The 109,966-nt window shown below is 45.0% G+C and overlaps 5 protein-coding genes across 8 annotated transcripts; 2 read left to right on the top strand and 3 right to left on the bottom strand.

Annotated features, from left to right (window-relative positions):
- Positions 1–6,931: 6,931 nt before the first annotated feature.
- On the bottom strand, positions 6,932–10,405 carry LOC132571934 (zinc finger protein 850-like). Its single transcript, XM_060238726.1, has 3 exons — positions 10,384–10,405; positions 8,012–10,069; positions 6,932–7,120 (listed from the first exon to the last, which is right to left on the bottom strand). The coding sequence occupies exons 1-3, from the start codon at positions 10,403–10,405 to the stop codon at positions 7,014–7,016; spliced, it is 2,187 nt and encodes a 728-aa protein (XP_060094709.1). The 3' UTR covers positions 6,932–7,013.
- A 39-nt stretch (positions 10,406–10,444) lies between these two features.
- Positions 10,445–11,583, bottom strand: LOC132571933 (zinc finger protein 92 homolog). The gene is made up of 3 exons (XM_060238725.1): positions 11,484–11,583; positions 11,085–11,211; positions 10,445–10,572 (listed from the first exon to the last, which is right to left on the bottom strand). Exons 1-3 carry the CDS (start codon positions 11,505–11,507, stop codon positions 10,445–10,447), a joined length of 279 nt encoding a protein of 92 aa, XP_060094708.1. The 5' UTR covers positions 11,508–11,583.
- A 6,839-nt stretch (positions 11,584–18,422) lies between these two features.
- On the bottom strand, positions 18,423–65,812 carry LOC132571932 (zinc finger protein 836-like). The gene is made up of 13 exons (XM_060238724.1): positions 65,572–65,812; positions 58,442–58,549; positions 56,460–56,542; positions 54,723–54,849; positions 52,799–52,912; positions 51,992–52,096; positions 48,434–50,488; positions 31,561–31,643; positions 30,041–30,167; positions 28,363–28,473; positions 26,827–26,928; positions 20,901–22,955; positions 18,423–18,454 (listed from the first exon to the last, which is right to left on the bottom strand). Exons 1-13 carry the CDS (start codon positions 65,810–65,812, stop codon positions 18,423–18,425), a joined length of 5,343 nt encoding a protein of 1,780 aa, XP_060094707.1.
- LOC132572249 (zinc finger protein RFP-like) lies at positions 65,473–78,391 on the top strand. Of its 4 annotated transcripts, none has more exons than XM_060239124.1 (8): positions 65,473–65,764; positions 68,313–68,737; positions 71,255–71,350; positions 73,811–74,041; positions 74,889–74,911; positions 75,834–75,952; positions 76,831–76,863; positions 78,149–78,391. In XM_060239124.1, the coding sequence occupies exons 2-7, from the start codon at positions 68,345–68,347 to the stop codon at positions 76,851–76,853; spliced, it is 885 nt and encodes a 294-aa protein (XP_060095107.1). In that variant the 5' UTR covers positions 65,473–65,764; positions 68,313–68,344; the 3' UTR covers positions 76,854–76,863; positions 78,149–78,391. The 4 variants fall into 4 exon arrangements, with proteins under 4 accessions (XP_060095107.1, XP_060095104.1, XP_060095108.1 ...); XM_060239125.1 differs by lacking the exon at positions 65,473–65,764 and adding an exon at positions 66,435–66,690; XM_060239121.1 differs by lacking the exon at positions 76,831–76,863 and having other exon boundaries at positions 75,834–75,968; positions 78,133–78,391.
- LOC132572250 (zinc finger protein RFP-like) lies at positions 65,604–108,560 on the top strand. The gene is made up of 8 exons (XM_060239126.1): positions 65,604–65,687; positions 93,842–94,265; positions 95,700–95,795; positions 99,219–99,449; positions 99,935–99,957; positions 100,712–100,830; positions 105,925–105,956; positions 107,244–108,560. Exons 2-8 carry the CDS (start codon positions 93,873–93,875, stop codon positions 107,250–107,252), a joined length of 903 nt encoding a protein of 300 aa, XP_060095109.1. The 5' UTR covers positions 65,604–65,687; positions 93,842–93,872; the 3' UTR covers positions 107,253–108,560.
- The last annotated feature ends 1,406 nt before the right edge of the window (positions 108,561–109,966 follow it).

Here is a 109,966-nt window from a genome sequence, read left to right as displayed (position 1 = left end):
TTCTGGAACTCTTCCACTGTGTCCTCCCAGAAAAACCCTGCTGTGTACCCTGATTGGTTCAGGTGTTCCTTCCCATCTTGTTTGTTGCCAAAAGAAAAACTAGCTTGATTAAAAATAAGTAAATCGTAATGGGATGTGGGTGTTGAAAAACCTGTCTAATGCTACCTGATTAAATACCTAAACAATAGGTTGCCACATCCACCATTTCACAGCTTCCTTTAGCCCCTTTTAACAAAGTTTAAGTCTAGCGGCACCTTTAAGACCAACAAAGAATTAAACTTTGTTGGTTTTAAAGGTACCACAGGACTCAAACATCGTTCCATTGCTTCAAACCAACATGGCTGCCCACCTGAATCTGTCTCAACTTTGAATCAAACTAGACAAGACAGTTAACACAAGATTATAATACAGCAATGCACAAGGGCTGTGTATGTAGACATTTCCAATACAAAGCTCGACACAGGAAAGTTGGACAGTTTTTTGGACTGGAAATATCTGAATGCACAGGCCTAGTATGTTCTGTACAAAGAAGGTACTCTTGAAGGAGGGCAGATTCTGCTTGTATTCAGAAGTTCTGTTCTTAGTCTGTTTATAGTAATAATACCTAAAGCACAGGCCAGCTCACCAAAGCAGTTTGCTCTTGGGGGGCTATCCGCTTACATAAGAGTGTTAAGATGAGCTTTGCATGATCAGAATGGGTCCACCTAGTCCAGCATCCTGTCACATACAATGGCCAACCAGTCATTTGGGAGGGCCAGCCACAGAGCATAAAGGCCAAGGCCTTCCTCAGTGCTGCCTCCCAGCACTGGGATTCAGAGGTTGACTGCCTCTTGAGTGTGGAGGCTCCCTTTAGTCATTATCATTGTTTATTTGGTGATAGACCAAGATGGGTGGCTAGGGTTGCCAAGTCCAATTCAAGAAATATCTGGGGACTTTGGGGGTGGAGCCAGGAGCAAGGTTGTGACAAGCATAACTGAACTCCTAAGGGAGTTCTGGCAATCACATTTAAAGGGACCACCCACCTTTAAGATGCCTTCCCTCCACTGGAAATAAGGATAGGAGCACCTTTTGGGGCTCATAGAATTGGACCCCCTGGTCCAATTTTTTTGAAACTTGGAGGGTGGTTTGAGGAGTGGCATCAGATGTCATGCTGCAAATTTGGTGCCTCTACCTCAAAAAGCAGGCCCCCCCAGATACCTGTGGATCAATTTTCCATTATACCCTATGGGAATCAGTGTTTATAGGGGATAATGGAGTGATCAGGAGACATCCACCCCTTGCTTTCTGATGACCCTGAAGCGGGGGGAGGGCCTCTAAACCGGGGGATCCCCTGCCCCCTCCTGGGGATTGGCAGCCCCATGGATAGCCATGTAGCCTGTAGCAGTAGGAAAGAGCAAGAGTACAGAAGAACCTTAAAGATTAACAAAATTATTCTGTAGCAGTAGGAAAGAGCAAGAGTACAGAAGAACCTTAAAGATTAACAAAATTTGTGGTGAAGTATGTGCTATATTTCATGAGTCAAGATTGAAAAAGTGAGCTGTGACTCCCAAAAGCTCATCCCCTGCCACAAATTTCACTAGTCTTTAAGGTGCTACTGGACTCTTGTCCTTTCTACTGTCTGTATTATGTTTGTCTTTGCTGCATTGTTTTCTGTCATCTGCCTTGAGTTTCAACAACAAAAACTGGACTATAAATAAAGTAAATGAATGAAGTCATCTATGGTCCTGGCCATTACTATTCCTGGTCTTTAAGAGATGGTTGAGATACAGGAATTGGCAGCTGAATTTGGAGAAGAGTCATTTTAAATTGCTGCCAATGTGTTCCCAGCTCCTGGGCTGGCATTGCTACTCTGCCCAACAAAGCTTCTGATTGGCTGTGCAGTCTTTTTTAAAAAAAACATTGCCTTGGCAACACACATTGCTCGGAAACCACCGGTGCAGCAGACACTTTGGTGAGCATCAGAAAAGATGTTGGGGGGCACTATGCAATCTCCTGTGGAGGATTTCTGCCTAAACTTTTGATGGTTTCTTTCCTGCCAAGGATTTTCAGCCACCAAGCCTGACCATATGTCCCTGATGGAAATTAAATGGGTGCTAGCTTCAAGGCTTAAACCAGAGACCTCTGACACCACTGTTAAGTGAGAGGTCAGTGAAAGCCAGCTGTGCTCATCTGTTGTAATCACAGCCAAATTCACTATGTCTGCATTATGCAAATTTGTGGGGGGAAAACCAGAATGTATATGAATGCAGAATTCAGCTTCCTGATCATCATAGCCTTTCCCCCCCTAAGCCCCTCCCCCCCAGAAACAACGTTTCTACCTTTTATGGCTACGCAGATAAGACTGGAAGTATTTGAAGAACGCCTGCTGACATTTCGGAAGTTGTTAAAAAGACTTCCTGTAGTGGCAGTTGGGATAGGTTCAGTGCTTCTTCTCTCCTCTTTCCCATGACCAAAATAAAATATACCAAATAAGACTAAAATATGTAAATATGTGTTTGCATAAAAATGAGTTTGTATTATACCCCTCTCTTTACTACCTGGAGTCTAAGAGCGGCTTGCAAACTTCTTCCCCTCCTCTCTCCACAACAGACACCGTGAGGAAGGTGGGGCTGAGAGTTCTGAGAATTGTGACTGGCCCAAGGTCACCCAGCAGCTGCACATGGAAGAGGAGTGGAGAATCAAACCTGGTTTTCCAGATTAGTCTGCTGCTCTTAACCACACCATAGCTGGCTCCCCAAAGTGACAGACTGCAGATTGCCACTGTACAGAGGTAGTGTGTGTGTGGAATAAACATGAAGCTGCTTTACATAGGATGAGATAATTGTCAGAGTACTGTACATTCTGACTGACAACTGCTTTCCAGGATTTCACTACTACTTGATCCTTTTAACTGGAGATGCTGGGGATTGAACCTGAGACCCTTAGCATGCAAAGCAGGTGCTCTGCCATTGAGCCAGGTCCAGGTTCCAAAGGGGCTTTCAAGGCAAGTGAGAAGCAGAGGTGGTTTTTGCCATTGCCTTCCTCTGCAGTCTTCCTTGGTGGTTTCCCTTCCATGTATTGATACTGCTCCCAAAATTTGACTATACTATGCCAACTTTCCTCCCCAGACGACATGATGTTGTTGTTGTTCAGTCGCACAGTCGAGTCCAACTCTTTGGGACCCCATGGACAAAGTCACGCCAGGCCCTCCTGTCTTCCACCATCCTCCGAAGTCTGCTCAAAAGAGGACATGATAGAGGTGTATAAATTACAAATCTGCAAACGCCAGATATTGGGGATTGGCTACCTGTATGCTCCTAGAGGCACCTGACTTGTCCCTCTTGTAAACAGGATGTTGGACTTGCTGAACCTTTGATCCGACCAAGGAAGAATATTCTTATAGTTCCAGACTTCAGCGATCATTATACTAAGTCAAGATGTGAGATGTCGAGAGGCACATAGTTTTAAAAAAATGTTCACTAGGGAAATCTTTATTCATTATTGGAATTAGTATCACATTCATATAGTTACTGAAGATTACACAACATAATATCGACATACATTTATCCAGGCAGACATTACATTTCACAGGTAAAAAATATTCCACTCTCACCTAGAGAGAGACATATGAATAAGGATCCATTCTCATCTATCCAGTCACCCTGACCAATCCAATAACTAAACTAGTCAGGCTTTTCAAGTAATTCTGTTGGTTATAGTGTTATAACATTGGGGCCTATATATATATATCCATGATATAACCAAAACAAAAACCTCAAACAAGATTGTTGTGTTATTTTTGAGTTGATGCTGAGTTGCATCTCATTGGGGAAAAAAGACTGGCCATTTGAGCCTCAGATTTTAATCTGAGGGGGAAAAAAACAAATAATCTCATTCTACATTACAAACATCATAACCAGGAAATAACAGCTTATTTTGTCTACAGTTTGAAATTTAAATTCATTTCAAAAACATTTAGTCAAAAACCAAAACTGGCAACGGCCATTTTATGAGAGGTATGGATGCCTGAAAAATGGAATCACCATTGCCTTACCCAAGATCCTTTGGGGAAAAGGATAGTTAAACTAGATTCAAACTGGTCTGTCGTGTAGTCATGTCCCATATTACTACTGAAACATGCAGCATTCTTAATACTGAGGTTTTCATAGATCATTAACCAAATATAGCTTAATTTGTCTAAGTTCCAATGTTGTATTGTCCACAATTCAAAACCTAACAAGTATCTCAGCAACCAAATCAGAATAGAAGAAAAATATATTAAACTGTTATAAAAAGATATCAGACTGTGAGGATGATCCATCGACCACAGAGACCTTCTGTTTTTCCTAACACCCCTTTATAAGTGGGCTGCAGCAAAAAGATTGGGAAAGAGAAAGATGGTGATAATGATATTGAATTTATATTCTGCCCTCCACTCTGAATCTCAGAGTGGCTCACAATCTCCTTTATCTTCCTCCCCCACAAGACTCCTATGAGAGCTATGGCTGACCCAAGGCCATCCCAGCAGGTGCAAGTGGAGGAGTGGGGAATCAAACCTAATTCTCTCAGATAAGAGTCCACTCACTTAACCACTACATCAAACTGGAGAGTCAAACCTGGGCCTTTCAGAATACCTAGTAATTCCCTCAGTACATTGAAATTCCCTCCCTAACCTGCTTCACAATATACTAATAATCAGGCCTAATTACGTTAGTATCCCATCTTGCCTACAACCCTGCCACAGAAGAGGATGAGGAGGATCTACACATTCTCACACTTACATAGCTACCCCCACACACACCCTGCACAACAGCTTATGGGTCAGAATGCAACTGCAATGTAGGCTGAGGTAGACCCCATTTCTATCTCTGCAATGTGACATATTGCTAACAGCCAATCCAGGTGGGCAGCTATGTTGGTCTGAAGCAATAGAACAAAGTTGGAGTCCAGTAGCAACTTTAGCTTTGTTGGTCTTAAAAGTGCAACTGGACTCCAACTTTGTCCTAAGAGCCAGTGCTGCTGGTAACAGGATACTACTAATTCAACCAATACTACCCACAATGTCTGCAACATTCTGCCCATCCACCCTGGATCTCTATGACTGGCAGATGGCTCAGACACAGCTCCAAATCTATTTATTCACTTAGATATTTATACTTTTCCTTTCTCCCCATTGGGAACACAAAGCAGCTTTGAACAATATTCTCATCTCCTCCATTTTATCATCACACCAACCACCCTGTAAGGCAGATTAGGGGGTAAGAGGCTGATTGGCCCAAGGTTACCCAGTGAATTTCCATGGCAGAGTGAGGAGAGTCAAACCTGGGCCTCTTAGATCTTATCCCCAATGCTTCAAACTGCTACATGTGGGTTGCCAATTCCAGGTTAGGAAATTTCAGGAGATTTGCAGGAGGAACCTGGGACCTCAGTGTGGTACAAGTGCCCACAGAGCCCTTGACAGCACCCATTTTCTCCAGGGGAACTGATCTCGTCATTTGGAGATCATCTCTAATTCCTGCTTACCAGGCTCCATCTTGAGGCTGGCAACTCTATGGTTCAGTGCTGTTCATCCTCCATGCAAGGGCGCAGGATTGTGCCCCTCAATTATGTTGATTTCTATCCAGTAAGTCCAACTTTTTTTAAAAAATCACACTGAGTTAAATTAAGTGACAGCCAAGAAAAACAGCAAAAGCAAATAAATCCACATAAGCACAGAAGAGTATGGACAGTACAACTGAAGAGTTAATCGCAATTCATCAAATCATGAACGGCTTGTCAATTTTTGGTCAAGTATCTGTTTAGATCAATGACCCAAACTTTTTGAATACAAGGACCTCTTTTTAACATTAAAAAAAAATCAGATCCACCCCTCCACAATAATAGCTGAATTACTAGCACCTGTTGATGGGGGTGGGCGGGGGAACACACATGACAAAAAGATCAAAATGACAATGCTTTGTGCATATTCCAAACAAAATTTTTCAATGGTTGGAAACTTGTCTCTACAGTGGAGCAGCAAATTAAAAAGAAAATTTCTTGGCTTTTATGAAGTCCTTGGGATGAAAAATAATCAACTGAAAAGGCTCCTCTCTCACTCAAGAGGGCATATACACCATCTGAGAAGATGCCCGCTTGGCATCATCATCTAAAAACAAAGGATACCTGTTTTTCCATCAGAAATAACAATTGACACACATCTCCATATTAAGGAAATTAGATCATTAAAATTCATTCAATTCACTACGAATGTAGTCATTTCTCTATTTTGGCTGTGGATTTGGGGCTGCAGAGCAGGAGGGCTGTTGTGTCCCAGGCCACCTGTAGTGCAGGGCTATCAGGCTCGCCCCCCTTTGGTTTGTTCAGTTGAGACTGTAGACAGATTTGGCTTAAGTACAGGGGTGTAGCCAGGATTTTTTTAAGTTGAAGGGCTTTTAAAAAAATTGGGGTGTGTGTGTGCTCGGATTTCTTTAAAAGCCCCTGACCTAAAAAATCCTAGCTATGCCCCTAATAGGTGGCCTCCCTGGCTGGATCTTCCTGCATTCACAGCCAACTTCGAAGATGGCTGCGAGAAGAACATCCGCCACCTCTCACCTGCCCATCCTGCTCAACTGAGCAGGACTGGAGAGAGAGGTGGGGCCAGCAGGCCAGGTCTTCCTGCTTTTGTAGTCAGCTGGCTACAAGAGCACAAAGACCCACAGCAGTCACCTCTCACCCTCCCCTCCTGTTTTGCCAAGTCGGGAGCCCTCAGTTGGGGGGCCTTGTTGGGAAGTCAGAGGCAGACCCCCAGAGGCCCCTTGTTGACACTGGTCTGCTTAAATAGTGACAATCAAATGTAATACAGCAGGTTCACAAGTTTATCTGAGAGGTATCAAGGAATGAGACACACATATCTGACTTAAACACCGTGTCCTATCAAAATAGCTTATCTCCTTTTTTAATTTTTCTGAGGACATTTCTTTTGATGTCCAAACACTTCTTGCACATAGATCCTCTCTTCCTTTGGGGGCACCATCCTTTTCTCACAAGCAAACCACTCATACCACTTTCTTTCCTGCATTACTTTTCTGATGTGTTGCAAGGCTTGCTTCATCGGTCCATACTTTTCCACATTTAGGACAGGAATTTCCATTCTTCAAAGCTGCTGGGATATAAAACAAGAAAATTATTAAATCAAGTCTCAAAGAGGACAGGGAGGCAGCACAAAGCTAACAGTATGTGACAGGGGTGGATGAGTGCCAACATTCCACAAGACAAGTACAGAAACCTAGAATTCAGCTTCCTGAAAATCTCTTTTCATTTTTAAAAATGATGTTTCTAGGTCTTATGTTATCATTTTTGCCATCAAGTTACAACTAACGTATGGTGTGACCCCCTAGGGCAGGCATAGCCAAACTTGCTTAATGTAAGAGCCACGTCAGATGTTTGAGAGCCACAAAACCGGAAGGAAGGAAGATAAGCGGGAAGGGAGGGGGGGGGAAGAAAGCAGCTTTAAATGCTTTCTTCAAGCTGCTGGCTGACTTGGATTGGAGAAGTGATTTAAAGAGAGAAATGCCTTCTCCAGGCTAGCTGACAGGGTAGTGGGGGCTTCGAGAGCCACACAACACGTGTGAAAGAGTCATATGTGGCTCCCAAGCTACAGTTTGGCCACTCCAGAGTTTTCAAGGCAAGAGACATTCCAAGATGGCTTGCCATCGCCTGGCTCTGCGTTATGACCCTGGTATTCCTTGGTGGTCTCCCATCCAAATCCTAGCCAGGGCTGACCCTTAGTTTCTGAGACCTGATAAGATTAGGCTAGCCTGGGCTATCAAGGTCAGGCACAAGAATGTATTTCAAAGTGAGCAAGCAATGCTTACTGAAAGAAATGCAAGGGATTTCTAGAGAAGAGAGTAGGGGGCGGGAAATGATGCCCTAGCCAATTATAGCTGAAACTGTTCATAAAGTCTTCTACTGAAAACAGATTTGCTGTTAAGTAAGAATTTCATCCTGAGGTGATAATTTACTAATTTTAGAAGATGTAATGAGTGCGTCTCACCTGTATGGTATCTTTTATGTTTAGACAGTTTTCCTTTCACACCAACCCTTTTCTGGCACTCAAGGCACTCCTTGGATTCTTCTTTCTTGTGTACTCTCTGGTGACTAATCAGGTGTGTCTGTTGAGTAAAGTGTTTCCCACACTCAAGGCATTTAAATGGTTTCTCTCCAGTGTGAATTCTGTGGTGGTATATGAGGTGCGATCGTTGCCTAAAGTGTTTCCCACACTCTAAGCAGTTGTAAGGTTTTTCACCTGTGTGGATTCTCTTGTGTGTTGTGAGGAGCGACTGGTGAGCAAAGGACTTCCCACATTCCAAGCAGGTTAACTGTTTCTTTCTTGTGTGGACCGTCTGGTGTATCACAAGGTGTGGGTGTTGGGAAAAACGCTTTCCACATTCTGGACACTCATAAGGTTTCTCTCCTGTGTGGACACGCAGATGCGTCACGTAGTTTGAATGTTGAGTAAAACACTTCCCGCACTCTGAGCACTTATAAGGTTTCTCACCTGTGTGGACTCGTAGATGCATTGTATGGTTGGCTTGCTGAGCAAAACACTTCCCGCACTCTAAACATTTATATGGTTTCTCACCTGTGTGGACTCTCTGGTGTTTCACAAATGTTGAACGATAAGCAAATTTAGTCCTGCACTCCAAGCACTCATATGGTTTCTCTCCAGTATGGACCTTCCTATGGTTTGCAAGTTGTGACTGCCGTGCAAAGCATTTTCCACATTCCAAGCATTTAGCCCTTTTCTCCCCTGTGTGGACTGTCTGGTGTCTCGCAAGACGTGCATGGTTAGCAAAACATTTCCCGCACTTGAGACATTCATAGGGCTTCTCTCCTGTGTGGCTTCTCAGGTGTGTTGCAAAGCTGGATCGTTGAGAAAAACCTTTCCCGCACTGCTGGCATTCATATGGCTTTATTCCTGTGTGGACTTTCCGGTGTGTGGCAAGATTGGAATGCTGAGCAAAAGTTTTCCCACAGTCCAAGCACTTATAGGGTTTTTCTCCTGTGTGGAGTCTGTAGTGATTCACAAGGTATGACTGGTGAGAAAAACATTTCCCACATTCCAGACATTTTGATTTTTTTTCACCTGTGTGGACTATTTGGTGAATTAGACGGTTTGCATGCTGAGCAAAGCGTTTTCCACATTCAAGGCATTCATAGGGCTTCTCTCCAGTGTGGAGTCTCTGGTGGTTCACAAGGGCAGAGCGATATGCAAAACATTTCTCACAGTACGTGCACTTGTAGGGTTTCTCTCCAGTGTGGACTCTACGGTGAATCACAAGGGTAGAGTTGTCAGCAAAACATTTTCCACATTCCAAGCATTTATAGCGTTTCTCCCCTGTATGAATTTTCCTGTGTTTTGCAAGATGCGATTGCCGAGAAAAATCTTTGCCACATACCAAGCATTCATAGGGTCTCTCTCCTGTGTGGATTCTTTGGTGACTAACAAGAGCTGAGCGGTGTGCAAAACATTTCCCACATTCTGAACATTTGTAGGGTTTCTCTCCCGTATGGACTCTCTGGTGACTCATGAGGGCTGATCGTTCACCAAAATGTTTCCCACAGTCTGCACAGGTAAAGGGCTTGTATCCTGTGTGGATCCGACGGTGGGTCATCAGATGACCTTGCTGAGTAAAACATTTCCCACATTCCAAGCATTTGTAAGGTTTCTCTCCAGTGTGGGTTCTGAGATGATTCACAAGGTAGGACTGGGAACCAAAACACTTTTTGCATTTTAGGCACTGGTACGGTTTCTCTCCTGTGTGGATTCTCTGGTGTTTTACAAAACCTGAATGGTGAGCAAAACATTTCCCACACTCTGAGCACTCATAAGGTTTCTCGCCTGTGTGGGTTCTGTGGTGGCTCACAAGGTGAGGCTGTTGAGAGAAACATTTCCCACACACCAAGCATTTATAGGGTTTTTCTCCGGTGTGGATTCTGTGGTGGCTCTCTAGATGCGATTGACGAGCAAAAGATTTCTCACATCTCAGGCACTGATAGGGCTTCCCGTCTGCATTGGCTGTCCGAAGGCACACAAGCTGACTCAAGTCATCTGCTGGGTAAAGAACAGAAGATATTTCTCCTGAGCTTGGAATGGAAAGAACCTTGCAAAACAGAGTGATAGAAAATGGAAAAAAGACACCTTCAATAACTGAGGCAGAAGGGATGCATTATCAAATGTCATTATCTTAAAAGAACAGAGCTCCCTTAAACATACAGGTTAAGCTTTTTTTCTGTTGTGGCATCACATCTGTGGTTTCCCCTGTAAAAGTCCAACATGAGTGTGTGAGGTTAACCTACGAAGACATTAAAAGGGTGTTCTCCCACCAGCTATAGGGTTTGTGTAAATACTGCCATTGTATTTACTTTCAATTCCCCTTTCCTCCATGGAGCTCAAAGCATATCATCATTTTTTTGGTCACCTGGTTTACCAGAACCCCTCACCTGAGGTGCTGCCAGAGATCTCCATTACACTGACACCCAGGGAATCTGGCACCCATGGATTTTCTCCTCGTTCCAGCTGGGAGATGAGATCCGGCTTGGAGACCAAATGACCTTCATAAGGAACAAAGAGATTAGGTCAGCACATACTTGCTATTTGGAGTAAATATGTAGTTATTCATTGATATCCCACTCTAAAATATAACAAGGGGTTCCCTTCGACTAAGAGAAGCATCTTCTAAGGAGGAAGCAGTCCTTGCATTGGAGGCGGAAAATCTAACTGATTCATCACTTAAGTGGAAAGGAGCTTCTCAACACTTGGGGAAAATGGGAATTGTGTCCCAACTAGTGTTCCCTCTAAGCTAGCATGCGCTAGCTCACAGATTTTTAGCCTCCAGCTCACACATTTTTGTCTCAACTCAAGAAGGATGACCCCAGAACACACTAATTTATGCAGTAGCTCACAACTTTAATACCAGTAGCTCACAAAGTAGAATTTTTGCTCACAAGACTGCAGCTTAGAGGGAACATTGGTCCCAACATAAAGGACTGGGAAAGATACTGATTGACATCAAGGTCCTTCAGGGTCTTTCAGCTTCTACTAGATGAGGAAGCAAGTTACTTACCAAAGGAGGACACATTCCCATAATTCTCCATCATGACTTCCTTGTACATGGTTCGCTGATCTGGATCCAGCAGATTTCCCTGTCCCTCTGTGAAATACACGGCCACATCCTCAAAGGTCACAGGTCTCTGCAACAAGAAGGAGCTCTCAGTCTCTGCTATCCAGAAGTCATCTCACTAGCTTGGTTCCATGCAGCAAGTGAGAGCCTGTGTTCTCCAAACTGAATCTTCCTTTAACCACACATGGTGTATTTCCTCCTCCCTCAGCTCCTTTCACTTGGGAAGAGGAGATTCCATGGGACTTTTGTTTCCAAGACCCTGGAGACCATGGACAGGCCCTGCCTCTCTGAGTGTAAGGAAAATACAGAAGTGGTCCTTTTAGCATGGGGATCATTTCCTACCTGAGCTGGCTCTTCTGAAGCCATTTTTCTCTTCAGGAAGGCACAATGCAGGACAAAGGATGGACGTCACTCTGCACTCTGTCAGAAAAAGAAAGACCCATTATTCCTTCATCTTGAAATGTCTGAAGAGAATATGAGAAGAAATCAGGGATCTGGAAAGACACCAGATTTGTTGGAAAAAGAGATCAGAGGATCTGTGGACAATAGTTCCAAAGAAATATTGAAAAGGAGGGTCATAGATCAAACTGTACAGAAACATCTCAAATTGCTTTGGGAATCTCTCATTTCAAAGTCTGTGCTGGGAAGCAAAAACTACTGAAAGAGTATCTCAGAAACTACTGGATACACACTTGTGTCATGTTCTTTGATTTACTGTTGTAAATGCTCAAGCACTAGGACACACAACTTATTTTAAAACTACAAATGCAAGTTTTAAAAACTTTTTTCGGATAAACATTTGGAATATTGTAAAGATGAAATGGAACCCGAATAAATATTTATTACACTAACGTCACCAACAATGCACTTGACAATCTGCAGAGTAACGTAATTAATTCCCTGCCCAAAGGCACTTCTGGTCATCATTTCTACATTTATGGCACAGCAAACTTAGGATGGAACTCTGTGATTACAGCCACCCCAGTGATTTCAAGCTGGTGAGATATTTTTCTCTCTTTTTGATTTTTCCCTGCCCTCTTTCCAAAAATACTATAAAACTAGGCATATTCTTATTGTGCTTGGTGAACAGCATTTCTTGCCCACTCACTTTAGGCCTGGGCTGTTAGCTCACTAGTAGCTACTTATCTCCACTGGGAGTCAGGAGGCTGGCTGCCAGTGGTGTCTCCCCACCAACACCACACATGTTGAGGACCGGCCTTTGCTTAGCCCCAGCTGTTGGAGCTAGGAGGGGGCACCCAGTGGGAGGGGAGCAGCATTTTTGGTTCCGTCCAGGACATTTGCTCAGAATCACTAAGACTGCCCTTGCATGGACTGTTTGTGTTCTCAGAGCAACATGTTCTGCACATACCCATGCATGGCACATTTGTGCTCTACACAAGCTACGACCTGGCCTAAAGGGCACCAATAGATTTGAGAGAAGGGTGATAAAACCAGGTTCAAATTCCTGCTTACTATGAAAGTTTCCTTGGTGACTTTGGGCTAGTCAAGACAGCCAGTTTGGAGTAGTGGCTAACTGCACGGACTCTAATCTGGGAGAACTGGGTTTGATTCCCCACTCCTTCACATGCACCTGCTGAGTGACCTTGAGTCAGTCACAAGTTCTGAAAGAGCTGTTCTCTCAAGAGCGGTTCTCAAAAGTGCTCTGGCAGCCCCACCTACCTCACAGGGTATCTGTTGTGGGGAGAGGAAGGGAAAAGAGACTGTAAACTGTTCTGAGATTCTGAGTGAAGGGCGGGGTATAAATCCAATCTCTTCCTCTTCTCTCTCTGCCTGATTTACCTCCCTGGGGTGAGGATGAAACAAAAGCGTTCCCTGAGCTCCTTGGAAGAATGGCAGAATAAAAATACAGTAAATAAAAAAAGAAGTAGGGTGGATGATCTGCTTTTTATTCATAAGGTCAGATTAGACAACCTCTGCTCTCCTGCTTCACATTTTGATTTCTCTATAATACTTCACAGGCTTTAAAATGCAATAGTAAGATCAAAGAGTAGCTGCTTGCCTCATGGTTTTGAAACTGCCCTAAGATTTTTTTTTCATATTAGAGACAAGTTTGGCTATGATGTGCCATTAGATCAGTGTCTAGATGCACTTTGATATCTAAAATACATAGTTACTTCTGACAATCTGTAAATCTTTTGATGGGGTGTTGAACTGAATCAAATCAGCCCCACAGTTATAAGAACATAAGAGAAGCCATGTTGGATCAGGCCAACGGCCCATCAAGTCCAACACTCTGTGTCACACAGTGGCAAAAAATTTTATATACACACATACACTGTGGCTAATAGCCACTGATGGACCTGTGCTCCATATTTTTATATAAACCCTTCTTGAAGGTGGCTATACTTGTGGCCACCACCACCTCCTGTGGCAGTGAATTCCACATGTTAATCACCCTTTGGGTGAAGAAGTACTTCCTTTTATCCGTTTTAACCTGTCTGCTCAGCAATTTCATCGAATGCCCACGAGATCTTGTATTGTGAGAAAGGGAGAAAAGTACTTCTTTCTCTACTTTCTCCATCCCATGCATTATCTTGTAAACCTCTATCATGTCACCCCGCAGTCGACGTTTCTCCAAGCTAAAGAGTCCCAAGCGTTTCAACCTTTCTTCATAGGGAAAGTGCTCCAGCCCTTTAATCATTCTAGTTGCCCTTCTCTGGACTTTCTCCAATGCTATAATATCCTTTTTGAGGTGCGGCGACCAGAACTGCACACAGTACTCCAAATGAGACCGCACCATCGATTTATACAGGGGCATTATGATACTGGCTGATTTGTTTTCAATTCCCTTCCTAATAATTCCCAGCATGGCGTTGGCCTTTTTTATTGCAAACGCACACTGTCTTGACATTTTCAGTGAGTTATCTACCACGACCCCAAGATCTCTCTCTTGGTCAGTCTCTGCCAGTTCACACCCCATCAACTTGTATTTGTAGCTGGGATTCTTGGCCCCAATGTGCATTACTTTGCACTTGGCCACATTGAACCGCATCTGCCACGTTGACGCCCACTCACCCAGCCTCAACAGATCCCTTTGGAGTTCCTCACAATCCTCTCTGGTTCTCACCACCCTGAACAATTTAGTGTCATCCGCAAACTTGGCCACTTCACTGCTCACTCCCAACTCTAAATCATTTATGAACAAGTTAAAGAGCATGGGACCCAGTACCGAGCCCTGTGGCACCCCACTGCTTACCGTCCTCCACTGCGAAGACTGCCCATTTATACTCACTCTCTGCTTCCTATTACTCAGCCAGTTTTTGATCCACAAGAGGACCTGTCCTTTTACTCCATGATTCTCAAGCTTTCTAAGGAGCCTTTGATGAGGAACCTTATCAAAAGCTTTCTGGAAGTCAAGGTAAACAATATCTATCGGGTCTCCTTTGTCCACATGTTTGTTCACCCCCATTATTATCAGTACAGTTTGTGTTATTGGTGAAACTAAGCTTTTATGATGCATTTGTCAACAAAACAGACATATGAACATATGAAGTTGCCTTATACTGAATCAGACCCTTGGTATTGTCTACTCAGACTGGCAGCCGCTCTCCAGGGTCTCCAGCTGAGGTTTTACACACCTATTTGCCCGGACCCTTTTTTAGTAGAGATGCCGGGGATTGAACCTAGGACCTTCTGCTAACCAAGCAAATGCTCTACCACTGAGCCACAGTCCCTCCCCAAACAATTATTATAAGCAGTTGTGAGGCTTTGTTCTGACCCCACAGCCCAGACCTCACAGCAGCCATTTTCTCCGGGGGAACGGATCTCTGTAGCCTGGAGGTGAGTTGTGATTCTAGATTTCCAGAAGTCCCCTTACTGACCGACCCCTAACTTCGAATGACTGCATGTTTTTCTATATTAACAACACACCCATAAGAATCAAGGCATGCAAGGCAAGCCTCACAGACTGAACTGCTCTGACCCCCGCTACACCTTCCCGCCCATTCGTCCTGCTGCATCTCCTCCTTACATATGAACGGGAAAATATTAATAAGAAGGGAGGAACCGAGCTCTCTAACCAGGGACGATGCCCCCGCCTCCATGCCCGAGTGGCTCTTTTTGTACTCCACGTTTGAAGAAACGGGATTCCTCCTCTCCCTTTTCGGCTTCCCAGAAAGACAAAGCGCAGCAGCCCTTCTCGTCGTCGTTTTTTCTCCTCGGCCTCCCTAAATGCAAACCACAGGCGGCCTCGCAGAAGCCCTTCCCCAGGCAACCCGCACAGGATTCTCGAGTCGAGCCCGAGCGGCGCCAAATCAAACGCCTCTTTCGAAGTCTTTCCCGCCTCCGCTCACCATTCATAAAACCGCAGGACACGCGAGCTCCTCCAAGGGTTTGTTCCTTCTTCTTGCGACTGCAGTCGCTTCACGTGATGCTCCCCGCATCAACCTTACAGGGGATTGTGGGAGCCTTCCCTTTCCTGAAGCCAGGATGAGCTGATCTCTAGTCCCACGATTGGTGCTGCTCGAGGCGCACGGAAGCTTATTCCCAGCATAAAGCCTTGTTGGTCTTGAAGGTGCCCCTGGACTCACACTTGGTGCCGCCGCCGCTGCTTCAGACCTACACGGCTACCCTCCTAAATCTACGCAGAGAGGATTTCTTCCCCCCTCCCCCCCCCGGGCGCTGGCTGTGCGAGATGCAGATCAAGGATTTTTTCCTTGTATTTAGGGCTGCCAACTCTGGTTTTGGAAGAGAGCCGGGAATAGTGCCTGGGGAGGACAGGATTTTGGTAGGGCAGGGAGCTCAACGGGCATGTGATCTCTCTTGTGTACCATAGAATCTGCTCTCAGAAGCTGCCCTTCAGCCGGGGATCTTACTGATTTCTGGAGCAGTGTTCCGTCTAAGCTGTTAGTGTGAGCTAGCGCATAGATTTTTAGTCTTCAGCTCACACATTTTGTCTTAGCTCAGGAAAAATGGCCCCAGAGCACAACAATTTATGCAGTAGCTCACAACTTTAATGCCAGTAGCTCACAAAGTAGAATTTTTGCTCACAAGACTCTTCAGCTTAGAAGGAACATTGCTCTGGAGATAAAAAGTCTGGAGATAAATGGTAATTTCAGGCAAACTCCAGGTTCTGCTTAGAGGTCGGCAACCCAAATAATGGGATGAAATGGGGATAGGGGTGATAAAAACATAAGAGAAGCCATGTTGGATCAGGTCAATGGCCCATCTAGTCCAACACTGTGTGTCACACAGTGGTCAAAAAACCCAGGTGCCATCAGGAAGTCCATCAGTGGGGCCAGGAGACTAGAAGTCCTCACCCTGTTGCCCCTCCCAAGCTCCAAGAATACAGAGCATCACTTGCCCCAGACAGAGTTCCAACAATAAGCTGTGTCCACTGATGGACCTCTGCTCCGTATATTATCCAATCCGCTCTTGAAGCTGGCTATGCTTGTAGCCACCACCACCTCCTGTGGCAGTGAATTCCACAAGTTAATCACCCTTTGGGTGAAGAAGTTACCCCTTTTTTCTGCTAGCCAGTTTCTCAAAGGTACAGAAGCTTCCCGGTAAACTGTGTGGGTGAGCAGGCATTCATTAATACAGGAAGCCATGCTCGACAGCAGTCTGGAGCCCCACTGTCCCTTGCCTATTTTAAGATTACAGCAGTTATATTTTAAGACTACAGCTCAAGATGTGAAGGGCACCATTCAGCAGGAAAAAAATATATTAAGGGGAACGTTACTTGCTAGAACATTATCATTGCAAAGATTACCAAGATAGGGCATGGAGGTGGCCAGTACCTTTTCACCCATAATTTAAAGCCATTATTGCAAGTCCTAACCAGAGTTCCCTCTAAGTTGAGTTAGTGTGAGCTAGCTCAGAGATTTTTTAGCCTCCAGCTCACACATTTTTGTTTTAGCTCAGGAAAAAGGGCCCCAGAGGATAATAATTTATGCAGTAGCTCACATCTTTAATGCCAGAAGCTCACAAAGTTGAATTTTTGCTCATAAGACTCTGCAGCTTAGAAGGAACATTGGTCCTAACCCTGCCCACCTCAAAGGGACAGGCTTTCAAATGCTTTAAAAGAACAATCATGCCCCCCCTCTTCTCCAGACAGAACATTCCGGAGTCCGTTGGCCTTTCCTCAGAGGTCTTGGTCTCCAGACCTCGATCATCTTTGGCATTCTCTTCTGTACCTGCTCCATTCTGCCTCATCCTTTTTGAAGCGAGGTCTCCAGAACTGCACACAATACTTTAGGTGCAGCCTAACTCATGCACAGCGAGACCAATGTACAGCGAGACTATGACCTCTTTGATTTGGATGTTATGCCTCTGTTGATACACTCCAAGACTGTATTAGCCCTCTTTACTGCTGTAGCTTATGGTCTACCCATATCCCAAGATCTTGTTGTCAGGGTGTTCAAGGCTGAATGCTGTGGGTTCCCAGGACAGGTACACACAAGTAACCAGACTGTTATTAGACTTTAAAAACAACAGTTTATTCAATTCTAATCAAATAAAGGATTACTCTACAGACAACACATTACTCCTTGATCACACACCAAGCTATCTAACACTGCAGAAATTGCATTAGATGGCACAAACCTTAAGTTCCAATGTCAAAGGCTGAAGGTCAGGTGTTCTCTATGTTACCAGTGATTGCCAGTCATAGTTTAGGTCAGGGGTTTTGAACTCATTTGTTATGAGGGCTGCATCTGACACAAATAAGACCTTGTTGGGCTGGGCCATGTGTGTCAAAACATAATGCCAGGTAGCAGAGATACAAACTTTATAAAGGACACAAACACAATTAAAGATCTTTTTTAAAAAACCAAAAATAAAACAAGCTTAAAGTATTAGCACTCTTGCAATATTGTGGTCAATATCAAAGCAAACTCTCCCCCCCCCCCCCCGCTTCCTCCCCAAGAGAGGAGCCTCAGTCAATGGGGAAAATAGAGGCTTTGCTCTGTAGCTTCTATGCAATTGAGAAATCCTGGCAAAGAAAGGTGTGACACAGAAGCAAGAGAGAGGGAGAAGAAGGAAGCAGACTTGCTCACAGGCCTGATAGGAGCCCTCCAGGGGCCTGATCGGGTTTAGGTCTTTAGTCCATCAAAATATGAGCTAGTTCTTCTCTATAGAGCCTTAACTTAATTGCAGATTTTGGGTCAAGCACATCAAGCAATGATGGCATCCAATCAGGACATGTCTCCAGGAGAAACCTCTAGAAAATGACCTCACCAACTCTGGCTCTCCCCCTCCCCTCACACGGACTGCAGATTCCCATGAGTAGCTGACTACCTTTGGCCTTGAAGATGATGAGAACTATGGAGGCCCAAAGACGTCTTCAGTAACACCTGAAAAACACCGGAAGTAACATTTGCAGAATGGACCAGGCCCGTTATTATTCACATTAATTCTTTAGAGGCCAGGGGTGCTTTGCCTCATACATGTTCATGTATCCTGATCTCCTTAAGTGTATTCTCCATCCAGTATGCATGCTTCTCATTTTTGTTACCCAGATGCAGAGCTCTGCACTTATTCTAGTTCACATCCACCCACTTTTCCAGTGTTGTTCCTATCTCATTGAATCCTATCAGTCAAATGAGAGCCAGCCTGGTGTAGTGGTTAAAAGCAGTGGATTCTAAGCTGGAGAACAGAGTTCAATTCCTCTTTCATCCACTTGAAGCCAGCTGGGTGACCTTGGGAAAGTCAAAGCTTTTCTTAGCCTAAAAGTAAACATAGCTCACCACCTATGGTGCCAAAAAAGCGCTACAGCTTCAGGCTGCCCGATAGTCCTTAGGGATGTCTTGCCCATTCTAAACACAATGCCATACAATAATTTAATTTCTATCAATTAAGCTAATCGTTTACAGAGAATGATCAGTTTCATCTATCCAATTTACTAGAACCAGTAGATCCTCCTGTATCAAATCCTCGATGAATGATAACATCAACCTGTCAGGCATGATCTTTTCCCCCACAAGCAAGCTCTTCATGCACTTTTCTTTCCTTAATGGCTTTTCCGATGTTTTCGGTTCTTAGGAGTGGAGTGTTCAACCTTCAAACTTCAAATGACACACTGGGATTAAAAAACAAAGAAAGGCAGAAAATTAACAATGTACATACATGTAGCTGAACCTCCAGCAGTCTGTTTCTGATCAACAGGACTCTTTACTATTGCTAATGAAAGGAGTTGACAAGATATTCTTTTAAAACTGAAATGCATCACTAAAGAGGAAGTGGGACTTCCTGTTTTAACCCAAAGCATCCCAGAGCTGCCTCTCCATAGTTGCTTGGATCTTGCGGAATACTTGGGGTTTGACACTCCTGTTCTAGAACCTAGTATTTGATATTTGAATATCTCTGAATTATCTTCAGTCGTGGTGCTACCTTTACAGTTTGCCTCTCATCTAGAGAAAACCTGTTGAAAATGATATACAGGTGGCATTTAACTCCTTTAAGGTTGGCAAAGATCTATAAGACTGGCACCCAGTAGCATATGATGGTTCTGTAAATAAAATATGGCAGATTTCTTTCACTTGTGGTGGATATGTGTACATGCCTCCAACTATTGGAAACAAGTGGTGGAAATTATATCAATTGGGTTGGAAAAACAAATCCCCCATAAACCAGGGACACTGTTGCTGAATTACCTACCCAATATCCTTAGAGATTAGCAAATGGTTGCCTTACATATAATTACGGCTGCCAGCCTGGTTTTTGTCAGGCAATTTTTAAAAAATCCCTGAACTGAAAGACTGGTTGTTGACAATAAAGATCTATACTTTAGTTAAATTCATTGCTTATCAGAAAAATGGAGATACGTATAGAGTAGATTTTTTATGGTCAGCAGTGATACAAAGAATGGAACTGAGAATTGTATAACTGGAAAGAGTATTAATATTGTCAGTGCTTTGTGAAGGGTTTTCTATGTCCATGGGGGCAGGATGGGGGGGTGGGTTAGATTAGCAATGTATCTTACAAACATTTTGTATTTTTTCTATGTATCTGTAATTTATTTCATGGCAAATGAGAATTAGAATCTAGATCACTCTGGTCCTACTCCAACAATTACCACTACTCAATGCTGTCTGTCTTTATATCTGAACGAACGAATGAATGAATGAATTAACGAATGAATGAATGAATGGGGATGCATGGCTCATAAACAGGGCTTATTGATAGGAAAAGCCCAGCAGGATCTTATTTGCATATTAAGCCACACACCCTGATATCACCATTGTTTCACATAGGGTTTTTTTTAAGAAAAAGCCCAGCAGGAGCTCATTTGCATATCAGACCACACCCCCTGAACTGTGTTCCTGCTCAAAAAAAAGCCCTGCTCATAACCATATTCTTCACTGTGCCTGGTTTACATCTTTTAAGCAATTTTTAATATAGTTCTTTAATCTGACTTTCCATTATCAGATGCGTTGACCACTTTATGGGGAAAGATGGAAAGAAACAAGAAACTCCTGAGGAAGGATGCAGGGGTATGACTATGTGAACAGGGACTGGCCCAATTCCCAAGGTTACTTTTGGACTCTATGAACAAAGGAAATGAGCTCTAATCTTGGACAAAGTGGAAAGGGGGGACAACCCAAACACTTCAGTCATCAAAAATGGTTAAGCCCCACCCCGCCATTCATTGCAACAGGGGAAACTAAAATGTTGTACACGGTGCCAGTATTGCACTGATGCAACCAACTGGGTTGCAATGTATCCCTGTGTGCTAAGTATGTAGGCACACTACCCTCTTGGTCCCCAGAATGCAGACACAATGTAGTAAACTTATCTCACCTGAACGGGATCTTCGCTTTCGTTTGCCTTTCACATGGACCTTCTGGTGAGACACAAGAGACGTGCGCCGAGAAAAACACTTTCCACATTCTGGACATTCATAAGGTTTCTCTCCTGTGTGAACTCGACGGTGAATCATAAGGTTTGGCCTATGCCCAAAACACTTCCCACATTCCAAGCATTTGTAAGGCTTCTCTCCAGTGTGGACTCTTTGATGGCTAACAAGGAGTGATTTATGAGCAAAACGTTTCCCACACTCTGAACATTTACACTGTTTCTCTCGTGTGTGGGTTGTCTGGTGAATCGCAAGATGGGGTCGTTGAGAAAAACGTTTCCCACAATCAAGACACTGGAAAGGTTTTTCTCCTGTGTGCACTCTCCTATGAGTTGCTAGAGTTGAGTGTTGAGCAAAGCACTTCCCACATTCCAGGCATTTATAGGGTTTTTCTCCTGTGTGGACTCTTTTGTGTGTTGAAAAACTGGACTGGCGGGCAAAACGCCTCCCACACTCCAAGCATTGATAAGGTTTATCTCCAGTGTGAACTGTCCGATGTTTCACATATGCTGAACGGTCAGCAAAACATCTTCCACATTCTGAGCATTTATAAGGTTTCTCCCCAGTGTGGATTCTCTTGTGTTGCCGAAGGTCTGACTGGTGAGCAAAACATTTCCCACATTGCAAGCACTCATATGGTTTCTCTCCTGTGTGTGATCTCTGGTGTTTCACAAAGCTTGTATGATAAGAAAAATATTTCCCACACTTGATGCACTCATAGGGCTTTTCTCCTGTGTGTACCCTCTGGTGTATCATTAGGTTGGCTTGTTGTGTGAAACATTTGCCACACTGTGAACATTCATATGGTTTTTCTCCTGTGTGGATCCTCTGATGAGTCACTAAGGTTGACTGCTGGACAAAACGTTTCCCACACTCTGAGCATTCATAAGGTTTCTCTCCTGTGTGAACTCTTCCATGAAGCGCAAGGTAAGAGTTGTCAGCAAAACATTTCCCACACACTGTGCATTTACAGTTTTTTTCTCCTGTGTGAATTCTCCGATGTTTTGCAAGAGGGGATTGGTGAACAAAGCACTTCCCACACTCTAAACATTTAAAAGGTTTCTCTCCAGTGTGGATTCTCTTATGCACCAAGACACCTGAGCTGGTTGAAAAACATTTTCCACATTCCATGCATTTGTAGGGTTTCTCTCCAGTGTGAATTCTCTGATGGCTTCTTAGGTGAACTTGTTGAGAAAAACATTTTCCACACTCAGAGCATTTATGAGGTTTTTCTCCAGTGTGGACCCTCTTGTGTTTCCTGAGGTAAGATGGTCGGGCAAAACATTTACTGCATTTCAAGCACTGGTAGGGTTTCTCTCCCCCATGGATACTCTGGTGTTTCACTAAATCTGAGCGGTGAGCAAAACATTTCCCACACTCCAGACATTGATAGGGTTTCTCTCCAGTGTGGATTCTCTTATGTGCCCAGAATGTTGAGCTGTATGCAAAACATTTTCCGCACTCCATGCATTTGTAGGGTTTCTCTCCAGTGTGAACTCTTTGATGCCTCTTTAGGTGAACTTGTTGAGAAAAGCATTTTCCACACACGGAGCATCTGTAAGGTTTTTCTCCAGTGTGGGCCCTCTGGTGTTTCCTGAGGTTTGATGGGCGGTCAAAAGATTTACTGCATTTCAAGCATTGATAAGGTATCCTTCTCCTATGGACAGTCTGGTGTTTCACAAACTCTGAGTGGTCAGAAAAAGATTTTCGGCACACCACACATTTATAGGGTTTCTCTACAGTGTGGGTTTTCTGATGGATCATCAGGTGAGGCTGTTGAGCAAATTGCTTCCCACATTCCAAACGTTTATAGGGCTTCTCTCCTGTGTGGCTCTGGTGGTGGCTCAAAAGCTGTGACTGGTGAACAAACCGTTTCCCACACTTCAAGCACGTATACAGTTTATGTCCCAGGTGGACTCGACGGTGTCTGGCAAGATTCAGTTTCTGAGTAAAACATTTCCTCCACACGTGGCACATGTTCTTCCTTTCAAGCTCATTTCCTAGATAAAAGGCAAACAGATAAGAAACACTGAAACATAAAAAAGAGACTGGTGGAGAAGCATCTGCCCATGTGCAGACATTGCTAGTTACTTTTTGGTGTTTCTTACACCTCATATATTTTTCTACCACCAGATTTACAAAAACATATACTTTAGCCCTGCTTTTTTTTTTTTTTTAATTTGCACAATAGAACCATTCAGCACTATTAAATATACAGTATATAGTACTTGGGTGAAAAATGTTACTATACCAACATATTTATTTGGGAATATGAATAATCATCTCTCCAAAGGCCTGCTTGAGATGTTCTGCAACTAAAACCAAACATTACAACGCTCATTACAAAATCAAAGACATTAAAAACAAGCCAGGCCATTACCAACATTGAACATCCCAATATATTATTAATAAAACACTTCTCAGGACAGAAGACCAAAACAAAACAGCTGAAAGAGATATGAACTCCTTAAGTAATACACTGAGGCAAAATAAGAGAACTTCACCAGTTACTTCATAAGTCACTGGCTGAGAGGCAGGGGTATACTTTTTTCTTTTTTAAAATAATAATAATATATTTCTCAAAAGTCCAGCATTCTACATGAAACCCTGTAGAAATGCCATATGCAGGAACTAGATGGAAGTTTCTGGAGAGCCTCAGGAAATGAAGGCCTTTCAGGCAGAAATTGAGGACTGTCCTGGGAGAGGGGGGGCAGGAGAGAGCTGGGGTCAGTGTTCCCTCTAAGCTGAGTTAGCATGAGCTAGCTCACAGATTTTTAGTTTCCAGCTCACACATTTTTGTCTTAGCTCAGGAAGGATGACCCCAGAGCACAATAATTTATGCAGTAGCTCACAACTTTAATGCCAGTAGCTCACAAAGTAGAATTTTTGCTCACAAGACTCCGCAGCTTAGAGGGAACATTGGCTGGGGTATGTGACTGTTAGGGAAACTGCCAGTGCCAGGAGAGAATGCTGGTCCCCAGAAGAATATTTTTAGAGGCACTTACATGTTCACCACATATTAGCAACAACTCTGCTGTGACATGTTCACGTAGGAATATTAAAGGGGAGCATAGGATCCAAGACCTGAAGAGACTAATTTCTCATTGATGATGGGTATATTGAGTTGAATTTTGGCTCTCTGTGTTATGTTTTAAGTCAGGGTTTCCCAAACTTCCCCCCACCCTGGTGGCCGTTATTTTTACACTTTTCCTTTGTGACCCACTGAAATTCAGGGGTGGAGCCAGGAGACTTTCAGGGTGGAGCCGGGACACAGGAAATGATGTCATTTCCTATGATGTCACTTCCAGAGCACATTGAATTAAAACCCCGCCTCTTCCTGTGATGTTACTTCCAGGCACTCCCACAAACCTGCCTCTTTTTCTGAAGTAACTTTGTTTTCAGAAAAATCTCTCTGAAACTCATGCTGAGCCAAAATGGGTGTGGAAAGTGGGCAGTCTACAACTTTCCATACACTTCCAGGGTCCTCTCTTTTCACCCCCACAGCTGCATGCACCTGTTTGTGTGCCCTTCTCCAGCTTGCAAGCACTCCTAATGCCCATGTTCAAGTGCCTGCACCACCTATACACCTCTTTCTCAACAGCACTGGCCAGTGTATGCAGTTGGTGGTGCTGTTGCCACTGAATGCCAGCACTGTGTACCACCTACACTGGGCCCTGGCAGCTGCTCTGCCTCAAAATATGTCACATTTAGTAGGCCCTTCATTCATTGCCAAGTGGCTCATCTCATCATCAACTGCTTGCTCCTGGATACTTTATTATTTCAAACACTGGTTCTGTCCCTGAGCTTGCTGAACCAGGGTCCTGCTTGGAAAGACAGTCCCTGAGGAATGGAAGTCAGCTTCTACACTGGTCAGGCTCTGGCTCTGGCTGCTTTTCAGGCAGGGAACCCTGGAATTAAGAGAGGGGGATTAAGGGGAGGAGAAATGACATGAGGAAAGGCCGAGAACCCTGGAACTGAAGGGGGGAAGGGAAGGAGAAATGACATGAGGGAGGAGAGGTGAACACACACATACACACAAAGCAACCAAAATAAATAGTTTGCAAGCACACACTTTTGTAATCTCAATGGGACAATCTACTCATGAGAGCTTGTGAATGTAACTATCTGCTGTATTTCAACCACCTTCTCCAGAAGAAAACGAAAGGAAAGCAGCCTAGGTGAGGAAGGAAGGAGAGAGAGAGATGCGGAGGGGGAGAGGAAGGAGGGAAAAGAGAGATGAACATCCTCCCCTGCTCCCTGAAGGACTCTGTGCCTGGCTGGACTGCTAGGGCTGCACAGCTTAGGAATGGGGCAAACCAGCCAAAGGCTGCTCCCACCAGAGCCACCTGGCTGCACAGCCTGGTTGGCACCGAAGGAAGGCTCCCTTGGTCAGCCGAGCAAGTGGTGCCGAGGATCAGGCGCTCTCTGGATGCCTCTTCTCCCCCCCCCCCTCCCAAAAAAACCTCCAAGTCTGGCAAAGCCGCCAGGCCATGCATCCTGCACTTGTTCAATGAGGGAAAAATCCTCAATCATCCGCGCAAACAGCACAAGGCTTGGGAACTCCTTGGATGCCTCCTCCCCGCCACGAAAAACTCCAAGCCAGCAGAGCTCCTGGGTCACGTGGCCTGATGAATGACAGACGAACAAAGCGGGGCAAGGCTTGGGCTCTTTCCGGATGCCTCCTCTCACTCCGCCCCCCCCCCCCCCGAAAAACTCCAAACCAGCAGAGCTGCCGGTTGAAGGAGCGCCCGAGGAGGCGCAAGGCTTGGGCGATCTCCCTACGCCTCCTCTCACCCCCCACCCCCGAAAAACTCCAAGGCAGCCATCAGAGCTAGCGATCCACGTGGCCTGCCCTTGCTGATTGAGGGAAAATTCCCCTGGTCAGCCAGGCAAGAGGTGCAAGGCTCGGGCTCTCTCCCGACGCCTCTTTTCTCACCCCCCCCAACAAAACTCCAGTCTGGTCCTGCGGCCTGCCCTTGCTGAACAAGGAAAAATTCTCCCAGTCAGCGTGCAAGCGGCGCAAGGCTCAGGTGGTCTCCAAGCGCTTCGCTACCCCCCTCCCCAAAGACTTCCACCCAGTAGCCCAGGAGCGACTGAGTTGCCACCGGATTCCACATGGCCCATGGAGGTGGAAGCCCATCTCCAGGACCATGTGGGCTCCACCGCTGGCTCAGACACTCTTAGCTGCACCCTCTGCCCACCAAGAAGACTCCACACACTCACCCAGTAGCCTGGGAGCCACACAATTTACTGGTCTGCTTTTGGCGGTGGCAGCGATGGCGGCTCTACTCCCCTGGGCTGGTCTTGGCCTGAATGAGGGCTGCTGGGAGCTAGGGTCAGGGCTTAGCTGCCTTGAACTCTTTGTGACCCGCCCACCTCTTTATAGAACTCAGTCCATAGGACTCCATCTCAACTTTCAAAGCAGGGACTTGAGGTGGCGTGTGGGTGTAGTGGAGGGGGAAACCCATCGAGAGCCACACGGGAAGAGACAAAGAGTCACATGCAGCTCCCAAGCTGCAATTTGGCCACTGCTGCTCTACAGCAGGTCAGTGCAGCCTGACCAGTAATGGAAGTGCTGCGCTGACCTTGCTCACGGCCCAGTAATCAATGGCCCGCAGACCGGCAGAGGGTCATGACCCTGGTCATGGGAAACACCGGTTTAAGCAATATAATGCAATTCAAACTACCAGCAATTATCCCCTTTACATTCATTGGTAACAGCTGTATAATCAAGTTCAAGTGTGGGGTGACAACTTCTTTGTGAGGACTAGAAATGTTGCCTATGGAGCTAAGCAGAAAGGGCTACATAATGATAATGAATGTCCAATAGATCTGTCATCCACTTTACCCCCCCCCCCCCCATTCCCTCACCTGTGCTGATGCCCGTAATTTTTGTTTCTTCCTGACAAACTGGCATGCACGGGGCTTCTGGTTCCAGCTGGACAATATCTTCAGGCTCTGGGACAAGAAATCCTTCTTGGAAAAGAAGAGAGCATCCTGAAAAATCTAGATTTCCAGGCATGTTACATTTATATCCTTATCCTTTCTGGTTTGACCTCACCTAGAGTATTGTCTTCAGTTTTCGGCCTCACAATTTAAGAAGAATATAGACACTTTGGAATATGTTCAGAGAAGGGCAATGAAGATGGTGAGCCAAGTCCTCATAGAGGAAAGGTTGAAAGAGCTGGGTATGTTTAGCCAGGAAAAATGACTGAGAGGAGGTGATATGATAACCATCTTCAAGTACTGGAAAGGCTGTCATAGAGAGGATGGTGTAGAATTGTTTTCTGTTGCCCCAGATGGTCGGATCAGAATCAATGGGTTAACATTAAATCAGAAGAGTTTTTGGCTAAACATTAGAAAGAACTTCCTGACAGAGCAGTTCCTCAGTGGAACAGGCTTCCTTGGGAGATTGTGGGCTCTCCTGTTTGGAGGCTTTTAAGCAGAGGCTAGATGGCCATCTGACAGCAATGCTGATTCTGTGAATTAGGCAGATCATTAGAAGGAGGGTGGGAAGAGTTGCAACAGTGCTTAGTTCTTGTGGCCCTTTCTTACACGGCCAGAGAAATGCTAATTGACACTTTGGGATCAGTCAGCAATTTTTCCCCAGGCCAGTTTGGCAAAGGATCCTGGGGGTGGAGCAGGGCTCACTGGGGGGTGTTTGTGTGTGTGTGGGAAGTATTTGTAAAGTCCTTGCATTGTGCAGGGGGTTGGATTAGATGACCCTGAAAGTCCCTTCCAGCTCTATGATTTAATGATCTTTTCCCAAAGTGGCTTTATATAGTTCCACTGCCCCAGTTAACAGTTGGGTCAGTTAACAAAAAGCATAAATATGTATGCATGCAGAAAAAAATAAAGTTAACTCATATTATGCACGTGCAGATTTAAAACTTCAGGCTAGCATAATATCAACATTCAAAAGGCAGTCCAAAGTAAAGACACTTGAGCCTCACTGACTGCTACAAAAAAAGATAAAAATTAGGACTCTGGATTCAATCTGTTTACAAAATAAAGGAACTTTACTGAGATGGTACCTCAGATTTCAAATGATTAATTAAAAGATGCAATCTGCCCATATTTGCATACAAACAGAGTACTAAATGCCTAAGGGGTGCTAATATCAAGAGAATATAGCCAATTTACTACATTTATATTCTGCTTTCCTTTCATGGAACTCAAGGGGGTACCAGTGGGTACTCAGGAGGTTTCCCTTCCAGGCACTGTCCACATCCAGGTCTCCTTAACCAGAGCAGGTAGTTGTGCCAGGTGTCTTCAGATCACCACCTGGGCCTATTTAAACAGTTTCCCCTTTAAAGAATGAAATGTCTAGCTTCATCCTTATAGAGCCAGACTTCATTCTACATTAGCAATAAGAACTTGGATGTGTCCACCCCAAAACCCCTTTACCTGAGCAGGTGTGGGCAACTTTTGTTTCTTCTGAGTCTTCTGAATCTGGCATCCACGGCTCCTCTCCATTTTCCAACTGGGCAATGAGCTCCGGCTTGGAAGCCAGAAATCCTGCTTGGAGAAGAAATGAGCAAAAGGCCTCAGCAGGATCTAGCATTTGCATTGTTTATTTTTACTTTTGTAGTTTAATTTATTATTGTAGATTGTGCTTTTGTCTCCCTAGGATGAGGTTACAGTACAACAAAAGTGACATACAAATCTGTAACACACTGTATCAGAAGGAGTGTGCATGCATACAAAAGTTTATACCCAGAATTAATCTTATCGGTCTTGAAGATGCCACTGCACTCAAACTTTGTTTTACAAATGGAACAGTCACTCAGGAACCATTGTGTAAGCCTACCATTGGCATGACAAAGTAGGCACACAAAAAGATATTTTTGGTGGTTACCCCTCATCTATAGATTACACTTTGATGGAGGCTTGTCAAAATCCCAAGACTCTTCTGGAATCAGCATAAAATGTCCTCATCCTCTGTGGATTCTTGATAGCCATACCATCAGAAACAGAAGGTGATCTAAATCAGTATATATTTTTTTATTATTTAACTTCTGGCAACTGCTATGACTGCTTGGGATGGAATGGGTTACAAATCAAACAAAACCAATGTGTCACAAAAAAGCAACAGAAAAATCAAGTTCTGTGGCAGAACAACACTTGTATTCTCTTTTTAGGACAATACTACAGGGGTGTAGCCAGAATTTTTTAGGTTGGGGGGCTTTTAAAAATGTGGGGGACGCTCAATTTTTTAAAAAGCCCTCCAACCTAAAAAGACTTGCTACACACCTGAGAGCCACACCTACACACCAGCAGGCCAGTTCTTTGTGCCAGCTTGGAGAGACAAGGGGGTGGTGGTGGTAGGGGGCCTCATGAATGGGGGGGCATCAATGCGGATTCAGGGGCAGGGCCCCCATAGCTCCCCCGATAGCTTTGGGCCTGCTGTACTATGATATGACACAGATAAAAGAAATTTCTCTTCTCAGAGACTCATTCAGAGATGCTGTTCCAATAGGCCCTGGACAATCACAGACCCTCAGCATCACCACAGGAATTCCTGTGAGAATAGAATGATATAAGAATATAAGGTACCCATTTCAGATACTCAGTGGCAGATCACAGCATACAGAAACTCCCACGTTCAGTCCCAGGCACCTTCAGTTAAAGGATCTCCGCACGATTTGGGAAATACTTTTCTTAGCTTCAGACTCTGGACAGCTGCTGCCAGTCAGAGTGCATCATGTTGAGCAAGATGGACTGACTCAGTACAGGGCAGCTTCATATGGTTCTATCTGCAGACTTCTGGATAAAGCAAGCAATACATCTAAAGCAGGGCTTTTTTTGAAGCAGGAACTCCTTTGCATGTTAGGCCACACACCCCTGATGTCGCCAATCCTCCAAGAGCTTATAGTAGGCCCTGTACTAAGAGCCCTGTAAGCTCTTGGAAGATTGGCCACATCATGGAGATGTGGCCTAAATATGCGAAGGAGTGTCTGCTATGATAAAAGCCTTTAATCTAAGCAAACAGAGAAGACGCCGCTAGCCAGAAAATATGACAAACAGAGAAAGACAGGGACAAAATTTGCCAGCACCAATCAAAATGAAGAAGCAAGATCCTTACCCAATGAAACCACGTTCTCATAATTTTCCACCATAACATCCCTATACAAGGCTTTCTGGCTCGGATCCAGCAGAGCTGCTTGCGCAGCTGTGAAATGCACAGCCACATCTTCAAAGGTCACTGGGCTCTGCAAAGATAAAGAGTGATCACTCAATACATGTCGTCCCGCAAAACACATATTTAACTGCAAAGACTACTAGAAACACTGATCTTCGAGATCCTAAAGCAGGGGTGGAAACTAGTCAAAGAGTAAAAATTTCTGATTTTACAGAGACCCCACAGACAGCACACATTCAACTTGTACTGCATGAGCTGCACTGGCTACCAGTTGAGCACCAGATCAAATACAAGGATTTGGTGTTTACCTTTAAGGCCCTTATTGGTCTGGGACCCATGTATCTTTCGGACCACCTCTCCTGGTATATCCCCTGAAGGGCATTACACTCTGCTGATAAGAACTTGCTTATGGTTCCCAGCCTAAGGGATACCTGGCTGTCCTCAACCAGGGCCAGGGCTTTTAGTGCCTTGGCCCCAGACTGGTGGAGCTCTCTGCTGAATAACATCTGTGCCCTGTGGGACTTGATTCAGTTCTGCAGTTTGTAAGGCATTTGGTTGAGGACAGTGACAGTGTTCATTTGGTAGCAGAACTGGAAATTTAGATTGCCATCTGAGCAAATCTGACTGATATTTTATAGTAATATGTTGTTTATATACTGTTGTACATTGCTCTGAACCCTGTTTACAGGGAATGGGCATTATGAAAATCAAATTGAATAATAAAACATATTTAATATCATACATAAATAATAATTATAAGAACAAAACACAATTACTATAAGGTAAGACTTGCTTTTACTTTATCTTTGTTTTGTATTTTTGCTGAAAAAAGAAATTATTAAACGCTTTTATTTCTTAACAGTTTTCTGCACTGTATCTGCCAGCATTTTTTCTTGCCCTCTTCTTCCACCCTCCAAAAACCACACAAATAGTATTCACAAAAACAAAGAAATACCAAGTTTACTGACTAATTTTTTAAAAAAATGAAAAATGAAAAAAATGAACCCCCCCCCCCTGCTTTTTACTGATTTTGCTGGCCATTTTCTACCTCTGAGGCAACAGATCAAAACAAGGGGCCTGGTTACATAAAAACTACCTTTGAGTTGTGCAAATTGAAAAACAGTTCTGACAGATCTGGTGGAAGAATTCTAGCACTCTATCAAGTCGGATTGCAGATGTTGGGGAATCATTTTTTAAAATGCTCCCCACATAGAAAGCTTCCTGCATGCAGTTAGTTAGGATATCAGGATGAGAAAGTTTCCATTTAGTCCTTTCCCTGGTGTGCCAATTTACAATCTGCAGAGAACGCTCATAAATATGATCTTCCCAATACACTCTGAGATAGTGCAGAATGTTGCTACTTGAGTTTACCTGATCATCTAATCTGGCCCTGCAAAAGAGAATTTTAAAAGGACCCACTTACCTCCCATCCCTGCCCAAATTCACCAGCCGCCATCTCCTACCTGCATGGCCTTTGATCTAAGGGCTTCACTTTCTGTGAGAAGAGGGGGCAATCCAGACTGACAGAACGACATAGTTCTGCACTCTGTGAAGGCAAGAAAGGATAAATCCGTGAGCATGGAAAATGCATTTATCCAACATCCCATTGTGTCTCAAAGGACCAGTCTCTGTAAAATGGAACGAAAACCATGCATCAGTATTTATTTTATTTATTTATTTATTTTATGACTTCTATCCCGCCCTTCCCAACGAGTGGCTCAGGGCGGCTTACAACACAAGAATATAACATAAATAGAAGTTAAAGATAAAACATTTAGATTTAAGTATTAAACCATTAAAACATTTAAACTTTTAAAACATTTGGCATTTAACATTTAAAACATCGGGGCAGCGGACATCCAGTATAGCTACACTCACTTTCTTGTACCAGCTAGTCATAGGCCAGCCGGAAGAGGGTTGTCTTACAGGCCCTGCGGAACTGGGCTAAGTCCCGCAGGGCCCTCACCTCTTCCGGCAGCTGGTTCCACAAGGAGGGGGCCATAATAGAAAAGGCCCGGTCCCTCGTCGATTTTAAGCGGGCTTCCTTTGGCCCGGGGATAACTAGGAGATTTTGTGTTCCTGATCTCAGTACTCTCTGGGGAACATGCGGGGAGAGACGGTCCTTCAGGTAGGCAGGTCCTAGGCCATATAGGGCTTTAAAGGTAATAACCAGCACTTTGTACCGGACTCGGTAAGCTATCGGCAGCCAGTGCAGGTCCCGGAGCCCCGGCCGTATCAAATTCTCCATCAAATTCTATCCCCAAAATGTGTTTTTTTGTGTATTTTTTTTGTGTGTTTGTTTATCTGGAAGTCATGGTGACCTCAGGAAGTCGACTGACCTCTACTGGGGGCCTGGAGGATATTCAGGGAGATGGCTGAATAAAGCCTGCCCCTGCCTCCTGCCTCTGGTATTCCAAGGAGGTCTCCCATCACTTGCCAGAGTCAACCGTGTTCCAGAAGGCCTCGGTGGCCCTTCAAGTTCCAATACAGAGCATCACAGCCCAGACAAAGTGTTCCATCTATACCTTGCAGCTAATAGCCACTGATGCGTCTCTGCTCCGTATGTTTATTCAATCCCCTCCTGAAGCTGTCTGTGCTGGTAGCTGTCACTACCTCCTGCGGCAGTGAATTCCAGAAAGGACAAAAACGATCCAATGTGCAGCCGACGCCTCTCTGCAAACCGGCCAAGCCGATGCAAACTTCCAAATGACAAGGTCGAAGAAAAGACACCCCCAGGTTGCCCCTTCGCCCAGCTTGCCAGCAGCTTCAAAGTGTTCTAAAGCAGCATCCCTAATGCGAATGCAATCCCGCCAGCCCCGGCCACTCGGCAAGAAAGCTGTCTTTGTCCTGGGCGAGCATACGCAGACTCCCAATTCCGTCCATTCGCAAGAACTATAGGAGAGGATCGGTGAGCGAGCTGGGAAGAGGCGCTCCTGGGAACTGTAGTGTTTTACTTGGAAAACCACAGAGGATTCTGGGAATTGTTGTTTCTTTTTCAGGGCATCCTCTTATCCTCTGAATCGCAACGGAACATTTCTAAAACGAGTAAACAGTACCCCACGAGTGGCCAAACTTGCTTAACGTAAGAGCCACATAGAATAAACATCAGATGTTTGAGAGCAGGAAGGAAGGAAGGAAGGAAGGAAGGAAGGAAGGAAGGAAGGAAGGAAGGAAGGAAGGAAGGAAGGAAGGAAGGAGGGAGGGAGGGAGGGAGGGAAGGAAGGAAGGAAGGAAGGAAGGAAGGAAGGAAGGAAGGAAGGAAGGAAGGAAGGAAGGAAGGAAGGAAAATAGATGAGGAGAGAGAGATGGAAAGAAAACAGCTTTAACTTTAAATGTATTCTACAAGCTGCTTGGCGGCTTGGCTTGGAGAAGTGATTTAAAGAAACAAATGCCTTCTTCAAGCTGGTTGTTGGGGTGGTGGGGCCTTTGAGAGCCACACAATATTTGTGAAAAAGCCACATGTGGCTCCCAAACCACATTTTGGCCACCCCTGCACTACATGTATACTAGGGGCATTTGGGAGTACTGGGCTGTGCAGCACTGCCTTCTTATAATTCGTTGATAGCACCAAAATGAAACAGAAGTCCAATAGTACCCTGGAGATTTGACAGAATGTATCCCTGACCTTGTTAGTTTTCGCGAGTCAGAGCACTGAAGAAAATGTACACTGAAATCCATTATCTTAGCCTGTGAAGTACCACTGGATTCCTGTTTTATGTTTCTGTAGTTTTCATTAAGATAATTCATTAATTTTGACAAAATATTTTAATTTTTGGACAGATTTTTCTACCCAAGTGAAATACAAAAATCTACAAATACTATAAAAAAATGGAAGAGCGGAGGGACCAGTTGGGTACTGCTAATAGGTACTCCTCTTAGTTTTAAATTGTGCATTGGTTACTTTTGTTGGTTACTTTTGTGATCGATTAAAAGTGCCTTCTCATATGCAGGGGCTGTTACCTATTCATTTTTTCTTCTTCCTAACATACAAATCTCCTAGAATCTCTGGCTTCTTTTGCCATATTAGTGGGGTGAGGGGTGGGGGAGGAGATATCCTTAAGAACAGACAAACAGCTTTACTTAATGGCCACTTCTAGCCAGTGCCAGTCAAAAAAAGTTGTGACAATTGGTGAGCGTATTGCCACAGCTGGGGGCTGCTGGTGTGATCAACATGATGAAATTATCCTACAGCTGAGGTGTTGCTATCTGATGGTGAAAATGAGCAAGAAAGGTGCCTCCCATGTACCTGTAGCCCTGACCAGGATAGCTCAGGCAAGCCTAATCTTGTCATGTTTGGAAGCTAAGCAGGGTCAACCCTGACAATTGTTTGGATGGGAAACTACCACATAGGTAAAGGCTTGCTATGCAGAGGCAGCAGTTGCAAACCACTCCGAACACCTCTTGCCTTGAAAACCGTATAGGGTTCCCATAAGTCAGATGTGACTTGATGACACTTTCAACCACCACCTGGAGTGACATGTCACATCACTGCAGTTGGGATCTATGAGAACACACCCTGACAATTCAGGGGAAGCTGTGGTAGAATGGATTGTGCCACAAGCCCCCAGGTGTGTGTGTGCATGGGAGGGGGATCTAGGGCTGGCTCAATACCAAAGCAGTTGGTTCAGGTATCATATCAGGTGGCATGTCAGATGAGGAAACACGGATGGCTTGGATTTCTCATTGCCCGCCAGGCTTCTGCTGTGGTTACAGGGTCCAGGAGGAGGAGCAGATGAGGGGGGCATGAGGAGCAGATGAGATGAGGAGGCCCATAAAGAGGAGCAGATAGGGAGGGCATGAGGAGGAGTTGAGCAGATGAGGAGGTTCATGAGGGTCCATGAGGAGGAGCAGATGAGGAGGGCATAGGAGAATATGCTACTGCCACTAGCATCTGTACATCAGGGATTTTTTTTTCTTCATTTATACCCTGCTATTCTTCCCAATGGATTTATAACTTTCTCCCCTTCTCAGTTTTCTCCTCGCAACAACCCTGTGTGAGGTAAGTCACACCCAAGGTCACTTAGCAAGCTTCCAGGGCAGTGGGATTTAAATCTGGGTTACTTGGATCTTGATCCAACACTCCAACCAGTATAATCACTGTTCCCATTCCTACCAACTGTCGTGAGTCAGGTTGCCAGCTTCAGGTTGGGAAATGCCTTGAGATTCTGACACCTGAAGCCTCAGGAGGGCAGAATTGGGGGAGGGAAGGGACTTCAATAGGATATAATGTTATATAGCCCACCTTCCAAAGTAGCCATTTTGTCCAAGGGAACTGTTACCTGGAGAGCAGTTGTAACCCCAGGAGATCTCCAGCCACTACCTGGAGGTTGGAATAACAGGGAAGCCTCAAGCTGTCTCTAACACTATTTACTAATTACCATTAATTCTAGTGATTAATCATTTTACACCAAAATAAATGTTTAACACCTATATTACTTCATTTTCATATTTCGTATCTGTACCATAATCAATTCTATATGAATTATCAAAAATACATTTAAAAATTCACACTTTCCTAGATATAATATACTCATTCAAACCATTTGTTTCATAGAAAATTTGGTGAAAGCCAATATGGGAAATCGTATCGAAAATAAATCTACACTTTTCTTGAAGCATACTCATTCAAAAACCTCAACTTGTTTAATGGAAAATCCAGTGAGAGCCAAAATAGGAAATGAAAAAGTTACATGGAAATTAATCTGTGCTTCAAGACTTCTTGCCTTCCAAACTACACTGATGATTCCAAAACGGTTTTCAGTGGAACAATGTAGTCTCCAAATCCTTCTGATAATTTGACATCTGAAAGCCTCTGCAGCCTGAAACACTTCAGGTCATATATCGTTCTTTTATGTGCATTTGTGGGTGGGGTGGGGGGTGGGCTCCCTCTGGGAATCCTACCCCCCCAGGGAAAGTGCATGCGCAATACATAGCCTCTCCTCTCCCGGTGTAGTGAACGCCGCGTGGTCACTGTCTGGCTATGCCTGGCAGATGGTCACTGCAATGGCCTCTCCTGCATTACTGCATCCGTAGCAACACCTTCTCGCTGGTCCCCCCCGTTTTCACAGAGTTTGCTACGTCATGGTGCGACCGAATGTCCGGCGGTATAACCGGATGGGCAGGCTGGGCCCACCAACCTCGCCAGCCTAAGAGAAGGAAAACTCTAACATCAAACCCGGGCAGATAGAGCTCGTTAATGTAACACCTACCACCTGGAGGACTCGCTGCCGGCGTCCCGGCTTACTGGGCCATGGCAGATGACCCCCAGGTGAAAGGGTGGAGCCAGTACCGCGCACACTGCGCTTCACCTAAAAAATTCCTCTGCGCAGGCCTGAAGGGCATATCCACACACACAACCCACAACGCATCAAGTCCTGCAGCGATGGGCAAGGGGCGAAACGGCAGGTGGAAGGTGCCACTGGAAGCCGCAGTCCCGATCCTGCATATAGGCGGTTCAGGGTATTGGTCGCCTGATGCTAACCCGGAGACGAAAGCATTTTTCGGCAGCACCCTGAACGACCAAGCAGCCTTATCTAGGGACAGCACTGCTTGCTCCACACGGAGAGGGGCCTAGAAAAGGTGGCCTAAACAAAGCTCGTCTCCCCCACCCCAGTTGGCTAGCCGCGGTCAACGGGCATCCTTACTTGCGGTCGAAAAATAACAACAAAGAAAAGGCATGCACCTGCCTCACAAAGTGTGCAAAGACTAAAGCTTGCGTGTTGGAACATCAGAACCATGCTTGACACAGTAGGCAGTGGTCGCCCTGAACGACGCTCTGCTCTAGTTGCCCAGGAACTTCTCAGGTTGAATATCGACATAGCAGCTCTCAGTGAGGTCCGTTTCCCTGAGGAAGGTAGTCTTCAAGAATACGGTGCTGGCTATACCCTCTACTGGTCGGGTAAGTCAAAGGCTGAGAGCCGCCTTTCTGGCGTTGGCTTCATGGTCAGGAACTCCATTGCCTCCAAACTTGAAAACCTGCCAACAGGTCACTCAGATCGCATCATGTCCATGCGCCTCCCACTTCAAAACAAGCAGCATGCAACACTCTTCAGTGTGTATGGCCCAACCCTTCAAGCAGATCCTGCAGAAAAGAACAAGTTCTATGCTGATCTACGCAACCTCATACGGAAGACCCCTACAGAGGACAAGGTGATCATCCTTGGCGACTTCAATGCCAGAGTAGGTAAAGACTCGGAAGCCTGGAAAGGAGTACTTGGCAAACACGGCATTGGCAACTGCAATGACAACGGGCGCCTCCTGCTAGAATTCTGCATGGAGCACCAGCTCACCATCACCAACACTATCTTCCAGCAGAAGAACAGTCTGAAGACAACCTGGATGCACCCACGGTCCAAGCATTGGCACCTTATCGACTACATTCTGGTGCGCCAGAGAGACCTTCGAGATGTCTTACACACCCGAGTAATGCCCAGCGCAGAATGTCATACGGATCATCGTCTTGTACGCTGCAATCTCCGTCTTCACTTTAAACCCACACCCAGGAGAGGAGGTATCCCTCGGAGGAAGTTTCAGGTTGGCAGCCTCCAGTCAGCCGAAGTTAAAGCTGCCTTCCAGGCAAAACTCCAGTCAAGAATTGAGGACCCCAGTTGCCCCACAGACCCTTCTCCAGAAGCACTCTGGGAACACCTAAAAACTACCGTCCTGCAGATCTCTGAAGAAGTCCTCGGGTTCTCCACAAGGAAGAACAAGGACTGGTTTGATGAGAACAATCAAGAGATCCAAGAATTACTGGCAAAAAAGAGATCTGCCTACCAAGCACATCTTGCTCAGCCCTCCTGTCCTGGGAAAAAAGCAACCTTTCGCGCTGCATGTAGCAACCTCCAGCGCAAGCTTCGAGACATTCAGAACGAGTGGTAGACCAAGCTTGCAGAGAGAACCCAGCTGTGTGCAGACACTGGTGATTTAAGAGGGTTCTACGAAGCCCTGAAGGCAGTATATGGTCCATCATATCAGGCTCAGAGTCCCTTGCATAGTGCAGACGGCCAAGTGCTCCTCACAGACAAGGCATCCATACTGAACCGGTGGTCGGAGTATTTTCAGGTTCTCTTCAGTGCCAACCGCGTAGTTCAAGATTCAGCAATCCACCTCACCCCACTTCAACCGGTGAAAACAGAGTTGGATGAGATCCCCACCCTAGAAGAGACTGTTAAAGCCATCAAGCAACTGAAAAGTGGCAAGGCAGCGGGAGTTGATGGAATTCCACCAGAGATCTGGAAGCATGGGGGCACAGTACTACATAGCTCACTTCACAAAGTACTTGTCACCTGCTGGGAACAAGGCAAATTACCACAGGACTTTCGCGATGCAATCATCATCACCCTATACAAGAACAAAGGGGAAAAGTCAGACTGCTCCAACTACCGGGGGATAACCCTGCTCTCCATCGCAGGCAAAATCCTTGCCAGAATACTCCTGAACAGACTGATGCCCACCATTGCAGAAGAACTCCTCCCAGAGAGCCAGTGCGGCTTCAGAGCTAACAGGAGCACCACTGACATGGTATTTGTTCTCAGGCAGCTCCAAGAGAAATGCAGGGAACAGAACAAGGCTCTGTATGTGACTTTTGTCGACCTTACCAAAGCTTTCGATACCGTTAGCAGGAAAGGCCTGTGGCAAATCTTGGAACGTTTAGGATGTCCCCCAAGGTTCCTCAGCATGATCATCCAGCTACACGAAGACCAGCGAGGCCAAGTCAGACACTGCAACAACCTCTCGGAGCCCTTCCCAATAGGCACAGGTGTAAAGCAAGGCTGCGTTCTCGCGCCAACTCTCTTTACGATCTTCTTTAGCATGATGCTTCAAAGAGCCGCAGTAGATCTAGATGATGACGATGGTGTATACATCCGCTATCGCACCGATGGCAGCCTGTTCAACCTGAGGCGACTAAAGGCACACTCCAAGACAATGGAAAAACTCATCCGAGAGCTACTGTTTGCTGATGATGCTGCACTCGTCTCCCACTCGGCATCAGCTCTGCAGCATATGACGTCCTGCTTTGCAGAGGCTGCCAAGCTATTCGGCCTAGAAGTTAGTCTGAAGAAGACAGAAGTTCTCCACCAGCATGCACCCCAGGAAGATTATCACCCTCCCTGCATCACTGTGGGTGAATCAGTTCTGAAGACAGTCCAGCAGTTCAGCTACCTGGGGTGCATCATCTCCTCAGATGCCAAGATCGACAAGGAGATTGACAACAGGCTGGCAAAGGCAAACCGTGCCTTTGGCCGACTGCACAAAAGAGTGTGGAGCAACAAGCATCTGAAAAAAGGCACAAAGATCAATGTTTACAAAGCGGTTGTGATGACAACCCTCATCTACGGCTCCGAATCGTGGGTTTTATACCGTCATCACCTGCGACTCCTTGAGCGCTTTCATCAGCGCTGCCTTTGCACCATCCTCAACATCCACTGGAGTGACTTTGTGACCAACACTGAAGTCCTCAAGAGGGCGGAGGTTACCAGCATCGAGGCACTGCTGTTGAAGACGCAGCTGCGCTGGGCAGGGCATATTTCTAGGATGGAAAACCACCGCCTTCCCAAGATTGCCCTGTATGGCGAACTCTCCACCGGCCATCGAAATAGAGGGGCACCAAAGAAGAGGTACAAGGACTCCTTGAAGAAATCCCTTAGCACCTGTCACATCAACCATCACCAGTGGTCTGACCTAGCCTCAGATCGCAAAGCATGGAGGCACACCATCCACCAGGCTGTCTCTTCCTTTGAGAACGCACGCATAGCTGGTCTTGAGGACAAAAGGAGATTGAGGAAGAATCGCACTGCTACAGGACCAACCCTAAATCAGACTTTTCCCTGCAGCCGCTGTGGCCGGACCTGCCTGTCCCACATTGGTCTTGTCAGCCACCAGCGAGCCTGCAGCAAACGTGGGCTGTTGCACCCTTCTTGAATCTTCGTTCGCGAAGCCAAGCGGAGAGAGAGATGTGCATTTGTCACTTTGATGGTTTTCTGAGGTTTCATTTGGGCCACTACAATATTTGTATATGTTTCTGTAATAAACACATGTACTTTTGTCTATAACTATTTATGTTTTTAACTTTTGGCCCCTTACTAATATCCTAAATTTCCTTTGGAGGTTTTTGCTTGGTTGGTTTAGTTTCTCTTCCCTTCTCTTTGTGGTTGATTGAGGGATGAAGTCTGAGGCTTGGGGTGAGGAGGGATATCAGCAGGTATAATCAGGACTTTCCCCCCTAGAAAATAACATGCCAGAACTCTCAAGAGGCAAGTGAAGGGAGAAACACAGGTGTCCCTCATGAACTTTTAAATGTTTTTTGAGCATTTCCTTTGCATGAAGAGGATCCGGAACACCTGTCCACTGTGTTTCCCTAGGAAAAAAGCCCTGGGTGTACCCTCCACAACAACCATTTTCTGAAGGGGAACTGATCCTTGTAGCCTGGATATCTGTTGTAATTTCAGGAGATTTCTAGGCCCCATCTGGAAGCTGGCAAGTTCAACTCTATGCCCAAACATATGTTTGCTGATATCCAGAGCTTTTTTAAATATAAAAGGTTCAGCAGGAACTCATTTGCATATTATGTCACACCCCCTCACATCACCATTGTTTTGCACAAGGCTTTTGGCTTTTTGTAGAAAAAGTCCAGCAGGAACTCATTTGCATATTAGGCCACACCCCTGACACCAAGCCAGCCAGAACTGCGTTCTTGTGTGTTCCTGCTCAAAAAAATCCCTGCTGGTACCCACTTCCTTCTCACCCTCCACAAAAAAGAGCCACAAGGCATCACCTTTGTGTCTGTCTGGAACTCTCATTCAGAAACAGCATCCCCCATCAATGGAGGATGCTTGGCTTGCAATCTACCAATGTTTTGTGGTTAGACTAAATCTTCATGGCAGCCAAGTTGAGGCAAGTTCTACGTTCCCTCATGGCAGCCATTTTGAGACTGGTCCCACTTTCCCCCTGTGGAAACCATTCTCACTGCCTGTTCCATTCTCCAGATTCAAAAGGCACCCACAGGTTCCTTCTGCTAAGCCTGGGACAAGACAACCCCATACACAAATAGGCTTGCCAGCCTCCAGGGGTGGAGGGCCTTTATAACTGATCCCCAGCTGGCAGAGTTCAGCTCCCCTGGAGAAAATGGCTGCTTTGGAAGGTGGCCTCTACAGCATTGTACCATGCTGAGGCTCCTCCTCACCCCAAACCCCACCCTCTCCTGGATCCACCCCCAAAGTCTTCAGGTATCTTCCAACACAGACCTAGCAACTCTAACACAACATGTTCTTATTAGGAGGCTCCACTCAGCTGGTGTGCATGCCTCTCCAGTTTTCTACCACAGCAGATTTTACAGATCAAAGGAGTGATGATGGTTATGGAGGCAATGAAGGCCAATTCATATTAACAGTATTTTAACTCTGATTATTGGCAGACATGTTATTTTTATTAAGTTTTCACTTTATTTGAAAATTCTGGCCAGAACTTTATAGATCCACAGCTCACAGATGGACCACACTTGAAGCCATCATAGAATCATAGAGATGGAAAGGGCTAGCTAGTCCAATCCCCTGCTCAACGTGAGATCAGCCTAAAGCATCCCTAACAAATGCTCATCCAGCTGCTGCTTGAAGACTGCCAGTGAAGAGGAGCCCACCACCTTCCTAGGCAGCTGATTCCACTGCTGAACTACTCTTACTGTAAAAAGTTTCCTAATATTCAGCCAGTTCCTTTCTGTAATGTAAAGCCATTATTACAAGATCTAACCTCTGCTGCCAACAGGAATAACTCCCTGCCCACCTCTAAGTGACACCCTTTCAAATACTTTAAGAGAGCAATCATGCCTCAACCTCCTCTTTTCCAGACTGAATATTCCCAAGACCTTCAGCCTTTCCTCAGAGGGCTTGATCTCCAGGCCCCTGATCACCTTTGTTGCTCTCTTCTGCACCTGCTCCCTTCTGTCCTCATCCTTTCGAAAGTTAGGCCTCCAGAACTGCACTCAATACTCCAGGTGTGGCCTGAACAATGCAGTGAACAATGGGACTATGACCTCTTGCAATTTGGATGTTATGCCTGTGTTGATATACCCCAAGACAACATTAGCCTTTTTTTTACTGCTGCATCTCTCTGTCTGCTCTTATTTAGCTTTCAGTCTACCCACACCCCAAGATCATGTTGTCAGGGTATTCAAGGCTGATCCCTCTGGGTTCCCAGCGCAGGTGCACACAAGTAACCAGACTGTTATTAAATTTTGAAAAAAAAACCCAGTTTATTAAATTCGAATCAAATACAGGATAATTCTACAGATGACACATTATGTTTGATCACACAGCAAAAAACCAAGATCGCTCGCTCAACTAGGCTTCCCAACCCCCCTGCCCTGGTGGGGGACCCTCGAATTTGCAGCCTCCTCCCCCGCTCTCAAAAAATCTGGAAGCGGGGGGGGCAGGGGAGAGAGAACATACCTGTAGGCATCATGTTGTTGTAGAGCTTCTGATCCGTTTTTAAAATGTGTCCCTTTAAGGCTGCACAGGAAACAGGAAGGGCTTCATGGAAAAGGGTCAGTAACAGTTTCCATGGAGAACGGCCCCTCCCTTTCTTTTCCTGTACAGCCTTGCTTTTGTTTTCACAGCAAGCAAAGTTCTGCTGGAAGAAGACCAAGTAAGTATTTGTGTGTGAGAGAGAGGGAGGGGGCAGGGAGGGGGGATTCCCTGGTATGGAGGCCCTTTAGAAAGCGTGGGGGGGAGGGAAATGTCTACTAGGCACTCTATTATTCCCTATGGAGAACGATTCCCATAGGGAATAATAGAGAATTGATCCGTGGGTATTGGGGGCTCTGGGGGGGCTATTTTTTGAGGTAGAGGCACCAGATTTTTAGTATAGCATCTAGTGTCTCTCCCCAAAATACCCCCCAAGTTTCAAAACGATTGGACCAGAGGGTCCAATTCTATGAGCACCAAAAGATGGTGCCCCTGTCCTTAATTATTTCCTATGGAAGAAAGGCATTTAAAAAGGTGTGCTGTCCCTTTAAATGTGATGGCCAGAACTCCCTTGGAGTTCAATTATGCTTGTCACATCCTTGTTCCTGGCTCCTCCCCCAATGTCTCCTGGCTCCACCCCCAAAGTCTCCTGGCTCCGCCCCCAAAGTCCCCAGATTTTTCTTTAATTGGACTTGGCAACCCTACGCTCAACTGTCTCAACACATTTCAGAAACTGCATTAGATGGCACAGACCTTAAGTTCCAATGTCAAAGGCCGAAGCTCGGGTGTTCTGTACATTACCAGCAATTGCACGCCAGAGTTTAGGCCTTTAGTGCATCAAAATCTGAGTTAGTTCTCCTCCACAGGGCCTCAGCTTAATTGTAGATTTTGAGTCAAGCAGATCATGCAATGGTGACATCCAATCAGAACATGTCTCCAGCAGGAGGCCCTCTGCGATGTCCCTGGCAAGGCATCTAGGAGCTCCTGGGGCACTGACGATGCCCCACAGCCTGAACGCCAGCAGGCTTACCTGGGAGGAAGTGGCAATCACAGCCGGGACCACGGAGGTTACTGTAAAAGAAAACACCTCAAAGCCTCTTCGTATCACAAAATAATACTCCTTATTATTCCTACTTATCCAGTATTTACTAGTAACACACACAGTGCTTACAGTTATAGCCAAACATAATAATAATCGCGGACTCTAATCTGGAGAACTCCCATTGAGGCCAGCTGGGTGACCTTGGGCAAGTCAGAGCTTTCTCCCAGCCTAAAAGTAAGCACAGCTCACCACTTAGTGGTGTCCAAAAACAGCTGCAGCTCTATCAGTGAAACTGATTGGCCTTTACAGGGAATAATCAATTTCATCTATCCGGTCTACTTGGACCAGCGGATCCTCCTGTGTCAAATCCTTGACCAACGATAACCTGTCAGGCATGATCTTTTTCCTCACAGGCAAGCTCTTCATGCATTTTTCTTTCCTGAAGGGCTTTTCTGATGTTTTCGACCCTTAGGGGAGGGGTGTTCAACCTTCAAAGGATGCACTGGTTAAAAAACAAAAACAAGACAGAGAACATTAACAATGTACATACATGTAGCTGAACCTCCAGCAGTCCATTTCTAATCAGCAGAAGCCAGGGGTGGAATTCTAGCAGCTCCTTTGCATATTAGGCCACACACCCCTGATGTAGCCAATCCTCCAAGAGTTTACAAAAAGGAGCCTTCTAGAATCTAATATGTTCAAGAATCCAAGCAACTATAGAGACTCAGCTCTAGAATGCTTTGGGATAAAACAGGAAGTCAGGGGTGTGTGCAAAGGAGCTCCTGCTAGAATTCCACCCCTGAAGAGAACTCTGTATTGTTGCTGATGAGAGTAGTTGACAAGGTATTCTTTTAAAACTGAAAGGCAGCACTAAAGTGGAAGTGGGACGTCCTTTTTTATCCCAAAGCATTCTAGAGCTGAGTCTCTATAGTTGCTTGGATTCTAGAACATATTAAAGTGCTAACTTTTTTTTGTTAACCTTAGAAAACCCTTTCCTCTGCTGCACATGTTCAGCAGTGCAGTGTGATGGTGGTCAGCCGCCCCCAGTACCGGAACCCTCCCCCCCATCTTTCCTTGGGCTTGTTGTAATGCCAAAATATGGCTCAGCTTGGAAAGAAAAAAAAACATTGACAGCAAGGACACCCATTTTGGGTCCCCCCAAAGAACCGTATTCACAATTGCCATCCATCAAAAGAGCCACATGACTACTGAATGCCACATCAAACATAGACACTCAAAATGATGTTCATATTACATGGTGTCAATGGAAAGTGCTGTTAAGTCACATTCAACTTGTGGCAATCGTGTAGGATTTTCAAGGCAAGACATGTGCAGAGATGGTTTGCTGTTGCCTGCCTTGGTGTAGCAACCCAGGACTTCCTTGGTGGCCTCCCATCCAATTGCTAACCAGGGCTGATCCTAGTTAGCTTCTGAGATCTGATGAGACCAAGCTAGGACAGATCATTTAATATAATATACAACAACAATCTTTTAATTGTCAGAGTAAGAACATAAGAGAAGCCATGTTGGATCAGGCCAATGGCCCATCCAGTCCAACACTGTGTGTCACACAGTGGCCAAAAAACCCAGGCGCCATCAGGAGGTCCATCAGTGGGGCCAGGAGACTAGATGTCCTCCCAAGCACCAAGAATACAGAGCATCACTTGCCCCAGACAGAGAGTTCCAACAATACGCTGTGGCTAATAGCCACTGATGGAGAGTACCTCCAAGAAGAGAGGGCTCTCTCTTCCCACTTGAGCATCCTTCTTGGCCTCCTGGCTCTCTTCTCGCCATGAGGAGGCACAGCAGGCTGGGTAAGTCAGTGAGACTGCCAAGGCTCGCAGAAGACAGCCAGCTGGTCATGGGGAAAGGGAAGTAAAACTACTGTCACCACCTAACTATGGCCAGTTTGCCTTTTTCCTGGCTGACTGCCGTGGTGGTGGTGGTGTGTTCACTCTTCTCTGCAGCCAGCTTGATGTCCCCAACAGCCACCTGATGCTGGGAAGAAATATTGTAGAGGCTTTAGGAAACAGTGCATGCATGTGTGTGTGTCGGAGGGGGTACAGTTGGAGAGGATGGGCTCCTTACTTCTATCCCTAGCAAAAGACTCACAGCCTACTAGCCTTCCATGGCTTTACTATCTCTCTGGAATATTGGATGAGTGCCACAGTGGGAAATAATACTCACAAGAGACACTGGTGGCATGTCAAAGAACCACTGATTATCCCAGCTATAAATGACTGAAAAGAGAGGGAGGAAATGCAGAGGGCAGCTCCACCACAGTGACAGCAGGTGAAGCATCCAGATGGGACACTCCATCCACCACCACCCAGCAGGTCCTGGTGAGTCATGTTCACTGTTATCTGAATGTTCCGAAATACTCTGGAAACTTCTCGATGACCACATGTTAGCAGTCAGAACCCTCCTCTCATTAGGGAGCAGTTTAGAGACAGAAAACCCATAAACACTCTTCCTAATATATCAATATCAGCTCAAATGTCTTTATCTCAGATAACAAGAAACATAGGATATGATGCAGTGACATGTCTGATAAAAAAATCAAATGGTTGATTGGAGATATCCAATTTTAAACTATACTACTAAACTGCCAGCGTGAAATGGTCAGAGCTGGATTAACAAATAGGCCAAATAAGCACTGGCCTATGGGCCCCCATGCCTTTAGAGCTGCCAGGCCAGTTTGCCTCTCTCTGCCTCTCCACTGGAGCTTTGTCAAAAGCACTTTTGAGAAGGTGCTTGCAGGAGATATTAGGAGATAATTTGTGAAGGGGGCACCCGAGATTTCGACTGCCTAGGGGCCTCTACAGGGTTCATTCCAGCACTGAAAATGGTTGAAAGACCGGTCATCAAACACTGCTGAAAATACCCCAGCCTTTAAAGAACCATCTTGTGTAAGGGTACCCCTGAAAAGTTAGCCTTGGGTGAGGAAAGAAAATAGGAAGAAATACTAGAATAATAACACCATCATAAATTCAATACTCAGTGTTTAGGATCAAGTTAAAAAGAAATTGTCACTAAGATTATCTCCTTTGCCATCTGTTATTAGTGATAGGATAAGATGAGCCCGGAAATTCTCCCTTTGAGAAGGCAGGAATTTTCAGGATTTAATGATTACAGAAACATGATAATTGACAATCAAGTAATCCCATATAGTAATGTTAAAGATATCCTAAAGCTAGTATTTCAGTATCTGAATACCTTGAAGTCAGAGGCTACCCTTGTGAACTGATTCAAAAAATGCTATTTGAAGCCCTACAACAGAGGTCCTATTTTAAGACCTGCAAACTTTGAGGAACTGCTTTTAAAAAGGTAAAGGTAGCTTTACCTTTTTTTTTTAAATAAAGTCTTATGTTTAGTATGCACTCTTGCTTATTGAAAGTGATGTTCAAACCTGATCAAGACTTTTGCAGTAAGTGCCAAAAAAAAATTATAGGTAACAACTTAAATGACTCAGCATGGATATTTATCTTCACTTGTGGTACTACCTTTAAAGTTTGCCTCTCTTTTAGAGAAAACCTGTTGAGAATGATTTAAAGATGGCATTTAACTCCTTTAAGGTTGGCAGAGATCTCTACGACTGGCATATGCTGGTTCTATAAAGAATATGGCAGATTTTTTTCACCTGTGGTGCACATGTATACATGCCTCCAGCTATTGGAAACAAGTGGCGGAAATTATATCATTTGGGTTGGAAATCCCCCATAAACCAGAGACATTGTTGCTGAATTGCCTACCTGATATCCCTAGAGATTAGAAAATGGTTGCCTTACATATGTTTATTGCTTCTAGGATGGTTTTTGCCAGGCAATTAAAAAAAAAATCTAAACGGTAAGGCTGGTTGTTGAAAATAAAAGAGATCCATACTTTAGTGGAATTAACCACTTATCAGAAAAATAGATACACATAGATAGTAGATATTTTATGTTCAAGGGCTATACAAGGAATGGAACTGACAAATGTATAACTGGAAAAAAGTATTAATATTGTCAGTGGCTGGTGAAGGGTTTTCTATGTCCATGGGGGTAGGATGGATGAGGGTTTAGACTGGCAATGCATCTTATGAACATTTTGTATTGTTTTTATATATCTGTAATTTGTTTATTTTTATAAATCATGGGAACATTTTTTTGTGTGTGGTGGCGATGTAGGTGTCATCAGGCAGGAAATCTTTGTAACATGCAAATAAGTCCTGTAAGAGTGACTGACCTAAGGTCGCCCAGAAAATTTCTTGGCAAGTGAGAATTAGAATCTAGGTCACCCTGCTCCTACTCCAACAATTACCACTACACAACACTGTCTCTCTGTCTGAACAGGGATGCATGGCTGATAACCATAGTCAAGGCACTGTGCCCAGTTTCCATATTTTAAAGCAATTTTTAATGCAACCGTTTACTCTGACTTTCCATTATGGGGGAAGATGGAAAGAAACAAGAAATGAAATTCCTGAGGACACAGGGATGGGAGGGTGTGACTATGTGAACAGGAACTTTTGGATTCTATGAACAAAGGAAATGAGCTCTAATCTGAGACAAAGTGGAAAGGGGGGACAACCCAAACAATTCAGTCATCAAAATTGGTTAAAAATTGTTAAGGTGTTAACCAAAAGTGGTTAACAGGCAACAGCTCCCTTTTATGTTCTCCCATGCAAATGAGTGACTTCCATTCACTGCAACTGGGGAAAATAAAACACTGTACATGGTGCCATTATCACATTGATGCCACCTTGTGTTCTCCACCAACTGGGTGGCAATGTAGTATGTAGACACCCTACCCTCCTGGTCTCTAGAGCACAGAAACAATGTGGTGAACTTATCTCACCTGAACGGGATCTTCGCTTTCGTTTGCCTTTCACATGGACCTTCTGGTGAGACACAAGAGACGTGCGCCGAGAAAAACACTTTCCACACTCTGGACATTCATAAGGTTTCTCTCCTGTGTGAACTCGACGGTGAATCATAAGGTTTGGCCTATGCCCAAAACACTTCCCACATTCCAAGCATTTGTAAGGCTTCTCTCCAGTGTGGACTCTTTGATGGCTAACAAGGAGTGATTTATGAGCAAAACGTTTCCCACACTCTGAACATTCACACTGTTTCTCTCGTGTGTGGGTTGTCTGGTGAATCGCAAGATGGGGTCGTTGAGAAAAACGTTTCCCACAATCAAGACACTGGAAAGGTTTTTCTCCTGTGTGCACTCTCCTATGAGTTGCTAGAGTTGAGTGTTGAGCAAAACACTTCCCACATTCCAGGCATTTATAGGGTTTTTCTCCTGTGTGGACTCTTTTGTGTGTTGAAAAACTGGACTGGCGGGCAAAACGCCTCCCACACTCCAAGCATTGATAAGGTTTATCTCCAGTGTGAACTGTCCGATGCTTCACATATGCTGAACGGTCAGCAAAACATCTTCCACATTCTGAGCATTTATAAGGTTTCTCCCCAGTGTGGATTCTCTTGTGTCGCTGAAGATCTGGCTGGTGAGCAAAACATTTCCCACACTGCAAGCACTCATATGGTTTCTCTCCTGTGTGGGACCTCTGGTGTTTCAAAAAGCCTGTATGATAAGAAAAATATTTCCCACACTTGATGCACTCATAGGGCTTTTCTCCTGTGTGCACCCTCTGGTGTAGCACTAAGGTGTCTTGTCGTGTAAAACATTTGCCACACTGTGAACATTCATATGGTTTCTCCCCTGTGTGAATCCTTTGGTGTGACACTAACGTCGACTGCTGGCCAAAACGTTTCCCACACTCTGAGCATTCATAAGGTTTCTCTCCTGTGTGAACTCTTCCATGAAGCGCAAGGTAAGAGTTGTCAGCAAAACATTTCCCACACACTGTGCATTTACAGTTTTTTTCTCCTGTGTGAATTCTCCGATGTTTTGTAAGAGGGGATTGGTGAACAAAGCACTTCCCACACTCTAAACATTTATAGGGTTTCTCTCCAGTGTGGATTCTCTTATGTATCAAGACACCTGAGCTGGTTGAAAAACATTTTCCACATTCCATGCATTTGTAGGGTTTCTCTCCAGTGTGAATTCTCTGATGGCTTCTTAGGTGAACTTGTTGAGAAAAACAATTTCCACACTCGGAGCATTTATGAGGTTTTTCTCCAGTGTGGACCCTCTTGTGTTTCCTGAGGTATGACGGGCGGGCAAAACATTTACTACATTTCAAGCACTGGTAGGGTTTCTCTCCCCCATGGATACTCTGGTGTTTCACTAAATCTGAGCGGTGAGCAAAACATTTCCCACACTCCAGACATTGATAGGGTTTCTCTCCAGTGTGGATTCTCTTATGTGCCCAGAATGTTGAGCTGTATGCAAAACATTTTCCGCACTCCATGCATTTGTAGGGTTTCTCTCCAGTGTGAACTCTTTGATGCCTCTTTAGGTGAACTTGTTGAGAAAAGCATTTTCCACACTCGGAGCATCTGTAAGGTTTTTCTCCAGTGTGGGCCCTCTGGTGTTTCCTGAGGTTTGATGGGCGGTCAAAACATTTACTGCATTTCAAGCATTGATAAGGTATCCTTCTCCTATGGACAGTCTGGTGTTTCACAAACTCTGAGTGGTCAGAAAAAGATTTTCGACACACCACACATTTATAGGGTTTCTCTACATTGTGGGTTTTCTGATGGATCATCAGGTGAGGCTGTTGAGCAAATTGCTTCCCACATTCCAAACGTTTATAGGGCTTCTCTCCTGTGTGGCTCTGGTGGTGGCTCAAAAGCTGTGACTGGTGAACAAACCGTTTCCCACACTTCAAGCACGTATACAGTTTATGTCCCAGGTGGACTCGACGGTGTCTGGCAAGATTCAGTTTCTGAGTAAAACATTTCCTCCACACGTGGCACATGTTTTTCCTTTCAAGCTCATTTCCTAGATAAAAGGCAAACAGATAAGAAACACTGAAACATAAAAAAGAGACAGGTGGAGAAGCATCTGCCCATGTGCAGACATTGCTAGTTACTTTTTGGTGTTTCTTACACCTCATATAATTTTCTACCACCAGATTTATAAAAACATATACTTTAGCCCTGCTTTTTTATTTATTTAAAAAATTGCACAACAGAACCATTCAGCACTATTAGATACACAATGCTTGGTGGGAAACTGTTGCTACACCATTATATTTATTTGGGAATATAAATAATCATCTCTCCAAAGGCCTGCTTGAGGTGTTTTGCAATTAAAACCAAACCATTACAACAGTCATTACAAAACCATAATCCTTAAAACAAGCCTGGCCATTAAAACAGCATAGAACAAACACTGAACATCCCAAAATATTATTGATAAAGTAGTTCTTAGGGCAGAAGACCAAAAAACAGCTAAATGAGATACAAACTCCATAAGTAATATACTGAAGCAAAATAATAGAGGCAGGGGTATATAAAATATCTCTCTCTCTCTCTCTCTCTCTCTCTCTCTCTCTCTCTATCTACCTACCTACCTACCTATCTATCTATCTATCTATCTATCTATCTATCTATCTATCTATCTATCTATCTATCTATCTATCTATCTATCTATCTATCTATCTATCTATCTATCTATCTATCTATCGTCTGTCTCAAAAGCCTAGCATTCTACATGAAACCCTGTAGGTATACCATATGCAAGAACCACATGAAGGTTTCTGGAGAGACTCAGGGATGTCGCCTAGCAACAGGTGAATGGAAGGCCTAGGTTCCTATCTGGGAGATGTGAAGGCCTGTCAGGCAGAAACTGAGGACTGTCCTGGGGGAGGGGGAGGGAGAGAGAGAGAGAGAGAGAGAGCTGGGGTGTGTGGGCAAAGGCTGCCTTTATGGAAACTGTCAGTGCCAGCTGAGAACACTGGTTCCCAGAAGGATCTTTTTAAGAGGCACCTACATCTTCATTGCACATCAACAACATCTCTGCTGTGACATGTTCACATAGGGATATTAAGGAGGAGCATATCTGCTCTCTGAATAGGATCCAAAACCTGAAGAGACTAATTCCTTATTGATGATGGGTATATTGGGTTGAATTTTAGCTCTCTGTTACCGTTTAAGCAATATAACCCAATTCAAACTACCAGGTATTATTCTCTTTACATTCTTAAGAACATAAGAGAAGCCATGTTGGATCAGGCCAATGGCCTATCCAGTCCAACACTCTGTGTCACACAGTGGCCAAAAAAACCAAGTGCCATCAGGAAATCCATCAGCGGGGAGATAAAAGCTGTATAATCATTATTCAGGTAAAAGCTGTATGATCAAGTTCAAGTGTGGGGTGACAACTTATTTGTGAGGATCAGAAATGTTGCCTATGGGGGCTAAGCAGAAGGGGCTACATAACAATAATGGCCAATAAATCTGTCATACACTTTACCTATCGCCCCCCCTCCCCTTCCCTCACCTGTGCTGGTGCCCATAATTTTTGTTTCTTCCTGACAAACTGGCACATGCAGAGCTTCCGGTTCCAGCTGGACAATATCTTTAGGCTCTGAGACAAGAAATCCTTCTGGGAAAAGAAGAGAACATCCTGAAAAATCTGGATTTCCAGGCACTTTACATATACATCCTTAAGTTAATGCTGACTTTCCCCCAAAGTGGCTTCATATAGTTCCCACTGCCCCAGAGACTTGGGTCAGTTAACAAAAACCTTAAATATGTATGCAGAAAAAAAATAAAGTTATCTCAAATTATGCACGTGCAGATTTAAAACTTCAGGCTAGCATAACATCAACATTCAAAAGGCAGCCCAAAGTAATGACACTTGAGCTTCACTGACTGCTACATAAAAAGATAAAAATTATGACTCTGGATTCGATCTGTTACCTTACTGAGGTGGTACCTCCAATTTCAGTTGATTACTTAAAAGTTGCAATCTACCCATATTTGCTTCCAAACAGAGTGCTGAATGCCTAAGGGGTGGTGATATCAAGATAATATAGTCAATTTACTACATTTATATTCTCCTTTCCTTTCATGGAACTCAAGGGGGCCATCCAGTAGGAACCCGTGGTCTCCCAGGCACTGTCCACATCCAGGCCTCCACAGCCAGAGCTGGTCGTTGTGCCAGGTGTCTTCAGATCACCACCTGGGCTTATTTAAACAGTTTCCCCTTTAAAGAATGAAATGTCTAGCTTCATCCTTATAGAGCCAGACTTCATTCTACATTAGCAATAAGAACTTGGATGTGTCCACCCCAAAACCCCTTTACCTGAGCAGGTGTGGGCAACTTTTGTTTCTTCTGATTCTTCCGAATCTGGCATCCACGGCTCCTCTCCATTTTCCAACTGGGCAATGAGCTCCGGCTTTGGAGCCAGAAATCCTGCTTGGAGAAGAAATGAACAAGAGGCCTCAGCAGGATCTAGAATTTGCATTGTTCATTTTTACTTCTATATAATTTATTAGTAAACTGCGTCTTCCTATGATGAGGTTACAGAACAAACAAAAAAAGTAACACACAAATTTGTAAGACACTAAATCTGAAGAAGTGTGCATGCACACAAAAGCTTATACCCACTTGACTCAAACGTCGTTTCTCAAAAGGAACAGTCACTCAGGAACGATTGTGTAAGTCTACCATTGGCATGACAAACCAAGCACACAGATATTCTTTGGGGTTACCCCGCATCAATAGAATATGTTTTAATGGAGACTTGCTGAAAACCCAAGATTCTTTTGGAATCAACATAAAATGTTCTCATCCACTGTGGATTTTGATGGCCAAGCCCAAAGAAGCAGAAGGTGATTTAAAGCAGTAATTTTTTGATTATTATTATTTAACTTCTGCTAGCTGCCTTGACTGCCTGGGATTCAGTGGGTTACAAATCAAACAAAATCAATGCATTACAAATAACCAATAGAATAGTTGTGTTCTGTGCTAGAACACAGCTTGGAGACCCTTTTCAGGACGGTACTATGAGTCTATGATACTCTGGCTCTGTTCACAAAGCATGTTGAGTCCATGTTAAGCTGACCCAGTTCTGTTCCGAATATCTTTGTTCTGGATATTATCGATCAGACTGCCATACTGCAATTCAAATCACTCTGTGATGAAATCATCTTCTGCTGTTCACATGATGGCACCATGCAGTTCTTTCCCCGCCTCCACTATTATGCGCATCATGTGCATGTGTGCACATGCACATAGGTTAAAACATTATGTAGTTATGCGCATATCACTAAGTAGTGGGAAAAAATGGCAACCGTAAACTGGATGTCTGAGGCTCCTTTTGCTCCGGGAGAGCCTTCAGACATCCGGAAGTTGGTCAAGAACTATCCAGACGGGGAAACTACGAGGTGAAACCGGAGAACTCAAAAAACACCGCAAAGGAGCAGGTAACAAAATACTCCAGTTCCCAGAAGGATTGGGGGGGGGGCTACTACGAGTTAATACCGGGAGGCAGCTGTTGCTGTCTGATCAGCCACTTTTAATCCGGTATGAAACAGCTGCGACAACTGATTATACTGTGCATCTGAACAGCCCCGATGAGTCTAATTCAGAGTTGCCTAATTCAGAGGTTCCAAATGGAGAAGGGGTTTCAAAATAGGCCCTCAGCATCACCAGAGAGATATCCTATGAGAATAAAGTGATATAAAGTACACATTTTGGATACTCAGTGGCAGAGCATGAAATGAGCCTTTTCAGGACAGAATTATTATATGAATGGGTAAAAAAATTCTCAGAGACTTTTTCAGAGATGCTGTTCCAATAGGTCCTGGGCAAATCACTGACCCTCAGCATTACCACAGGAATTCCTGTGAGAATAGAATGATATAAAAATATAAGGTACTTATTTCAGATACTCAGTGGCAGATCACAGCATACAGAAACTCCCACGTTCAGTCCCAGGCAACTTCAGTTAAAGGATTTCTGCATGGTTTGGGAAAGACTTCAGACTTCTTAGCTTCAGACTCTGGCCAGCTGCTGCCAGTCAGAGAGGACAATACCGAGCAAGATGGACCAACAGCCTGACTCAGTACAAGGTAGCTTCATATGGTTGTATCTGCAGACCTCTGGATAAAGCAAGCATAAATCTAAGCAAAGAGAGAGGACAATGCTAGCCAGAAAATATGACAGAAAAAGACAGTGACAATACTTGCCATCGCCAATTCAAATGAAGAAGCAAGATCCTTACCCAATGAAACCACGTTCTCATAATTTTCCACCATAACATCCCTATACAAGGCTCTTTGGCTCGGATCCAGCAGAGCCGCTTGCCTAGCTGTGAAATGCACAGCCACATCTTCAAAGGTCACTGGGCTCTGCAAAAGATAAGGAGTGCTTGCTTACTCAATACCTATCATTTCCCCAGACTCACTCAATGGCTTAGATCTGGCTTTGACTTGGATAGACTAGGCAAGCCCGATCTTGTCAGATCTTGGAAGCTAAGCAGGGCCAACTCTGGCAACTACTTGGATGGGAGACCTTCTTGGAATACCAGAGCCAGGAGGCAGAGGCAGGCTTTATTCAACCACCTCTCTGAATACCCTCCAGTGTGGGGAGGTCAGTCACCAGAAGTTGTCATGACTTCCAGGTGCACACATTCAGACACACACGCATAAAAATACAAAAATGGCTCAGAGCTGGTCTAGACATTACAAGAAATGAAGGTCTTAGTTCTGGACCAGGCCTGTATTACCTGACATGGTGGGTATTCCATTGCTCTTTATTGTTAAAAAAAAATTTATGCTTTGAAAGTTATATAAAGGTGTATGCTCTGAAAGAATCAGATTAGTTTTATTTGAAATAGATCATAATACCTTTCAGAACAGGGTAATAAAAGCACACATTTAATTGCAAAGACTACCAGACATGCTGATCTTTGAGATCCAGGAGTGTACGTGGCAACAGAGATCAAAACAAGGGGCCTGGATACATAAAAACTGCCTTTGAGTTCTACAAATTGAAAAGCAGCTCTGGCACAACTCTGCTGGAAGAATTCTAGCACTCTGTCAAGTCAAGATTGCAGATGTTGGGAGTCATTTTTTAAAACGCTCCCCACATAAAAAGTTTCCTGCATGCAATTAGCTAGCACATCAGTACAAAAAAGTTTTTGTTTAGTCCCTTCCCCAAAGTGCTAATTTACGATCCGCAGGGAACATTCAAAAATATGATCCTCCTGCTGCGCTCTGAAATAGTAGTCTTAGAATGTTGCTACTTGAGTTCACCTGATCATCTAGTCTGCAGACATCCGGATAAAGCAGGGGAAAAGATAATTTTTAAAGGGACCACTCCAGAAGAGGTGCAGTATCTTTGTGTTTGTTCCTCTTTGTCACATGCAGTGTTCCCTCTAAGCTGAGTTAGTGTGAGCTAGCTCACAGATTTTTAGCCTCCAGCTCACACATTTTTTTCTTAGCTCAGGAAGGATGCTCCCGGAGCACAATAATTTATGCAGTAGCTCACAACTTTAACATGAGTAGCTCACAACGTAGAATTTTTGTTCACAGGACTCTGCATCTTAGAGGGAACACTGGTCACATCGTGGTCCTACCCCTCCCATCCTACCCCTGTGGGATCTGCTGCAATTCCACAGAGCCTTTAAAACAGAGCTCTTCCTCCTGGCTTTTAGTTGAGGCAGCGGATGTCATTCTTTACATGGCCTCCCCCCCCTCCCGGTGCTTGGGATTGAGCAGCCTTGGTTTTGATTGATTGACTGTGTCTGTTGAGACAGAGTTTGGGGATGTGTTTTAGCTGTCTGCATTGGATTTCTAATTGATTTAATTGTATTTTAGTTTTATTCAAATTGTTTAAATCATGTTGTAACCCGCCCTGAGCCTGCTTCAGCAGGAAAGGCTGAATATAAATCGAATTAACAACAGCAACAACAATATTAAATAATCCCTGCCCAAACTCATCAGCTGTCATCTCCTACCTGCATGGCTTCTGGATTAAGAGCTTCACTTCCCCCAAGAAGAGGGGTTAATCCAGACTGATTGATAGACATCATTCTTCTCTCTGTGGAAAGAAAGGCAGAAGGGTAAATCAGTGTGTGCAGAGGAAACGCATTTATCCAATATCCCATTGTGCCTCAAGGAGACCAGTCTTTGTAAAATGGAAGGCAATGCATCAGTATCAAGCCTCCATCACATTCTCTGTCCCCATAATGTATTTTTAATTTTTTGTGTGTGTGTTTTTATGTGTGTGTGTCTGTGCATCTGGAAGTCATGGTGACAGGTGACTGACCCCTACTGGGAGCATGAAGGATATTCAGAGAGGTGGCTGAAGAAAGCCTGCCCCTGCCTTCATGACTGCTGATATTTCAAGGAAGTCTCCCATCCAAGTACTTGCCAGAATTGGCCTTGCTTAGCTTCTGTGATCTGATGAGATTGGGCTTGCCAGGGCTATCCAGGTCAGGGCTCTGTCCCCAAAATGTTATATGACAAATCTTGGGAAGCACAGCCAGGGCCATTCAATTAGAGAGTATGCATTTGAATGCATCTGGCAAGGTGAGCTCTATACCACAAAAAGCTTAAGCTAATGTCCTTGAAGCACCTTGTTTATAAGGTGCCACATGATGCCTGTTTATTCCTGCACATGAATGGTGAGACTAAATGTGTGAGGCCACACTTTTCTAGTCCTTGCTCTGGTCCATACAGGACATCCTACACACAATGTAAAGTGTGGGCATACAAGCCCAATGGTCTACTGGAGGTCAGTCTGCCCGCACAAGGTCAGTTTTCTAGACTTGCCACTTCCAAAGGCCTCTGGCAAACTTGAACTCTTGAGAAGATTCCCAAAAGAGCTCAAATTTGCCAGAGGTTTTTGCAATCACCTTTCTTTCCCTTTTTTTGCATTATTTTTAAAATTAAACTTTAAAATACAACATACAACAAGTGCAGTCAAATATTCACAAAATATTTAACCCTTTAAATCCCACCCCAGACAAAAACCTATAGTAACACATCTATACCATTATCCCAGGATCAGATTCAGACAGGCAAAGTGTTCTGCAGGCCATTTCCCACTCTCTGCAATGTATTGTGATCTGAATTCTATGACTGGAAAGCAGTAGTGGGTTGGACTGGAGTGTTGTGGTACAAAAATTCCAGGATACACATGTTTCACACTGTTCTGAAGTCTACCAAATGACACACACACACACACACACACACACACACACACAAGAGAAATCCAATGCAGAATTATTTTAAACTAAGCCCATTGCAATCAATAGGTCTGGACAGAAGTAATTCTGTGGAGCTTTGCACTGACAGCAATATGAAAAGATTACAACATTGCTCCTCTGGACTGTTTTAGTCAGTTCTCTCCACAATCCATCCCCATCTTGAATCCATCTTGAAATATGACTCCCACCCATCCCTTTTGTGACTGGGATTCCTTCCCCCACCCCCACACCCTTTTGCCTCGTTTAGCTATGTGTTTGCTAATCCCTCCCTCCTTCCCATCTTCATAAGAACATGAGAAGCCATGTTCGATCAGGCCAGTGGCCCATCCAGTACAACACTCTCTGTGTCACACAGTAGCCAAAACCCAGGTGCCATCAGGAGCGAGGACAGAAATCCAGAAATCCTGTCTCCGTGGCCCTCCAAGCATCAAGGATGCAGAGCATCACTGCTCCAGACATAGCTGTCCTTCCATACCTTGTGGCTGATAGCCACTGATGGGCCTTTGCTCCCTATGTTTATTCAATCCCCTCTTGAAGCTGGCTATGCCGGTAGCCGCCGCCACCTCCTGCGGCAGTGAACTGCAGAAAAGACAAAGGAAAAACCAAAGCGCAGCCTCCCTCTCTCCCTTCTGCAAACGAGCCAAACCGATGCAAACTTGCAAATGGTAAGATCCAGGGAAAGACACCCCCGAGTTGCTCCTTCGCCCGGCTTACCAGCATTTGTTTACCTGCCAGCCCCGTCCACTCGGCAAGGAAGCTGTCTTTGTCCCGGGCCAGCCACCCAGACTCGTATTTCCGTCCATTCACAAGAAATATAGGAGAGGCGCTCCTGGGAACTGTAGTGTTTTACATGGGAAACCACAGCGGATTCTGGGAATCGTAGTTTCCCCTTCAGGGCATCCCCTTGTCCACTCTGATTTTCAGCGCCGGCATCTTGAAAACGAGTCAACACTCTGCAGTGCTGTGCAGCCCGGCACTAAATAATGCACTTTCAATCCACTTTCAATGCACTTTCCACCTGGATTTTACTGTGTGAACAGGCAAAATCCAATTGGAAAGTGCAATGAAAGTGAATTCAAAGTGCATTATTTAGTGTGTGTGTTTGCAGCCCTAAAGAACCTCTTGTTGAGGGTGAAAGAGGAGAGCACAAAAGTAGATTTGAAACGCAACATCAAAAAAACTAAGATCATGGCATCCAGCCTCATCACACCTTGGCAAATAGAAGGTGAAGACATGGAAGTCTGACAGACTTCACATTTCTGGGACCCAAGATCACTGCAGATGGTGACTGTAGCCATGAAATTAAAAGACGTTTGCTCCTTGGGCTAACCTAGGCAGTATAATAAAAAGCAGAGACATCATCCTGCCAACAAAAGTCCGTATAATTAAAGCGATGGTATTCCCAGTAGCAATGTATGGCTGTGAGAGCTGGACCATAAGGAAGGCCAAGCGCAGAAGAATAGATGCTTTTGAGATGCGGTGCTGGAGAAGCAGATGGCAACAGAGAGGCAGAAGGTGGCGGTCAAGTTCGGAGACCTGTGGCTGTTTCTCAAGGAGCAAGAAGAGCATATGCTGGCCTGGATGAAGGAGATGGAGGAGCAGACGCAGTGGGAGAAGGATCGACATGTGAAACGACTTTACTGGCCACTGTTCACTCTGAAGCATCTTATTCGGGAAGTGGTGGAGAAGAAGGATCTGCCTGCCAGTCGTCTCTTGCCGGTGGGAGGACTGGCTGTCTGTCTTTCATAGAAGTGTAAAGCTGCTTTTCCCTTGCTCAGACCACTGGTATGCTGAGCCCTGGATTATCTAATCTGAAAGGCAGGAGCTCAGGCAGAGAGAGAGAGAGATCATCCCCCCTGCCCTGCTTCTCAACTGTTTTGATTTGAGATGCCCTCTTAGATATTTTATAAATAAGATACATGCCATGTGCTGGGTGCTAGGGGATGAGAGACCATGGCTGTGATCACACACAATAAATAATTCACTTTCAATGCACTTTCCAACTAGATTTTACTTGTGTGAACTAGCAAAATCCAGTTGGAAAGTGCATTGAAAATGGATTGCAAGTGCATTATTTAGTGTGTGTGATCGCAGCCCATCAGTATTCTGCATCTGAAGGGGTCCCAAGCAATGTTAGTTTTACGGAATTTTATATGAATATTAGGTAGTCTTTCAGATTATTTATGTTTTGTGATTCTGATTATTGGTTTATTATAAGAGAAGCCATGTTGGATCAGGCCAGTGGTCCATTCAGTCCAACACTCTGTGTTACACAGTGGCTAAAAACCCCAGGTACCATCAGGAGGTTCTTCAGTGGGGCCAGGACACCATTGCCTCTCCTCCAAGCACAAAGAATACACAGCATCACTGCCCCAGACAGAGTTCCAACAATACGCTGTGGCTAGTAGCCACTGATGGACTTCTGTTCCATATGCTTATCCAATCCTCTCTTGAAGGTGTATATGCTTGTAGCCGCCACCACCTCCTGTGGCAGTGAATTCCACACGTTAATCACCCTTTGGGTGAAGAAGTACTTCCTTTTATCTGTTTTAACCTGACTGCTCAGCAATTTCATCGAATGCCCATGAGTTCTTGTATTGTGAGAAAGGGAGAAAAGTACTTCTTTCTCTACTTTCTCCATCCCATGCATAATCTTGTAAACCTCTATCATGTCACCCCGCAGTCGACGTTTCTCCAAGCTAAAGAGCCCCAAGCGTTTTAACCTTTCTTCATAGGGAAAGTGTTCCAACCCTTTAATCATTCTAGTTGCCCTTTTCTGCACTTTTTCCAATGCTATAATATCCTTTTTGAGGTGCGGTGACAAGAATTGCACACAGTATTCCAAATGAGACCGCACCATCGGTTTATACAGGGGCATTATGATACTGGCTGATTTGTTTTCAATTCCCTTCCTAATAATTCCCAGCATGGCATTGGCCTTTTTTATTGCAATCGCACACTGTCTTGACATTTTCAGTGAGTTATCTACCACGACCCCAAGATCTCTCTCTTGGTCAGTCTCTGCCAGTTCACACCCCATCAACTTGTATTTGTAGCTGGGATTCTTGGCCCCAATGTGCATTACTTTGCACTTGGCCACATTGAACCTCATCTGCCATGTTGACGCCCACTCACCCAGCCTCAACAGATCCCTTTTGGAGTGCCTCACAATCCTCTCTGGTTCTCACCACCCTGAACAATTTAGTGTCATCTGTGAACTTGGCCACTTCACTGCTCACTCCCAACTCCAAATCATTTATGAACAAGTTAAAGAGCATGGGACCCAGTACTGAGCCCTGCGGCACTCCACTGCTTACCGTCCTCCACTGCGAAGACTGCCCATTTATACTCACTCTCTGCTTCCTATTAATTAGCCAGTTTTTGATCCACAAGAGAACCTGTCCTTTTACTCCATGACTCTCCAGCTTTCTAAGGAGCCCTCGATGAGGAACTTTATCAAAAGCTTTCTGGAAGTCAAGGTAAACAACATCTATTGGGTCTCCTTTGTCCACATGTTTGTTCACCCCCTCAAAGAAATGTAACAGGTTAGTGAGGCAAGATCTTCCCTTACAGAACCCATGCTGAGTCTTCCTCAATAACCCGTGTTCATCAATGTGCCTACTCATTCTGTCCTTGATAATGGTTTCTACCAACCTTCCCGGTATTGAAGTCAGACTGACTGGCCTGTAATTGCCCAGATCTCCTCTGGAACCCTTTTTAAAGATGGGGGTGACATTTGCTACCTTCCAGTCCTCAGGAACGGAGGCAGATATCAATGAAAGATTACATATTTTTGTCAGAAGATCCACAAGTTCAACTCGGATGTATGCCATCCGGACCTGGTGACTTATTAGTTTTTAGTTCGTCTATCAGTTGTAGGACCTCCTCTCTTGTCACCTCAATCTGACTCAGGTCTTTCAACACCCCTTCCAAAATTAGTGGTTCTGGAGCGGGCAAACACTTCTCACCTTCCACAGTGAAGACAGAGGCAAAAAATGCATTCAGCTTCTCAGCCATTCCCCTATCCTCCCTTCAGTAATCCTTTTACCCCTTGGTCATCCAAGGCCCCCACTGCCTCCCTGGCTGGTTTCCCGCTTCTAATATATTTGAAGAAATTTTTATTGTTGGTCTTTATGTTTTTTGCAATATGCTCCTCATGGTCCCTTTTTGCCTGCCTGATCACAGTTTTGCATTTGATTTGCCACTGCCTGTGTTCCCCTTTATTAATCTCACTTGGACTAGCTTTCCACCGCTTAGAGGAGTCATTCTTACCTTTTACAGCTTCCATTACTTTGTTTGTTAACCATGCAGGCCTTTTCTTATATCTGTTTGTGCCTTTCCTAACTTGTGGTATATATTTTATCTGAGCTTCTAGGACTGTAGTTTTAAATAGCCTCCAAGCTTCCCCAAGGGCTTTGTCTGTATTTACCTTTCCTTTCAGTTTCCTCTTCACATGCCTCCTCATCTCAGAGAATTTACCCCTTTTAAAGTTAAATGTGGTCGTGGTGGTCTTTTGGGGCAACTCTCTATTTATACAAATGGTGAAATCAATAACGTTATTGTCACTGCTCCCAAGCGGTGCGATCACTTTTACATCTCTCACCAAGTCTTGGGCATTACTTAGTGCCAAATCCAGGATTGCCCCACCCCTGGTAGGTTCTGAGACCATCTGCTCCATAGCATGGTCATTGAGAGCATCAAGAAACTCAGTCTCTTTCTCTTGACCAGAACACATATTGACCCAATCTATCTGCGGGTAGTTAAAATCACCTATTACGACACAGTTTTTACGTTTAGCTGCTATCTTTAATCCTTCCATCATATTATAATCGTCCTCTATCTTTTGATTTGGTGGGCGATAACAAACTCCCATAGTTAAATTTCCTCTATTTCAACCCAAAGCATTTCTAGAAGGGAATCTAATTCTCTGACCTCAGTCTTACTGGACTGTATACCCTCAGTCTTACTAGACCGTAAAACAGAAGGCAAAAGAAGAAGGGGACAGCAAAAGATGAGATGGCTGGATAGTGTTACTAATGTAACAAATACGAATTTGAGCAGACTTCGGAGGATGGTGGAAGACAGGAGAGCCTGGCATGACTTTGTCCATGGGGTTGCAAAGAGTCTGAACAACAACAACAAGTTTCCATCCAGATAATTTCATTATTTCTGACAAAATATTTTAAATTTTGGATGAGTTTTTCTACACAGGTGAAATGTAAAAAATCTACAAATACTATAAAAAGGGTGGGGGAGGGGGATGCCAGTTTGGTAGAGAAGCAGTACTACTAATAGGTCTTCTTTTCAGTTTTAAATCATGCATTACCTGTTGATTACTTTTTTGATCCATCAAAAGCGTCTTCTCATGCAGGGCTGTTACCTATTCATTAATTCTTCTTCTTACTATGCAGATCTTCTAGATCAGGAGTGGCCAAACTGTGGCTCAGGAGAGCCAGTTTGGAGTAGTGGTTAAGTGTGTGGACTCTTATCTGGGAGAACTGGGTTTGATTCCCCACTCCTCTACTTGCAGCTGCTGGAATGGCCTGGGGTCAGCCATAGCTCTGGCAGAGGTTGTCCTTGAAAGGGCAGCTGCTGTGAGAACCCTCTCCAGCCCCACCCACCTCACAGGGTGTCTGTTGTGGAGGAGGAAGGTAAAGGAGATTGTGAGCCGCTCTGAGACTCTTCGGAGTGGAGGGCAGGATATAAATCCAATATCTTCTTCTTCTTTCACACATGTTGTGTGGTTCTCGAAGCCCCCTCCTCCAATCAGCCAGCTTGGAGAAACCATTTGTTTCTTTAAATCACTTCACTGTGCTAAACCAGCCAGAGGCTTGGAGATGGCATTTATAGTTAAAGTTGCTTTCTTTCCATCTCTCCCTCCCTTCCCATCTGTTTTCCTTTCTTCCTTCCTGTCTTGAGGCTCTCAAACATCTGATGTTCATGTCTTGAGTAAACCCCTGACATTTACTCTATGTGGCTCTTACGATAATTAAGTTTGGCCACTCCTGGTCTAGATCTCTTGCTAGTTTTGTAATGATCTTTATAAGCAGACAAACATCTCCACCTAATGGCCACTTCTAGCCAATGTCAATCAAAAAAAAGTTGGCTTCTAATTTGAGTTTACAGGATAATTAAGATATAAATGTAATATGGATATTCTATCGGGTTTAATTGATCATTAAGAGCGGGTTTGAGTTTTTGTTTAATGTTGTTTAATGTTGAAAAATTAATAAAAAATTTAAAGTTAAAAAAAAAAAAGTTGGCAATGTTATTGACACAGCTGGGTGAAAACATCCCACAGGTGAGGTGCTGCTACCTGATGGTGGAGATGAGCAAGAAAGTGTCCATAAGATGCTGTATTGTTGTGGCTGAGCAGTTGTTTGAGATTAGCGTGCTGCCTGTATGCAAGAAAAGGTTTACCCCAAGTACTGTACCCTGTTAGCAAAGTGAACATGGTGCTTAAAATTCTGTGGTGATTGGGCATGAAGAGACGACAAGATATCCTTCCCAGCTACTCCATTCTGAAATGCTGCTTCATCAACTTTATGAGCTCTTCAATAAGAGTTCTTTCCACACGGTGACTCAGAGCTGCAAGAATTAATGTCAAATGTTGGGAGGGAGGAAGGAAGGGAAGGAAGGAAGGAAATTAGATGGGGAAGGTAGAGGGAGGTGGAGGTGGGCAGAAAGCAACTTTAACTTTAAATGTATTCAACCAGCTGGTTGGCTGGGCTTGGAGAAGTGATTTAAAATGCCTCCTCCTAGCCACCTGATGGAGTGATGGGGGTTTCCAGAGCCACACAATATGTGTGAAAAAGCCACATGTAACTTCTGAGCCAGTTTGGTCACCCCTGACTTATAGCCTACCTTCTTACTCATCCCGCAGGCAGATCACAATCTGGCAACAGTTTTAAGAGAAAGAGTCTTATTCAGGGGTGGCCAAACCTGCTTAACACAAGAGCCACATAGAATAAATGTCAGATGTTTGAGAGCCACAAGACAAGAACATCAACGTTTGAGAGCCACAAAGAAGGAAGGAAGACAAATGGGTGGGGGGAGGGAGAGATGGAAAGAAAGCAACTTCAACTTTATACACATTCTCCAAGCTGCTGGCTGGCTTGGCTAAGTGATTTAAAGAAACACATGCCTTCTCCAAACTGGCTGATGGGGCGGGGGCACCTTTGAAAGCCACACAGTATGTGTGAAAGACCCACAGTTTGGCTACCCACGGTCTTATTATTCCTCAATTAATTCTGAAGCCACAGTCTTTTTAGCAGCTTTTCATCCACCACAGGTTTATTCCTTAATGCAAGAGAGGGGACATATCCTGGCCTACAGTCTTGTGCATATTTATGTGGAAGGAATGCTGTTAAGGGAATTCCTCCCGACCGATCACATGTAGTATCTGAAGAAGCGAGCAGTGACTCAGGAACGCTCATGCCCTGCCACCATTTTTATTTTGGCTTTAAGGGGCTCCTGGACTCTAGCTCTTTTCTGCTGCTATAGACAGACTAGCACAGCTACCCATCTTGATCTACATGTAGAATCGGGCATTGCGTTTCCTTCTAGGGTAACATCAACAACTTGGTACTACAGCAGCTTTGCCCCCAAATGAGGAGAGATATTTCTAAAGGCGCACGTGCGCTCAGGGAGTCCTCAGTTCGGATGCGTACTGCCATTCATTCATTCATTCATTCATTCATTCATTCATTCATCCATCCATCCATCCATCCATCCATCCATCCATCTCCCTTGGAACGTTGGGACTCAGCCACTGGCTGTTGGAAAGGGCTGGCTTGGCTCCGCCCCCACAGAGACTCATTCAAGACTTGGAACGCTCCGTCTGCTTTTTCTCACTTGCTTTCCGCCCGACGTGGTGTGAGCTGCAGCTGTGGAATAGCAAGGCGAGGTTGTGTCGGCGTGTTTGAAGAGACAGCTCGCTCCTTTCCCATTTGCTCTCCATTCTGGTCGCTGGTGGTGAACGATCTGCTTTCTTTTTCGTTCTGCGGTAGCCACGAAGGGGCTTCTTTGGCCGTTCTCCGAAGCCGAGTTGCGTAAGTTACCTGCCTTGTTGAACTAGCCCGTTGGGCACTTGGCTCCATGACAACGTCGTGCCTTTGTGCGTGCTCTTGCTGGTCTTGCGTTCTTCTTTTTTTCCTTTTGGTTTATATTCCTGTGTAGTTATGGCCTTGGGACTTAAGGTGGAGTTACAAAAAACTGGGTTTTTAAAATTATTTTGTTGTCGTCAAGTCACAGATGACTTACAGCGACCTTGCAGGGTTTTCAAGGCTCAGGGACATTCAGAGGTGGTTTGCCTCTGGGATTCGTCGGAGGTCTCCCATTCAAAATAGTAGACCCTGCTTAGCTTCCAAGATCAGACGAGTCTGAACCATCCAAGTTTAGGCAACGCTTTGTGAAACCAACAAACATAGCCTGTCTTCGTCTCATCTAAAATATTGCCCGAAGTGCGAATGCTTCTTGAGTTTATCGGGGCTTCTTCGTGAGAAGCTTAAAAACACACTCACACCAGTTAAGCAAAAGAGTTTTCTATTATGCCAGGGAATCAACAAACGTAGCCTGTCTTCGTCTCATCTAAAATATTGTCCGAAGTGCGAAAGCTTCTTGAGTTTATTGGGGCTTCTTCATGAGAAGCTTAAAAACACACTCACACCAGTTAAGCAAAAAGGAGTTTTCTATTATGCCAGGCCGTTTGAAAACAGAGCCATGGAAAGGGTTGCGTGGAATTCTGGAATCCCTGATTTGGTTTAGTTTATGGGAGCCTCATCGGTGTTCAGGCGGAGGAGGGCGACACCACAAAATGGCCACCGCAGGATTCACAAAATGGCTGGCGTGAGGAGCTGGGGTCAGTCGCTGGAGCCTGAGCGGTTGTAGGAAACGTAGCACCCGCCGATGGTAGGACGGTTTCTGAAGGGGATCTTCCGGGTTGCGTTCCTGTAGATCTAAAGATGATCCCTTCCAGGTAGGGGAGGAAAGCTAGGGCTGACTACTTTGCCTTTTGGGAACACGGGTTTTGTTGAAGAGGCCGGTGGAGCTAGGGTGTGCCTTATGAAATATCCCTCTCTTGGGGTACATTCAGATGAATAGCCGTGTTGGTCTGAAGCAACAGAACAAAGTTTGAGTTCAGTTACACCTTTAAGATCAACAGTTTAATTCTAGATATAAGCTTTCTTGCATACCCACAACAGTTTGTATCTGGAATTAAGCTTTGTTGGTGTTAAAGGTGCCACTGGAGGCAACCCTTGTTCTATTGGGAGAAGGAAGCTTGGAGCTGCTCTCCCTTTGGAGCATAAAAAGCCCGGTTGCTATTTTGTTCTGTCTCCATCCCTGTCTTTAATTTCTATATGAAGAAAGGCTTGGAAGTACTTCCCGTCCAAGTACATTTTACAAAGGGGAAGGATTGCGTTTGGCCAATAGGCAGACTTGGAAAACTTCCTTACAGTAGGGTTTATTAAGCCAGTCCAGCTGGTACAGCAAAGGTTGAAAACCTAAAGTGGCTTACATCCCAATAAAGTCTGTGCCTTAAGTCATCTCCCCCCCCCCTTAAAAATATGATTATTTTGCACAATGCCCTCATTTTTGAAAGAGAGGCTGTATTGTACCCCCACAACTTTTTACAGTTTGCCAGTTGATAGTATATTAGTGATCCTGCTTTGGTCATTGATCGCCTTTTTGTAACTTTGCTTACTTTATCTGTGTACAGCTAATATACAGTTCATTTAGGCTGCCTTAGCTGAGTCAAGATCCTGGGAGGCCAGTGCAGTATCAAGGTTGAGGGCCTGAGCTGTGAGCGGAAAATACCCCAGTTCAAAAGCACAGTGGCCATGGATTTCCTAAGTGCTGGTAGGCTTTCTCACACATACACATGAAGCAGCCCTTCCACTGAATCAGACCCTTGGTCCATCAAGGTTGATATTGCCAACTCAGGCTGGCAGCAGCTCTCCAGGATCTCAGGCAGAGGTCTTCCATGTCACCTAGGCCTGGTCCTTTTTAAGTGGAAAAGCCAAGGATTGAAACTGGGACCTTCTGCATGCAAAGCATAGGCTCTTCCACTGAGCCGCAGCCCTTTCCATATTTATTTGCATTGTCTTTGGAATTAATCTGCGTTTAGTCTTCCACTCTGGATGCAAGTGTCCTTGAGCATGTACAGACTGCATATTTCTCACCACTGTTTTCCTGAATAAACTTGCCTTAATCTGAACTGGGTTCGACGGTTTCTGTTTGTGCAGTTTTCCAGTAGCAAAATGAGCCCCCCCCCCCCCCCGCTTTTACCATGCTACAGCTCTGCCCCTTTCATTGACTGCTCAGTAGGAAGCCATGGAGTTTGAAGAGCTCTCCTTGCTGATAAAGCCAGCCCTGCGTCAGATGAACATGTGATGGTGCCTTATGCTGAGTCACACCCTTGGTTTTACCAGGTAGTGGTTGCCTACCAGATTGGTTGTGGCTCTCCTGCAACCTGAGCCCTTTAAGTGAAGATGTCAGGGACTGAACCAGAGACCTTGTGCATGCAAAGCAGATGCTCTTCCACTAAGCCATAGACCATCCCCGATGTGATATTCTCTCTGCCTGACTTTCCTTTTCCAGCCGTCCCAGAAGGAAAAAAAAAGGAAGACCTCATGGCTTCTGAGAATCCCAGAAAGTGGCTTCGGGAAGAAGTGACTTGCCCCATCTGCCGGGAGTATTTCACAAATCCGGTGATTCTGGCTTGTGAGCACAGCGTCTGCCAAAGTTGTATTCTGTATACTCCCACAAGCACCTTGTGCCCTCTATGTAAAACAAGCTTTTGCACACAGAACATTAAGTTAAATCATGACCTAGCTGGCTTTGTGGAAATAAGCAAACTCCTGAATGATCAGGAAAAAGCAGCCACTCATGATATCTGCAAGAGGCATCAAGAGCCCCTGAAGCTTTTCTGCAAGCGCGATGAAGTCCTCATCTGTACCTTGTGCAAGGAGGAGCACCAGGGCCACAATATAATTCCAGCGGAAGAAGCTGCTCTAGAGTACAAGGTATGAACCCTTTACTTTTAAAAGCGTGGGGATAAAAGGTGTGCAACTTGGAACAAGAGAATTAGCGGTGCACTGTACCTAGGGTGGACTGCTTTTTGATGGGCCTGCTGCTCTGAACTGCAGCTTCTGCAGAGAAATCTCACCAGGGAACCCAGCGCTCAAAAGTCTGTGTGCAAACTTCTGAAAAGCACAGGAGCCCAGGCCAGAAAACTCTGGCAGTCCTATTGCGCAAGGGCTGTTATTTGGAAGGAATTTGGTGCTCCTGTGCAAACTTGTGAGAATTCTAATTAGTGTTGGCTTCCTCCCAAAGCATTCTGTGAGCAGTATTTTTGGGAGGGTGCTGGGAATCATCTGGGAGACCCTTTGTGTGCCCATGCAGATCAAGTCCTCTAAAAATAATGCATTGACTGTGGCATGAAGGGATTTGTCTTGATTTTGTAGCTAACTGCTCTTTAAATAGTGTATCCTAAAGAAAAACTGGGGCATTGCGTGTAGATGGGCGAGGGGGTGGTAGAAGAAGTGACCACCTCTTAAAGTTTGATCCCTTCTCTGGCTCCACCCATACACACAAAATTCCCAAACAAAGATTTATTCCTTGCTTCAGTTTTCTGTACCTAGTGAAACTTGGGGTTTTGGGGAGTTAGAGTTCATGATGGAAGGCCTAGAGCAGGGGTGTCAAACACATTTGTTTTTAGGGCCGGATCTGATATAAATGAGACCTTGTTGGGCCAGGCCATGTGTATCATAAAATGTAATGCCAGGTGGTGGAGATATAAGCTTTATAAAGGACACAGACAAACACAATGAAAGATTTTTTAAAAACTTAAAATAAAATATGCTTAAAAGATTAGCACTCTTGCAATATTTCGTTTAATAGTGTCTAATAATTGGCACATCTTGCTCTGAATTATTGCGCCAAAATCTGGAGACAATGTCTGTGCTGTAGCAATCTTGAGTATGCTGTTCAGGTATGTGTCTGTAAATTGCAAACTTGATTTATTGCCATTCAGTACAGAAATTTCATGGTCAATACTTTGAGCCTAAGACCCAGGGAAAAACATGGCTGGGCATTCCAAGCTTTTGTACATAAGTTGCTTCACGTGCTGGTCAGTCAATGGAGAAAACAGGCTTTGCTCTGTAGCTCCTCTGCGATTGGGCAAGTCTGGCAAAGCAAGCTGTGCTGCAGAAGGAAGAAAGAGAGAAAGAAGGAAGCAGATGACAGAGAGTTGCTTGCGCGCCTGTTGGGAGCCCCTCTGGAGGCCTGATCTGGCTCTTGGGCTGCATGTTTGACACCTCTGGTCTAGAGTTACCTTCCTTAAGTAGATTCAGGTGGCTGTGATGATCTGAAGCAGCAGAACAAAGTTTGAATCCAGTGCCACCTACCTTGAATAGCTTATATGTTGAATAAAACCTTTGTTGTTCTTGAAGGTGCCAGTGGACTCAAACTTTGTTCTGCTGCCTCAAGTATGTCTTGCCTCCAAGGATGCCTGTCCTTTTCAACCAGTTTGGTGTAGTGGTTAAGTGTGCGAATTCTTACCTGGGAGCACCGGATTTGATTCCCCACTCCTCCACTTACAGCTGCTGGAATGGCCTTGGGTCAGCCATAGCTATCGCGGGAGTTGTCCTTGAAAGGGCAGCTGCTGTGAGAGCTCTCTCAGCTCCACCCACCTCATAGGGTGTCTGTTGTGGTGGGAGAAGATATAGGAGATTGTGAGCCTCTCTGATTCTGAGAGAAAAGCGGGGTATAAATCTGCAGTCTTCTCCTTCTCCTTAATGGGGATTTTGGAGGGGCAGGTCATCTGAAATACTTTTTAAAAAGATCAAAACTAAAACTGGAGGATGTCCATGCTCACATAACTTCAGCCCAAAGTCTTGTGTGCAGTAGGAGGAGAGAGAAAGGTTTAGCCTCCTTCCCCATGTTCTGCCCATCTGGTTGAGGGCTGAGTGAGGCCCATATTCTGCGCCTAAACCTGATAAGCTTAATGGTGTTGGGATTTAGAGGACTGGGTTTTTTGCCTATATCATGATCCCTGAAACACTTCTCTCTTCACCCCCCCAATGCTTGTAAGTCTCCTATAAACTAATCTTGATATGAACTTGCTTTCCCTTGAGATTGTGAGCCTCTCTGATTCTGAGAGAAAAGCGGGGTATAAATCTGCAGTCTTCTCCTTCTCCTTAATGGGGATTTTGGAGGGGCAGGTCATCTGAAATACTTTTTAAAAAGATCAAAACTAAAACTGGAGGATGTCCATGCTCACATAACTTCAGCCCAAAGTCTTGTGTGCAGTAGGAGGAGAGAGAAAGGTTTAGCCTCCTTCCCCATGTTCTGCCCATCTGGTTGAGGGCTGAGTGAGGCCCATATTCTGCGCCTAAACCTGATAAGCTTAATGGTGTTGGGATTTAGAGGACTGGGTTTTTTGCCTATATCATGATCCCTGAAACACTTCTCTCTTCACCCCCCCAATGCTTGTAAGTCTCCTATAAACTAATCTTGATATGAACTTGCTTTCCCTTGAGGATCGTCTTTCTGACTCTTTGGAGGCACTGAAAAAATGCAAAAAAAAGATTATGGCAACTATATCAGCCAGACAAGCGAAGAGCGAAGACCTGTTTGTAAGTATCACTGTTAACTGTGAAGAGAATAGTCCAAATGGGAGCTGGGAATGTTCTTAGTCTGCATTGATCTATGAGCTAGACCTCCCTTCCAGAGAGAATCTTTTCTTTGGTCTTTTTTGCTCTTCCATCAGTTGTTTGGGAAAGCATTTTTGGGTGCCTTGTGAAACTCTTGGGAACTTCTGCACCTCTGAAAGTAGAGTGCCATCTCTGTGCCAGGTCAGAGGCTGAGCCAGGGGCTGTTATGTGATCGGAGCCCCAGTTGTGTACACTGGCCTGATGAATTGTCCATGGTTGGTGGGGGAGAGGAATTTAGACTGTGACAATGAGAGGGTAACTTTTCCTCCTTATTCTCTTCATTTGCATAATTTTCTCTCCTTTTCCTTGGTCAAAAGCTTCACAAGCCAGAAGTGGATTCTGTCATATGAAAAGCTTTGGGTTTTTTACTTATTAAATGTTTGTTACCATTATATAAAAAGCAAAACCTTATATCTCTTATGAGAGTGCCTGCCACTGTTTCAAACGACATGGGTGTGCAGCAAGTAATCCATGCAGCTATTATTATAGTTAATTAATCCCTTTCAACTATATTACTATAACAAGAATTAACTGTTCCTAAATCCCTGAAAACAGATGTGCTGCCACTAATGCCTTAAACATAAAGCAGTCTGTTTGTAATTGCAGGTCTCCCATTGGTTTGGTGTAGTGCCGGTTTGGTGTAGTGGTTAAGCGTGCGGACTTTTATCTGGGAGAACTGGGTTTGATTCCCCACCCCTCCACTTGCACCTTGGGTCAGCGATACTCTTGTAGAAGAAGAATTGCAGATTTATACCCTGCCCTTCTCCCTGAACCAGAGACTCAGAGCGGCTTACAATCTCCTGTATCTTCTCCCCCCACAACAGACACCCTGTGAGGCGGGTGGGGCTGAGAGGGCTCTCACAGCAGCTGCCTTTTCAAGGACAACCTCTGCCAGACCTATGGCGAATCCAAGGCCATTCCAGCAGCTGCAAGGGGAGGAGTGGGGAATCAAACCCGGTTCTCCCAGATAAGAGTCCGAACACTTAACCACTACACCAAACTGGCTCTGGTAGGAGTTGTCCTTGAAAGGGCAGGTTGCTGAAAGAGTTCTCTCAGCCCCACCCAACCTCACAGGGTGTCTGTTGTGGGGGGTGGGGTGGAAAGGAAAAGGAGATTGTGACCGCTCTGAGATTAAGAGTATGGGGCGGGATATAAATCCAATATCATCTTCTTTTTCTTCTTAATTTGGTGGACACTCAGAAGTCAAAAGGGAAAGTTTATGCTGTTTCTAATTTATATGTCTTTAAAATGCCACCTTTGTAAGGTCTGGGATAGTCAGGATTTCATTCTGCTTTGAAGCTTGTTGAATATCTTTGGGGCAAGCTCTCTTCTTCTTCTGGCTAATCTTCTCACAGGGTGGTTTTGAGGGTAACATAAAAAGGGAAGAAAACATCTGCTGCTCTGAGCTGCCTAGAGAAGGGGGGGGATAAAAATGTGCTTGATGGATGAATGAGACACACACAGTCTTTTCTCTCCTGGGTCTTAAACCAGTGGTGGTAGTGGGGTGGGAATCAAGGAAATGATATGTGGGGATGGAGAGAAGCCCCTCCATGCTCAGTGCCAGACCCCCAAATCACTGTGGATTTTGAAGGCCATCTTAAAACTTTTGGCATTTGAGCCTTAGAACTCCAGTGTCCTGTGCAGTTTGGCCCTGGAAAGCACTAAGCTGCATCTTGATACTTCGATGATTGTCTGCAGCGCTGTTCACACAATGCAATGTTATATGTGTATGCTGGTTCCTAACAAAAACTGGACAGCATTCAGTTTGCACCATCATCCAGGTATTGGTCCCCATGGAATGTTCGGTTCCAATAACACGTTAATATGATTGTGTGTTAACAGAATCATAGAGCTGGAAGGGACCACCAGGGTCATCTAGTCCAGCTCCTTGCACAATGCAGGAAATTCACAAATATACCCCCCCCCCCTAAAGACACACACACCCATGCCCAGGAGATGGCAAAAAACCTCCAGGATCCCTGGCCAAACTGGCCTGGAAAAAAATCGCTTCCTGGCTCCAAAGCGGCAATCAGGATTTCCTTGGGCATGTGAGAAAGGGCCATGATAGTAACACGTGAATTACTTGACATTTGACAGGGGTGGATTTTTAGCAGGAGCTCCTTTGCATATTAGGCCACACACTCCTGATGTAGCCAGTCCTCCAAGAACTTACAAAAAAGAGCCTTGTAAGCTCTTGGGGGATTGGTTACATCAGGGGGTGTGGCCTAATATGCAAAGGAGCTCCTGCTAGAATTCCACCCCGCCTGTAAAGAAAAAACAATTGTACCCTGCACGTGAATCGTACCTGCATTCACTGTGGTTTGTGGGCTGGGCTTGTGTTCCGTCACTCTCACCAACTTTTCATCCCTCTTCTTGCTGCAGAAGCAGATGGCAACAGAGAGGCAGAAGGTGGCGGTCAAGTTCGGAGACCTGTGGCTGTTTCTCAAGGAGCAAGAAGAGCGTATGCTGGCGTGGATGAAGGAGATGGAGGAGCAGACGCAGTCGGAGAAGGATCGATATGTGAAACAACTTTACCAGCCACTGTTCACTCTGAAGCATCTTATCCGGGAAGTGAGGGAGAAGAAGGATCTGCCTGCCAGTCGTCTCTTGCCGGTGGGAGGACTGGCTGTCTGTCTTTCATAGAAGTGTAAAGCTGCTTTTCCCTTGCTCAGACCACTGGTATGCTGAGCCCTGGATTATCTAATCTGAAGGGCAGGAGCTCAGGCAGAGAGAGAGAGATCATCCCCCCTGCCCTGCTCCTCAACTGTTTTGATTTGAGATGCCCTCTAAGATATTTTATAAATAAGATACATGCCATGTGCTGGGTGCTAGGGGATGAGAGACCATGGCTGTGATCACGCACACTAAATAATTCACTTTCAATGCACTTTCCAACTAGATTTTACTTGTGTGAACTAGCAAAATCCAGTTGGAAAGTGCATTGAAAATGGATTGCAAGTGCATTATTTAGTGTGTGAGATCGCAGCCCATCAGTATTCTGCATCTGAAGGGGTCCCAAGCAATGTTAGTTTTACGGAATTTTATATGAATATTAGGTAGTCTTTCAGATTATTTATGTTTTGTGATTCTGATTATTGGTTTTCCCTCTTGTTAGTCTATTTTGGTTTTAAATTATTTGTAATTTGTTTTCTGTTTTTATTGTCTTGTTTTATCTTGAGCTTAAGACCATTGGTCAAAGAAGCTAACAAATAAAAGGGAAAGTTTCCTCTAAGCTGCAGAGTCTTGTGAGCAAAAATTCTACTTTGTGAGCTACTGGCATGAATGTTGTGAGCTACTGCATAAATTAGTGTGCTCTGAGGTTATCCTTCCTGAGCTAAGACAAAAACGTGAGCTGGAGGTTAAAAATCTGTGAGCTAGCTCATGCTAACTCAGCTTAGAGGGAACGCTGGTCCCAAGGGCAGAAACTGAATTTCCTCTTCTTTGTTTTTCCCTCATCCAGGATAAAGATGCCATAATGAAGAGGTAAGCTATTTCCTCTTTTTCTCCTATGCAGCTTGTAAAGGGGCCTTCTCTGTAGTTGGGAGAGGGGAGGACAGTAGGGCTGGGCTTCCTAACATGCCTTAGTTACACTATGGGGAAGGCCAAAATCCTTTCCTTTGATGGGGTGGCATTTGAAATGATAATCATGCAGTCTGCAACAAAGAACTGATGAGTAAGCTTTTTGGACTCTTGAAATTAAAAGACGACATGTAGCTGTGCTCTGCGTTTGTAGAGCTCAATCCCGCCCCCCAGTGTGGAATAGGCATTTTTCCCCCATCAGAGGCTTAGCTAGGACAGTCTGCCAGGCAGATGGTGCCGCTGCACATTTTCATTCTTTTGTACTCTTCACCGCAAAAATGAAGCATCTTCATGCAGCAGATAGTGCTTGGTGAGCGAAGAAACAGTGGATGTACTATTGGATGGCACCTTCTGGCCAGGTCTTTGGCACCGGCTAAAGAAAGATGAATCTGAGCAGCTTTAAAGATCCTGAACCATTTTAGTTTTCCTCAAGTATTAGCTTCTCTGTTCATTAGCAGTAATTTGAGGAGCCTGCATTGGGTTTAGAAATGTTTACTTATCACACTGGTTTGTCACACTATAATTCCACCCCCCCAGACCTTCTGCTTTTCATTTCTCTCCCTTCACCACCAAGATATTAGATCAAAATGGATCTTTAAGATCGCTGAATGCCATCTTTAAATTGTATGGAAATTAGCACCAAGTTGTTTTAAATTGTTTGAATCTAATGTCTAATTTAACTTTTCATTGTTACTCTGTTCTGTATTGTGAGCCACCCTGAGCCTGCTTCGGCGGGGAGGGTGGGATATAAATCAAATTAAACTAACTAAACTTCATTACCTTGACGTTTTGGACTTGTTTGGTTATTCTCTGTTTGCCTCCCCAGGATTGAGCAGCTGACAGAGTCAAAGGGTCCTGGTTTTTTTTCTTCTATGGTGAAACGGAAAGCAGCTAACTTCACCAATAGCAGGCCCAAAGTGGAGAGAGCCTTAAAAAAATTTAAAGGTACAAAGCCATTCCTGTGGGAGTCCTGGAGTGAGAAAAGGCTGCTAAGCAGGAACAGGGTGGGATCCTCTCTAGGCATAGGATTGCACTCAGGAGGCTGAAAAGCAGGGCTTCTTTTTTCCTTTCCGTCCAGCTCTTAGTTGCTGAGCGTCAGGGGCTGGGGTGGCCATATCAGTGTCCTTCTAGAGAGCAGTTTGCCTTGCATCCTGTACAGGCACAAACTGCTGCCATTCATCAGTGCAAAGCTGACAGATGCAAAAGGAACCGGCAGCAGTGCTGAAGGAGGGCTTTGTGGTGTAATGGTTAGAATCAGACCGGAACCAGTAAGACCTGGGGTTGAATCCTCCAGTTATAAGCAATGCTCCCTCTATGCTGTAGAGTCTTGTGAGCAAAAATGCTAATTGGTGAGCTACCGGCATTAAAGGTGTGAGCTATTGCATAAATTAGTTTGCTCTGGGCCATTCTAAGGCAAAAATGTGTGAACTGGAGGCTAAAAAACTGTGAGCTAGCTCACACTAACTCAGTTAGAGGGAACACTGTTTTACAAAGCTTCTAGGCTGACACAGGGCCTGCCACTCTCAGCCTAACTCACTGCGATGATTCTGTGTGGTAAACTGAGGGAGGGGGAGAACCATGTACCCCATCTTGCACTCCTTGCCAGTCCTCTCACCTTTTCCTGCTGAGTCTGCTGTATCACTCACTGCCACACCAGTGTTTCCCTTTGTCAAATCCCTCTGGCAGAAGGATTTCCAGTGGCACCTCTGCCTCTCCGCTGTGAATGCGCTAATGTGTAACAAATGTCCTAATGGGGAGGGGGACAGAAATACAAAGTGCTTGTCTTAGCCAGCCTAGATGATCTCTTCCATTTCCTTCCACAGACACAGTGGCTTCCTCCTACTAGCTGCAGAAAGGTAAGCATTGGGAGACAAGAGGCGGTGTGGATAGGGGGTGGAGTGGGCTTCTTGGTAGGCACCCAACCTGCTTGTGTGCCTTGATGAGATTGTGTTGTGGGGCAGCAGTTGGCTGAAGTGCAGGAATTCAGCTGGGAAGGGTGAATAAAATAGTCCGCAAGTTCAGACTTTTTCAGCTGATGTCTTTAAACGAGCTCCATACTCTTGGTGACCTCAGATTTTAAAGCTGCTCTGTAAGGTGGCTCAGTCTATTTGTACCCCATCGTTCCATGAGGCTGCTTAGGGCAGCATGCCAGGTCCCTAGTTGTTGTCCCCCCCCCCCCCCCCAACTGCTCTGTCCTTGGAATAACCCTGTGAGGTAGGCTGGTCTCCTGCAGACCCTGTCTTGCAAGGGGTGCCTCAGAAGTGGCTCGTGGCCAACCGCAGGTGACTGTTTGTTTTCCTTTATCAGCATTCCATATTGGGCCTTCAGTTCAGTTGCCTTAAAATTCATACAGATCACATTCCATTTTATGGAGACCCCTTTTGTAGTTAAAAACATAAGAGAAGCCATGTTGGATCAGGCCAGTGGCCCATTCAGTCCAACACTCTGTGTTACACAGTGGCCAAAAACCCCAGGCACCATCAGGAGGTCCATCAGTGGGGCCAGGACACTAGAAGCCCTCCCACCATTGCCCCTCCTCCAAGCACCAAGAATACAGAGCATCACTGCCCCAGACAGAGTTCCAACAATACGCTGTGGCTAGTAGCCACTGATGGACATCTGTTCCATATGTTTATCCAATCCTCTCGAAGGTGTATATGCTTGTAGCCGCCGCCACCTCCTGTGGCAGTGAATTCCATGTGTTAATCACCCTTTCGGTGAAGAAGTACTTCCTTTTATCCATTCTAACCTGACTGCTCAGCAATTTCATTGAATGTCCATGAGTTCTCGCATTGTGAGAAAGGGAGAAAAGTACTTCTTTCTCTACCTTCTCTATCCCATGCATAATCTTGTAAACCTCTATCATGTCACCCCTCAGTCGACATTCTTTCTTGGCATGCAAATGAGAAAGCTGCAGCATCACAGTCACCTCTTGGTGCCTCTTTTCTCCCATGAGGATTCCTGTGCATTCAGAGGGAAGCAGTGCAGGCAGAGAGAGAAAGAACATGATCGCCTAGCTGTGCCACTTGTCGAAGGCAATAGCTGCCATGGTTGGAGGCTTCTTTGGTTAGGTCTGCTGTGCGAACCGAGGACATGTGGCAGATTTCTCTAGGATCTAATCTCAGTCTTTCTCTTCTACAGCAAATGTAACTCTGGAGTAGCAGGATGCTGCTGTATTTTGGCAACTCTGTAGTGCTTTCCAGGCAACAGATGAACAGATGTTTTGCCCGTACACACAACTCACTGTAGCTTACGCCGGAGAATCTGAGCAGTCGGGTTGCCTTTAGATCTGTGTGCCTGCACTCTGCACTTTTTATTCTTCACCTTCTTTCATATTTGTGTATGCAGTGTGCATCTACAATTAAAACCCTTAATTTTTACTTACTTTGGTTGTGATGTCATGTGTGACCTGTGTGGGCAGAGGGTCAGTAGGGGAACTCTCAGAATCCAGGGGAGAAAGCAGAGAGGAGACAGCTGAAGGAGGGGGCGCACATCCAACTGGGGACTCGGGGAAGAAGGGAACTGAAAGAAGATGATGAGGATGATATAGGATTTATATCCCGCCCTATACTCTGAATCTCAGAGTGACTCACAATCTCCTTTACCTTCCCCACCCCCACAACATACACCCTGTGAGGTAGGTGGAGCTGAGAGCTCTCCCAGAAGCTGCCCTTTCAAGGACAACTCATGTGAGAGCTATAGCTGACCCATGGTAATTCCAACAGTTGCAAGTGGAGGAGTGGGGAATCAAACCTGGTTCTCCCAGATAAGAGTCCACACACTTAACCACTACACCAAACTGGCTCTCAAGTGGAAGGGAAGGAGGTGTGAGGGGGCAGAGAATGGGAGTGAGAAACGAGACATGCTGCAAGGACTGGCCAAGGAGGGTGAGCCGATGCTGCAGGGCTGGGCAAGAAGGGTGCCTCTCCCATGCTTCCCCTCCATAGCTCTGTGGGGGAATTGGGAGTTCCAAAACAACCTGTTTAGGTGCTGTAGCAGAAAGCACCCTGTGGCCCCAGCGATCCAATAGGCTGGGAATCGATTTTGATCCCATTTAACAGCACATTGGCACCATGCCCATACATATTCTTAACTCCCATGGGATTTTGTCTTTTGGTAAATTGCCTTTGATGGGACTGAGATTTCTCTCATAGCTGCTGCGACTGCAATTGAGACAGATTTTTTGCGGTGTGTGTGTAGCCCTGAGAATAACAAAGTCAAGATCTCATTCCCCTCTTATTGGGCTTATAGTCAGGAAATATAGTTCACATCTGTCATTTAGGTAGGACCTCCTGCAATAAAACTCCTGTCGTCTGGGCCTTCTCCCCCCCCCCCCCCCCCCCGCTCCCCGAAGAGCCAAGCAGGCTGTGACTGGTTCCCCTTCTCGGGCTTGCAAATGACATAGCTTGCCACAGAGAACTTAGCAAGCAGCCAGTTGGCAGGCTTTTCTTTAGATGGAGGAGTCCAGGAGAGGCTGGTGGGCTTCTTTTGCTGTAGCACTGCTTGTCTTGTCCCTTGGGAGGGAGGCAGCTGCAGGCAGGAGGAGCTGCAAAGAACAGGACCTGTGGTTTATTCTGTGGTCATGGATATGATGTGTGATTTGAGGGTGAAGCCAGGGGTGAACAAACATGAAATGCCTGAGGATCCATGGCTTGAAACCACATTTTTGGAACCGTTGCAGTGCTACAAAGTGGTGGATGCATGATTTTTGTGGTGAAAGATGAAGCCAGGGACATAGTGTATGGTTGGGTAATGACTCTGGTGTGACCCAATGCAAAAAAATCTGAGGATCTGGCCTTCAGAAGTATGTTTTTATGTCTTGGCAGCCTCATGAAACTGGGTCCATTATTTGTGCTATGCAATCTGGCTATAGACCTGATGGTGAATTTGCGGTGACCCAACTAGGCTTGCCAATCCCCAGGTCCCAGAGGGGGTTCTTCAGCTTTCCCAGGCTCCTTCCCACCCCCAGTCAGCTGGCCAGCGGGGGCGGAGGGAGCCCCGCCCCCAAAGCCACCATGTGACTTTCCCCCTTGGAGGCTCCAGTCTCTGATTGAAAGGCTTCCTCTTGGGATGGGGTATCTGTGTTACTTGGAAGAAGTTGGCTGCAACTCGTGAGTAGAGAGGCCAATCCCTCACTTCAGAGTTGCCAGAAACGGGGGGGGGGGGGGGAGTCTGCTGAGCACTTCATTATTCCCTGTGTGGAGATCGATTGATCTGGAGGTTTCGGGGGCTCTGGGGGAGCTGTTTTTTGAGATAGAGGCACCACATTTTCAGTATAGTATCTAGTGCCTCTCCCCAAAGTACCCCCCAAGTTTCAAAATGATTGGATCTATCCATTATTTCCTATGGAAGGAAGACATTTAAAAAGGTGTGCTGTCCCTTTAAATATGATGGCCAGAACTCCCTTGGGGTTCAATTATGCTTGTCACACCCTTGTTCCTGGCTCTGCCCCCAAAGTCCCCAGATATTTCTTGAATTGGACTTGGCAACCCTAGACCCAACATAAAAGTTCTAGGATCCATTCTTTGGAGCATTTTTGTGCTATTATGGCATTACAAAGTGGTGGATGCATGATTTTTGTGCAGCTTCCTACAGACTGAAACATGATCTTACAGTATGACAGTTTTTAGTTTCAAAAAAAAGGATCATATGAATTCATGAGGATCCATGCTTTGACGTGTTGTTTGATAATGGATTTGGTAGAGTTCTGTTTTTAAAAAGTGAAGGATCCATGGGGATCCATGTAGATCCTGCTTTTACTTTTTCCCAAATGTGTGTAGAAATAACAAATTGTGCTAGTCTATAAGGTGCCAGGTAACTCCTGTTTTATCTTGTTGCAACCAATTGCACTTGCTTTTTGTGCCTGGGGTAACTTTTAATAAAAAATAGTAAATGGTTATTTTTACATTTCTTGGCTGGATGTGAATTTTAAATTTCATCTTGTACTTTCTATGTTTCTTTTGGGGGGGGGGGTAAGAAAGAAAGAAAGCAAGCACAATAAAATTTAGAGGTTCCAGAGCTCGGTTCCTGTGAGCTCCTGCCCAAAATGAGGCCTGCTGGTATGATACACACTTGCTTATGTATGCCTTGCAAGCTGGATTTTTTTTCTTTTGTTTAGAAATTAAAAACATTTATTGGGCATAAATATATTACAAATACACTACAGATATAGTTAAGTCTTATGTACAGAGCATTTGCAAAAATCTTCATAATCTCAGTGTGACAGTTCACAGTATACAAATAAGAAAGAACAACAATATTGTCCTGTCTTTAAATATGTACTACATATGGCATACATAAATCTTTTCAACAATATACCTAACTAGTCAATAGAGATACCATTTGGAATTTCTCCTTGTGATTAAATATTCTAGTATTGGAAACCATATAGCTTTAAAATATGTAGTCTGAGATAAGTTAAAGATTTTATGTTTACAGTAATTTTACTCATAATGTATAGTTTCCATATTTTTTGTGCCAGAGTTGCATTGTGGGTCTTTGTATTTCCAAAACAAAGCTATTGTAACTTTAGCAGCATATAACAAAGCTATTTTTTCTACAGTAGATGGAATTGACTCATTAATCCATAGATTTAATAATAAACTTTCTATGTTTCTTGATCCCTTCTCACTATTTTTTAAAAATACCTCCTCTACAAAAGGTCTGCCAATGAGGAGTTCCTTTATGAATTCTTGTTAGCCACCTTGAGCCCGCTTGAGGGGAGAGCGGAACATAAATAGAAATAAATAAATATTCATTCTGAAGTGAACTTCATTTCATGAAAACCTATGCCAGAATTAAATGCTCTCAATCTGTAACAAGCCACACTGGATTTCAGTTCATTTCTGCAGTGTGGCACTTTAAAGGTTAACAGATTTATCGCAGCAGAGCCACACCCAATTCAGGATAATTCAGCTCCCTGTTGGGGGGAGGAACCTCTTATCATGTCCACAATTTTGGCTGGCAGAAGAACAATAACTATGTAAGCCAGCACAAGGGAATATCAAAGAACTAATTATAAAGGGCAGGAATTCAGGGCGAGTGTATGGATTTCCTGGATGTGACTGAGGGAGGGGTTTCTCAGAAAGTTAACAAAAGGTGATTGCATCAAGGCAATGGTGGACAGAAGGTCTTGCAGGCTTCACAGATGCCTGAGGCAGCTTGGTAGGAGACATTCAGATAAGGTGGGTGTGGGTGGGGAAAGCAATCAGGTCTGCATTGCTTTGTAGTAATTAAATTTTGCACTCAGAAAGACTTGGTGATGAAATTACCACAATAGACCTAGTTGAGTGCCTCGCTCTGCAAGCCCGTATAACAATGAATCAGTATGCAGCTGTCCCATCAGTGAATCAGTTTATGGCTGTTAGCAAGGCCTAAGGAGAGCCATGGCCTCACCTCTCAAGCAAGGTATTGCTAGCTCCTAAAATGGCTGCCAAGAAGAATTTAGCCAAGAGGTGCTCAAGGCAGACAGCACACTTTTAGGAAGGGATGTGTGTATGCATTTTTTCTTTAAGCAACGGCATCCCTGCCAGTGAGAAAATAACACAGCAAAAAGGCTGAACTTGCTCAAAACCTGGCTGCTTTTTGTTTACTCACAATAATTTTTTAAGAGTGAATTATTCAAAAGCAGGAACCTGAAGTAAAAACTGCAAACATGAGAAGATAAGGAATTTAACTGTATTAACACAGAATAACGTAAAACAGGGTTTGGGGAAGCCCCTTTCTCATATTCCCTTTTCCTTTCTGTACCCAGAATTAAACTTGTGTGGATCTTAAAGGTGCCACTGGACTCAAACTCTGTCTTTCTGTAGAGGGCGTTGGTTAAGAAGCCCTTCATGGCTTTGGATCCTCCTGCCTTCGCTGATAAGTTCCATGGCTGCAGTTCTCCTCATCTGACCAAAGGCTGTTGAAGGGGGCAAGATTCAAGCATTCCTTAGGGTGACTCCCAGCAGCTGGAACCTCATGCCCAAGGAGGTCAGGAAGTTTCCCCCAACTTCTGTAGCTCCACAAAAAGTCTTCAGTGTTAGGTAAACTTTCCAGTTTCCATCACTGATCAGCCAGTTTGGAACTGTTGTTGGCACAATCTCAATTAGAGCTAACCCACAGAGGTTATGCTAGATTCGGGTCTTAAAGGTCTCCAACATTGTTCTAGCATATGCTAATTAGCCTAATTAAACCAGACTCATACATTGTTCTACCATATATGCTAATTAGAAGAAGATGATGATATTGGATTTATATCCCGCTCTCCACTCAGAGCGGCTCACAATCTCCTTTACCTTCCTCCCCCACAACAGACACCCTGTGAGGTGGGTGGGGCTGGAGAGGGCTCTCACAGCAGCTGCCCTTCAAGGACAACCTCTGCCAGAGCCATTGCTGACCTAAGGCCATGCCAGCAGGTGCAAGTGGAGGAGTGGGGAATCAAACCCGGTTCTCCCAGATAAGAGTCCGCACACTTAACCACTACACCAAACTGGCTCTCCTTTACGTTACATTAGTCTAATGTAACTCTGATTTTGCTGGAGGGAAAGTGTAGATGACCGGGGAAGGTAATGGCAAACCACCCCGTAAAAAGTCTGCCGTGAAAACTTTGTGAAAGCAATGTCACCCCAGAGTCAAAAACGACTGGTGCTTGCACAGGGGACTAGCTTTAACTCTGATCTTATAAAACAGGTATTTATGAAAAGTGTAAAGAAACACTACTTCTAATTACATTTTGGCTCTTGACAAATAAGCTATTCAAACACTTCCTTGTCTCCCTGTAATCACTTCTGTTTTGTTTGATTTTTCCACCAGTTTCACACACTTTTCCCCACAATCTAATCAGGACGCTTATAGGATGTTTCTAATACAGGAATATCAGAAAGGACAGCATATTCAGATTAGCTTCATTTACACGGTTACTCCCCAGAGTGAATCCCACCCTTGCTGTGAAGTAAGGGTTTTTTCTCTGTCTGAAGCTCTTTACACATTCCAAGCAGTGTTCCCTCTAAGCTGAGTTAACGTGAGCTAGCTCACAGATTTTTAGCCTCCAGCTCACACATTTTTGTCCTAGCTCAGGAAGGATGACCCCAGAGAACAATAATTTATGTCAGTGGTCCGCAACCTTTTTGGCACCAGGGACTGGTTTTGTGGAAGACAATTTTTCCACAGACCAGTGGGGGTGGGGTTTCTGGGTTTTTTTGCTGTCCCAAGCTGCCCCCAAACCCACACCCCATCCCTGCCCCCCATGGGGGTCTTTAAATAAGGAGTAGGTGAAGGTCTGCCTCACTCTACAGCACGGTTGCTAACAGGCCACGGACTGGTACTGGTCCGTGGCCCGGGGACCCCTGATTTATGCAGTAGCTCACAACTTTAATACCAGTTGCTCACAAGACTGCAGTTTAGAGGGAACATTGATTCCAAGCATTTCTAAGTTTTGACTCCAGAGGAACCTTTAAGGCCAGCAAAACTTAATTCTAGGTATAGCTTACATCTAGAAATAAACATTGTCGGTTGTCTTAAAGGTGTCTCAAGTTTCTAGAAACCTCTGTAAAGCTCTAATAAACTCATCGCCACATTCAGAATATCATCACAATCATGGACATGGATGCCAACAGTGTTCCCTCTAAGCTTAATGTGAGCTAGCTCTCAGGTTTTTTAGCCTCTGGCTCACAGATTTTTGTCTTGGCTCAGGAAAAATGGCCCCAGAGCAAACTAATTTATGCAATAGCTCACAGCTTTAATGCCAGTAGCTCACAAAGTAGAATTTTTGCTCACAAGACTCCACAGCTTACAGGGAGTATTGGATGCCAAATGCTTTGGAAGGATGGGAAGAAATCGATACAGCTGTGTGAGGGAGTATTTGTTGCTCTTTTAAGATTTTGCATTGATGTATTCTAGAGTTTTGGTTTTTAAATGTGTTGTTATCAACTTGGAGGACTGAACAAGAGAGGCAAAATGGAAAAGGTGTTGACAAAACATGGATAAAATAAATGCAAGTTGTGAGTGGTCTACACAGGTTCTGTGGCATTTCTTTCCTGCTCTTTTTATTTCACCTCATCCTGCTTCAGCTTTCCCTCTAATTTTCTCCACTTTCTCCAGTAAAGGACAGAGGGCAAAAAAGCCAGAATAGGAAGGTGGGGGCGGCATCTGAAATTTCTACCCCCCAGTCTTAGTTTCCTCACTTCATTGTTAGGCCCCAATTCCAAGAGGAAGGGTACAGAGAAAAGTATCTCTCCCTCCCTTTAACACACTGGCTGCTTCTTCCCTTCTGGCAGCATCCCACCTTGGGAAGTAAGCAGCAGCCTTCATAGGCGGGAAGACTGGCTGCCTCTCCTGCTGCCAACCACCCCTACTTAAGATAAGAAGAAGAGAAGGCAGTTGTGGTGGCTACAAGCCTAACCAGCTTCGAGAGGGGATTGGAGAAACCTGTGGAGCAGAGATCCATCGTGACTATTAGCCATAAGGTATACAGTATGTCACAGAAGTGAGTACACCCCCTCACATTTTGTAAACATGTAAGTATATCTTTTCATGTGACAACACTGAAGAAATGACACTTGGCTACAATATAAAGTAGCGAGTCTACAGCTTGTATAACAGTGTAAATGTGCTGTCCCCTCAAAATTACTCAACACACAGCCATTAATGTCTAAACTGCTGGCAACAAAAGTGAGTACACCCCTAAGTGATAATGTCCAAATGGGGTCCAAGTAGCCGTTTTCCCTCCCTGGTGTCATGTGACTCGTTAGTGGTACAAGGTATCAGGTGTGAAGGGGAGCAGGTTATCGCTCTCACTCCCCCATACTGGTCACTGGAAGTTCCACATGGCACCTCATGGCAATGAACTCTCTGAGGATCTGAAAAAACGAATTGTTGATCTACATAAAGATGGCCTAGGCTATAAGAAGATTGCCAAGACCCTGAAACTGAGCTGCAGCACGGTGATCAAGACCATACAGCGGTTTAACAGGACAGTTTCCACTCAGAACAGGCCTCGCCATGGTCGACCAAAAACGTTGAGTGCCCGTGCTCAGCGTCATATCCAGAGGTTGGTTTTGGGAAATAGACGTATGAGTGCTGCCAGCATTGCTACTGAGGTTGAAGGGGTGAGGGGTCAGCCTCTCAGTGCTCAGACCATACGCTGCACACTGCATCAAACTGGTCTGCAGGACTGCCATCCCAGAAGGAAGCCTCTTCTAAAGATGATGCACAAGAAAGCCCACAAACGGTTTGCTACAGACAAGCAGACTAAGGACATGGATTTCTGGAACCATGTCCTGTGGTCCAATGAGACCAAGATAAACTTATTTGGTTCAGATGGTGTCAAGCGTGCGTGGCAGCAACCAGGTGAGGAGTACAAAGACAAGTGTGTCTTGCCTACAGCCAAACATGGTGGTGGGAATGTTATGGTCTGGGGATGCATGAGTGCTGCTAGCACTGGGGAGCTACAGTTCATTGAGGGAACCATGAATGCCAACATGTACTATGACATACTGAAGCAGAGCATGATCCGCTCCCTTCGGAGACTGGGCTGCAGGCAGTATTCCAACATGATAACGACCCCAAATCCACCTCCAAAACGACCACTGCCTTGCTAAAGAAGCTGAGGGTAAAGGTGATGGACTGGCCAAACATGTCTCCAGACCTAAACCCTATTGAGCATCTGTGAAGAAGAAGATATTGGATTTATATCCAGCCCTCCACTTTGAAGAGTCTCAGAGTGGCTCACAATCTCCTTTACCTTCCTCCCCCACAACAGACACCCTGTGAGGTGGGTGGGGCTGGAGAGGGCTCTCACAGCAGCTGCCCTTTCAAGGACAACCTCTGCCAGAGCTGTGGCTGACCTAAGGCCATGCTAGCAGGTGCAAGTGGAGGAGTGGGGAATCAAACCCGGTTCTCCCAGATAAGAGTCCGCAAACTTAACCACTACCCAAACTGGCTCTCCTTTACATTACATTAGTCTAATGTAACTGATCTTGCTGGGGGGAAAGTGTAGATGACCGGGGAAGGTAATGGCAAACCACCCCGTAAAAAGTCTGCTGTGAAAACTTAGTGAAAGCAATGTCACCCCAGAGTCGAAAACGACTGGCGCTTGCACAGGGGACTACCTTTAACTCTGATCTAATAAAACAGGTATTTATGAAAAGCATAAAGAAACACTACCCCTAATTACATTTTGGCTCTTGACAGATAAGCTATTCAAACACTTCCTTGTCTCCCTGTAATCACTTCTGTTTTGTTTGATTTTTCCACCAGTTTCACGAACTTTCCCCACAATCTAATCAGGACGCTTATAGGATGTTTCTAATACAGGGATATCAGAAAGGACAGCATATTCAGATTAGCTTCATTTACATGGTTACTCCCCAGAGTGAATCCCACCCTTGCTGTGAAGTAAGGTTTTTTTCTCTGTCTGAAGCTCTTTACGCATTCCAAGCAGTGTTCCCTCTAAGCTGAGTTAACGTGAGCTAGCTCACAGATTTTTAGCCTCCAGCTCTCACATTTTTGTCTTAGCTCAGGAAGGATGACCCCAGAGAACAATAATTTATGTCAGTGGTCTGCAACCTTTTTGGCACCAGGGACTGGTTTTGTGGAAGACAATTTTTCCACAGACCAGTGGGGGTGGGGTTGCTGGGGTTTTTTGCTGCCTCCCTCTTCTTTTATTTATTTTCCCCCACCCCCACAGTAGGCAGAAAAACACCCAGCTCCTTTCCCCAAAAGAGGGCAAATCACACCCACAAGATGTAAAGGAACTGCTCTTCCACCTATCTTTTCTTTTTCTCCATGATCCATTCTACACAATTGTAGGGAAGGGAAAAGAAGAAGCACAAAGACCATTGCAAAGAAGTCCTGTACAATTTCTTAGCCCTTGCTTATTACTATGATCAATACCATCAGTTCCCAAATGTTGAGTCTAAGTCAGATGTCAGACCCTGTGACTCACACAATTTTCACTGGCCAGAATAGTCCCACACATTGGTGGGGAAAAGGTTATGTAACTGCCACAAACAGTAAAAAACGGTGTCATTTTCTTGGCCACGGCTCAGTTCTCTGGCAAGCCCCTGGTGTTCTGACTAGAGGCTGGTCAGGTGGATAGAAGCGGGCTGTAAGTCCATGTCTGTAAATGGGACCCTCCATATTCTGTGGCACTCTATCTTTGAATACCATTGAGAGCTTAGTGGGGTTTGTAGAAGGCAAAGTGATGTTTTTGCACATGGAGGAAAATCTCCATGCAGGCAGAACACAAACACTATCTCTCTCCACAACCAAAAGGGAGGGGGAGGCAAATCACAAGAAAACAAGCAAATAACCCCCCTGCCTGACCTGCCAGCCCAACCCTTTGAGCTCAAGGTGGAGAGGAAAGACAAAGTCTTTATGTTCTCTTGAAAAGGTCTGTTTCTGGGCAGTGCCAGGCAGCACCCAAACCTGCCCTAGAATGTCCCATGTGTATAGCCCCAAACCTCCTCTCACAGGAGACCGGGAGAAAGCACACTCCACCCATTGTAAATTCTCCCCTTACAGATTATATCGTGCCCTTGAGCCAGGAACACTTCAGCCTGGGGATTTTAGGAATTGGCTCCCTAATTTTTCAGTCCCTGAAACGGATTCCAACTCTTCCAGTTCATTCATCGCAGAAGCACAACTGAAAACTAGGGTTGCTAATCCCCAGGTGGGGGCATGGGATCCCCCGGTTTGGAGGCCCTCCCCCCGCTTCAGGGTCATCAGAAAGCAGGGGGAGGGGAGGGAAATGTCTGCTGGGCACTCCATTATTCCCTATGAAAACTGATTCCCATAAAGTATAATAAAGAACTGCTCTGTGGGGCTCGGAGGGGGGGGGCTGTTTTTTGTTAGAGGCACCAAATTTGCAGCATAGCATTCGGTGCCTCTCCTCAAAACACCCTCCAAGTTTCAAAAGGATTGGACCAGGGGGTCCAATTCTATGAGCCCCCCAAAGAAGGTGCCCCTATCCATTATTTCCAGTGGAGGGAAGGCATTTAAAAGGTGTGCTGTCCATTTAAATGTGATGGCCAGAACTCTCTTTGGAATTCGATTATGCTTGTCACAGCCTTGCTCCTGGCTCCATCCCCAAAGTCCCCAGATATTTCTTGAATTGGACTTTCGAATCCGGTGGCCCCGCTCTCATCAGTGTCCGCCGCAAATTTCCCGCTCTGCCCCCTGCTAGATCCGGCCCTGTTTGCCGAGGAGTTTTCTGAATGCTTTTCTCTGCTTTAGAGACTTATTCCCTCACTTCGCCTTCACCCAGCAAGAGATCCTCCATCTCCACTCCAAACTGCGGTCTTTCTATAAGTAAGGATCTTAGAAGTTTGAAGAGTAGAGAGAGTTCTCACTGGTCGCTTTTGCAGGGGAGGGAGGATCTTCATTCCAGCCAGAAATCTTGGCTCTTTGCGTTCAGGATGTGCAGATACACGCCCCCCCCCCCCAATTTAACGCCGCGCCTGTTGCGCATTTACTTAACAATCCGCCCTTCTTGCTTAACTTCAAAACCAGACAACAAAGTATCATAATATTACTCGTATCTGAAGAAATGTTCTTGCACAGGAAAGAATTAAACTTAATTGGTCTTAAAGGTGCCATTAGAGTAGAGGCAAACTTTGTGCTATTGCTTCAGACCAACTCCGCGACCTGAATCTATGATATTACTCAGCGCTGCAGCAGTAGCCTGATTTTTAGCAGGTTTTTATCCACCAATTGCCGAATCGCAATGAAAGTTAAAAGAAGGATCCTGTGCGAGCTTATGTGAAAGCAGTCCAGCAGATATTAAAGGATTTACTCCCAAGTAAAAACGTGTAGGATTGGGCTTCCCCCTTCTAGAGTAACATCTACAATTTGGCCGCTTTGCACCAAAACGAATACAGGTATTTCTAAATGCTCACGTGCGCTCAGCAAGTTCTCGGTTTCGATTTGAACTAGTTTGATTGATTGATGAATTCATTCATCGATTGGAATGTTGGGACTCACCCATTGGCTGTTCAAAGTTTGGCTCCGCCCCCACAGGGGCTGGTAGAGTTCTTTCTCGCTTTCTTTTCGCCCGGTGCCGTTTGAGTGGCTGTTGCGGGATTGGACGGTGACGTTGTAGCCGCCTCTTTGAAGTCCCGGTTCGTTCCTTTTCGCTCTCCGTTCTAATCGCAGCAGGCGAACGATCGTCTTTCTTTCTATTCTGCCGTAGCCACGAAGGGGCTTCTTTGGCCGTCCTCCGAAGAGAGTTGCGTAAGTAACCTGCCCTGTTGAACTGGCTAGGTGGGCACTTTCCGCCTTTGGACCGATGACATCTCTGTGGCATCATGTACTCTTGTGCTTTGTTGGCCGTGCTTTTTCCCCTTCTCCCTTTTGATTTATACTTCTCTATAACTGTGGTTCTGCGACTCAAGGCTGAGCGACAAAAAATTATATGCAGGTTTTTTTTAGGAACTTTGTTTCATCTATCTGTCTGTTTGAATTCAGTGGCAGTTAATTTATCTGAAGACATGTGCCTGCACCCGAAATCTCATACCTTGAATAGAATTTTGCTGGTCTTAAAGGTGCTGCTGAATTCGAACTTCGTTCTATTGCTTCAGCCCAAGTTTCCCGTGGGGGTGGAATCAAAAGTAATCAATAAGGTTTTCCCTTTCTTTGTCTCCTTTAAGATGCAGCCCCGTAGTGGGGAAACCATATATGGAGGAAAATCAAAAGCAGTCAACGGGATTTGTTTGTCTTATTTAAAATATCGCCCAGCGGTGGGGAAACTTCTGAGTTTATCAGGGCTTCGTCATGCTAAACTCAAAAATAGAGTTAACAAAACGGCGATTTGTTTCGCCAAGCCGGAGTCGTCGAGCAGAGGGAGACTTAGCTGGAAAAGATCTGCCCTGGGGGCAGCCCTGGGGGCCACTTGGGGGAACTGAGCCAGGAGAGAGGGCGTCACCATAAAATGGCCTCCGCGGGAATGACAAAATGTCTGCCGTGGGTGGCGTGGGGAAGTATGGGGTCAGTCGCAGAAGACGGAGGGGTTGTGGGGAGCCAGGCACCCTCCATGGATGGAAGGAACGGTTTGTGTCCCTGCAGATGCAACGAGAGTGTCTCCAAGGAGAAGGAGGGAAGGTGGGGCTGGCTCTGCTTTAGGAACCCGGGCGTTGTTAATGAAGCCGGTGGTGGTAGGCCGCCCCTTGGGAGATGGGTGTATCTAGGGTTGCCAAGTCCAATGCAAAAAATACCTGGGGACTTTGGGGGTGCAGCCGGGAGCAAGGGCGTTTCAAGCATAATTGAACTCCAAAGGGAGTTCTGGTCATCACATTTAAACGGACTGTACATCTTTTAAATGCCTTTCCTCTAGTGAAAATAATGAACGATAGGGGCATCTTCTGTTGGGACTCATAGAATTGGACACCCAGTCCAATCTTTTTGAAAGGAGGGTCCTTTGAGGAGAGGCGTTGGATGCTATGCTGTGGATTTGGTGCCTCTATCTCAAAAAAACAGAGCCTCAGACACCCGCAGATCAATTCTCCATTATATCCTATGTGCCCAGCAGATATCTCCCCCCCCCCTGCTTTCTGATGACCATGAAAGCGGGGGGGGGGGGGGGGAAGGGCCTCCAAACCAGGGGATCCCCTGCCCCTACCTGGAGATTGGCAATCCTAGGTGTACCTCACTGATCTCCTGGGGTGAGGAAACATGGAGCTGCTCTCCTTTTGAGCATAATAAAGGCCCAGCAGTGGCCTTAATTTCTGTGTACGAAGTACATTTAACAAAAGATAAAGAGGTTTTGCTTAAAGACAATAGTGAATTTTGTAAGGTTCCTGACAGTAGGGTTTCTAAGCTGAGTCTAGTTGATCCGGCAAAGGACCAGCGAAACCTATTTATTCTAACGAAGGCTGTGGCAGTACTTCCCTTTCATTTTGGAAAATTATGTTGCTGATGGGACAAAGATCTGGTTTTGGGGAGTGGGCTTTCAATAAACATGTTTATTTTCTTCACAGTCTAATTAATGATCCCTTTATGCCAACTTGGCTGAACTCAGTAGATGAGAAATTGATTACTTTTGGTCTTTTCCTCTCCCTTTTAAAATCCACCAGGTTCAGTAAAGCTATTATAGTGGTTAATGACTGTATGAAGAATATTGATTTTCAAGAGACATTGGCTAAAGACCATAGTGTGTGCTCTCCTTTATTTCTAAAGATCCCACATTAATATGCACGCTATTACTCTATTAACAGTTCAAATAAATCATGATGTGTTTATGCTGGCTGGATTTAACGTGCTACTGCTACGCTTCTGTCAGGAAGATACAAAAACATTCCATCCAATTGTAGATCTTGTTCTTGCTGGGTGTGAAAAACTGGTTCATATGTTTTTTCCCACTTTGGTTTACTGGAACTTCTGATGGCTGATAAGAATATGCTCTCCAAGCAGAAAATTAATTTCAACTATTTTATTGGCAGGACTTGACCAAACAAAGTTTCTATGGTGCTTATGTTCTACAATGAAAATGTGAGCTAATCAGGGGTTGCCTTCTAGAAAAATAGGTGGTGAAGCTCATCCAGGGATTGTTATACAGCTGTGCCTACTATTCAATGGACAAGGTGGGGAGAAGGAGGGGAACCCTCAGAAAGGTTCAGGAGCTGTGCTCCTGTGAGCTCCTGCTGAATCCGAGGCCTGGAGCTAATCTACAGTGCATAATATACTCAGATTCTAATTATAAGTATTTTCAGGCAAGTGATATACTGAGAAGTTTTATGTAGTAATTAATTGTATATATATTTTGTTTTACTCTGCTTCTGAATGACTTGTGGGCTGTAATAAAGATGGGGGGAACCACCCTTTTAATCATATAGCTGCTCCCGTTTTCACACTCTCCCCGTTGCTTCTCATTTAGACAGAGGTTTTTTCACCAGTCTGTTTGCCCTCATGCTCCTTGACTGCCACGTTAGAATATTTTCTTCATGCTATATAGGTGTGTTATCCTTATCCTTAAGGTATTTATGCAATTCCTTTTGGCTGTGTTAGCGGGGCCAAGATCCCAGGAGGCTAATAGAGCATCATAGTTGAGAGCCTGACGTGAGCTGGAAAGATCCCAGTTTAAAAGCTCATTGGCCCTGGACTTCCTAGGTGTCTAAACAATCTCGCCCTTTCCCTCATTTTTTGAAATGGACCTTAGACTTAATCTGCTTCTAGTTCTCCACTCTGGAAACATGTGACCCTGAGCATGGACGAAGTGTGTATTCCTCATGACTGTTTTAGCTTTTGCTGAATCCATATGCCTTTTCTGAGCTGAGTCAGATTGTACTGGTTTGTACAGGTCTCCAGCCATGTTCCCTCTAAGTTGCAGAGTCTTGTGAGCAAAAATGCTACTTTGTGAGCTACTGCATAAATTAGTGTGCTCTGGGGTCATCCTTCCTGAGCTAAGACAAAAATGTGTGAGCTGGAGGATAAACATCTGTGAGCTAGCTCACACTAACGCAGCTTTTTAGAGGGAACACTGGTCTCCAGTGACATAACAGGCACCCCCATCCCACCCCACTGTGGCCACCTTGCAGTTCTGACTGTGATTAGTTAGGAAGCCATGGATTTTGAAGAGCTCTCCCTGCTAATAAAGCTCACCCCACTTTAGGTGAACACATGAAGGTGCCTTCTGTGGATCACACTCTCGATCTGGCCTGGTTGGTATTGCCTGTGAGATTGGTTGTGTCTCTCCAGAGTCTCACTTTCACCTCACCTGCAACCTGAGCCTTTTGAGCGGGGATGTCAGGGATTGAACTGGAGACCTTGTGCATGTAGAGCACATGTTCTTCTGCTAACCCACAGATCCTCCCTGAAGTGATATTTTCTCTGCCTAAACTGAGACCTTTCTCTTGCCAGCAATCCCAGAAGGAAATAAAAGGAAGGCCTCATGGCTTCCGGGAGCCCCAGAAAGAGGTTTTGGGAGGAAACGACTTGCCCCATCTGCTTGGAGTGTTTTGTGGAACCAATGACTCCGGCTTGTGTGCACAACTTTTGTCGCAATTGCATTATGCAGTCATTGGACAAATCTCCCACAAGCACCTTGTGCCCACTCTGTAAAAGGAGTTTTTGCCCAGAGGACCTGAAGCCAAACTACAATGTGGGCGGCTTCAGTTACATAAGCAGACTTCTGAGCAACCTGGAAGAGGTGGACTGTGAGAGGCATCATGATCCCCTGAAACTCTTCTGCAACAGTTGTGCAACCCTCCTCTGCACCTCATGCACAAAGGAGCACCAAGATCATGACATAGTTCCAGCGGAAGAGGTTGCCAAAGAGTTCAAGGTATGAACCCTTTACTTGGGGGCTGGGGATAAAGGGTGAGTACTTTGAAACAAGAGAATTAGCTATGCACCATGGCTAGGGTGGCTTGCTGTTTAATGTCCCTGTTGCTGTGAACTGCAGCTTTTCACAGCAGATCTCACTGGGGAACCTACAACTCAAAAGTTTGTGTGTAAACTTATGAAAAGCACCCAATCCTGGGCCAGAAACCTCGGGCAGCCTTTGTGTGAAAGGGCTGAGTTGTTTGGAAGGAGTTCCACACCCCTGGCCACAGCGCAGACTTGTAAGAGCTTTAATTAGTGATGACATCCTCCCAAAATCATCCTATGAACAGGATTTCTGGGAAGGTTCTGGGAATCGGTAATCCCTTGCTTGCCCCTGCGGAACAAGTTCTTGGGATTCTTTTGAAAATAATTTCACGACTGGGGCGTAAGGGACCTACCTACACTTCAGATTGCCAATCCTGAAGAAAAACCAGGACATTGTATAGATTGGGGAGGAGGGGCAAAGTAAGTAACCAGCTCTAAGCTTTGATTTCCTCCCAGTTCTTTAAAAAAAAAAAATCCCCAGACGAAGATTTGTTCTATGTTCTGTTTTTTGTGTAGCTAATGAAATGGACCCTATGGGATATCAGAGCCATAGTTTGTGACGTATGGCCTAGAGCAGGGTGGCCAAACTTGCTTAACTTAAGAGCCACATAGAATAAATGTCAAAGGTTTGAGAGCCACAATACATGAATTTCAGATGTTTGAAAGCTGCAAGGGAGGAAGGAAGGCAAATAAATGGGGGGGGGGGGAGGAAGAGGTGGAAAGATGGAAAGAAAGCAACTTTAACTTTAAATGCATACTCCAAGCTGCCAGCTGGCTTGGCAAAACGATTTAAAGAGACAAATGCCTTCTCCAAGTCAGCTGACAGGGCAGTGGGAGCTTCAAGAGCCACACAACGTTTATGAAAGAGCCACATGTGGCTCCCAAGCTGCAGTCTGGCCACCCCTGGCCTAGAGTTCCCTGCCTTAAGGATGTTGTGCCTCAATAGATGTCTGTCCCTTTCACATCTTAAGTGGATCTTTTGGCGGGACAGGCTTGCTAAAAGACTTTTAAGGATCCCAGGTGTGTTGCCATGTTGGTCTGAATCAATAGAGCAAAGTTTGAGTCTAGTGGCCCCTTTAAGACTGACAAGTTAAATGCTGGGTATCCGTTTTCATACCCAGAATTAGAGGTGTTGGTCTTAAAGGTGCCACTGGATTTGAAACTTTGTTCAGCTGCTTCACGCCAACACGGCTGCCCACCTGAATCTATCCCCATTCTCTGTGTTCTGCTGACCTACGTAGGGCTGAGTGAGCTGCATGCTCCTCACCCATCCTTAAACTGTAAGTCCCCCCCTTCCCCATTTGTAACCCTCAAAACTATCTTTGACATGAACTTGTTTTTCCTCGAGGACTGGCTTTCATCTTCTGTGAAGTCATGGGAGAAACTGAAAGACGAGATGATGGAGAATTACTTATCCACACGAGACAAGGGGACATTAGCCCTTGTAAGTATCACTGTTAATATGAAGCAAAGAATCTGAATAAATGCTGGAAATGTTCTGTGTATGAACTGATCCACGAGGTAGATCTCCCTCCCTGAGAGCAATACTCCCTCTAAGCCGTGGAGTCTTGTGAAGCAAAAATCCTACTTTGTGAGCTACTGACATTGGAGTTGTGAGCTACTGCATAAATTAGCTTGCTCTGGGGCCATTTTCCCTGAGCTAAGACAAAAGTGTGTGATCTGGAGGCTAAACTATGAGCTACCTCACACTAACTCATGCCTGAGAGTCTGTTCTTTGATGGAACACTGCCTGAGAGTCCATTCTTTGATGTGTTTTGCTCATCCATCAGTTGTTCAGGAGAGGGGTTTTGGGTCTCTTGGGAATCTGGTGGAAGCTTCCTGCACAGCTGAGTATAGAACGTCTCTCCATGCAATGTTAAAGGCGAAGCCAGGGTACACGTCTTCTGTGACTGGAACCCCAGTTCCTCCCGAAGCTGGGGAGGTCTGTTCCTATGAGAGGACTGCCTATGAGCTGGCAGTGAAAGCAGCAAAGGCGGCATTCCTCTCCACTTTTATTGCATCTGTTAGCTCACACCCAGCACAATTGTTTAGGGTGATTTGGTCTCTGATGCCGCTTACAAAAGGGAATCCAAATAGTCGGAATTTGGCTATTAGCTGTGAGGCCTTTTTGAACTTTTTCTCAGATAAAGTTCTGTCGCTGTGCTGTGACCTGTCTGCCAGTGTTGACATAGTAAGTGAACTGGATGCCCCTTGGCTGCCTTTGGATTCAGTTTTTGACACCTTCAACTTGCTCTCTGCTGCTGATCCTGGGTGCTGTCAGACTGACCGCGTGCGTCCTTGACCTGTGCCCCTCGTGGCTGGTCATGTGAGGATATGGGGTCCAGTATGGATATTGTCAACTTGTCCCTGGACACTGGGGCTTATCCAGAGGGCCTCAAGGAGGCCGTGGTCATACTGCTCTTTAAAAAACCAACTCTGGATCCTTTAAATCTGCCTAGTATCAAATTTATCATTTCTGGGTAAGATAATTGAGAGGGTAGTAGCTGAACTGCTCCAGGGTTTCCTGGATGAGACATCAGTGTTGAATCTATTCCAGTCTGGCTTCTGTCCTGGCTGTGGGATGGAGATGGTGCTGCTAGTGTTTATTAGATATTGCAGCAGTGTTGGGCAGTCAATTATGATCTTTAACATCTGTATGTGTCCCCTCACCCAGCTGGTGAGGAGCTTCAGGCCTAGGTGTCATCAATACACTGATGACACCCAGCTGCATCTCTTATTGGATGGTCATCTGGATGCCATCCTGCATAGTTTGGCTGTGAGTTTGGAAGCCATGGTTGGATGGTTAAAACAGTTGGCTGAAGCTGAATCCAATGAAGGTTCAATGGCTTGGGGGGGAGGCATTTTGGAACTGGGGCATAGATTACCAGCTCTTGATGGAGCGCCACTGACACCGGTGAAATCTGGGAATGATCTTGGGCCCTTCCCTTACTGTGGAGGCCCAGGTCGCTCATATTGTCAAGCTGGTGTTCTTTCATCTACACCAAGATCAGCAGTTGGCCGCTTTTCTGTTGCATCCCAACCTGGCCATGGTAATCCGTGCAGGTTAGGTTACTATCACTCGTTCTATGCTGGCCTGCCCTTGCGACTGATCCTGAAGCTTCAGCTGGTCCAAAATGCAGACGCATAAGTCCTGACAGGAGCGTTAAGGATGGCACGTATACATCCTGTGTGCCAGGTATGCTGGCTCCCAGTGGAATACTGAATCAAGTCCAAGATTTTGGTAGAAGAGGATATTGGTTTTATACCCCACCCTTTGCTACCCAAAGGAGTTTCAGAGTGGCTTACAAATCTCCTTTCCCTTCCTTTCCTCACAACAGACACCCTGTGAGGTTGGTGGGGCTGAGAGAGCTCTCCCAGAACTGCTCTTGAGTAGAACAGCCTTGAGAGAATTTGTGGCTGACCCAAGGTCACATCAGCAGGTGCATGTGGAAGAATAGGAAATCAAACCTGGTTCTCCCAGATAAGAGTTCGTGCACTTAACCACTAGACCAAACTTGTATTGACCTATAAGGCCTTGAGTGGTCTGGGACCAATGTGCTGATGGGATCGACTCCTCTGTTTTGTCCCTGGGAGAGAAGAGCGTTGCATTCCTTAGACGACAACTTGTTGGTGGTGTGTGCCCAGAGTCCTGCAGTATCGGGGATTCAATGATTCATAACATTCAATGAATAATAATAGTAATAAGCCAATAATATATATTCTAATACACGGTGTTAAAACAATATAACAAATAACAATACAATAAAAGATGGTGTGTCTTTTGCCTACTGGGAACCAAATCCTGGTGGTGGGGTGGAAATCAAGGAAATAAGATTATGTGGGGACAAAAAGAACACCCTCTCGCTCAGCACTGCAGCCCCAAACCATTTTGGTTTTGAAGGCGAGCTTAAAACAATTCACCTTTGAGCCGTCGAATTCCAGTGTCTTCCATAATTTGGCCTTGGAATGCACTAATGTACAGGACTATTTTGTAGCAGGAACTCCTTTGCATATTAAGCCACACACCCCTGATGTAGCCAGTTCTCCAAGAGCTTACAGTAGAAGATGAAGATATTGGATTTATATCCCGCCCTCCACTCCAAAGAGTCTCAGAGCGGTTCACAATCTCCTTTACCTTCCCCCCCCCCCACAACAGACACCCTGTGAGGTGGGTGGGGCTGGAGAGGGCTCTCACAGCAGCTGCCCTTTCAAGGACAACCTCTGCCAGAGCTATGGCTGACCCAAGGCCATTCCAGCAGGTGCAAGTGGAGGAGTGGGGAATCCAACCCGGTTCTCCCAGATAAGAGTCCACACACTTAACCACTACACCAAACTGGCAGTAGGCCTTGTAAGAAGAGCTGTAAGCTCTTGGAGGATTGACTACACCAGGGTGTGTGGCCTAATATGCAAAGGAGTTCCTGCTACAAAAAAAGCTTTGCTACCGTGTATCTTGATATGCTGATAGTTTATTACAGCACCAGGCCAGTACAATCTGTTCTGATATGCTGATGACTGTTTGCATGCCACTTCTGAAGTTACAGTGAAGGCACACATGTTGCAAGTTATGTGTGCGCATTGATTTGTAATGGGGAATGCACACACGTGTACGTTACATGCGCACATCGGTTTGCAACAAACTGCCAATAGCATTCACATTGCACATTTATCTCGGTGCTGGTCTTCATTTAATGTGCAGCTCCAGTTGTGCAATTTATAAATGCATTGACTGTAGCATTCAAATGACTGAACACACCTGTAAAGACCAGTTGTGCCCTGCGTGCGAATTGTACATGCATTTGCTGTAATGCGAACTGGGCTTTTGTGTTGCTGAACTCTCACCATCTTTTCATCCGTTTTCTCATTGCAGAAGCAGATTGCAAGAGAGAGGCAGAATATGGCAGTCAGGTTCCAAGACCTGTGGCTGTTTCTAAAGAGACAAGAGGATCTTACGCTGACCCAGATGAAACAGACTGAGAAGCAGATGGAGAGGAAGAGGGACCAGCGTATGGATCGACTCTACCAGAGGCTCGCCTCCCTGGAGGGTCTTATCCAGGAAGTGGAGAAGAAGAAGGAGATGCCTGCCAATCAGCTCTTGAAGGTGAGACGATTGGCCGGTTCTCTTCTTATGGAAGCATGAAGCTGCCTTTTTCTCAGACAGACCATTGATGTGCTGAGCCCTGTATAGTCTGCTCTGACAGGCAGCAGCTCTCCAGGGGCTTGGTCAGAGAAGGATCGTTCCCTCTGCCCTACTCATCAACCGTTTTAAGTTGAGATGCCTATGTAGACATTTTGTAAGATACGTACATGTGCCCGGGTGCAAGGGGACGAGACGATCAATATCCTGGATCTGAGGGCAGGGGTGGAATTCTAGCAGGAGCTACTTTGCATATTAGGCCACACATCCCTGATGTAGTCAGTCCTCCTGGAGCTTACAAAAAAGAGTCTTGTAAGCTTTTGGAGGATTAGCTACATCAGGGGGTGTGGCCTAATATGCAGTGGAGCTCCTGCTAGAATTTCACTCCTGTCTGAGGGGAATCCCAAAGAGCAGAAACTGAACAACTTTTTTTTTCCCTTCTCACCCAGAATGCTGGCAGCCTATTGAAGAGGTAAGCCAACTTTCCTTTTTCTCCTTATGCAATGAAATGTGTTTGTAGCATTTAGTGGGTTTTCCCTATAGTCTGGTGGGGGGAGGCCGGGCTGAGACAATAAGGTTGCTTTCCTAAAATGTGCTAGTTACCTTTGGAGAAGGCCAAACTTCTTGCACTTAATGAGGCGGAACTTTAAATGACTAGCATATGACATACCAGAAACAGGAAGCGCGTAATATACCAGAAACAGTTATTTGACAACTAGTGACTACGCTTTCTAGACTTGTGTTTAGCTGCGCTTTGAATTGTATTTTGTTTTATTTGATATCCTGCCCTCCCCGCCGAAGCATGCAGAGTTGTGGAGTAAGTATGTGCTTTTCCTCAACTGGGAATGGACATCAGAGACTTAGTTAGGGCAGTAGGCCAGTCAGTGCTGCAGCAGACTAGAGAGCAGGTGACTAAGGATGTGATGCTGCCTGGGAGCTTTTGGGCAGGTTTTTGTCCAGTGGCTGAAAATGCTGAATTCGAGGAGCTTTGAAGATCATCTACAATTTTAAATTTCCTCCAGTGTTTGCTTTAGCTTTCTTATGCAGGGGCTTGAGACCTTGCCCTGGGAATGTTTATTCACTGATGAGTTTTGTCATGCAAACTCTCTCTCCCCCCCCCCCCCCCCCACGTTTCTAGAGTTCATTTCCTTTTCTTCATTTCTTTTTATTGCCTTGAGATTTTTGATTTGGTGGTTTGGAGGATTATTCTCTATTTGCCTTTTCAGGAGCAGGAAGCTGGTGAAGTTAAATAATCCATCGGGTTTTCTTCCTGTACTACGCCGGAAAGTCTTGACCATCACTAATACCAGCGCGATTCTGGAGAGGGCCATGAAAGAATTTGAAGGTATTGAAACATCCCTGCATGTATCTCTGGCTGAAAAAGTGCTCTTGTTGGGCGGGGAGAAAGGTGGGATCTCTGGGGGGCCTGACTGAAGTCAGATGAGGTTGGAAAGCAGGGATTCATTTCCACCTAGTGTCCCACTGATGGTCAACAAGAGCCAGCTTCAGGGAGTTTGGGTGTGTGTGGTCCCATTAAAATCTGCCTTGTTGAGTAATTTGCTTCATACTCTGCACAGGTGCAAACTTGGTTGTTGTTCAGTCGCACAGTCGAGTCTGACTCTTTGCGACCCCATGGAGAAAGTCATGCCAGGCCCTCCTGTCTTCCACCATCCTCTGAAGTCTGCTCAAATTTGTGTTTGTTACATCGGTAATGCTGTCAAGCCATCTCATCTTTTGCCGTCCCCTTCTTCTTTTGCCTTCTGTCTTTCCTAGCATCAGGATCTTCTCCAGGGAGTGCTCCCTTCTCATTTGGTGGCCAAAGTATTTGAGCTTCAGCTTCAGCATCTGACCTTCCAGGGAACAGTCTGGGTTGATTTCCCTTAGGACTGACTGATTTGATCTTTTTGCAGTCCAAGGAACTCTCAAGAGTCTTCTCCAGCACCACATCTCAAAAGCATCTGTTCTTCTGCGCTTGGCCTTCCTTATGGTCCAGCTCTCACAGCCATACATTACTACTGGGAATACCATCGCTTTAACTATACGTACTTTTGTTGGCAGGGTGATGTCTCTACTTTTTATTATACTGCTCAGGTTTGCCATAGCTGTCCTCCCAAGGAGCAAATGTCTTTTAATTTCATGGCTACAGTCACCATCTGCAGTGATCTTAGATCCCGGAAATGTGAAGCCTGTCACTACTTCCATGTTTTCCCCTTCTATTTGCCAAGGTTTGATGGGGCCAGATGCAATTCTCTTAGTTTTTTTATGTTGAGTTTCAAGCCTACTTTTGTGCTCTCTTCTTTCACACTCAACAAGAGGTTCTTTAGGTCCTCCGCATCTTCTGCCATTAGAGTAGTGTCATCTGCATATCTGAAGTTGATGTTTTTCCCAGCAATCTTAATTCTGGCTTGTGCTTCTTCCAGGCCAGCATTCCGCATGATGTACTCTGCATATAAATTAAATAAGCAGGGTGACAATATACATCCTTGTCGAACTCCTTTTCCTATTCTAAACCAATCATTTGTTCCATATCCCGTTCTGACAGTTGCTTCTTGACCCTTATACAGGTTTCTCAGGAGACATGTGAGGTGGTCTGGTACTCCCATCTCTTTAAGGACTTGCCACAGTTAGTTGTGATCCACACAATCAAAGGCTTTAGCGTAGTCAATGAAGCAGAAATAGACTTTTTCTGATACTCCCATGTTTTCTCCATAATCCATCGAATGTTGGCAATTTGATCTCTAGTTTCTCTAACTCTCTGAAACCCAGCTTGAACTTCTGGTAGTTCCTGATAGACATACTGCTGAAGCCTAGCTTGTAGGATCTTTAACATGACCTTGCTGGCATGTGAAATGAGTGCAATGGTGCAATAGTTTGAACATGGCGTTACCCTTCTTTGGGATTGGAATATAAACCGATCTTTTCCAACCATGTGGCCACTGTTGTGTTTTCCAAATTGGTTGACATAATGTGTGCATCACTGTAACAGCATCATCTTTTAGTACTTTGAATAGCTCAACTGGGATACCATCATCTCTGCTCGCTTTGTTAGTAATGCTTTCTAAAGCCCATTTGACTTCACTCTCCAGGATGTCTGGCTCAAGAATGTTTGTCCGGGACATTGAGATCCTTCTTGTATAATTCTTCTGTGTATTCTTGCCACCTCTTCCTGATCTCTTCTGCTTCTGTTAGGTCCCTACGATTTTTGTCCTTTATTATGGCCATCTTTGCACGAAACATTCCCTTGATTTCTCCAATTTTCTTGAATAGATCTCTTGTCCTTCCCATTCTATTTTTTTCCTCTTTTGATTTGCATTGTTCCTTCAGGAAGGCCTCCTTCTCTCTCCTTGCTATTTTCTGGAAATCCGCATTCAGTTGGGTGAATCTTTCCTTTTCACCTTTGCCTTTTGCTTTCCTTCTTTCCTCAGCTATTTGTGAAGCCTCATCAGACAGCCACTTTGCTTTCTTGTATTTCTTTTTCTTTGGGATGGTGCTGATTGCTGCCTTCTGTACAATGTCTCGAACCTCCATCCATAGTTCTTCTGGCACTCTGTCTGTCAGCTCTAGTTCCTTCAACCTATTCTTTACCTTCACTGTATATTCATAAGGGATGTGATCAAGGTCAAACCTGAATGGCCTAATGCTTTCCCCAGTTTTCTTCAGTTTAAGCCTGAATTTTGTGATGAGTAGCTCATGATCTGAGCCGCAGTCAGCTCCAGGTCTTGTTTTTGCTGCCTGTAAGGAGCTTCTTCATCTTTGACTGCAGAGTATATAATCTGATTTCTGTGTTGCCCATCAGGTGATGTCCACGTGTAGAGTTGCCTTTTAGGTTGTTGGAAGAGGGTGTTCGCTATGTTCTCTTGACAAAACTCTTATTAGCCTTTGCTCGGCTTCATTTTGTTCTCCAAGGCCAAACTTGTCAGTTGTTCGGTCACCTTTTGACTTCCTTCTTTGGCATTCCAGTCCCCTATGATGAGGAGGACATCTTTTTTTTGGTATTAATTCTAGAAGGTGTTGTAGATCTTTATAGAACTGGTCCACTTCAGCCTCTTCTGCATCAGTGGTTGGGGCATAGACTTGTATTACTGTGATATTGAATGGTTTGCCTTGGATACGGACCGAGATCATTCTGTCATTTTTGAGATTGTATCCCATTACTGCCTTTCTCACTCTTTTGTTAACTATAAAGGCCACACCATTTCTTCTACGGGACTCTTGCCCACAGTTACAGATGTAGTGATCTCTGAGTTAAATTCACCCATTCCTGTCTATTTTAGTTCACTGATTCCCAAGATGTTAATGTTCAGTCTTGCCATCTCTTGTTTGACCACATCTAACTTACCTTGATTCATAAGAACATAAGAGAAGCCATGTTGGATCAGGCCAACGGCCCATCCAGTCCAACACTCTGTGTCACACAGTGGCAAAAAATTTTATATACACACATGCACTGTGGCTAATAGCCACTGATGGACCTGTGCTCCATATTTTTATCTAAACCCCTCTTGAAGGTGGCTATACTTGTGGCCGCCACCACCTCCTGTGGCAGTGAATTCCACATGTTAATCACCCTTTGGGTGAAGAAGTACTTCCTTTTATCCGTTTTTATTCATAGATCTTACATTCCATGTTCCGATGCAGTATTGTTCTTTGCAGCATTGGACTGTTCTTTCACCATTAGACACATCCACAGCTGAGCGTCCTTTCAACTTTGACCCAGCGGCTTCACTCTTTCTGTGGGTTCTTGGAACACTTTTCCCCAGTAGCATATTGGGCACCTTCTGACCTGAGGGGCTCATCTTCCAGTGCCATATCTTTTAGCCTTTTGTTTCTGTCCATGGGGTTTTCTTGGCAAGGATACTGGAGTGGTTTGCCATTTCCTTCTCCAGTGGATCACATTTAGTCTGGATTCTCAGCTGTGGCCTGTCCATCTTGGGTGGCCCTACATGTCATAGCCCACAGCCTCATTGAACCGCGCAAACCCTCTCGCCACGACAAGGCAGCAAACCATGAGAGAGAGGTTCAAACTACTGCCAATATATATTATGTTTTTGTTTCAGAATGGTTTGCATAAAAATACAGGCATGTTGGAATGCTGACTTTTTTAGTATAAAAGTGAAGTCCAAAAAAGATACAGATCCTCTAAAGTACCAGCAGAAGGAGAAGAACCAGCAACAGTGCTGTAGAACGAGGAGGACTGGATGCTGTAATAGTTAGAGTTAGACCAGAACCAGGGAGACCTGGAGTGGAGTAGAGATGTAAAATTTCTGGAAATTTTGACGCTTGGACACCCCCCCCTCCCGTTTTTATCCATCTTTCCCTCTGGAAAAAACGGAAATTTTCAGAAAAATTGGAAAAAAAAATTGTAACATTAGCACTTCTTTTTTCTTGTGCAGATTGAAACTCATTCTGTTACTTTAGGAACATAAACTATGACTATGGGCAATGAAATTTACGTGGCATGAAATTATCACAACTAGCATATTAAAAATTATCACAACTAGCATATTAAAAATATAGTGTATCCAAACAATTATTACAAACAGAATTTACTTTTTAAATAATATTTATTTGAAATTGTAACAAATGGAGCAGCAGTCTCCTGAACTGTTTACTAGTTTATGTGGAACAGACAAAAAAACCTCTACAAAACAATTTTTAAAAATCCAGAAGTAATAATTACTCATATTTCCTCTCCACAGTATTAAATAAAAATAAACTCATTCTCATAAAAAGAATTGAAGAGGGGGGAAGTGTATAGAAGGGAGTGTAGGACTAAGTTTCAATGAATGGGCACGACTTGCTTGTCCTCAGTGCACAGAAATTAGAATAATCTGATACAATACATGTTTTTTAGAAATGATTTGGAAAATATTTGAACACCTTGTCTTAAAACATTTTATTCATCATGTTAAAATAAAATGTTCCATAATCTTTTTCAGTTTTTCAGAAAAAAAGCAAAAAAGGCTTAAGGAAAAAAACGGGGGGGGGGGGGACGGGACGTCTCCTCCCCGAATTTTTTTGGTTTTTTTTCCCGGCCTTCACATTCCTAGGGTGGTGGAGTCCTGCAGCTGCAAGGCTCCCTGGCTGACATTGGGCCTGTTACTGTCCCCCAGCTTAACCTTGCAGAACAATGCTGTGCAGTGCTGGAGGCAGGGGAGTATACTGTCTTGCTCTCCTGGGCAGAGGGTTGTGATAAAACAGAGCAGAATCCTTTTCGCTGTGTTCTGGTAACTGATTCTGCTATGACACTCGCTTTACCACACCGTGCTAAGCCTGCGCATGGTGTACAACTAAATTCTATGTTCCTTTGTTGGAACTAGAATGAAGTTGGTCTCCCCCCACCAGATGGTTTTCTTTCGTGACTGCCATCTTCCATAGACCCTCCCCAAGACGAAGCAGGAGTTCATTCATTTGTGATCTCTTCCATTTTTTTCCACAGATTCGGTGTCCTCCGCTACTAGCAGCAGAAAGGTAAATATTTGGAGACCGGCGGAGTGGTGGCAGGGTGGACTTCTCATAGGCAGCTGCCTGTTTATGTGTGTCCTGGGACAGCAGTTGGGTAAAGTCCAGGAATTCATCTTGGAAGGGTGGACAGAATAGCCTGCAAATACAGACTTTTTCAAGCGTTTTCATGCGTGTTTTCAAAGAACTTTATATAGCTATGACTTCAGTAGTTTTTAACGCTGTTCCATAGGGTACCTTCATCTTTATATTTGTATCCTACCCTTCCACCAAGCGGCCTAGGGCAGCATACCTAGTGTGTGTCTCTCCCTCCCCACACACTTTACTGCTCTATCCTGGCAGTATCTTCTCAGCCAGTTTGGTGTAGTGGTTAAAGTGCATGGACTCTTACCTGGAAAAACTGGGTTTGATTCCCCACTCTTCCACTTGCAGCTGCTGGAATGGCCTTGGGTCAGCCATAGCTCTGGCAGAGGCTGTCCTTGAAAAGGCAGCTGCTGCAAGAGCTCTCAGCCCCACCCACCTCACAGGTGTCTGTTTTGGGGGTGGGGAGGAAGATAAAGGAGATTGTGACTGCTTTGAGACTCTGAGATTCAGAGGATAGGGCGGGATATAAATCCAATATCATCATCTTTTGTGTGGGGGTTACTTCTGCTGCAGACCCTGTCTTGCAGAGGGTGCCTGAGAAGGGACTCTTGGCCAGTCTCCTATGGCATATGCATATGGCAGGGGTGGCCAAACTTGCTTAATGCTAAGAGCCACATAAAATAAATGTCAGATGTTTGAGAGCCACAAAACAGGAAAATAGATAGGGAGAGGTGGAAAGAAAGCAGCTTTAACTTTAAAATGCTTTATCCAAGCCACCAGTTGTGTCTGGGCTCAGAAGTGATTTGCCTTTTCCAAGTTGGCAGATGGGAGAGAGTGAGGGCTTGTGAAAGAGCCATGCTTGTGTGAAAGAGCCATGCTTGGCTCCCAAACTACAATCTGGCCACCCCTGGCATATCGCATATGACCATCCATTAGTGGGAAAGCCCTGTTACAGTTTTTTCTCAACATGCAAATGAGAACGTTGCAGTATTACAGTAACTGTTTATGCCTTTTTTCTGCCATAAGAATTCCTACACATTCAGAGGAAATAGTGTCCAGATAGGCAGAGAGAACATGATCTCCCGCTGTGGCACCTCTCAGAGGCAGTAGCTGCTACAGACAGAGGCTCCTATGACTAGGCCTGCTGGGTGAGCAAAGGGAGTGTGGCAGATTCTGACCAGGCTCTGATCTCCTTTTCCCCTTCATTTACAGCTGAAATAATTTTGGACAGTGCTGATATTGAGCTCATTCTATGAAAGGACTGCAAGGAAGTGTGGTACTGACCGACCAACAGCAAGTTCTGCCCTTCACTTTCAAAGATTTGTGTACTAGTTGTGCATACTAGTCATGTGTGCAGGACTACAGTCTACCTTCTGTAAACATGTTGCTGGGAATTAGATGTGGGGAATGAGGGTGGCTGGTTTATGGATGTGTCAACGCTAGCTAGTTGTAGAGGGGTTTTAGTAGTTTAGTTTAGTTTATTTATGATTTATATCCCGCCCTTCCCACCAAGTGGCTCAGTAGAAGTTGTTTGACACCAGCACTGCAGTCTTTTCCTGAATGTCTGAAAACTGCTTTTCTACTTGTGGTTATATGCATGACTCTGTTGTATTGTCCTTATTGTGTGTATTTTATGGTGAACAGGACGCTCTTGCACATTCAAAGTATTTATATTGGTTTTCCCCACAATTAATTCTTTGATGCACAGAAAATTTTTCCTCTGTAACTGAAGCTTTTTACACACTCAAAAGCATTTATACGGTTTCTCCCCACAGTGAAATCCTTTGGTGAGTAGCGAGGCCTCTCTTGCAGCTACAGCCCTTTCCACACTGCAGGTATATGGGTTCTCTCCTGTGTGACTCCTTTGGTAAACAGCAAGGTTTTTCTGTGACTGAAGCCAGGGGTGGCCAGACTATGGCTCAGGAGCCACATGTGGCTCTTTCAGACATTGTGTGGCTCTTGAAGCCCCTACTGCTCCATCAGCCAACTTGGAAAAGGCATTTCTCTTTAAATCACTTCTCCAAGCCAAGCCAGTGGCTTGCAAAATGCATTTAAAGTTGCTTTCTTTCCACCTCTGCTTCCGCCCCCAATCTATTGCCTGCCTGCCTTCTCTCAAACATCTGATGTTCATATTTTGCGGCTTTCAAACATCTGCCACTTATTCTGTGTGGCTCTTATGTTATGCGAGTTTGACCACCCCTGACAGAAGCTCTTTTCATACTCCAATCATGTGAATGATTCCTCACCTTTGTGTCGTCTTTGGTGATTGGTAGGGTGTATTTTCTGTCTGAAGCACCACACTGCAGACATGTGTGATTCTTTTGGTGAGTAGTAAGGCTGACTGCCTTTACATACTGAAGGTGTATGATTGAAAGTCTTTACGCTGACTTCTGCTCCTGGTTTCCTTCCCGCTTCAGTCTCCCTTGATTCCTAGCTGCTTCTACTGCCATGTTCTTTTCTCTTCTGACACAGATTTCATCTCCTTTTTGAATGCAGAGAGAAACCCAATAAAAACCCAGTGTAAACAGACATAAGTGGACTATTCTTAGTACGCTAGCCGTGGAGAATCTTCTGCAAAATTTAACTATCAGCCAAAAGAGTGACTGTTGCCTTTTTTGTTTCATGTGCTTTACTAGGTGGAAATGCTAGCTGTAGAGGACAAGCTTAATAGAAACAGCTGTCCCTCCATGCCAGGAAAACCTATTTTCCATCCTTTAACAGAAACCCACATTCATTCTAAGGCTCCTCCCTTTCCTGGCGCACTACTCACCTTTCCTATGTTAGAAGCTCATAGAGTCCTGTACTGCCACACAGGAGTTAAAGGCAGGATCTGTATTTGCAATATTGAAGACCACCTGTCTTGTAAACAAGGCCTGGAGCCCTCCAGGTGCTAGATAGTCAGTTTTAATGAGGCTAACCTGCAGGCCTTCTCTGCTCTTAAGCCAAGGCTGTCTTATTAAAGTGTATGGGAAGGATTTAGGTGGGAGAAAAGAACAAGTGACACCATATCAGGATGAAAAACCTTTCTCTCTTTGCACTCGAAGGGATAAAAAGCATGAAACGGCGTGTCTTGATGGCACTGCACCATGGGCCCCTGGGGTGTAGCATAGTGTGGGAAGCTGAGGGACTGAGCCAGTCCTGCAAGCGCTGCCACCCCACAGGGCTGGCGTTCACACACATGCTCCCTGCCAGGTGGCCTGTTGGGCTCCCACCCCGGTTGTCCCATACGATCTTAGAAGAGGGAACAAGGTTTCAATCACCCAAAGTCCTTTTCCTCCGCTCTGCGAGCTGCTGCAACACTTTTTACTCTCTGGACAGCTGAGATTGGGGAAACTCCAGTTCAAGTCCTGACTCTCCTGTGAAACTCACTGTGATTGTCCTCAGCCTAACCTACCTCTCGGGGGAACTGTGAGAATTGTGTGTAAATATTTACAAATATTGAAGACGCGTGTGTATGTATGTATATATGTGCACAGGGTGGAATTCTAGCAGGAGCTCCTTTGCATATTAGACCACGCACCCCTGATATAGCCAATCCTCCAAGAGCTTACAAAAATAGCTTTGTAAGCTCTTGGAGGATTGGCTACATCATGGGGTGTAGCCTAAAATGCAAAGGAGCTCCTGCTAGAATTCCACCCCTGGATGTGCACGCAGTGGCAGGACCAAGCCATGCCTTTCCACTACCACCCTCCACTGTCCCCAGCTTCAAGACTGCAAGGCATGGCTTGAGCACACTAGTGGACAAGGGGAGTGATGAACACAGACTGATGCCAATGAAGCCTGAATTGGTACCAGCAGTTGTGCTGAGCAAAGGGTGGCAACTGAGACCACATCCTGATAATCAAACAGTGGCCTGGAAGGGCTTGCATAGGACTTACATGGCCCCAAACTTCCCAGCAAGCACTACCCACAAGGCAGGAACCAGGGGGACAGCT

The sequence above is a fragment of the Heteronotia binoei genome, chromosome 5 (assembly GCF_032191835.1).
Source record: "Heteronotia binoei isolate CCM8104 ecotype False Entrance Well chromosome 5, APGP_CSIRO_Hbin_v1, whole genome shotgun sequence".
NCBI lineage: Eukaryota > Metazoa > Chordata > Lepidosauria > Squamata > Gekkonidae > Heteronotia > Heteronotia binoei.
This window is presented reverse-complemented; position numbering and strand designations above follow the sequence as displayed.

Bases quoted from the DNA above. Each gene is read 5' to 3' on its own strand.
- LOC132571934 (XM_060238726.1), bottom strand. From the start codon at position 10,405: ATGGAGGAAAGGGGAATTGAAA. The intron at 10,070-10,383 runs GTAAATACAATG...TTTACCCAGCAG, and splicing joins GGAGGAAAGGGGAATTGAAA to ATGACTTGAGTCAGCTTGTG. The intron at 7,121-8,011 runs GTGAGACGCACT...TTTATATCCCAG, and splicing joins ACATAAAAGATACCATACAG to CAGCTTTGAAGAATGGAAAT.
- LOC132571933 (XM_060238725.1), bottom strand. From the start codon at position 11,507: ATGGCTTCAGAAGAGCCAGCTCAG. The intron at 11,212-11,483 runs GTAGGAAATGAT...TTCTTGTTGCAG, and splicing joins CTTCAGAAGAGCCAGCTCAG to AGACCTGTGACCTTTGAGGA. The intron at 10,573-11,084 runs GTAAGTAACTTG...TTCCTTATGAAG, and splicing joins TGGGAATGTGTCCTCCTTTG to GTCATTTGGTCTCCAAGCCG.
- LOC132571932 (XM_060238724.1), bottom strand. From the start codon at position 65,812: ATGGAGCCAAGTGCCCAACGGGCTAGTTCAACAAGGCAGGTAACTTAC. The intron at 58,550-65,571 runs GCAAGTGAGAAA...AAAACACTACAG, and splicing joins CACACCACGTCGGGCGGAAA to TTCCCAGGAGCGCCTCTCCT. The intron at 22,956-26,826 runs GTGAGGGAATGG...CCTTTTATCTAG, and splicing joins AATTACGGGCATCAGCACAG to GAAATGAGCTTGAAAGGAAG.
- LOC132572249 (XM_060239121.1), top strand. From the start codon at position 68,345: ATGGCTTCTGAGAATCCCAGAAAGTGGCTTCGGGAAGAAGTGACTTGC. The intron at 71,351-73,810 runs GTAAGTATCACT...TTCTTGCTGCAG, and splicing joins CGAAGAGCGAAGACCTGTTT to AAGCAGATGGCAACAGAGAG. The intron at 74,912-75,833 runs GTAAGCTATTTC...TTGCCTCCCCAG, and splicing joins AAAGATGCCATAATGAAGAG to GATTGAGCAGCTGACAGAGT.
- LOC132572250 (XM_060239126.1), top strand. From the start codon at position 93,873: ATGGCTTCCGGGAGCCCCAGAAAGAGGTTTTGGGAGGAAACGACTTGC. The intron at 95,796-99,218 runs GTAAGTATCACT...TTCTCATTGCAG, and splicing joins ACAAGGGGACATTAGCCCTT to AAGCAGATTGCAAGAGAGAG. The intron at 99,450-99,934 runs GTGAGACGATTG...CTTCTCACCCAG, and splicing joins CTGCCAATCAGCTCTTGAAG to AATGCTGGCAGCCTATTGAA.